Source organism: Mastigoproctus giganteus, chromosome 10 (genome assembly GCF_048544385.1).
Source record: "Mastigoproctus giganteus isolate SK-2022 chromosome 10, ASM4854438v1, whole genome shotgun sequence".
Taxonomy (NCBI): domain Eukaryota; kingdom Metazoa; phylum Arthropoda; class Arachnida; order Uropygi; family Thelyphonidae; genus Mastigoproctus; species Mastigoproctus giganteus.
Genome location: NC_143584.1, coordinates 160157346 through 160263185, shown reverse-complemented (window position 1 = coordinate 160263185; position 105840 = coordinate 160157346). Strand labels below are relative to the sequence as shown.

The 105840-nt window shown below is 36.5% G+C and overlaps 1 protein-coding gene across 1 annotated transcript; it reads right to left on the bottom strand.

The window, feature by feature from the left end:
* Positions 1–11087: 11087 nt before the first annotated feature.
* Ppat-Dpck (Bifunctional Phosphopantetheine adenylyltransferase - Dephospho-CoA kinase) lies at positions 11088–86832 on the bottom strand. The gene is made up of 9 exons (XM_090383064.1): positions 86773–86832; positions 77628–78285; positions 67563–67777; positions 48825–48959; positions 48442–48696; positions 42510–42594; positions 19617–19714; positions 16598–16744; positions 11088–11123 (listed from the first exon to the last, which is right to left on the bottom strand). The coding sequence occupies exons 2-9, from the start codon at positions 78253–78255 to the stop codon at positions 11088–11090; spliced, it is 1599 nt and encodes a 532-aa protein (XP_090239190.1). The 5' UTR covers positions 78256–78285; positions 86773–86832.
* Positions 86833–105840: the final 19008 nt, after the last annotated feature.

Here is a 105840-nt window from a genome sequence, read left to right as displayed (position 1 = left end):
GTGCTACGCACTGCTGCTGCTCCTGGCTACGGAGGTGCCAGGAGCAGCAGCAGTGCGTTGCGGTCACCAGATGATAATCTGGTGACCGCAACGCACTGCGGTCACCAAATGATAATCTGTTTTTAACATTTACTATTTCTCCTCCTCTCTACATATCTTTTTGTTGGTTACTTATCAATGTATCAGATGGAGTTTTCCCAAATTATGATTACATCTGGGCCTATAGTGGTTATCACTTGTCAGCAGTCTGCTAAAGTGAGTCAAGCTGCAGAATTTATTCCATGAAAACTGTTATTGAAGGAGTCCTTTTTTTTTTAAACTGAAAATATGAAAAAAGCTCCACTTTCTCAGACCATAAATTAATTATAAAAATAAAAAATCATGTCTATAAATTCCAGAAGTTTTATCTAATGAGCTACATAAAATTATATGAAGAAATAATCTGATAATTTCGAAGTAGTACGCGACCATGAGATTAAAAATGGTAGTCGGTAATACTGGCCTAAACTTTTATATACTGTATATATATATATTGATAAGTATTTACGAGTATCTTATACGGTAACTCTTCTGGTTAACTGGCTTAACAGAATGAGTATTTTGAAATTTTTGATTTAAAATAGCATGATTAAAGAAATCAAAAGGTGAACTGACTGTTACCTGAACAATAATGCAATGTCTTTAATTTTTTGGGAATTGTAAAAGTAATAACTAAATTACTTAGGGCAACTAGGATCATAAGAAAATATGTATTCAAGTCTGAAAATAGTAAAATTATCTATGTGGGAATTTATTGTAGACTAGCAGTGGCTACACACGCTATTCTTCCACACAGTGTGAAAAAGATTTGTATTCAGTTTCTGCTGGGTGGAATTTTTATTGATTTTTCTTTACGCTGTAGCCAAGTTAGTTGCTCACAGAAAATGTTTTGTAGTTTTTTCATTCTGATGACAGAATACATGTGATTTGTAGTTGAGCAGCACAGTAGCTGTGTTGGCAAGAGACTACCATCATACTGAGCAAAGTACTGGAGTTCAAATTCAACTCTTGGCAGTATGATATACTGCTGTCATGTGGCCTTAGCTGCCTCAGTGCTTATTTTAAACAACTAATGTTACAAACTGTGTGGGTAGGCTTGCCACTTTGTAAAAGAATATACAAATTGTTTTGGTTGATGACTCTTGAACACAGCAGACCTATGTAAAACTAACTGAGAAAAGAAAAGCAGTGCATACATAAACCAATTGATCAAAATGACCCGATATAGGAAATTGAAAACACTTAGATTCAAAAGAGGAGGCACCAAGAATTATAGGTATGTGCTATAAAAACACTGGTACTGGTAATATTACACTTAAATGACCCACTGAATTAAATTCTGACTCACCAGAAGATGCTTTGTGATATCTGCGTTTATGATGAAATTTTTGATTTAACTTTTGGGTTTTCTTTCCTGATCTTGAGAAATGACATTGTGTTAATATTTTCAAGCACACTAATAATGTTACATTTAAACTTTTAAGGAAATGTCTGAAATGTTAAAAAATGCTGTTATTAATGCACAATAAGATAATGAAGAATGTAATAAATATCCATGCAGATTCAGGTGTGGAATAAGTTTAGTTAGGTATCTTTTTGCAGAAATGGATTAAAAAAGCCATGTTAGATTTATAGCAACTATTACACTGTATTGCCAAATTGTAACCAGACACTTCATATTTCAAAGAACCTATTATTGATACAATGTCATATGACATTAATGGCAGTCAAAGCTGGACATGTATTAAATATCAGCCTATCTTTGGCCTTAATTACAGAATATATCTTCATTGGTAGACCACAAACCAATTTTGGTCCATTCCTCCTTCACAGCAGCCAATTCAGCTTCTTATTATATGCATATGTTGGTCTGGCCTTATGCTGATGTTCTAGTTCATCCCAAAAGGGAATGTATGTTTTCCAGCACAGTCCCATTCGAAGTTTCGTGTTACACAAGTTCCTACAATTGTTCCTCTCCTCCTAACAGAGTGATTTCCATACAGCTCTAAAAACATACTTTGTTTATATTGAATTCTTGGCATTCTGTTTCATGTGTTCCTTGGGTTGTGCTGTGATTTTACTCTGATTATGGTAAACGCAGGTTGCAACCCTAAATATCCACCAGTCATTCTGAGGATGGAAATATGTAGCTGTTTCCAAAACTGCCAATGATTATTAAATTTATTGCTTTTTAAGAACATAGTATAATTTGTGTTCTTTATTATTAATGCTGAGTTTCTACCTTTGTAATGTGTCTTGGAATAGTTAATATTAGATTAATGCCAGGTGTTTGATGGGAGTTAAGGTTGGAGCTCTTTGCAGGCCAATAACATTTTTACAAACCAAAGCACTACAAGCCACACAATATGACAGGGTGCATAGTCATGCTGAAACAGAAAAGGGCTCTTCTCATACTGCTGACTCCAGTGTAGGAAAAGCAACATTGTCCAGAATGTCAATATACTACATGATGTTCATTATTCCAGGAATGATGACCAATGGTGTGAGCCAAAATCATGAGAGACAGTCCCAGACAATGACTACCTCTGTTCAAATTTTGCAGTTTGGATGACGCAGTATTAAATATTCTCCAGGCATTTTTCAGACCTAAATGTTGCATTAGATTTGAAAACTGGATCATCAATCCACAACAGCTTTCCAACATTCCTGGGACTGATTAAAATGGGTTGCTCACTGTGTGCTGCTGCTGCTATAAAATCCAATCTGCACAACTTGTTTTGTATGGTGCTTGTACTAATATCAATTCCTTTTGGCTTCCCTGAACTTCTAGTTGACAATATTTGATGAGGACTGACTGGATCTATATATGTCTTCTGCATGCCCTCTGGTCTCTTTCCATCAATTTCTGTGATTTATCTGAATGTAGTAGGACCATGATATTTCCATTTGGTGATTATTTCAGCCACCGTTGATCACAAGTGTTGTGATGACGCAGATTGACTAATTGACTAATATGGCATTCTGTAATGAACCCCATGGAAGTTGCTGAGCTCAATTCCTTGACCTACTTGCTGTATTTTGTTGGTCTGTTTACCTCTAGAATGAATGCAATTGCTTTTACCCATTCCTGACACATGGTTGATGGCAAGTATAATTCATTATTCTCAAATCCCAGGTGTCCAGATATTCCCAAATCCCAGGTGCCAAGAGTTGGCAATATATTATATATGCAGGATTCAGAATTAGTGGTACTCATGGTTTCAATGGGATGAAGCTGAATTATTCCTATGGTTTGGTGGTTATCAATAAGAATTAATTTTCTAAGTTGTTAATTTTTGACACTAAGTATATATGCATTCACATATGAAGCCTGTTCAAAAAGTATTCAGACTGAAACTTAATTCCCTTGAAATAGCGATAAGTTTATAAATAAAGTATGTCCACTTGATTGGTGTCAGGTCTGTTCTAATTTTAGCAGTTTATTTAAAATAACACAAAAACCTAAACTTTGTTTTCAGTATGTAGGTAGGCTAATTTTAATTAATCTATATTTAATCAGGTTTCAGTTTTATTAAAAGCTGAGAGTGCCTTTGTAATAAATTAAAGTTTGCTTGATAAACAGAAAAATCTACATTTTTTTGTAACTTGTAAATGTTTGTTTGCATTTTTGAAATAAGAGACCTTTACATTATGATTACCATTAAAAATAGGAATAAACAAATTGAAAATTTAAGATTTTTATTTTAGCAAAAAGATCAAACAATCTACAGTTATCTAATGAGGTAATGTATACATACAATCACTAAATAATAACTCTTTTATTATGCTGCCAAGGTACATAACTCAATAGATAACTACTGACTTCAATAGATAACTACTAAAAATATTGAGCTTCAATCAAAACTGTAGCATAAAACTGTTAATAGACCAGATAACAAAAATTGAATAGAAACATAACAAAAAAAAAAAAAAAAGAAGAATATATATATATATATATATATATATATTATTAATTAAAACCAATAGTTTTTCATATATTCACCAAAACAAAAACAGTTATGCAAAAAAAAAAAAAAAAAATAAACCTGAAAATCAAAATTGATTTGTTTCAAACAATATTCCAATGAAATATGTACAGCTTATTACAGACTTTCGAAGGGTATTAAAATCTAAGTATACACAGAAGATATATGAGAAATAAAAGAAAAAAAAAAAAAAAAAAAAAAATGCTTACCATGATTGAAACAGTGGCCATGCTATGACTATGACCACTGTTTATGATAATTAAAGCATTGTTCTAAGATTGTTAATAGTCTTAATATCTGAATTACATATTACATAAAATATACATAAATTTGTGTTGCCAGTTATTTAATTCAAGAGGCAACAAATATAGCACAATCATAAGTTTGCTGTAATATTCAGAGAAGCTATAAACCAAAGAGAGCTATTCTGACTGCCATGCAATGGAAAGTACAAATGAAAGGTAGAACTGTTGAGTGCAAAGTTCTGTTTAATCCAGAATTCAGGCCTCTGGGATGGGGAACAAGAAAGAAATAAATGGCCACATGGTTCATGATTATGTAAAAAGTTATGTAAGCATGCAACTGTTAAATCACATATCAGATGTGATTTAATTAACAGCATTACATTCAAAGAAGTAATATTTTTAGAAGTAAACCAAGAATGTGATGCTCGTTAATGGCCCTCTTTCAAAGAGTACTATTAGTAAAAATAATTATTACTAAAATAAGTATTAGCCTTGTGATTAAAACCATCACTACCAGACCAAACTTATTTTAAATTAAAAATGGGTTACTATTGAGATTTACTACAAGCAAATCTTGGTAACATAAAGAGTAAAAATTGATAAGTAAGAGCCCGTTAAAAATTAAAGGTATTGGAATAACTTCATGGAACCTTAATATGTTGCATAAAGGAAAATGATTAGTCAGGAGATGCTACAATATTAAAAGACCAAATCAAACTTAATTTAAAGGATAAAAATAGAGATGGAGAGCCTTAACTACACAGATATGAGCTGAAACATTTTTTATACAGTATGTGCAAATCTTGAATATTGGTAGCCCAGAGTATAGGGAAAAAAATTTGGTAACAAGGTTACACAGCTTGCTTGAGGCAAGAGTTTAAGAGCAAATGCAATGACGATTGAGTGACTAGTACCTAGAGTAGGTTTATAAAGGACATGGCCTAAGGAAAAACATACACATTGCATTCTAAGGTACTTGGCCAATTTCAGTGGACCACAGAGTATATTTAATAACCTAAAAAGAATATTAATTTTGTAGCCAAACAGGTGGTGCAGAAATGGTATGAATGAAATAAAATTTAAGTGATCTGGAAGAGCAGTGGAATTGAAACTTAGGCTGTTATTTTTGAAAGCTGAGAGAAAGCTTCAGAAATTACAATACTGACCTGTGGTGGAAATTTACAGATAAGATGTGATCTTATTGGCACTTCAGTACCTTGTTCCTGGGATGCAGTAGATCCATTTTGGGATTATAGTCATTCCTTAACTTTCTTCATGGAACATGTAAAATGTTTGGTTGAAGGAGGGGAGGGGTCCTTGTTTCTGTTGATTGTTCATTCAGTGAAACATTAAATGAAAAATGTTCTCCTAGAATAGGAAGGGTCTGTTGAGAGGACAAATGGGTTATGAAATTCCCACAAACCTCTGTGAATAAGGGCACACCATTTATACAAAATTAATATTCCTTCTTAAGTTGGTTCAATGAGATTGATCAGGTATCCTGTAACCTATTGTGTATCTGTTTTTCCTTAGGCCATAATTCTAGGTATATAAATATATACATATACTAGATACCAATCACATAATCTTCACTACATTTTTTCTTAAGTTCTTTTACGTGAGTCATGTAACCTTGTTCCTAAATTTTTTTCCCTATACTACGGCTGCCAATCAAGGTTCCCCATTTGTTCAACCTACACACCTCTGATCATGATTTACACATATATAAAAAATGGGTTGCACTTTGTCTTTTGTGACCAGTTCCACTGTCTGCAGCCAATATCTGTTTAGGCAAATTTCTCCATTTTTTAGCCCTACAATACTGTAAGACTAAATAAAATTAGATTTGGTCTTATAGTATTGTAGCATCTCCCAAATAATCATTTTCCATTAAGCAAAGCATTAAGTTCAAAGCAATAGAAATCCACATGTCCCACGTGATGGGATACATGGAATTCTAATATGAAGTTTTAAAAAAAAAATAAAAAGTAACTTGAATATAATTAAAAATGAAATAATGAGAAAAAAATTACATGATAAATTATGTCATTAAAGATACCATAAAAATAGTATTTTTTAAAATACTATTCTTATGACAAATATATTTTTTATATTTATCATAAAAATGGAAATATTTTAGTATGTTTATATTTTTGTAAGGGTTTTTTACTGGGTCACAAAATTTGATGAAATATGAATATGAGTTACACCCTAAAAAATGTTAGGAATTACTGATCTAGAGGATAAAATTTTTTCCCCTTTCATTCAGCTTTCTTAACCCATGATTCATATTCAAATTCTTTTACTGAGCCTGATGGACTTGAAGTCATAATGTTGTAAATTGTCACATTACATAAATTTCTTTTGAACTTTTAATTTTGTGTATATTTATTTATTTTTTTTACTGTTTTTTTCTTTTCTGGCTGCATGGGGGAGAAACTTTCTGGAAGCAGAGCAAATTTCTTACTGTTGTCCCTGTGCAGCATCAAAGTTATGACCTGTTATTAGTGTTGGCGGCTCACTATTGCATCACGTGCTTTGTCCAAATGTTACATTTACATGCACTTTTCCGAATATATTGGAGAGAGAGATTGTTTGGATCTATTGTTGTGCTGAAGACTTACTGACTTATTGAAGAAAACACCATTCCTTGTGATGGCATGGAGGTAGATGTAAAAGGCAACAATGGCTTTGTAGTAGCATTCACGAAACAGACTGATAGAAATTCTGTGACCAGTCAAACTGCACTTTAAAAAAATCAAAAGGGCAACTTTTGATTTTTTTAATGCACGATTTGACTGTTCTATAAAATTTTTAAAATAGAGGTTAAAATATATTACTGCTCTACCTTTTATGATTACCAAAGGCAATCTATCATATATGGTATACACTTTTAAAACTACAGAATTATCGTACAAAGTTACATTAATGGAATATTACCTGGCATACTTGTTTTTCAGTTTTCTTCCTTTTCTTCCTTTCTCACTTCTTTGAATGTGTGATCACTGAAGAGTGGAAACAATTTTATGGCTACATTTTTCCTAAATGGTACTGGCACATTTTGAAAGAAATTTTACTGCACCCATGATTACATTAAAATTACTGTTCATCACCCTTTGGAGAAAGTGGCTTGCAAGAACTAGTTCTTGCCATTATTTATAAAACATTGAGTTGTTGTTATTTGGTTTTTAGGAGCATTAGCAACTAAGGCCATGTTGCTCCAGGGATATGCGGTGGTCATTCCCTGACATTTCTGCATCCTCCGTATTTGGTGGTCACAGGCTCGAACCCTGGTCTAATCAAGAAGTGTGTGCTATGCACTGCTGCTCCTGCTCACCTGGCTACGGAGGTGTCTAAAACATTGAGTAAAATCAAAGATAAAATCTGTTAAAATTTAAGATCCAAAGTCTTAAAGCTTTTTAGGGACCTTTCATAGTCAACAATAAATAAATAAATACATATATATGACCAGTCAGAAACAGAGATGACTTAATGAATCATCAAAACATGACCCAGACAACGGGGTTACATTTGAAAAATAAGTAATGACCTGTCTGCCACATGAACCTATCTCTCTTCAAATTATTAACAAGATTCTATAAAGACAGAGAATATATATAACAGAAAAGATAAACATATATCTGAAATGAACAGGACATTTAAGACAGAAGAACAACTATTAATCTTGTTATTAAATTAAGAGTGAATATATCTAAGTTAAAGATGGCTAAAAGGCCAAAATATTTTAAGGCACTCTTTGGAAAAGTACACTTCAAAATAAATACCCAAACTTCACTTAGGACTGTTGTGCTGTTATTGTGAATAAATATTATCATGCAGTAACAAAAATACTTGTAGTCAAATTCGATTTACAGGTTATTTATAGCCTAATCATCAAGTTAGTTTTAAAATAAGTGTAAGATTTTAAAATTAAATTAATGGCAAAGCTGCCTCTGTAAATGAGTACTGTTAACACTTATAAAATAATCCAAAAAATGTTTTTTTTTCCCTCCTTTCTTAATTTAATAAAACATACATAAATGAAAATAGTTCACATTTTTTCTTTATCTCATTACATAATTCCTATCACATTTGCATAAAATTCAGAGTAATATTTTGGTTAAAAGAGGCTTTGAAAGTCATTTCATGTTTTTTCCATTGTAACAGTTTCATTCTCTGTACTAACAAAAACATAAGCACTAGTTATTATTAGCAATGATTATTATTTAGCCTTTGATAAAAACTGCCTTCATATATAAAGTAATATACAGAGTGAATCATAAGTTTACTCTCATAAAAATTTTCATTCATAGAGTCCCAGAACCTTTTAAAATTTGTTAAAAAGATGTATCTATTAGATGAAGAAGAAACATTTTAAAAATGAAGCCTTTTACCAACTTGGTAGTGCAGCTAAAACACTGAGTCTTTCACCAAATCAACAGTTAAAAGATTTGAGAGTTCCACAAGTATTCTGGACCCTCCTAGAAGTGGTAGATCATGTTATATCATAAGTCTTCAACAGTCAACACATGGACAGCTATCATATGAATTGAAACTCAACTCATGGATTTTTTAAATGTATGAGAATTTTAAAAGATTTGGGATACAAGGTTTATATTCTAAAATTATATCAAGCCCTAAATGACGTTGATCCTGACAAAAGAATGGAATTTGTTGAGAATTTTATCCAAAAGACTGGCAACAATAAAAATTTTCTCAACAAAATTATTTGGTTTGATGAGGTAATGTTAATTACCATAACTGTGTTCACTGGGCACTTAATAATCTACATGTACAAACTGAGCATTAATTTTAATGCTCCTGACAGCCAGATGGTCTAGTCTGAGAGAGAGAGAGAGAGAGAGAGAGAGAGAGAGAGAGAGAGAGAGAGAGAGAGAGAGAGAGAGAGAGAGAGAGAGAGAGATGTCTGGTACACACAACTGACCAGATATACTGTTTTTTATACTCTGAAGCAGAAATGTACAATAGCACATTTTTGTTGCAAGCAGTTCACAGGAAGTAATAGGCTGACAGCCATAAAAAAGAACTCGACAAAGAGCTGTCCGACTCCTTTTATTTTCTTGTTAGATTTTTTAACAGAAACTTATGTTTACAGACTTTTTTTTTTTTTTTTTTTAAATGGTTATCCTTTTCTTTGGACTATGTTTTGTTCACTTTGACCTTTGGTTTCCATGTGCCCTAATTTGTTTGCCAAATGGCAATAACTTTCCATATGCTTCACTGTTGTTACTGTTTCCCCTGGTATTCACCACCAATGCTAATATATGCTGATTAAATGACTGTGAGCATTAAAAATCAATAATACAGTACTGGCATTGGCAAAAACTGATTTTGTTTTTTGTTCTTATTTGCATTTAATATTAAAATTTGTTTAATGTTAAAAATAAAAACATACATTTGAAAATGAGTTGTCTCAGCATAAAACAACCTAACCACTTAAAAATGCAATTACTCATAGTTGAAAGTGATATTGCTTTAAACTCTAAAATATCTGCAGTCAGTTCTGCTATAACATGATACATGTGTTCTTAAAAATCTCTGCGTTATGGTATTTTGTGCATTAAAAACAGCAGGGCTTATGAGAAAATTGGGATTGGGGCAGAGCACTCCAAAAAAAAAAGAAAAAAAAGAAGTTCAGTGTGGTACGTAAAATACTAAAAAAAGTTAGAAACCCAATAAAATTGCTAACACAGGTTTAAACATTAAATTTCTAATAAATAAGTATTACAGTAAATATAGCACTTTACCTTGACAAGACACCTTGTATTGTTTGGAGACTGTACGCTTACGTACGTAGCTTAATACTGTAATATGTGCATACTAATTGATATTTCTATTCACTGACATTTTTTTTCGATTGTAAAATTTAAAACAGTAAAAAAAGAAGCAATCAATAATGATGAACTCGGCATGCACAAATGCACATGTGAGATATGGAATAACAAGTTTACGAAGCATAAAAAATAGGACAAAGAGAAGATTCTAAAAATTTAAGTTTTTTTTATAATTGAAGGTTTCGTGGAAGGGGAAAACACATTTCACCATAATAACATAAAAACCCACAGAATTCCAGCTATTAGTATTATCACAAATGCAATATGATCGAGTTTACTATTTGTTTATAATATATTGCACTAAAAGAAAAGTCCAATAAACAGGGAACTGCAAATTACTTTTGTTTTATGGTAGTGATCTCCAGAAATGTGCTCCTCTTCTCACACTATCACACCTCATGAAATTTGTGTTTGAAAAGAAAAATGTTCAGCCTGGTGCCGGGTTTTGCGTTCACCTGGTGTTGTAGTCGAAATCACGCAGGAGCCAATGTGAAAATTGTGTTATACTCCTATTGTTCTCTAATATATCAGTCACGTTGGAGCAAATTCATGTTGTTAAAATGCATTATAGCAGAACTAACTGTACTTGGTAGTAATTGATGCAAATATGTAAAACTAGTGGCTGTGGTATGTGAAACTGGTAGCTGTTTGGTTATTGCGACAAAGTTACCTGGCAACATTGAGGCATAAGAACACCAATTTGAAATATAATGCTGGTAAATTGTTTTTTTTTCTATTTAATCAATAATATGTAAACCAGTAAAAAAAGTGTTAATGACTTATGACTCACTCTGTACAGCATATGTAATTATTTACTGTAGCAATTTTTTCTGCTCAATATCCAGACAAAATGTTGGATTCTTGAACATATCATCAAACATATATATAAAAAGACTGAAATTAGTTATTACATTCAATCAGCTTAGAATAATGTGTAGTACTAAATTTCACAATTAGAATTTTCATCTTTCTTTAAGCTGTTTCCATGCCTTTTCAACCTATGAATAAACAAGTAAAAGAAGTTTATGAAAATCGGAATTTCTAAAGTTAGAATATATTTATTTCTAAATTTTCCTTAATGAATCAACAATAATTGATAAATAACAAATAATAATATATGCACATTATTTAATGTGCATATATTATTATTTCTTTATTTGGCAGGATAATGGCAAGTTGATGCACAGTACTATAGAAAAATTTCAGTAAAGCTGATATGAAACTAAGTCAAGTTTTATTCTTCATTCCTTATTTTAAATATAGCAAAAGCTCCAGCAAAAAGAGCTGGTAATGGGCAAGCTCTTTTTTTCCAGTTAAAATTACATCATCATCCAGATCTGTTATACCCAGGTTTTATAGGGTGAAGATATTTTATTTCACATATCTGAAACACAAGTAAGCATAGAATGAATTTACTCATTGTAGAATCCTAAATATTTGTCATTGCTACTGTCATATTTGTCATTACTGCCCAACTTTCACTTTCTTTGAAGAGTGCACAACTTTGTGCCATCAATGGCAAGCTAATACCACATTTCTCAAATAATTTGAGGTTTGTAGCAAAACATGCACAAGTAGTACCCATTTGGATGTGATAGGCAACAACAGTATCCAGTGTGATCTAATATGTATGTGTGTGCATGTATCATCATTATGCATCTAGTATATCTTTAGACCACAACAGAGAGGAATTTTAGGTAAAATTTTCCAAGAATAGAAAGTGTCTTATGGTCAGAAAATATGGTATCATTTTCCTCTACATTATTCTATTTCCTGTTAGATCTTCAGCCCTAGTCATATAAGCCTTCTTTTCCCTGGTATTTACTTAAAACCATTGATTCTAGCATATTACCATTAATTTCTGTTACTAATATCTGTTTAGCTATTATTTCCCCATCCTACATGCACATGGCAACTCAAAGTTGGCTTCACTTACTGTTTACTGGATATTATTACTAAGATTTTTTAAAATTTTTTCTCATTTGTGTTATTATCTTGCTATTGCTTAAATCTGTTGATTTTATTCATTTTTTCTTAAAAATATAATTTCTAATGATTATAATTTTTGATTTCCATAGGTTTAGTAGGCTTAAAATAGACTTATTTTTTGTTTGACTAATTTCTCTTTAGCTCCAAATGAATCTGGTCAAAGTTACATAAGATAAAAATCAATATTGTTTTAATAATTGGCTGTTCATTATTTAGAAATTATAATAATAACAAATTACTATTTGTTATTATAATAATAACAAATTACTAGAGGGCTTCGCTCGCCAAGCCCCACATTCGCTTCTTTTGCATAGCCTTTGGCCAAGGTCTTTTACTCTGTATACATCACTTTAGTTCAAGGAAGTTGGAATCAAGGGATTTAAGGAAGAAAACTTTAGAGATAAGAGATAGTTTTTATCGTTACAAGCAGATCTCATCTCAATTCACAATGCATCTTCGAATACAATGTTCTTTATACATTTAGGTCCTTCATCGGCTGATTGTATACATATACCAGCCTTGCTTGTGGATCTTGAAAGAGCTACATATAGTTGTCCGTGACTGAATATGAAGTCTCTGGAATCGACCACGAACAATCCAATGTAGTCAAAAGTCTTTCCTGTTTTGTCCCACGTAAAATGTAGAGGTATGATGGAGTTAGTCAAATCTTCTACACTCCCTCTTGCCTGTCCAATTGAATTCGAAAAATGCTGTTAACTTGCTTTGAATATTCTTTCCCTGTAGAGCCTCTTCACCTTCTTGAAACTGAATCACGTTCTGTCTGGGTAAATGGATCGGCAACATTTCTATGTTATGACTTGTTCCTTTCACCTGTGCATTTGTAGTGACGCAACTGCCCCGCCCACTTGTACCATGTGATATACATCCTTCTCCCATTGGCTACCCCACCCCCAACCACGCGGCATTCTCAAGATCAAATAAATATCACCAAGAGGAAAATTTTTAATCTATAGAGATAAATTATAATAAATTATAATTTAGAAATTATAACACATACACATGCTAATATCTGCTTAGCTAGTCTCTTTTCTCCCATCCTTTCTACATATATAGGGTGTTTAAAAAAACTGCAGGGAACAAAGGTAGGAGCATATTCTATATGCTAAAAATAAAAAAGCTCCTATAAACACTGAGACATTAAATGTTAATCTTCAATTAGAAAACAAAACAAAAAAAAAAAAAAGAAATGAAATAACCTCTAACAGGAAAATAATTAAAGCAGCTGGTCATGTAGAGGGCCATTCTGGCCAATCCATTTTGTTCCATGCAGCATTCAGTGTGATGAATTCGCATTCCCCTGGCATTCCTTATCACTTCAAGCTATCTTTAGTTTCAGCAGTTCCAAAATGAGAATTGTCAGTTCATCTTGTGTGGTAAGATATATAAAATAAACCACAGATTGGGTAATCCCATACAAAGTAATCTAATGGTGTGAGTTTGAGTGATTGTGTGGTCATGTAGAGGGCCATTCTGGCCAATCCATTAGTTATTGTACTCGGTAGTTAAAAAGTCTGAAACATCACAGGAAAGTAGGCTGGTTCATGACCTCATCCTCAGCTGATTTTCAAGGGGTATGTCTTCCAGTAGTTTCACAAATTGCAGGTATGACAGGCTGAAAGTCTTGATGGTAAAAAATTAGTACCAATAAGATTGTTCCCAAAAATACCATACATTAATTATGGTGAGGGGTCTGCAAGAATTCTGCAGCTGCTGTTTACAGATGTGTTGAAAAATTTCCAACTGTACAAGTACCAAATCATAAAATATTTCCTACTGTGGACAGATGACTTAGAAAAACAGGCATACTGAAACCACTGAGTAAATACTGGTAGATGGAGAGTTTTACAAACTGTAAATACTGAAAAGCAGATACTTTGTGCTGTTCAAGTACCTTCTGCCAAAAGTACCATAAATGTTCCATATGCAAGTACATGGAGGACATGGCATTACCAGAAACTATCCATTTTACAAGAACTGGATGCACTTTCACAAGCCTGTACAAGAACTTTGCCTCAGGATATGAATAAATGCATAACATATTTTTTTCAGTGGCTCATTTTGCAATGTTCACACAATCCTCAATCTCTCAGCCATGTTCTAGTTATAGATGAATCGTGTTTTACAGAAAATTGAATAATCAACTCTCAAAACACTTATACCTGAGCCAAAAAACCCACATATGATTGTCAGTATTCATTACCAACATAACTTTTCCTTTAAAATCATATTAGTTAACATTGTCAGTATTCATTATCAACATAACCTTTCCTTTAAAATCATATCAGTTAACTCAGCAAAAGTAAACAGATTTGTAGTGGCTCCCATAATATCAATGTAACAAATACCATTCTGTAAATGAAACCATCATTATGGAAACCCGAAACTCAAGTAACATGTATATTGACACTGATACTTAAGTTTCAGATTAATCGCAACTGACTAATTGGTAGAATACATGTGACAGAGACATGTCGGTGTTGGTATGTATGTTTTGTACTGTTTAAAGTTTATTTTAAACAGTCATAATTTCATGACATAAATCTGAACATAACATGTTTTGCCAATTTACATCATTTTTTAATTTATAATTAATGTTTAATATATTGGAAATAAAGATTCTGAGATGTATTTATAGGAACTTTTTTCTTCTTATTTTTAGCTGCAGAATACTCTCTTATGGTGTTCCATGCAATTTTGAAACTGTGTGTGTAAAAACTAAATATCTATAGCTGTGTCAAAATTTTTTTATCTTATATAGTGCTCTATTTAGGAACCAACTTTCCTCTGATAAAGGTGAAAGTTAAGTCTGTTACATAGAAAAAATAGGTAAGGAGAGAAAAAGTGCATAAACAGACATATGAATTTTTGTTATTTCGTATTACCCAACATAATTATATAGATAATGTGAGAGAAACCCTATATATCTGCTTGAAACTGGCTATAATAGTCTCAATGAGTTCACCAGCAGTTTGAACAAGAAACCTTTCTAAATGAGTAGCAAGTGACAGAAAGAGTATCTTGCTATGGAAGCCATCTTTTTACACCCTTTAATACCAATACTGTCACCTCCCTTGTAATGGGAACTTTGTATTCTAAATCTATCTAATACTGGCAACAAGCTTCTGTACATATTTCTGTTCATGTGAAAATATGGCAGTTATTGACATTTTTGCTACTTTCCACTTATGATTACTGAAATATATATGGGGGGGGGTATTATGTCAACTCTAAAAATTAAATCATTCATAAAAATATTAAAATACAAAGTTAATGTTCAGTTTATGGCACAGTTTTATTTTCAAAAATAACTCAAATAGTATTAATGTATTTAACCAACTTGATTCAAGGAAGTTGCCTTTAGATTTGTATAGCTTAATAATAAATGAAGAAATCACTGATGATTTAAAACTCCTGGTTAATGAGGATTAAAAAAATTAAAATTAAATTAATTGAAAAACATTAACATGAGATGCTGTTTTCAGATTGCTCTTCATCAGGTGGCTATGTTAAAGTAGGAAACTGACATGATTTTATGAAGAAAAGTCGACTCTATTTTTCACAGGCATGCAAATGTGTGATAGTCTAATTTTTAAATGCCTGAGACTTTCACCAGAATGTGACTGTTTAGTGCATTCTGAAACTGAAGTTTAAAGAATTAAACTGCTATTTCTGTGTACATCTCTAATTAATGTGACACTACCATATCATTACTAACCAACATGTCATTTAAAACAAGTCATACACAACACATGCATGATATTAATATTTCATTTGTATAATGCACTTGATTCTCAAGGGGGTTACTGTTAGAATATATCTTCATGCATGCAAAATTTAATTAATGTTACATACTGTTAAGATGTTGTGGAAACTGTTAGATTGAGTGCCTCCAGATTTTGAAATCCACAACTCATTCCAGTATGAGCGTCTATTGGCATTTGTTGATATTAATGAATAGTGATTCAATTCTTTCAATTGAGTTCTCAGAATTGACAAAACAGTCACACGCTGGTGAAGGTCTTGGACATTTGTAAATTAGACCACATCATATTCCTGCCATCGCGCAAGTGAGGAGTTCTGATTATTGGGATCACATGGTTTTCCTATAATAAAGCATTTTACAATTACTTAAAATCATCTGATGAAGGGAAATCCTGAAAATGATGTCTTTAGTTGCTGATGTCTTGTTTTGATTTATTTTTATTGCTTAATATTAGTGAAATATAAAATGCATACACTTTCTCTGGGATTTATGCTTAATTTTTTAACTTTCATCAGTGGTAGTTTTAACTTCAGCATTTTTAACTTTCAGCATTTTTTCATTTATGCATTAAACCTTATGGATCTAAAAGTAAGTTCTGTTGTAATCCAACAGGTTTTAGACTGCCTTAAGAGTCAGTCAAGAAAGCCATTTGGAAAAACTGGAATAGATGAAGTCATCCTCACAGATTTGAAAACAAACCTGAGCTTTTGTATATGAAGTGTCCCACAATGTGCAAAAGACAATATTAGCTAGTTTTACTCTTTCAACATTAGACATCTGTGAGCGAATCCTTTGCAAAGCTTGTTCTTCAGATAAACCATCTCTTTCTTTTATTCGTTGAACTGCCTAAAAGACAAAATTTATGAATGATTTGAATAATTTATGAACAATTGAAAAAACAATTCTGTTACCTGAAAAAAAACTATTCAAAAAAATTAAATTCTATTTTTAGTAAAAAAAAAAAAAAAAATTGCTTGTATTATGGTTACACAGTTATCTATTTTTTGTATAACTCGCTGGTAAATGGGTCATACAATAAACCAGTATAAAAATAGAATATATGATGCCACTGGATATGGAGAGATTTTAAGAAAAGTTGCAGAAGGCAGTTTCACTGGAAAAAATGCTCATGTTTTCCCATAAAAAGAATGCATGTTAATTTTGGAATTTTACCTTGAATCCAAATCACTTTTGCAATGATAAGAGACATCCAATAATAAATATCTAAACAGACCTGTACCAAACAAGACTGAACTAAAATAAGGATAGTATTCATGCCACTGATGAACATGTTCTTTGTAGAGCTGCATCAAATATACTAAAAAGAGTGGATGAGCCAGATGGTCACTTGAAGCACATCACTAAAATTATGAAGCAGTATTTATAAGTTTTACTTGATATGGTCATGAAGTAGTAGAGGCATACATCCATTCCCTCTAAAAGTTTGTCCAGTTCCTCTTTGAATTTATTTCAGCTATCAACTTCCATGGCAGATGGAAGTTTGTTCCAGCAATCAACTACCTGCTGACTAAGGCAAATTTCCGCACATCTATTCTACAATTGTCTTTCCTCAATTTGAATTTATGCCCCCTCAGTTTCGTAATCTAAGCAAGAGAAAGAATCCCATCAGAATTAAGCCTGCTCAACCCATTCAAGGCCTTACACACCTCAATCAGATCACCTCACAGGTGCCTTGTCTCCAGACGCTGCAATTTGCAGAACTTAAGCTTTTCTTCGTAAGACCACCCTTTCGTTCCACTCAATCTTACTGCCCTTCTCTGTACTCGCTCAAGCAACTCTACATCCTTCCTAAAATGAGGCCTCAAGACCTGTATGCAGTACTCAAATGGTGTGGCCTGACCACTGCCTTATACAAAGGAATAATCGCCTCCTTTTCCCTACTAGCAAAATTATTCCTGTATACTATTGACAACACTCCATGACCTGCTCTGGCAGCCTGTCTGCCCTGTCCGGAAAACTTCATATCTGACTGCACAATTACTCCGAGATCTTTTTCATTTCCTACCACCCTAAGTGTAGTGCCACACAGTACATTTCTCTAGGGTTACTTCTACCCATATGCAGTACTTTGCTGCATTTGTCAACGTTAAACTTCAGTTGCCGCTTCTCAGCCCATTTGTCAAACTTTCCTAGATCCTGTTGCAGTAGCACACTGCCAATGAATTTTGCTTACTCACTTTATCATACACTAACTTTATCATAATCTATTTATTTCCATTATAAGCTTTCTTTCCTCTTAAAACAATATTGAGGGAATGCTAAAATTCACAATGCAATAAACTAAAAAAAAATACCAAAAATTCTTAAATACAGGAATCAACACGTTTATTCCAGATATAGACATCACTGAAAAATTTAGGCACCAGGATTAAAGTAAAAAATATCAGTCATGTTTATATATGTATATCATCAAAAAGAAATCAATTATTCTATGACCATGTATGCTATCTAAACAGGTTTTGACTCAGGTAAAATACATAACAGTTGAGGAAGTTTTCTGAGAAGCTCCTGTGTTTCAAAAAAAAAAAAACACTGTTTAAAAGCGTGTTATAGAGATGCAGTGGACAAATTAAAATTATTATTTTTAATTAAATCGGAGCTCAATGCTCATATCTGTGTTTCTGTTTATTTTGTCTATAAGAAGTGTGCATGTTCACAGTCTGATTTGCATGCTCTTTTCTGAAAAAGCCTAAGAACTCATGGGGAAGACCTACTCTATCTGTCTTAGACTGGCTAACCTACAGCCTCAAGTGAAGAGGAATTTGGAAATTCCCTCAGTTGACACTTCTCCAAATGAGGGCAGACAGTAATGTACTGTGCCAACTAAGCTGCTAAAGAGAGATGCAACGGACAAAGATAATATATGATAGTTTTTGAATTGTTTATGATACTGGTGATGAAAACACTAAAACTGAGAATACTACAACAAATAAAGACACTAATCAACAACCAGACGAATCACAAGAATAAGGTGTCAAAAAATATTTTGCTAAGATTATTACTTGGAATTGTAAAAAAAGATAAAATAAAGAAATATGAAATTAAACCAGAATCTCCAGAAAAATTATATGAATACTTTGGAGCTAAATATAGCACACTCTAGGTACGACTATTATTTAATGGTAACAATACAAATCTAGTTGAATAACTTTTTTAACTGAGCACAATTTTTCCTGCCAAATAAGTCAGCCTTACAGAATAATTAGTTATTCACATCACTCGTAGAACTCCTCACCCATTTGTGTACGAGAGATTTATTTGCACATTTCCAATAATCTTCTGGAACTTCACTTGAGTCTAAGGATGCCAACATTATTACAGATAAGAGTTTAATGATTACCCTATTGCTTCATTCAATATATAACAAGAAAGATGCCATGAGTTTCTTGCACTTTTAAATTCTAATGATTTAATGTTATAAGTTAGTCTAAGGTAATATATGAAAACCACATCCCTTTACTGCAGGCTAGAGAAGAGCTTACTTCACATTCAGGTTGATCTGTAAACTTGTACTTTTGCCAAATGTTCTAATACTTTTGGTACTAGTAAAGACAAATGACAACAGACAATAAGAGCTATGGGTATTCTCATGCAAAATTTTTTGTTGAGAAATATTGAGACTAAACTTTTGCATGCATAACCGATTAGAAAGTTATGTTTAGATTTTCAGCAAAATGTATATAATGAGTATACTTACTTCTTTTTCCGGTATAATGGAAACCCACACTTCATGTACCTTATCTTGCCATTTAGCTTCCAATAGTAAGGCCACTTCTAGAACAATAATGGATGCACCTAGAAAATTCAAGACCTTTCATTTAATGTCTAAACATATTTCCAAGTAGACAGAACATAACTCAGTGAAATTTTATATATAATTTCTAATAGTAATCAAGTTTATTTAACAATACAGTCTCTTCAAATGAGAATAATATTCATTTAATAAGAAATGAGGAGATAAATATGCAAATTATTTAAGTGAATTTATTGTGTGAAGAGGTTAAAAAGTAAACTAACTTCTCATAATGTATCTACCGTATTTTCCCATGTATAAGACGCACCTTTTTTCGAAAAATTTGGGGTATAAAAACTGGGTGCGTCTTATACAGTGGTTGTAATTTTTTTTTTTTTTTACTTGCATTTCCCGTTTTTTCGCGCTTGTCGTCTTTGTGCTCATTGTTTCGCACTTGTTACCGGTATATTAGGTTACGTTTTGCCACATTCTGCCCAGAAATGGCTCAGAAAAGATTTTCGTACAGTGCTGAATTCAAGTTAAAAGTGATCCAGTTTGCAAAAGTTAATGGAAATCGTGCTGCTGAACGTAAGGTTGGTCCTCCTCCAACCGAGAAAACAATCCCAGACTGGCTATGGGAAGAAGAAACCCTACTAAAAACGCCACGGCAGAAGAAGGCCATTAGAGGCAAGTCAGCAAAATGGCCTGATTTAGAGAGGGAATTGAAGATGTGGATTGAGGAGCAAAGGGCAATTGGAATTTCTGTGTCCACAAAGATGGTTCAGCATGAGGCAAGAAGAATTGCTGATGAAAAAGAAGTTACTGATTTCAAAGGAGGACACAATTCAGATTCATAAAACGGAATGGACTAAGCATGCGTACATGCACCAGACTTGCCCAAAAGATGCCTGAAAGCTATGAGCAGAAGGTCCTTGAATTTCATTGTTTTGTCATTCAATGTCGGAAGACACACCAGTTTGAGTTGGGCCAGATTGCAAATATGGACAAAGTCCCCCTTCAATTTGATGCCCCAAGTAACAGAACTGTTGATAAGAAGGGGGTGAAAACTGTAACTGTGAAGACAAGTGGACATGAAAAGAGCCATCTAGCTTGTTGTACTGACGGAACGAAGCTGCCTCCTATGCTGATTTTCAAACACAAAACAATGCCAAAAGAAGACATTCCTCGAGGAGTGATTGTTCCTGTTCATGACAAGGGTTGGATGGATCAGGATGTGATGAAGATCTGGTTTGAGAAAGTTTGGAGCAGGAGACCAGGTGGGCTCTTACACAAACCTGCCCTATTGGTGCTTGATCAGTTCAGGGCACACAACAAAAAATACAAAGATTGCTGCAGAGCAAAAAACAAAACTTGCCGTCATACCTGGAGGCTTGATATCCCAGCTCCAAACACTTGATGTCAGCATTAACAAACCCTTCAAAGCTGCCATGAGAGACGAATGGAACCAATGGATGAAGTCTTCTGGGGACAATTTGACACCATCAGGAAGAGTGAAGAAACCAACTATAGGAGAAGTTTGTACCTGGGTGAAAAGATCCTGGGATAATATCAAGATTGAGATCGTTGTCAAGTCATTTAAGAAGTGTGGCATTTCAAATGCCATAGATCGAACTAAGGACGAGGCAATATATGAAGACAGTGATTCGTCACCAGACACAGATGAGGACAAGCTAATGGATGGGAGTTTTGACAGTGATGAGTTGTATGAATTTTATGATGAATAAAACTTGAGTTCAATAACTTTATGTAATAAATTTTTTTTTCAAATTTCGGGCCCCAAAATTAAGGTGCGTCTTATACATGGGGAAATACGGTACTTTAACATGGTGGTGTTTCTGGGTTGCATGTTGAACTCTGTCATCAGACCTAATAAAGTTGATGAAATTTCTTTAACTATCTTTATTAGGCCCGATGACAGTAATCAACACAGAATACTTTACAAGGTTAAAACTTAAATACAAAAATGAAGTACGTGCAATTATTTGTTAAATAATTGGCAGTACAGATATATAACCAACATGGAAAAAGGAAGTGGGGACAGAAGTTGGAACCAAGCTAAAGAAGCCAGTCCAACCCATCTCTGCTCATGTTCTTTGTAATTGGGCATGTATGGATAAAGTTGATTAAAATTGAACTTAATATCACAACTTGCATATTTTTGTAAATGAATTTACAAAATAATAGAGGTTATGATATTAATTCAGATGATAGGCTATGCCTATTTAATGTTACGTAGAGATTAATAACTCAGAAAAATAACTCCAATGCATAACCAACAATGGATGTCCAAGGTTTACAAGTTTTAACAAGATTCATATTTAGAATAAGAGACACATGGAGAAGAACAATACTTACTTGAAAAAGACTATGGACGTTGATGTTAACAAAAAAGACAGCTGGAAACAGCAAGTGCCAATAAATTCTGCAGGAGCTAGGATTATCAAAACTTAATCTGATAGGGTAGGTGGAAAAAAAGGGTTTACAGATATAGAAGGAACTACTGGAAGACACGTTAACTAACAAAAAAATTACATTAACGATTGAATGAATGAAATGAAAACAAAAAATAAAAATATGAAATTTAAGGAGACAAAGGTCAGAATAAGAATGCTGGAAAGATATAGAAAAACCTAAAATTAACACACAAGCATGCACAAAAAGAGAAAATTCTGTTGTTTTTTTAGGATATTTTATTGGTACATAAACTATATGGGTCACATCGCACTGGTTCCTATGATATTATTCCAGAATCTGTTTATCATGTATTATGCCTATTTAAGCATAGGTTCCTACACAATTTGCATGCTATGTGGGCTTAAAAATGCAGAATAGCTCAGAGGAAACCCTACTCCTTCTTCCTGAAATCAGCTAACTTCCCTGATTGACGAGGCCTTTAAGAAATCCTTCAGTCTCTGACAGGATTCAAATCTAGCATTCTCAGTGGACCAACATATTAAAGTTTTAAAGCCCAAATTAAAATCTAGAACTACCCAACAGAAAATGATAATAATTCAAATTAAAATCAAAATTAACAAATGAAAATGAAAAATTAAATCATTAGCAATGAAAGAGGAATAACTGAATAAAAAGAAATCTGAGGAATTCTACATGAGTGTGGGGGGGAAGTAAGAATAGAAAGAAATGTTCATAATCATCTTTATTCAACCTTTTAATGTTTAATGCAAGATGGACAGATTTCAGTTTTAATGGTGCTAAAACAACAGGTTATAATGCACCAGAAAAAGATAAAATTTCAAAAAAGATAAGAGATTTTGGTAACGCTTTAAATAGGTTACTTTGTCAAAAGGTTATATGTATAGAAATAAATAAAAGATAGCATAAGGGTAAAAATATATCGTCTATTTTATATTTATGTATACAGATTAGCAGCTTGTAAAAACAAGCTTCTGACAGGCACTCATTGTCAGATAAAATTTGACTGAGTGTATATTGGCTCAGGTTAAAAGTTACATAATGTGCATTTTTTAAAATTTGTACATTCCATTAAAACATACTTAACAGGTAAAACAATGTCACATTGCTTGCATATAGGAGGGTCATCAGCCCTCAGCAGAAAGGAATGTGTCAGATGACCATGTTCTATATGCAGCTGAGTAAGAACAACTTTCTCTTTCCAATTCCCGTGCGCAGACTAGATTGCTACAGTTTGATTACAGGTTTAATCTGATATAGTTTGTTTGTTATCTACCTATACCATGAATCTTTCCACCAGAAATATATCTTATTATGGATTATTTGCTTGTAGTGTGCATAGGGGACTGACAGGCCAAGATTATACACGGAGGCTGTTGATTTGGCTGCAATATCAGCCAAATCATTTCTGCTAATCTCAATGTGGTTGGGGATCCAGCAGAAGCAGATATTGAATCCAATTTCATAGAGAGAGCATATCATCTGAATCCAGAACATGGTTGGCTGAGTAGCATATGTTTTCACTGAGAAATGTCTGTAGTGTACTCACAGAATCAGTGTTTATAACGAACCTTAGGTATTGGTGAGTTAAGTGATCAAAGGCCAACTCTATAGTGTGCAGCTCTGCAGTATATAAATGCCTACATACAGGGGGAATCCGCTCAAATATAGTATTCTCTGAAAAGATAACAGCAGATACCACACATGATTCAGACTTCGAGCCGTCTCTATAAACTGACAAGAAGTCAGAAATGTTCAGCTCAGCATGCTGAAGGTAGATGGAGTATCAGAGATCATCCAGTTCTTAAGGGGGATGTTGCATGCTGGGATGGATGGGGCACTCTGATCGGGCAACACTGTTTACTGTTGCCCAATCAGATACCAAATCTCGAAGTTGTGTTGTACACTTTTTCCATATCAAAGAAGTTGGATACAAGATGCCCTCCTTTTAGGAAAGGATCTCGAATGTTTCCATTTGGACCTGTTCCTCCAGAAGCTGAACTAAATGTGGGAGCGAAGGTCATTTGATTCTAATTACCATAAAAGATGAGCATTGCCCATTCTCTCTAATATTTTGCATAAACAGCTAGTCAGAGTAACAGGATAGTAATTTGTTGGAAATTTAAGATCTTTCCCAGCTCAGCAAAAGCAAAAGGAGTTGTTTTGTGCCAGGTGTCCGGAAACTGCTCTTCAAGGAAGATTCTGTTGTACAGGTATAGCAGGGTTTACAAATTTTGGTGAAAGTAGTAGTAGTGGCATTTGATGTAAGAAAGCAAGTGTGTGAGCTTATGCAGCATCAGCCAAAAAAAAAAAAAAAAAAAAAAAATCACACCATTCCCTCCAAATGCCTGTCCAGTTCTTCCTTAAATTTATTCAACCTATCAACTTCCACAATGACAGACGGAAGTTTGTTCCAGCAATTAACCACCCGCTGGCTCAAGGCAAATTTCCGCACATCTAATCTACATCTGTCTTTTCTTAATTTGAATTTATGCCCCCTTAGGTTCGTAATCTGAACAAGTGGAAGGATCCCATCAGAATTCAGCGTGCTCAACTCATTCAAGGCCTTATATACCTCAATAAGATCACCATGCAGGTGCCTAGTCTCCAGCCACTGCAATTTGCAGAACTTAAGCCTCTCTTGGTAAGAGGATCCCTTCAATCCCCTCACCAATCTTGTTGTCCTTCTCTGTGTACACGCTCAAGTAAACCTCCATCCTTCCTAAAATGAGGCCTCCAGACCTGTATGCAGTACTCAAGGCGTGGCCTGACCATTGCCTTATACAGAGGGATAAACACCTCCTTTTCCCTGCTAGCAAAATTCCTATATATCATTGACAAAACCCCATGACCTGCCCTGGCAGCATGTCTGCATTGCTCAGAAAACTTCATATCTGACTGTACAATTACTCCCAGGTCTTTTTCATTTTCTACCACCTTAAGTGTAGTACCACACAGTTGGTACGTTTCTCTGGGGTTACTTCTACCCATATGCAGTACTTTGCATTTGTCAAGGTTAAACTTCAGTTGCCACTTCTTAGCCCATCTGCCCAGATTATCTAGATCCTGTTGCAGTAGCACACTGCCATTACTGTCATTAACAACCCTGCCAACCTTTGTATCATCTGCAAACTTCGACATTAAGCCTGATATACCTTCATCAATATCATTGATAAATATACAAAACAACAGTGGACCTAACACCGAACCCTGTGGGACTCCACTAATAACATTAGTCCAAGAAGAGCAGCACCCATTGATTACCACTCTCTGTCTTCTCCCACTTAACCATCCTTTTATCCATTGTAGCAACTTACCCTTAATACCATTCTGCTCCAATCTGTACAATAGTCTTCCATGCGCAACAGTGTCAAAAGCTTTCCTGAAATCCAAATATATGATATCAAAATTATTTTTTGCATCCAGTTCCTTTGTAAGCACATCATAATATCCTATCAAATTTGTCAGACAAGACTTTCCCTTAACAAACCCATGCTGTGTCTGAATTATTGCTGCAGTCTTGTCTAGATGATCCTGCAATGCATCTTTAACCAGCGACTCCATTATTTTACCCGGAACAGAAGTTAAATTAACTGGTCTGTAATTACTTGTGTCACCCTTCGATCCCCCTTTGTGAATTGGGGATACATTTGCACATCTCCAGTCCGTGGGAACCTCCCCTGAGTCCAAGGACGCTCTCATAATTATGGCTAAGGGTTTGCTTAGTTGCTTTGCCGCCTCCTTTAATATAACTGGATAGATCCCATCCACCCCAGATGCTTTTCTTATGTTTAACTTGAACAATTTCTCCTCCACTTTGCTTTCAGTTATTGCAAAATCATTAAGTATCCTGCTACAATTTGATAACCTTTTGCCATTAAATTTCTGCCATTTAATCACCTCATAACCTTCTGTTATGAGGTGATTAAAGGTGTTTAATCACCTCATAACGGATGTCATCTAGCCCAACAGCACTTTCTTTTGTAAGGGTGGAGCTGTTTTCAGCTCGTATATAGTAAATGCCCCATTACACCGAACAACAAATTTTGGGTCATATCTTTTTACAGGCATGAAAGTAAGTTTATTTTATAGATTTTGGGGTGCGACACAGAAATAGTGCTTAAAATGGCAGATTGGCTCTTGTTTTCAAAAAAAAGTAGTTTTTTTTTTTTTTTTTTTAATTAGGTATTTTTTATTTATGTGACAGTAAGATCTAGTTACGAATGTACCTGTATCAAACACAGGACCTTTTAGCCTTTCACTTGTATTCAGCTTCGGGATTATCCCTTTTCACCATCCAGCAATAAATGGCTAATATGGTGGCACTCCATTTGCTTTTGTATCTTTGTTCCACCACAGTTTGGCGAGAAGAAATCCAGCTGTGAGTGCAAGAAATGCATCTTCAATGACATGTTGCACCCCAGTTTTTCATAAGACGTAATGACATCTTCAACAAGCTGCCTGCAGTTGCCAGCTTTAACAAAGTGAGGGTGCTGACTCTCTTTAAAAATTACAGCTGTGAATTACAGGCTCAGAAAAAGCGATAAGTGTTTGCCTTTTTATTTACCTAATTGTTATTTTATATTGTACTATATACGTAGTCTTACAGTTATTGTTAACGCTGGTTATTTTTATTTTTAATTTAAAGAGTTTTTGTAGATTACTACTTAATATACGTAAAACCATTATTTCGTTCGAATCTTGCAGCCATTGTTTTGTATAGAGTAGTAGGGAATTAAAATTTTTAATTGTGGTAACTAGGCAGCTCTAATGTATAATTATATAGTGTAATATGCATTACTGCATTTAGGATTCTATTAGATAGCGTGGTATTGACAATTAATTAATTAAATTTATTGATCTTATTAATTTAAAATATCATGCCCCAGACTAGAGCAGCAAAGCAACGGTCACAAAGCGGCAGTAATGCTGTGACTCGGGGAAGAATTGAGGGGGGCAATTCTCCAGCGCATCACAGCCTAAAAAATATGTGGAACTTGTGAAATGTTTGCCGAACTCTCTGGAACAGAACATGATCAAGCCAAGGAGGATGTCTTTGTGTGTGTCAGGTGCAGAGAGTGTCTAGAAATTAGGCATCAACTCAGCGTTCTACTGGGCGTCTGTGAGAGCTTGAGGTGTAGGGTAGATGCCCTCGAATAAATTAATATGAGGCGCCCATCAAGCTCTCAGCTGCCCAACTCAACACCAGAGCTCATTCCTGGGCATCAGGCAACACAGTGGCAATCTCCAAGGCAGAATGTGCTGGTCCCAAAGGAACTAGTTATTGTTGGTGACTATTGTCAGGGAGACGGGGAATATATTGTGTAAAAAGGATAGACCAGAGTATGTCTGCCAGGCGTAAAAGTTGATGATGTTGTAAAGCATATATCATCTTTTAAGGGCACAAAGGGTGATATTGTTGCACGTTGGCACCAATGACATTAAGAGTATGAGATATGCAGATTTACTTAACAAGTACAGATCAATGTTGCAAAAAAGTCGCGAGTTAGGGTTAAATTTGAAAGTTTCTGCAATTCTGCCCAGACACGATAGGAGAGAATACACGATGAGAGCCTTGTCAATCAATTCGGCCCTGGAGGGAATGTGCAAGGCTCAAGGGGTAGAATTTTTTTCAGCGTGGTCCGTGCTTGTTAACAGGAGAGACTGCTTCTACAGGGATGGGATACACTTAAATAGAAAGGGTGCAAGAATATATGCTGATGCTATCGAGGCAGTGTTAGGTGGGTCGGAAAACTGCTAGCTTTGAGGGGATTCACAGACTAAAAGGTTAAAAGTAGCTGCAGGCAGAGGTGAAGGCGATTCTTGCACTACTTCTATTAGAATAAGCAACGGTGTGTAGTGAGGGGGTGTTCGGAGTTTCAGGGACTGATGGCAGTCATTGTGAAACAGATGGGTATATGGGATGTGTCAGGGTAACTAGGAATAGGTGCATGTATGCTTGCACGTATACCAATGCTAGAAGTATAGTAAATAAATTCGATGAATTTGAAGTGTTGGTCAAGACATCAAAGGCGGATATTGTTGGGATAGCAGAGACGTGGTGTCACACAGATATAAGGAATGCAGAACTGGAATTTGGGGAGTAAAATGTGTACAGAAAGGATAGAAAGGGAGGTGGTGTTATGCCGTTAATTAAGAAAAACATAAAATCGAAAGTGCATCCAGTTGATATAGATGAACAGTGCACTGTTGAGTCAGTTTAGTGTGACTTAAGCACCGCGAAAGCAAAAATAAGAGTAGGAGTGTGTTATAGGCCTAATGACTCGAATGAGTACAATAAACAATTGTACAGAGAAACAGAGTGGGCTAGTAAATCAGAATGTCTTATAAAGGGGGATTTTAACTTCCCAGATATTGACTGGAACTTGTGGGCTGGTCACTCACACAGTAGTAAGACTTTTGTAGATTTATTGGATGATTGTTTTCTGCAGCAGCATGTTCGAGAGGCAACCAGAAAGGGTAATACTCTTTTAGCATTAGCATTAGCAGAGGCATTTGATGCAAGAAAGCAAGCTTATGCAGCATCAGCCAAAAAAAAAAAAAAAAAAAAACCACTTCCACTTCACCCCTCTGTTCGTTCAAAATACCTGTCCAGCTGAGCCTTAAACTTATTTAGGCTATCAACCTCCACGACAAGGGTTGGAAGTCTGTTCCACCAACCAACCACCCGCTGGCTAAAGGCAAATTTCCGCACGTCTATCCTACATCGTCTTTCCTCAATTTGAATTTATGCCCTCTCAGGTGATTTTTCTGAGCTAGAGGAAGAATCCCATCAGCATTGAGCATGCTCAAACTATTCAAGGCTTTATACACCTCTATCAGATCACCTTGCTGGTGCCTCGTCTCCAGACACTGTAATTTGCAAAACTTAAGCCTTTCTTCGTAAGAGCACCCCTTTGTTCCATTCACTAACCTTGTTGCCCTTCTCTGTACTCGTTCCAGCAGCTCTACATCCTTCTTGAAATGAGGCCTCCAGACCTGTATACAGTACTCTAGGTGTGGCCTGACCATTGCCTTATACAAGGGAATAATCACCTCCTTATCCCTGCTGGAAAAATTCCTGTATATCATTGACAATACTCCATGAGTTACTCTTGCAGCCCGTCGGCACTGCTCAGAGAACTTCATATTTCCCTCCACAACCACCCCCAAGTCCCTTTCATTCTCTACCTCTGTCAGTGTAGTACCACAGAGTTGATACGTTGCTCTGGGGTTGCTGTTTCCCATGTGTAGTACTATACATTTGTCAATGTTAAACTTCATTTGCCACCTCTCAGCCCATCTGCTCAACCTTTCCAGATCCTGTTGCAGTAGCATAGTGTCAGTAGTGTCCTTGACAACCCTGCCAACCTTTGTATCGTCTGCAAACTTGGACATTAAGCTTGATATACCATCATCAATATCATTTATAAATACAGAAAACAATAATGGACCCAACACTGAGCCCTGAGGGACTCCACTAATAACATTAGTCCACGATGAGCAGTGTCCATTGATTACCACTCTCTGTCTTCTCTTGATCTGGTTATCAGCAGTGATCGTTCGTGTATTAAGAATTTGCAGATGAAGGAACCACTAGGTGGCACTGATCACAGTGTACTGACGTGGGATTTACTTAAAGATATAATTACCATCAGGGGTAAAGGAAAGGGTTTTTGCTTCCGTAAAGGTGAGTACAGTGGTCTCAGACAGTTTTAAATTCTGTACAGTGGGATCAACTGATGTTACCAACAGTAAATTCTAAGTGGGAAGCATTCAAGGAATTAATCGAGGATGCCACTAAAAGTTTCATACCTATTAAGAAATATTGTTCAAGGTTTAGACCTAAATGGTTATCAAATGAACTAATGAGACTCGTGACAGAAGAAAAATGCATGGGATGCATATAAATTATCAAGCCACTCAGAAGCCTATGGCAGATATAAGCTAGTCTGTAATCAGGTGACAAATGAGGTAAGGCAGGCGAAGGCAGATTATGAGAAATATTTGGGAAAAGATGCTAAAAAAAACAACCCTGCCAACCAAGCAAGGATTTCTTTACTTATATAAATGCTAAAAAGAAGGGGATGAATCTGATCGGTCCACTTGATATCGATGGTTCGACTGTTGATGATCCTGCTCAGATAGCAAAGAAACTGAATGAGTATTTTGCATCTACATTCACACATGAGGAGTTATTAAGGTTTGTTTGAAAATGGCAGAAGGTTATCAAATTGTAGCAGGATGCTTAATGATTTTCTAATAACTGAGAGCAAAGTGGAGGAGAAATTGTTGAAGTTAAACATAAGAAAGGCACCTGAGGTGGATGGGATCTATCCAGTTATATTAAAGGAGGCGGCAAGGCAACTAAGCAAACCCTTAGCCATAATTATGAGAGCATCCATGGACTCAGGGGAGGTCTCCACGCACTGGAGATGTGAAAATGTATCCCCAATTCACAAAGGGGGATCAAAGGGTGACACGAGTAATTACAGATCAGTTAGTTTAACTTCTGTTCCGGGTAAAATAATGGAGTCACTGGTTAAAGATGCATTGCAGGATCATCTAGACAAGACTGCAGCAATAATTCAGACACAGCATGGGTTTGTTAAGGGAAAGTCTTGTCTGACAAATTTGATAGGATATTATGATGTGGTTACAAAGGAACTGGATGAAAAAAATAATTTTGATACCATATCAAAATTATTTTTTGATATGATTTCAGGAAAGCTTGATACTGTTGCGCATGAAAGACTATTGTAAAAATTGGAGCAGAATGGTATTAAGGGTAAGTTGCTACAATGGATAAAAGGATGGTTGAGTGGGAGAAGACAGAGGGTGGTAATTAATGGGTGCTGCTCTTCGTGGACTAATGTTATTAGTGGAGTCTCACAGGGTTCAAGTGTTGGGTCCTCTGTTGTCTTGTATATTTATCAATGATATTGATGAAGCTATATGAGGCTTAGTGTCGAAGTTTGCAGATGATACAAAGGTTGGCAGGGTTGTTAATGACAGTAATGGTAGTGTGCTACTGCAACAGGATCTAGATAATTTCAGTTGCCATTTCTAGATAATTAGAAGTGGCAACTGAAGTTTAACCTTTACAAATGCAAAGTACTGCATATGGGTAGAAGTAACCACAGAGAAACGCCAACTATGTGGTATTACACTTAGGGTGGTAGAAAATGAAAAAGACCTGGGAGTAACTGTGCAGTCAGATATGAAGTTTTCTAAGCAATGCAGACAGGCTGCCAGGGCAGGTCATGGGGTTTTGTCAGTGATATATAGGAATTTTGCTAGCAGGGAAAATGAGGTGATTGTCCCTCTGTATAAGGCAATGGTCAGGCCACGCCTTGAGTACTGCGTACAGGTCTGGAGGCCTCATTTTAGGAAGGATGTAGGTTTACTTGAGCGTGTACAGAGAAGGGCAACAAGATTGGTGAGGGGAATGAAGGGATCCTCTTACCAAGAGAGGCTTAAGTTCTGCAAATTGCAGTGGCTGGAGACTAGGCACCTGCGCGGTGATCTGATTGAGGTATATAAGGCCTTGAATGGGTTGAGCACGCTGAATTCTGATGGGATCCTTCCACTTGTTCAGATTACGAACCTAAGGGGGCATAAATTCAAATTAAGAAAAGACAGATGTAGAATAGATGTGTGGATATTTGTCTTTAGCGAGCGGGTGGTTAATTGCTGGAACAAACTTCCATCTGTCATTGTGGAAGTTGAGAAATTAAATAAATTTAAGGAGGAACTGGGCAGGCATTTGGAGGGAATGGTGGGATTTTTTTTTTTTTGGCCGATGCTGCATAAGCTCATACACTTGCTTTCTTGCACATCACATGCCACTACTACTGCTACTATTTCCTAGAAAACCAGTCGAAACATTCTGAAAGGCTTTCCATGTTGATTTTTCCCTATCTAAGGACATATTCGAACTGTTCATCTTTGAAAAGTTGCCTTATTTGTGGACCAATGAAAATGCCTGCCTTAATCTTCTCTGTATTAAGTCTTCGGAATTTCTCTTGCACGTACAGGCAGTTCCCGCTTTAAGAGTTACCGCTTTATGAGTTTTTTTTTTTTTTTTAAGTATCAACAAAATCGAAAATACGAACATTAATTGCAAAAAATGAATGGTAACTAAACATTCATAAATGCTGCATTTTAAACCAAGTGTATAGCGATAGAATACTGTATATCCCGCTTTACGATATTAATCTGTTCCAGAGACACCACTGTATTGTGAAAATATCGTAATGTGAACCCAATAACATTGCTTTTTTTTTTTTTTTCGGTAATTCATTCCAAGACCTTGGAAGTTGAAATTTTCACTACATAACTAAGCTTTTTATTTCTCTAAAAGTTCATTTTTATAATGGAAATTGCACTACACTTTCATTGTTATCACATGTTCCATTATAAGAATCAATTTTGAATGCCTTTGTGATATTTTTCTAAAACACATTTCTGGAAGTCACTACCATAAAACAATAAAAATAATTTGCACTTTCTGGTTTATTGGGCTTTTCTGTTAGTGCAATCAATTATAAATGGGTAGTAAACTCAATGTTGCATTTGCAAAAATACTGATAACTGGAATTGTGTGTTTTTATGTTATTATGGTGAAATGTTTTTCCCCTTCATTATTCCTTTTTTGTTTTTTAAAGCTTCGTAAACTTGATTACTTTGCGCATATCTTGTTAGTTAGTTCAATTTGTGCATGCCGTTAAAAAATGCTTATGCATGCTATTGTGAAATTTATAAAGAAAAGAGATTATCTTGAAAACAAAAGCCTCTTGAAGTATTTCTGAAGAAGACGACTCCTTATGCAACAAACCAACAATGAGTGATCAACGAGTGTGCATTAGTCGATGATGATGAAGAATGAAAATTTTAACATTTGTAAGTCATAAATAATTTCTTTATTATTATAATTTGCTTCATTTTGCAGGCTGTTTTCATTTCTTTGGATAAATCAATCATTGTTTAAACAAACTAATTAGCTAACTAATTTCACTGTTGAGAATGTAACTCCTGTTTTTAACATTATATCTATGGGAAATAAATTCCCGCTTTATGAGCGTGTGCTAGGAACGAATTTGGGAACTGCCTGTATGTAAGTGCAGGACTGTTCACTTCCAAAGCCTTCATGAAATTTTCATGAGCCGAAGTTTGATGTGGAGTAGTGGAAGCAAAACTTTATTTGGATCTACCAGAGTTTCAAATGCTCTGTTCTTCATTCCAGGTGTTAATGATTTTCATTGAGGCCAACTCCTCTTCTCATAGTGCATATCCTTGGCACGACTATCTCACTCACAGAGAAAGCAACAATACTTAGTGTAACCCTTTTGTAGTCCTAATAAAATGGCCATCACCTTTAAATCACCACATATCTGCCACTCATACTTCTGATAGTGTACAACTAAGAGGATCTTCTCCATGTTTGTGTATGTTTCTTTTTTGTGGATGGCATATGCAAGAGGTATTGAAGGCAGCATATTTCCATTGTGTAATAACACAGCTTTAAAGTTAACCTTAGAAACATCTAAAAATAGTTGCCATTCTTCGGAAATGTGCCTCACGTTCAGTGCTGCCATTAGACCATCAACATCCTTACAAACAGTGAGTTCATCTTCTGTTTGATAGCATATCACAGTCTTTATTTCGAGTACGAAATGTTGTCACTTTCACAGAATGATCTAGAAGATTCCAATGTTGTAGCCTTGAGGCCAAACACTCTACCTCATTCTTCGGCAGTAGATCTCCGATGAGGTCATTAAGCTCACTTTCCATGATCTTATGTGGTTGAGAAGGATAAAGGTTTGGACAAAATGGTGGATCCCTTGACGTAGATGGCTGCTGTACTTCTTCGTGTATATCAAGTTGATGTTCATCAGTGTCTTCATCTTCATCAGAGTGTACAGAAAAATGGTCGGGTGGTTCAGAAATAGGTAGTACTTCCCTTTGAGGCACGGGATGAATTGCAGATGGTATATTTGGGTACATCACTGTCCACTTTTCTTCGTTGTCATCCCTTTTCTAATAGGAGGCACCATACAGAAGTAGCAGTCTGTGACATGAATTGTTGGCTCCCTCCATATCACGGGCACTGTGAAAGGCATAAAATGTCCCTTTCGATTCACCCATGCATTGAGTTTTGATGCACAGGTAGTGCAGCATATGTGTGGAGCCCAATTTTTGTCCTGGGCACCTACTTGACACTCAAAGTACAAGTAGGCCTTTTTTATGGCTTGAGTTAAGGCAGCAGTTCCCAAGTGGTGGTTTGTGAACCCCCAGGAGTTTGCAAGAGTGTTCCAGGCGGTTTGCACTAAAAATTTTGTAATGGTGTCTGCTTAGATATACATTGGTATATTTTTGTAAACTACAAAATAGTTTAATATTAATTTATGCGATTTGGTTCGGTTCAAAATTTATATTTAGTTGTGGTTTGGGTTACGCGCCTTTACATGGCGAGCATGCACGACAGGTGTCCATGTAAGTTAATGGGAGTGTGTACATTAATGTTTTTTGTGTTAATAAATTAAGCTTGCTGATTCCCATGGGAAATACAGATATCACTCAACTGGGTATGCATTGCTCTCACCTCTGGCATTTAGGCAATTATTGGAACTGCTGTTGCTGTAGAAAGCAAGAATTCTTGGTGACGTAAAGAAAACCTGGAATACAGAAGTTTTAATTATGGATACTAATTTAATTTCAAACATTTATGGATTTATGTAAAACGTGCAATATGGGGCAAAAGTGTCAAACTGCATTCAAACAGGAATACCATGGAGAAATGCTGGCAAGAAAATAAAAATATTAGATAATACCATCTATTTTATTTTATTTATTGCCTCAAAGTAACAACGGTTCTTTTTTTTCTTATATTTATCTGTAAAGTGCTAATAAATAAGTAGAAGTAGTTGATTAGTCCGTGTTTTATTAATCGAATTTGAAACATAACGTTTCTCAATTGGGTCTGATATATTTCCCTTCACAACCTTCCAATTTGTTGCATAAATTATGATAGTCAAAATTTTGTCTACTATAATGGACTGGTATTGGGTATACCCATCAGTTCCTTATTGTTTTCAAATCTTGAAAAAAAAAAAGAAAAAAAAAAAGAGCAATACCAGTATGACAACGAAGAAATAAAAGTTTTGGAATATATAAAATTAACTTTTCATTATTCAGTTTAAAGATTTATATTTACTCTATTAATAAAAATATCACATTGCATTTTACTATCATTGATTTTTTTGTCAATAAATGCCCTTTTTTAAAAAGTTTTACTGTTTTGCTTTCTACGACAAATTGCAGCTTACGCAGTGCGTAAAATATGCATTATATTTTCAATCACAGCCTAAAAAGACAGTAATTGCTAACAATTTCCTAGCTCCGAATTAATCTAGGTTTTCCGTCTGCAGTTAACATTAAATGAAACTTAATTATTTTATAAACTACAGATTGTATTTAATTTAATAATAGAAATCATAGACTGCATGATTTCTATTACTAAGCTAAACGTAAAAAAAAAAAAAAATCAATGATTATCATCCATAATTAACCCATTAACGGGAAAAGTGATTGAGTTCCCTAATTTCATCCCCACTGTCACAAGTAGACAATCGTGTCTGTAAAAACTTATCGGAATTGGTTAGTGCTGGTTGTGTCAATCCCTGTACTGTTTAATTTAAGTTCGCTGGTTGTCGACGCTAGGCAATGATTTCAATGTGGATACAGAATCTTTAATTTCAAGGGTTTCTGACAGCCAGCGGTGGGGGGAGGGATTGGGTGTGAATGTACTGATATGTATCGCACTGTTCAGTCGCATGTCAGACAAACTCCAGTAAACATTGCTAATCACTGTGCCATACCATGTTGGACTTGAATGTTGTGCAGTATTACATAGTCATAGTATTTTTAAACTTAAAAAAACCATTATGGACCGTTGGTTGAAGACTGGAAGCATAAAGAACAATGCTAAAATACAAATTAATGAGAAGCACAAAAATCAAAATCATACCTCAAATTCATCCCTAGATGACCTTCAAAAAACCCGTATGACAAGGAACACTAAAAAAGAGGGAATATAGTGAAGATTATATTAAATTTGGTTTTTCATTTCTTGGAGATGAGGACTATCCAAGCCCACAACGTGCTCACCAATAGTAGTTTGAAACCTTCCCTCATCATTTAGAAACAAAACATGAAAATTATGCGGAAAAACCAGTTGATTTTTTTTTAAGTGGAAATTGCAAGAAATCAAAACATCTAATATTGATTTGCATATATCACTCGGAAATCAAAACAGTGAAAAAGCACTTGAGGCATCATACTAAGTAAGCTATGAAACAGCAAAAGCTGGGCAACCATACTATTGCAGAAAATTTGATTTTCCCATGTGCAAAAGGTATAGTCAGGTGTATGTTTGATGACAATTTGGCGAATAAATTGGATGTGATACTCTGTTCCAATAACACAGTGTCTCGCAAAATACATGATGTGTCTGAAGATGTTGAATCCATTATTATAGAAAGGGTATAAAAAAGTACATTTTATGCTTTGCAATTAGATGAGACCACAGATGTTTCCAATCTAGCCATTTTAATTGTATTCGCAGGCTACTTGAATGAAGGCAAAGTGAAAGAAAATATGCTGTTTTGTCGTCCTTTAACAGAGTGTACAATAGGCGAGGACATTTTTAATTTAATTAACTCATATGTTGAAGAAAAACAAACTGACTGGTCTTTGTGTTGTGGAATTTGTACAGATGGAGCAAAATCAATGACAGGAAAATTTGTGGGCCTTATTACTCACATCAAAAATATATGTGCTGATATCTCGTGGACACATTGCAGCATTCACAGACAAGCTCTAGCATTGAGACGGATGTCTCAACAACTTAAAAGTATACTTGATGATGCTGTCAAAATAGATAACTTTATAAAATCGAGACCAACAAATTCCAGACTATTCACTTCTTTATGTAAAGAAATGGGCAGTGAGCATGTAACCCCTTTTGACACATATGGATATTAGATGGCTGTCACGTGGCAAAGTAATTACACGTTTATTTGAACTAAGACTTTTCTAAGACTAAGACTTGAATTAATTCTTTTCTTCGTGGATCATCCGTTTTATCTCAGTGGGTGCACAACAGACCAAATATGGCTTCAAAATTTAGCTTATTTGTCAGATATTTTTTCGAAGGTAAATGAACTCAATTTATCATTACAAGGTGCAAATACAACAGTTTTCACTGATAAAGACCGAGTGGAAAGCATGATAAAAAAATTAAAATTTTGGGAAGACTTTATTGATAACGGTACCGAGTGCTTTAGCACTCTACACAATTTTTTAACTGAAAATGAATGGACTTTGGATAAAGTTGTTAAGAAAAATGTTAAAGAGCGTCTCAACTTCCCACAGGTCACTTTTAGAGAGTATTTTCCACAAATATCAAAAAATCTGAACTGGATTTGTAATCCATTTGATGAGTCTTTTGTGGCAATGGCTGACCTAAAAGTGACAGAAAAAGAAAACCTTTTTGATATATCAACAGCATTTGAACTTCAAAACTTATTCAAGACTGAAAATCTTATAACCTTTTGGCTTGGATTAAAAACAGAATATCCATCACTTAGCAAAAAAGCTCTTATAATTAGTTTACTGTCTTACAGTACATGGTGTTAAATATGTTTTCCACACTAATTTTTTTTGTCATTCTCAAAGACCATTTTGTACAGGTACTTTATAATAATTTTATATTAATAAGTAATATCGCTTATAAACTCGTAGTACTAGAAATATTTTATAATAAAAATTCAGTACTGTACTATCATACAATTTCATAAAATATAGGCTTAGGGTTCACAATAAAAATATTATGCTGAAAGGGGGTTCGCGAGTCAAAAAATGTTGGGAAACCATGAGTTAAGGGATGCTTTCTTGAAGCTAACGTGACTTCCCCACATACATAGTCATCTGAACTATTCACACAATTACTGGGGATATTAATCTTACCTGACACAAATGCCACACAAAAAGTAGGAATCTCACAGAGAACAACCGTTAACTGAGAACAAATCATCCAGTTACTGCAACTACTGCAACAGAGTTGAAGACTGGGTATTTTCGCTTTAGTAACATTTTACATGTTGACCCGTGTTATATGCATAAATACCCTTTGATGTAAAATTAAGGGCATTTCTCAGTCTTGTGTTTAAGGACCAGAAACTCTGGGGAGTCAGGTGATATTGCTGAGATGTTAGAAAATGATTCCCTTAGAGCCCTGGCTATTGCAGATGGGTCTACAATAGTGCATCCATTATATTCCAGGACTGCCATTAAGGGGTATGCTGTGTATTTTCCCTTCATTTTCCAGATTTTGTTCCAGACCAGCTGGTCGCCTGGAAATAGAAGAAGTAAAACAAATCCATGATTCCTTTTGGCTTTGATACTGCATATATGTTTAAATACTCTGAAATTAGCTGTGGTGGGTATTGTTCGAATATTCCCCAGGTTTTGTTTTGTGCCTTTTTTGCTGCTGTGCATTCTGAATTCCATGGATTGAGAAATGGTTGAAACTGGATAGATGTTTTTGGAATTGCAACTGCAGCTACATGGATGATACTTTCTGTGATGTGCTTGATTGCATCATCGATAGGCTACTGACTGACTGTAGTGACGTCAATTTTTTAGATGTTGGAAGGCATTCCAGTCAACCTGATTAATCTTCCACTGGGATAGCATAAAAGGAAGACATAATTTGCTCTCTCACTATGTAAGAGATGCATTATGGGGAACTGATCACCTCCATATGGGTTTTCCTCCACCTCTCAAGTAAATGAAGAGAGGAGGGAAGGGGGTGCAGATAGAAAGATCAATGGCAGAAAACGACGTACAGGTGGATTATGTGCAAGGTGTTTGTTCCCACATTTAGAAGGGAGAGGTCATTGTCAGTGAGCATGCCCTATGACTCATCCCCTTTCATTGATATTAGCACTATTCCATAGGGTGTTATTCCATTAAACTCCCCAAGAAGTAAAAAAGGGTAAGGCAACTTACAAGATCAAGGTTTCTTTGGGGATGGGGGGCATGTCAGCCCCAGATGGAATAGGAAATAGGGGCATGTCAGCCCCAGATGGAATAGGAAATAAGGCATACTATTAATAAAAACTTCACTGTAAAACCCCAAGAAAAATTTTTATTACCTCTATGCTAGGTGTAAACAGCAAAGGCTGAAATGGAATCTGGTTGCCCACAAGGATAGCAACTCCATAAGCCGGGCCATCTACAATTCTATCCTTATGTATGGCAGGTTCATCATTTGCCTTTAGATAAGTCTTCTGTAAGCAAAAGCAGGCTGCTTCATGCTTTTGCAGGAGTGCCTTAATGTCTTCAGTATTTTGCCAGAATCCACAACAATTCTACTGTAGAAAGTTCACCATTATTTTGGCTTGGTGGATTCACCAGGTGGCTTCCAAAGTACCAAGGGCTTATTTTTCTTTCTTGGGTTTTTTTTTTTTTTTTTTTGGGGGGGGGGGGAGTATCGATGCTGTCCTGTGTCCATTTCTTCCTCTGCAAAAAGTTCCAAGATTAAGACTATTTGTCATGTACTCCTTGATTTTTAGACTTTTTACATTTTTTTTTTTTTTTTTTTTTTTTTTTTTTTTACTGCTGTTGGGCACTTGGGTTTTCTGTACTGTTACTTTACCACTTAATTTTTGTAATGCTGGAGCATCAAGAGGTACCAATATTGGAGTGGCAGTTGACAGATTTTTCTATGTGGATTTTTCAGAACTCAGTAAATAGTAGGGGAAGGGCATAAATGACTCTTTTGGTGGTACAGTCGAAAAGAAAAGTTTAGATTATCAGGATTTATAATGTGTTTTATTTCAATTCGTGCTTGGGCTCCCCCACCCACTACTGAGCCCAAATGAGATCCCTATTACCCAGCAATCAGTAAATACACTTGGGAGTGTTGCATCTTATGAAATTATCTAATAATAACCCATCAGCATGCGCAGCAGGATGCTAGTTTTTTCATAATTGCAAAAAAAAAAAAAAAAAAAACTTCTTCCTGTTAAGTGCTTGATTCCACCTTGACACTATGAGTTTGGATTAATAATAAATCCATTCATATGTAATGACATACAAAACAGCCAATGTAAGAAGTTGTAATGATATTTTTATGGCTTTTAACATTCATTTAATCTGTATGAACTTTTCAGAGAAAGGTTCAGTCAGTCTCATATTCTAAAAGTTCCACTTTAGGGAGGGCAATTGTGAGGTTTTTTGAAGGTTATCTAGGGACAAATTTGAGGGATGATTTTGATTTTCATGCTTCTCATTAATTTGTATTTTAGCATTGTTCTTTATGCTTCCAGTCTTCAACCAACGGTCCATAATGGTTTTTTAAGTTTAAAAATACTATGACTATGAATAAACAATGTAATACTGCACAACATTCAAATCCAAACATGGTATGGCACAGCGACTAGCAATGTTTACAGGAGTTTGTCTGACATGTGACTGAACGGTGCGATACATATTGGTACGTTCGCACCCAATCCCCCCCCCGACCACTGGCTGTCATAAACCTTTGAAATTAAAGATTCTATATCCACATTGAAATCATTGCCCAGCATCGACAACAAGCGAACTTAAATTAAACAGTACAGGGATTAACACAACCAGAACTGATATGTTTTTACGGACATGATCGCCTACTTGTGACATTGAGGGTGGAGTTAGGGAGGTGAATCACTTTTCCTGTTAATGGGTTAATTATGGATGATTTTTCTTTTTTTTGTTTATGCCACCAAGCCACTATATTTTGAGCAAAAAGTACTACTTATTATTCAAATTTAGTATTTATTATAGAGATATAATAGTTTTTCTCTGAAAATCAGCATATGATTTAAGATTGTAATAGTAGTTTGCTTCTTCTCAAAGTGAATATCAGAGGAAGGACTGGAGCTCTCGACATACACAAACATGCAAGTGAGATTGAGCCAGAATACTGCCATAAAAAATCTATGGTTCATCATCAACTATTTCACTGAAGTACTAGTTATAATAAAAATAGTTACAATGCCATTTAAATTCCCTCTGGCTGCAATGGCTGTACCAAATATAAACAGAAATTTATACATTAAAGATGAGCCAATAGCAGATCGAAACAAAGTACTTTTACTTGCTCTGCATATAAAAATAGGTTTAATGAAACAATTCATCCATTCCTTAATAAAGAAGGAAACTGTTTCAAGTATATTTGTGATAAATTTCTATCACTCACACATGAAAAAATCAAAGCAAGAATTTTTGTTGTATTTGAAGAAGCCATGAACAAACTGAAAGTGACACTTGGACTGCCTTTAAAAATGCAGCACGCAACTATTTCCCAAAAAATGTTAGGTAGTTTACATGAAGAGCAGAGGGAAAGATTCCATCAGGATATAAAAGAATTGGGAAAAGAGGTACAGGGGGATGGAATGTTAATATGATGGCAGACTACTGCTGGATGCTAAAAAGAGGATCAGCCACTGAAACTAGCTGCCAGAGGAAGTCGAAAAGGTGCAAGTTTAACTCGGCTTAATGTATAAGAATCCAGTTTGTGACCATCTATACGCTTGACAGGAGGATGTAGCCTTTGATATTTCTGATTTACATATTTTTATATAAAATAACCTATTTGTAAAATCCGTAACAATACAATATAAATCAGAGCACCTTTACTGATATTTTTTATTTGTAAAAAATTGACACGAGAGAGTGAATTTCAAGTAACTTTTGAAATTTTTTACATTTAAAAATGCAGTTCAGATTACATATTCAGCAGCAAAACAGAGAACTTTTCTTAAAATGCAGATCAGTATAATGGATTCAGTGTTGCACATTTTTAGGTACATTTGCTTTAGCCTTCTTAACTCATCCTGCAAGAGAGTTTCTCAGTGTAGTATATACACATCCATATTAGAGTCAATTCTACAAAATTCCATAAAGCTTTTGATGATGAAATTTGTCATATCTTAATTCAGCAGTTCCCAAACTTTTGTCGCTTGAGTCACACTTGGAGCTAAAAGACTATATTTGCAGTACACATAAACAGAGAATTCTTACCAAACTTACTGGAAGGGTTCTTAATCTTGTGGCACTGTTGAAGAAGGTTGTGCTACACCAAAATGTTGCAGCACACTGGTTTGGGAACCAATCTTAATTACTAATGTGGGTCTAACATTTGTTCAGGCCAAATTTAAACCACTATTTTATAAATAGTTTTTTTTTTTTTTTTTTGGAACCCTTTCACATGCACACAACTACTAAATTTACAGTCCTCCCATTTATACAGAATAATTTTATAAAAAAATTATCTGAAATGCCTTCTAGCCATACCATTTTTAATATGCTGCTGGATCCTTTCCTGCACCAATCGGTCAACTTCAGGCCACACTATCGAGTTCAGATATTGTCGGAGAGTCTAAAAATATTTTTTTTCAGGCTATAAGAGGAATGCAATAACATTTATTTTGAAATAATGAGTAGCTAATCTTTGAATCTGTGATAAACAAATACTGCTTTTCAATATTCTATAATAGCACAGTTATAATTCAGTTAAAGCAGGCATTGGATTCTACCACCATGTCTCAAGTTCATAAAATTTAATTTATTCCTTTCTCCTAAAAACTGTTTAAGATTTATTATTACGATTATTTGCATTTCTTTCATGAAAAGATATTTTAAATACTACTTTAAGAAATAACAGAACCACAAACAAAAATTCTCAATCATTAACTAATGTTACCCTTTCTCATCACTTCAAGTCTTTACTGCACTAAGCTCATATCTTAGAGTGCAGTAATGACATAGTTTTTAAAAGCAGGAGATAATTGGCAGAAAAATGAATATCTTCATAAGAAGCATGTCTTTGCTAATAAAATGAGACCTAAGGATGAAGGTGCATTGAAGAAGAATGAGACATGCACTAACTATATCTATAACTGCTTCCCGAGTATGTGGATGACAGGTAACATGCAGCTTTGTTAAAGGGAGGTCTTGTCTGACCAATTTGATTGGATACTCTGATGTGGTCACAAAGGAACTGAATGCCAAAAATAATTTTGATACCATATACTTGGATTTCAGGAAAGCTTTTGGTACTGTTGCACATGGAAGACTGCTGTACAAATTGGAGAGGTATGGCATTAAGGTTAAGTAGCTATTATTATTATTTTTTTGGTTTTTAGGAGCATTAGCAACTAAGGCCATATTGCTCCGTGAACATGCGGTGGTCATTCCTGACCTTTCCGCATCCTCCGTATTTGGTGGTGACGGGCTCGAACCCCGGTCTAATCAAGAAGCGTGTGCTACTCACTGCTGCTCCTTCCCACCTGGCTACGGAGGCGCCGGTTAAGTAGCTACAATGGATGAAGGGATGGTTGAGTGGAAGACAACAGAGAGTGATAATCAAGGGACACTGCTCTTCGTGGACAAATGTTATTAGTGGAGTTCCCCAGGGTTCGGTGTTGGGCCCATTGTTGTTTTCTATATTAATCAATGATATTGATGAAGGTATATCAGGTTTAATGTCCAAATTTGCAGATAATACAAAGGTTTGCAGGGTTGTTAATGACAGTAAAGACAGTATGTTACTCCAACAGAATCTAGATAAGTTGGGCAAAGGGGCTGAGGAGTGGCAACTGAAGTTTAACATTGACAAATGCAAAGTACTGCATATGGGTAGCAATAACAGAAGAGAAATGTACCAACTGTGTGGTACTACAGACTCAGGGAAGTAGAAAGTGAAAAAGACCTGTGGGTAACTGTGCAGTCAAATATGAAGTTCACTGAGCAGTGTAGATAGGCTGTCAGGGCAAGTCATGGAGTCTTGTCAATGATATATAGGAAATTTGCTAGAAAGGACAGGGAGGTGATTATCCTGTTATACAAGGCAATGGTCAGGCCACACCTAGAGTACTGTGTACAGTTCTAGAGGCCTCATTTTAGGAGGATGTAGAGTTGCTGGAATGAGTACAAAGAAGGGCAACAAGATTGGTGAGGGGAACAAAGGGGTGCTCTTACCAAGAAAGGCTTAAGTTCTGCAAATTGCAGTGCCTGGAGAGTAGGCACTTGTGAGGTGATCTGATTGAGGCAATAAACTTTGAATGGGTCGAGCAAGCCAAATGCTGATGGGATTCTTCTTCTTGCTCAGATTAAGAATCTGAGGGGGCACAGTTTCAAATTGAAAAAAAAAAAAAAAAAAAAAAAACAGTTGTAGAATAGATGTGTGGAAATTTACCTTTACTCAGAGGATAGTTGATTTGTGGAACAGACTTCCATCTTTTGTTGCGGAAGTTGATAGCCTAAATAAGTTTAAGGCTGAGATGGACAGGCATTTGGAACGAATGGAGGGATGAAATGGGAAGGTTTTTTTTTTTTTTGGCTGAATCAGCTGTATAAGCTTGCTTTCTTGCATCGTATGCCTCTACTAATGCTAAGTCATCCCAAATAAACATTGCTTAGCACTAATCTTTATCCACTCCTCTCCTGATCTTTACACTATCTGCAAATTCTATAGAGGCAATTTTATATGGGTTGGAAAACTGCTAGCTTGGGCGGATTCACAGACTAATAGATTAACAGTAGCTGCAGGCAGAGGTGGAAATGATTCTTGCACTGCTTCTATTGGAATTAGCAGCAGCCTGGAAAGAAAGTCACTGTGGATTTCAATAACTGCTGGGAGTCATGAAACAAGTAAATACATGGGCTGTGTTAGAGTAACTTAGAGTAAGAACAGGTACATGTATACTTGCATGTACACCAATGCTAGGAGTATAATAAATAAATTTGATGAATTTGAAGTGCTGGTCAAGATATCAAAGGTGGATATTGTTGGGATATAAGAGACGTGGTGTCACACAGATATAAGGAATGCAGAACTGGAATTTGGGGAGTAATGTGTGCAGAAAGGATAGGAAGGGAGGAGAAGTTATTCTGTTAGTTAAGAAACACAAAATGTAAGGATGGTTATGGTTATTTGGTTTTAGGAGCATTAGCAACTAAGGCCATATTGCTCCGGTGCGGTGGTCATTCCCTGACCTTTCCGCATCCTCCGTATTTGGTGGTGAGGGGCTCGAACCCTGGTCTAATCAAGAAGCGTGTGCTACGCACTGCTGCTCCTTCCCACCTGGCTACGGAGGCGCCCAAAAAAAAATGTAAGGAAGTGCACCCAGTTCACATAGATGGACAGTGCAACGTTGAGTCAGTTTGGTGTGACTGCGAATGCAAAAATCAGGGTAGAAATAGTGGGCCACTAAATCAGAGTGTCTTATAATGGTTGATTTTAACTTTCCAGATATTGATTGGAACTTGTGGGTTGGTCACTCGTACACTAGAAAGGCTTTTGTGGATTTATTGGATGATTGTTTTCTATGGCAGCATGTTAGTGAGGCAACCACAGGGGGCAATACTCTTGATCTGATTATCAGCAGTGATTATTCATGCATTAAGAATTTACAGATAAAGGAACCACTAGGTGGCTGTGATCAGAGTGTACTGATGTGGGATTTACTTAAAGATGTAACTAGGGAAGGGTTTTGCTTTTGCAAAGGTCACAGCGATTTTTTTTTTTTTTTTTTTTAAGTTCTATACAGTGGGACCAACTGATGATGTTACCAACAGCAAATTCTAAATAGGAAGCATTCAAAGACATAATTTTGGAAGCTACTAGGCTTTTTGTTCCAACTAAGAAATACTGTTCTAGGTTTAGGCCCAAATAGATATCACATTAATTAATGAGACTCGTGGCAGAGAAGAAAAATGCATGGGATGCATATAAATTATCAGGCAACACAGAAACTTATGGTATATATAAGCTAGTCTGTAATTAAGTCACAAAGGAGGTTAGGCAAGCGAAGGCAGATTATGAGAAATCTTTGGTAGTGGATGCAAAGAAAAACAGCAAACTCTTCTTTACTTATATAAATCAAAAAGGAAGGGGGTGAATCAGATTGGTCCACTTTATATCAATGGTTCGACTTCAATCATTTATATCAAATTGATATCAATCATTTTCAGATAGCTGCCAAACTAAATGAGTATTCTGCATCTACATTCACACATGAGGAGTTATTCAAGGAGGAGAGGGCCAGATGTTCATCAAACTCTAACAGAGAGTTAAATGATTTTTTAATAACTGAGACCAAAGTGGAGGAGAAATTGCTGAAGTTAAACATAAGAAAGGCATGGGGTGGATGGGATCTATCTAGTTATATTAAAGGAGATGGCAAAGGAAGTAAGCAAACCCTTAGCCATAATTACGAGAGCATCCTTGGACTCAGGGGAAGTCACCACAGACTGGTTTGATTTGATTTGGGTTTTATTGGCGCACCCCCACGGACTGGAGATGTGCAAATGTATCTCCAATTCACAAGGGAGTATCAAAGGGTGACACTAGTAATTACAGACCTGTTAGTTTGACTTTTGTTCCAGGGAAAATAATGAAGTCACTGATTAAAGAAGCATTGCAGGATCATTTAGACAAGACAGCAGTAATACTTCAGACACAGCATGGGTTTGTTAAAGGGAAGTCTTGTCTGACCAATCTGATTGGATACTATGATGTGGTCAAAAAAGAACTGCATGCAAAAAATAATTTAGATATCATAAACTTGGATTTCAGAAAACTTTTGATACTATTACACATGGAAGACTATTGTACAAATTGGAGCAGTACAGCATTAAGGGCATGTTGCTACAATTGATAAAAGGATGGTTGAGTGGGAGAAGACAGAGTGGTAATCAATGGATACTGCTGTTTGCGGACTAATGTTATTAGTGGTGTCCCCCAGGGTTTGGTGTTGGGACTATTGTTGTTTTGTATATTTATCAATGATATTGATGAAGGTATATCAAGCTTAGTGTCAAAGTTTGTAGATGATACAAAGGTTGGCAGGTTTAATAACACTAATGACAGTATGCTGCTGCAACAGGAGCTCGAAAAGTTGGGCAGATGGGCTGTGAAGTGACAACTGAAGTTTAACACTGACAAATGCAAAGTACTGCATATGGGTAGCAGTAACCCCAGAGAAATGTACCAACTGGGTGGTGTTACACTAAGGTAGTGGAGAATGAAAGAGACCTGGGGTTAAATGTGCAGTCAGATATGAAGTTTTTTCTGAGCAGTGCAGACAGGCTGCCAGAGTAGGTCATGGAGTCTTGTCAATGATATACAGGAATTTTGCAAGCAGAGATAAATAGGTGATAATCCCCTTGTATAAGGCAATGGCCAAGCCACACCTTGAGTACTGCATACATGTCTGAAAGCTTCATTTTAGGAAGAATGTAGAGTTGCTAGAACGAGTAGAGAGAAGGGTAACAAGACTGGTGAGGGAGACAAAGGGGTGCTCTTACGAAGAAAGGCTAACTTCTGCAAATTGCAGTGTCTGGAGACTAGGCACCTGCGAGGCAATCTGATCGAGGTGGATAAGGCCTTGAATGGATTGAGCAGGCTGAATGCTGATGGGATTCTTCCTCTTGTTCAGGTTGGAAACCTGAGGGGGCATAAAGTGAAATTGAGGAATGATGTGTGGAAGTTGTCGAATAGATGTGTGGAAATTTTCTTTTAGCCAGAGGGCAGTCGATTGCCGGAACAAACTTCCATCCGTTGTTGTGGAATTTGATAGCTTAAATAAATTCAAGGCAGAACTAGACAAACATTTTGAACGAATGAATAGGTGAAATGGGTAGGTTTCTTTTTTTTGGCTGATGCTGTATAAACTTGTTTTCTTGCATCATATGCCTCTACTAATGCTAATGCTAAATTTTGACATGTCACTCTCACCCTTTATTGATGTCACACATAAAATTCAAAAATAATAGTAGTCCCTGAACCAATCTTTGGGTGGGGGTTCCACATCTAATGATAGACCAATCTGAAGAATAACCATTCACCACAATCTTCTGCACATGCAGCCACCAACCATGCAATCCACCTTAGAATCTTACCTGTGTGTTTTAGCTTAGACAGTAATAAGTCTCTTATAATGTAATATTTTAAACATACCTGGTAGTATGAGAAGCTTTGTTCATTTATTTTGGAGACAGGTCTAGAAATGAATTTCTATTTATGTGAAAAAAAAAAAAAAAAAAAGAAAGTTCATATCAATTGTAATCAGTTGCTTAAATTGAAAAAGGATGATTCTGTAGTATGGTAGTTAAAATCGACTATGCAATAAAATGATACTGGCAAAAAAAAAAAAAACCACACACGAGCATTTTTAATAAACATAAAAATTTATAACCGATGAGAATTATAAACTTTGTTTACCTCATCAGAAAATGCTTTTGCACCAAGTGCTTTTCGATTTATAGTTCCATTTGAGTAAAGTATTTCTTCTCCAAATTTCTGCACTAGTAGTTTATGTACTTTGTTTCCTGGTTCATAAGTAAGATGAGCTAATTTATCACAGTCTATGATTGTTGCACCAAACTGTTCCAAATGCTGAATAATGGATGATTTTCCACTGGCAATTCCACCTGTTACTCCCACAAGGTAAGGATGTGAAGGCAAATGCGAGTTGGACTGCAATTAATGACTAACAGTTATTATATATCACAGAAACAAAAAAATAAGACTAAATGAGTTAATAAAACAACAATTAAAATTTCCATAAGAATATTATTATATATAGTTGTGTCATTCTAACTTACCACAGAAGGTTTTAACATTGTTCCAAGAAGTTCCTTGCGACGAGATGAGGAACTTAATTTAAGTTCTTCTGTGCTACTATTTCCATAAGGATCATCCAAAATGGGAATGGTATGAATCTCTAGTTGTTTCATGCTCTGTGTGGATTTAAGAATATTAGTTGACTTATGTATTGGGAAAACTAGTTGAATACCACAAATCATGTTAAATTTAGATATCTAGAAAATTTTGGTTAAGTAAATGAGATTGTGTTTTTGAGAATACTTTATTATAACAATATACGTATAATTTATTCCTATGATCATAACCACATATATAGCTTCAAAAAAGACTGGGCTTGTTTCTGTTAAAATATAATATTATTTAGTAAATAGAATATTTTCAGTGACATTATTTCATTATCACTGCTGGTCAATGATATCAAGGGCCACATGCATAATAAAACAAAATTTATTGAAAATGTTTCAGAGGTAATGCCTCATTTATTCTTCAGGTTGGCTAACCTAAAGAATTAAAATAGGCATGATGCATATGCAGCAGCAAGTATATAGTAATGGCAAATGATGCAAGAAAGCAAGCTTATATAGTATCAGCAAAAAATATGACAATTAATCCATCTGATATTTTTAAAATTTTCTCATTCAAGAATTTCTGCATATCTGATTACACTTGATGTCCAATTTTCACTATGACAGTTTCTAATGGGTCAACTCAAAATATAAATTTTAAAAAATTCCTTCATCCTTTCAACAAGGGATTTATAGAAGAAGACAGATTTACAGACAGAAGCTTCCTTAGAAGACTTTGTCAATCATGATTTGAAAGCATAAGTTCACCCATCCATACCCTCCAAGTATTTGTCTAGTTTCTTCCTTCAATTTATTCAACCCATCTACTTCCACAACGGACAGAAGCTTGTTCCAACAACCAACCACCTGCTGGCTGAAGGCAAACTTTTGCCCATCTATCCCACAATCATCCTCCCTCAACTTGAATTTATATCCTCTCATGTGTGTAGTCTCAGCAAGTGGAACAATGCCATTAACATTTAGCTTACTCAATCTATTCAAGGCTTTAAACACCTCAATCAGATCTCGCAGGCGCCTAGTCTCAAGATGCTGCAATTTGGAGAACTGAAGCCTTTCTAGGTAAAAGTGCCCTTTTGTTCCCTTCACCAGTCTGGTTGTCCTTCTCTGCATCCATTCCTCCTGCTCTCTAATCAATTCTACTGAATTCTGTCACTGTATGCTTCTTTTTCTATTTTAGTCATGTCTTTGAAAGTGCAAATAGAATAATGACAATTAATCCATCTGATATTTTTTAAATTTTCTCATTCAAGAATTTCTGCATATCTGATTACACTTGATGCCCAATTTTCACTATGACAGTTTCTAATGGGTCAACTCAACCATATAAATTTTAAAAAATTCCTTCATTCTTTCAACAAGGGATTTATAGAAGAAGACAGAAGACAGGTTTACAGACAGAAGCTTCCTTAGAAGACTTTGTCAATCATGATTTGAAAGCATAAGTCAAGAGCAAATGCTTGATTTGTCCAAAGCTGAGTAGCACAAGCCAAGACATCACCAGGGTGGATATTTGAGAAGTTGTAGTACAGACAAAGCAAGGTTTGTCAACTGAAAAATGGAACGGAAGATTTTTTTTTTTTTTTTGTAGTTGTTGGCGCATCGGCTTCTGTGGCCATAGTGCACCTCCCCAGGTTTTTGCAGTACTTTGATCCAAGCCCGAGGCAGGATTCAAACCTGCGACCTTTGGGTTGCCAGGCAGGCACTTTACCCACCCGGCTAGCCCGGTCGGCCGGAACGAAAGAAGGTAAACTTTTCTTTCATTAGGGCATTTTGGTTTCTTAACATCAAGGCTGTTCAGGATCCTTCTAATATCTTTCTGCTGGAAAACTAAGGAAGGCACTGAGTGTTGTGTGCTTAGAGTAATAGGAAGAGATTTATCAAGATCTTTAATGTAAGAGTTAGAGGAAAAACAAGATGCTAATAAATTACCTTTATCTTTAGATGAAGGAAGATTATAACCATCAGGATTTAACAGAGGTGGAAATATAAACAGACAGAAGTTGATGCCAATAGCTTTGAAAAGAGAAAGAGTTCAGAAGGCTCAACTTCAGAAGGTTGCCATTTAGATAAGAGGCAACTTTCATACTTTTAGCCTTTTCAAATCCAAGATTAGATTTATTAATTATCTGCTTATTAATAAATCCAAACTGCTGCAAGCTTCACTGTTGGCAGAAAACAAAGCTGAAGATTTGGAAAAAAAGTGAAACTTATTAAAACAAGCAAAAGATTCTACTTATATAGATTAAACTACTACTATACTATAACAATGTGGGCAAGAGTACATGTGAACAAGCGAAGTTTTTACGGCTCCAGCTAATAGAGAAGTTTTTGCTTTTCATTGACTGAAATTGGCATATTAATTTATTTTTTTAGAGTTGCTTTATATTCCTAGTAATAATACTTTAGTTTAATTTGAATTTAAATAGAGATTTTGTAGGTTATTACTTAGTATTGGTAAGGGTATCAAATCAATGTGTTGGACAAGTTTTGTAGCTCCCACGAACGCTAAGTTTTTAATTATATTTAGCTACATTATTGACTTAGTTGTTAGATTAAATTATTTTCTATAAGTGGCTTATAGACATAGTCAAGCCCCATGGTTTATTTTGAATTTAGATAGCGCAATTTGGAAAGTAAATAACACCTCTTGTCTGTAGATTAACTGTTCATAACTTGCCGCCATTGTTATACGATTCAACGTGTGCACCGAACTAGATAGTGCAAGGTTTAACGGAAAACTAGATGGCGAGTATAGTAGAATCAATTAATCAGTAAAATTTATAAATCTTATTAAATTTCATTGTCAATTGCATTGTACTTTTTTAACTAAATAAATACAGCGATCTAGTTTTTACAAAGTTTTTATGTAACATCATAAATTAATACATATAAGTTGACAGGGGATAAGAAAGTCATATAACGTAACATTCGATACCGAAATATATATATATAGTGTTATAACTGCATTGGGGTGGCGCCTCCGTAGCCAGGGGCAGGAGCAGCAGTGCGTAGCACACGCTTCTTGATTAGACCAGGGTTCGAGCCCGTGACCACCAAATACAGAAGATGCGGAAAGGTCAGGGAATGATCACCGCATATCCCCGGAGCAATATGGCCTTAGTTGCTAATGCTTCTAAAAAAACCAAATAACAATAACAGCATTGGGATATAAGTTTAGGGTTATATTTTGTATTGGAATTTTATTGAACTTGAATAGAAATCATGACTCAGACCAGAGCAGCAAAGCGAAAGGCTCAAACTAATGGAAGTGCTATGGCTCAGGGGAGAACTGAGGGGGGCGGTTGTCCTCTGAATCACAGTCTATTGAAATGCACTGCTTGTTTGATGTTTGTGGAGCAACCAGGAATGGGGCATTATACTGCCAAGGGGAATGTCTTTGTGTGCGCGCGATGTAAGAAGTGTGAGGAAATCAGGCACCAACTCAGCATTGTTATGGGCTTATATGAGAGCTTGAAGGACAGGGTGGATGCCCTCAAAGGATTTAAACTGAGGGGCCCATCAAGCTCTCAGCTGCCCACATCAATGCCAGAGCTTGCACTTGAACATCACGCAACACAACAGCAACCCTGAAGGCAGACTGCACTGGTTCCAAAGGAACTAGTTGTTGTAAGTGACTCTATTGTAAGGGAAACATTGTGCAAAAAAGGATAGATGGATGGAACAGGACCAGTGTAGGTCTGCCAGGGGCAAAGGTTGATGACGTTGTAGAGCAGATATCATCTTTTAAGGGCACAAAGGGTGATATTGTTGTACATGCTGGCACTAATGATATTAAGAGTAGGAGACTGGTGGAATTACTTAACAAGTACAAGTCAATGCTAAAAAAAAAGCCACGAGTTAGGGTTGAATTTGAAAGTGTCTGCAATTCTGCCCAGACATGATAGGAGGGAGTATATGATGAGAGCCTTGTCAATCAATTCGGCCCTGGAGATTGTGCAAGGCTCAAGGGGTAGAATTTTTCTCGGCCTGGTCCGTGCTTGTTAACAGAAGAGACTGCTTCTACAGGGATGGGATCCACTTAAATAGAAAGGGTGCAAGAATATTTGCTGATGATATTGATGCAGGGTTAGGTGGGTCGGAAAACTGCTAGATTGGGGGATACATGGACAAATCGATTAACAGTAACCACTGGCAGAGGTGAAAATTATTCTTGCACTGCTTCTATTGAAATGCAATTGAGCAGCAGCCTGGAAAAGCAGGGCAATGGGGATTTCCAGGACTGCTGGGAGTCATAGTGGAACAAGTAAATACATGGGCTGTGTTAGGGTAACTAAGAGTAGAAATAGGTGCAGTATACTTGCATGTACACCAATGCTAGGTGTATAGTTAATAAATTCAATGAGTTTGAAGTACTAGTCGAGACATCAAAGGCAGATATTGTTGGGATACAAGAGACTTGGTGTCACACAGACATAAGCAGTGCAGAATTGGAATTTGTGGAGTACAATGTGTACAGAAAGGATAGACAGGACAGGACAGGACAGGAAGGGAAGAGGGGTTATGCCATTACTTAAAAAACACATAAAATCTAAGGAAGTGCATCCAATTGATGTTGGTGGACAATGCAATGTTGAGTTTGTTTGGTGTGACATAAGCACTGGGAAAGGAAAAATGAGAATAGGTGTGTGTTATAGGCCTAATGAATCTGATGAGTATAATGAGCAATTGTGCAGAGAAATAGTGGGCCAGTAAATCAGAGTGTCTTATAATGGGGGATTTTAATTTCCAAGAGATTGACTGGAATTTGTGGGTTGGTCACTCAAACACTAGCAAGGCTTTTGTCGATTTATCGGATGATTGTTTTCTACATCAGCATGTTCGGGAGGCAACTAGAGGGAGTAATACTCTTGATCTGATTATCAGTAGTGATTCTTCATGCATTAAGAACCTGCAGATAAAGGAACCAACTAGGTGGCAGGGAGCCTGTGGTACTACACTGACAGTGGTAGAGAATGAAAAGGGACCTGGGGGTAATTGTGCAGGCAGATATGAAGTTTTCTGAGCAATGCAGACAGTCTGCAAAAGTAGCTCACGATGTCTTGTCAATGATATAAAGGAATTTTTGCTGAAGTGGGATTTACTCAAAGAGGTAACTACCATCAAGGGTAAAGGGAAGGGTTTTTTCTTTTGTAAAGGTGACTATGATGGTCTGAGACAGTATTTAAATTCTATACGATAGGACCAACTGAAGATGTTACCAACAGCAAATTCAAAATGGGAAGCATTCAAAGAATTAATCTTGGAAGCTACTAGGCTTTCCATACCAATTAAGAAATATTGTTCAAGATTTAGGCCTAAATGAATGTCAGATGAACCAATTAGACATGTGACAGAGAAGGAAAATGCATGGGATACATATAAAATAACAGGTGACACAGAAGCCTATGATAGATATAAGCGGGTCTGTAACCAAGTCATTAAGGAGGTCAGGCAGGTGAAGGCAGATTATGAGAAATATTTGGCAAAGGATGCAAAAAAAACAGCAAAGAGTTCTTTACTTTTGTAAACTCTAAAAGGAAGGGACTGAATCAGATTGGTCCACTTGATATCGATGGTTCAACTGTTGATGATCCTGCGCAGGTAGTTAACAAACTAAATGAATATTTTGCATCTACATTCACACATGAGGAGTTATTCAGGGAGGGGAATGCCAGAGGTGTATTCAACTCTGGCAGTAAGCTAGATAATCTTGTAATAACTGAGAGTAAAGTGGAGGAGAAACTGTTGAAGATAAACATAAGAAAGGCACCCGGGGTAGATGGAATCTATCCAGTTATATTAAAGGGGGCGGCAAAAGAAGTAAGCAAACCATTAGCCATAATTATGAGAGCTTCCCTAGACTCAGGGAAGGTACCCATGGACTGGAGATGTGCAAATGTAACCCCAATCCACAAAGGAGGATCAAAGGGAGACACAGGTAATTACAGCCCTGTTAGTTTAACTTCTGTTCCAGGGAAATTAATGGAGGCACTGCTTAAAGAAGCATTGCAGGATCATCTAGACAAGACTTCAGTTATAGCTCGGACACAGCATGGATTTGTTAAGGGGAAGTCTTGTCTGACCAATTTAATTGGATACTATGATGTAGTCACAAAGGAACGAACTGGATGCAAAGAATAACTTTGATATCATATACTTGGATCTTAGAAAGGCCTTTGATACTGTTGCACATGGAAGACTGCTGCACAAATTGCAGCAGTGTGGCACTGGAGGCAAATCGCTGCTATGGATAAAGGGATGGTTGAGTGGGAGAAGACAGAGAGTGGTAATCAATGGACACTGCTCTTCGTGGACTAATATTATTAGTGGAATCCCTCAGGGTTCAGTGTTGGGTCCATTGTTGTTTTCTGTATTTATAAATGATATTGATAATGGTGTATCAAGCTTAATGTCCAAGTTTGTAGATGATACGAAAGGTTGGTAGGGTTGTTAATGACAGTATGCTGCTGCAACAGGATCTAGAAAAGTTGAGCAGATGGGCTGAGAGGTGGCACATGAAATACTTTACAATGACAAATGTAAAGTACTACATATGGGAAGCAGTAACCCCAGAGTAACGTATCAACTCTGTGGTACTACACTGACAGTGGTAGAGAATGAAAAGGGACCTGGGGGTAATTGTGCAGGCAGATATGAAGTTTTCTGAGCAATGCAGACAGTCTGCAAAAGTAGCTCACGATGTCTTGTCAATGATATAAAGGAATTTTTGTAGCAGGGATAAGGAGGTGATTATCCCCTTGTATAAGGCAATGGTCAGGCCACACGTTGAGTACTGTATATAGGTCTGGAGGCTTCATTTTAAGGATGTAGAGCTGTTGGAATGAGTACAGAGAAGGGCAACAAAATTAGTGAATGGAACGAAGGGTTGCTCTTACGAAGAAAGGCTTAAGTTTTGCAAATTACAGTGTCTGGAGACTAGGCACCTGCGAGGTGATCTGATTGAGGTGTATAAAGCCTTGAATGGTTTGAGCATGCTCAATGCTAATGGGATTCTTCCTCTTGCTCAGTTGTTGTTGTTGTATTTGGGTTTTCTGGCACAAGGGCTTCTTGGGCCATATTGTGCCTGTTTGATATTTGCTTATCACAAATTTCTCATGTTATTGTGATCATAGGCTATTATAGAGATTTATCTGTTTCAAATAAGTAAACAGTTCCTCCAAATTCGCATCATTGCCAAGAATCTACAATAAGGTTATCGGTTCCTTCAAATGGGATAGGGAGGTAAAGGTTGATTTTCTGGTAGTTGAAAGTTGGGGACATTCAATGAGAATATGATATATTGTCAACTGTGACTGGCACAACAAACACTGAGGAGGGGTCTCTCCCATAAGCAAATACAGATGAGTTGGATGTGAGTGTCCGATGCGGAGCCTTGCTAGAATTACTTCTTGTTGCCTGCTTTTCCTGATACTAGATGTCCACAATTTTGGCTCTTTTTTTATCTGCAACAGTTTATTATTTATTTGAACTTTCCAGAGGTCAGACCATTGCTTCCTACATGATGTTTCAATGATGGATTTGTAGTCGGTGTAGGGCACTGTTTGTTGAATGGAAGTGTTTGAGTTAGGGTGTTTAGCGGCGGCGTCCGCTTGTTCATTACCTGGAATGCCTGCATGACCAGGTATCCAGCAGAAGGTAACCTTCTGGTTGGCTTTTTTACAGTAAAATAACTTGGACCGTATCTCTTTAAGAATCGGATGAGAGGGCGACATGGTAGTTTGGATGGCAGTGATTGCGCTTAAGGAGTCTGCGTATATCAGAGATTGCTTTATACAGCTGTTGTGTATTCTATCTAGAGCTAGTTTAATTGCAAATAATTCTGCAGTATAGATAGTGCATTCCGTAGGAAGAGACACAGCAACTGAGAAGGCAGAAGAAACTGCTGCAGCACCAACGGCTGCGTCTGTTTTGGAGCCATCAGTATAGATAGGCACTTTATCTGAGTTTTCCAACAAATGAGTTTTATGGAGCTGTTGATAGTTTATATTTGCCAGAGAGGATTTTCCCCATCTTGAAAAGAAATTGTCGCAGAGAGGTGAGAGTTCAGTCCAGGGAGTTTCAGGAGTAGCAATGTCTTGGAATATGTTGTGAAATTTAAGATCACAACTGATCGTGAGTTCTTGCAGTCGAATCCCTGAGGGGCGGTTTTCATTAGGCTTATTGTGATATAATTCAACATATTGAGGATCAAACAGGTACTGCCAGCTAGGGTGGAATGGCATGCTTTTAATTTTTGCTGCATAATTACACAATAAGGATTTTCTCCTGAGATGCAAAGGGGGTTCATTGGCCTCAATATACAGGCTGTGGACCGGAGATGTTCTGAAGGCTCCCACAGCTATCCTAAGAGCACTATGCTGTATGGTGTTTAGACGTAATAGTGAACTTTTCCTAGCGGAGTCATAGACAGGTGATCCATAATCTAATCGTGATCTTATTAAAGCTCTATACAGATGAAGGAGAGAGCTTCTGTCAGCACCCCAGGACTTAGCAGAGACTGCTCTCAGGATGTTCAGTTTTTTTAGACATGTAGTTCGAAGGAAAGCAATATGGGAAGCAAAATTAAGTTTGTTATCTAAATATAACCCCAACAGACGGAAATTGTTAGTGACAGGAATCAGGTTGTTTTTTAAAAATATTTCTGGATCCGGGTGAAGTTTGCGTTTTTTACAAAAATGAATTGCACTAGATTTATTTTCTGATAGGGAATAGCCATTCCGCAATGTCCATGATTCAATTTTAGCGATGGAAATTTGAAGCTGTCTTTCAATGGTGTTCATGGTTTGGGATTGACAAGAAACAACGAGGTCATCAGCGAACATATACGATTCTACTGTATTAGGTACATCCTGTGTCATGTTTGTAATTCTTATTGAAAATAACGTCGGACTAAGAATGGACCCCTGAGGAACACCCTCCTCTTGTTCAAATGATTTAGATAAATTGTTCATGTATCTAACCTGAAATGTTCTGTGGCATAGGAAGTTTTGTATAAAGTGGGGTAAATGACCTCTCAAGCCAAAAGAATGAAGATGTTGAAGTACACCGTATCGCCAGGTGTTATCAAAGGCTTTCTCAATATCAAGATTGATCATGACCAGATGTTGTCCCCTTATGAAGGCATTTCGGATGTTTGCTTCTGCTTTTATCATTACATCTAACGTGGGCCGGTTCTTTCGAAACCCGTACTGATTGTTATTTTGCAAGTTGTTAGTTTCCAGGAACCACGTTAACCGCCTGTGAACCATTTTTTCCAAGACTTTGCCTAAGCAGCTGGTCAGTGAAATCGGCCTGTAATTATGTGGAAAGCTGCGATCCTTTCCTGGCTTTGGAAAGGCTAGTATAATTGAGTGACGCCAGGAGTTTGGGTAAGTATTTTCTAGAAATATTCGATTGTAATATTTTAACAATGCCCTTTTTGTTCTGTTGTTTAGTTGGCTTATCATGACGTAGTAGATCCCGTCTGGACCAGCAGCACTACTAGAAGTTTTATTGAGCGCCCCTAAAAGTTCTGTTAATGTAAATGGCTGGTTGTACAGGTGTGAAACTCTAGTGGAGAAATTGATCTTATGCTGCTCTGATGATTTTTTAATTTTCTGAAAGATTGGGTTGTAAGTGGATATGCCTGATATACTGGCAAATGATTCGGCTAAGGCATTTGCAATTTCTGCCGGAGAGGACAACTCCTTTCCTTTCCAGTTTAATATTGAGGCCGGGGACTGGACATATTTGCCATCAATTGTTTGTATTTTCTTCCAGATGAGTTTGATATCTGTGTCCTTGTTTATACTAGAGGAAAAGCTAATCCATGCTTCTCTTTTTGCTTTCCTTCTTATTTGGCGGAACTTAGCTTTCATTCTTTTAAAACTAATTAGGTTACTGGTTGTGGGGAATTTGCGGAACAAATTCCAAGCCCTATTTTTTTTCTGTTTAGCGTATGTACAATCCGGATTCCACCAGTAATTATTGTGTTTGCGTTTCCCAGGCAAGGACTTTGGTATTGTAGAGTTGGCAGCTTGTAATATTTGATTAGTTATATGTTGTGTGACATAATCTATGGGTTGAAGTTAAATTATTTCATCATCTAACTGAACATTTGAAGCATATTCATTCCAGTGTGCCCTACGAAATTTCCATTTGGAGCAACCCGGCAAAGGGGAGTTTACCCGTGTTTGCAGCTTGCAGAGAATTGGTAGATGATCGCTATTTAGTGGATTTTCAAGAACAGACCACTCCGTATTAGTACATATGGAGGGAGAGCAGATTGAAAGGTCTATAGCACTCATGGATCCTGTAGAAAAATGTATATAGGTAGGCTCTCCAGTATTCAAAAGGGTAAGTTGGCACACATCGAGAAGATTTTCTATTTGTTTACCTCTTTTGTCGATTGTTGGAGATCCCCACAGCGAGTGACGAGCATTGAAGTCTCCAAGTAAATAGAAAGGAGGTGGTAGCTGGTCTATTAGATTTTCTAGATTTTCTGAGGAGATTGAGGAATTTGGGGGAATATATATTGATGCTATTGTAATAGTCATGCCAATTTCTGCGCGCATTGCCACTACCTCAAAAGGAGTCTGAAGAGCAACAGGTTTAGATGGAATATTATTTCTAACAAGAACCGCCACGCCTCCACGGGCCGGCGAGTCGATACTCCTATCTCTTCTGAACATGGTATAATTTTTAATGGTAGGACACACTTGTGGATTTAAATAGGTTTCTTGTAGGGATATACATGCTGGTTCATAGCGGTTTACGAGATCATGCAAGTCATCTTTTGCATTACGAAAGCCTCTACAATTCCACTGAAGAATTCTTTCCATTATGCGTTCTTGTTAGTTGTTTTTGCTTCTGACAGTTTTTTGGTTGTAGTTTGTTTATACCTCTCTATTTTTACTTTGTCTTTCTTAGGAAAGAAAGGACGTGTTGTGTCCATCTCATCAGTTGCGTGGAGTTCTAAAATTCCATCATCTGAATTTTTCTCCTGATCAATATCCATTTCCGTTGAAATCCGTGGATGCACCATTGGGGTTTCTGTAGCTTTTGGTTTCATTGTTGACGCATCGGCTGGAATGGAGATTGGAGTATTGCTGGCTTGTTCAGTTGTTTGTTGTGAAGAACACTGTTTGGGAGAAGTGAGTATGGATCGTGCCCAATTCGCGATAGATGTATTAGGAGGAACTGTAACGTCCGTTTGGATACTTACTGATTGCACCTGTTTGGCAGCTGTGGCATACGTACGCTTTGGCTCCATTTTGATTATTTCTCTTCTCGCCTCTGAATAAGTGACTTTGTTTTCCACTTTATATTTCTGTATTTTTTTCCCTTGCTTCCATAGTTCGCATATTTTGGAGAAAGCTGGGTTCCATAGTTCCATAGTTCCTTGCTTCCATAGTTCGCATATTTTGGAGAAAGATTACCTTTACAATTTGGGCAATTAGGAGTGGTAGCATTGCAATTAGATTGGTTGTGGTCTTTCGATCTGCAGTTAGGACATATTGCCTCGCCTCTACATGCAGTCTGAGAGTGTCCATATTTTTGGCACTTATAGCACCTGATTGGGTTTGGGATGTAGGGCCGGACACGGCAATGGAGATAGCCTGCTTTGACAGATGTTGGTAAGATGGGAGAGCTAAAAGTGAGGATTATGCTCCTTGTTGGAATGAGAGTACCATCTTTACGAGTCATGATTCTCCTGGCTTGGATGACTCTTTGTTCTCGTAGTTCTTTGACTATTTCCTCCTCTGATACGGTTAATAGGTCCCATTCTGCAATTACTCCCTTGGAGGAATTTAAGGTGGCATGGGGAGTGACTTTTATTGGATGTCCGCCGAAAGTTGTCAGATTTAATAACTTTGCAGAATGCTGGGATTTCATGGTCTCTACCAGAAGATCCCCAGACTGGAGTCGCCTTACTGATTTTGGTGAACCTGCCACAGCCTCTAAGCATTTTTGCACAAGGAATGGGGACAATTTACTTAAAGGCTGGTCTGATGTAGAGTGCAGTATGAGAAATGCTGGTATCTCCTCTTGAGGATTTGTTTTCAACCTCTTGGGTTGGGAGAAGTCATCATCAGTGTGTTTTGTCGCTAGTTTTGAGCTTGGAGGCTCTAAAGGTGGGAACGTATTGTTATCCATCTTTGCTCCTTTCAGCCCCGGGAGAGTGGATTTCTTCTCCCAGGTTACCGGCCCCGCCACGGGGAGGCAGGAGCAGTGCCGCTAGAGTGACCAAGCGGTATGAAAGTTAGTATATTAGTTTAAAAGGAAAAAAGAAAGGTGATTTGCCTTTCTGAAACTTAGTTACAGATCGTAAGTTTAAGTTTACTAGTATTTAATGAAAATGTAAGAAAACTTTTTTAACTGAACAAAAACTGCAGCTTTGAGAAAAACGCTCTAGAAATCACTGAGAATCGCTTGATCACTATAACGCTTGGGACCCGGGGCCCCTCTTGCTCAGAATAATCGCCCGAGAGGGCATAAATTCAAATTGAGGAAACACGGTTGTAGGACAGATGTGCGGAAGTTTGCCTTTAGCCAGGGGGTGGTTGATTGCTGGATTAAACTTCCATCTGTCGTTGCAGAAGTTGATAGCTTAAACAGATTCAAGGCAGAACTTGACAAATGTTTGGAGCCTGTGGATGGTTGAAATAAGGGTGTTTTTTTTTTTTTTTTTTTTGGCTTATGCTAAATAAGCTTGCTTTCTTGCATCATGTGCCTTTGCTAATGCTAATGGCAGAAAAATTTGAATGATTTGAATTATACATGTAATTTGGAGTCTGCAATCTCCCAATCACTAACTGATTCAAATATTCTTGACCGGCCCAGCTGTTTGCAGAAAAACGTTTATGATTCGCCTCTTGATGGACATATACAACTGCTTCAGTAATACACATGGGTACTGAACGCCTACATTACATGAGCTTCAACTGGTAAGGCTGCTATTGCAATAGATGGAACTACTGTTCACAGTGCCCTCAAGATAACCATTTTTTTGGTTACCAAAAGGTTTCTGCCACGATTGGTAATGGTTAGGCCAAAGCAACCTAAGTGGTATGCTCCGAGCAAATCCACGATCATCTCCCATGATCCTCTGCTTTAAATGGCTTTACTTTAAATTTTGTAAGATATCCATTTCTCTGGTTACCAGAAAGTTTCTGCCACGAGTGGTAATGGTCAGCCCAAAGTCACCTAAGTGGTATGTTCCGAATCATAATGTTTTTCGGCAACCGGCAGATCTCAGTAAATCCAAGTTCGCCTCCCATGGTTCTATGCTTTAAATGCTTTACTTTAAATTTTGCAGGATATCCATTTCTCTGATTAGCCCAAAGCAACCCAAGTGGTATGCTCCAAATCATACAAGTTTTTCTGCAACCAGCTGGTTTATGCCAGCTCTGAGCACATCCAAGATCACCTCCCATGATCCTTTGTGTGATTTCTTCTCTCAACTCCGTTTTACTTTGTTATGAAATGGAAATGACAGCAAATGACGTCATTTCTGCATCGCAAAATCGTGACAAAATGATTTTGCTACCGTCTGAGCGCCTCCGTAGCCAGGTGGGAAGGAGCAGCAGTGCGTAGCACACGCTTCTTGATTAGACCTGGGTTCGAGCCTGTCACCACCAAATACGGAGCATGCGGAAAGGTCAGGGAATGACCACCGCACCGGAGCAATATGGCCTTAGTTGCTAATGCTCCTAAAAACCAAATAACAACAACAACAGCTACCGTCTGAAATTGAGTAGGTACCACCAAAGATGTTTAGATATCAAAAAAAATTGCGCGTGTACCTTGTATGCATGAAAGGTGTTTTATGAGTAAACATCTTTGATGACACCTACTAAATTTCGAACAGCTAGAACCGAAATCATGAACAATGTAATTTTTCTCATGCCCACTACTTACTCTACCGAATCAAGGTTAGTGATAAATAGGATACGCATGCCCACTGCTTAATCCACTGAATCAATGTTTGGAAGAGGTTAGGCCAATAGTCTAATTACCATTTGATTGTACCATTTGTTGAATAGTATGAATGCAACAATACATGTGTATGTATTGTATAAATCATACCATCATGTTGGATCATGTTACTCTATCATGCTTTGTCGCAAATTACACATGCAGTGCTAATGAGATCTGTAAGAAATGACAGTATCCATGAATAATATGATATCAAAACTATGACTTGGCTCAGGATTTCAACGAGTACAAGTGCGAGATGGTAACACTGCACATTCCATTTTGCAACAAGGAAACAGAAATGACATCAAATGATGTTATTTCCACATCGCAAAATCTTGACAAATTGATTTTACTACCATCCAAAATTTAGTAGGTGCCGTCAAAGAAGTTTACACATCAAAAAGTGCAATATTCTATATTCTCATTCTGAACAGCCTGAGTATTATTTTTTAGTTTAGATCAGTACTTTCAAAACTTTTTTGATGGTAGCCCTATGCGTGTACCAAAAATTATTTGACACCCCCACCCATTTTGTTTCTTATTTCTTAGTTGGGAGTAAATGCTGTGGTATGTTACTTCCCTTGATTCAGGCCAAAAGCATATATAAACAAGAATAAGAGAGGGTGAAGATGTGCAATACAAAGCAGAAGTTACTGGCTTTTAAAGGGAAAAAGCACATACAGAGTTCACTGGCAGCAGAATATGAATTATGTAAAGAAATAAATATTATAAATTTTTACTGTATTGATGAAAATTGTAATTTACAAATCAATTATATAAAATATGCACTGAAAGGAAATAAGAGTTAAAAAAATGATGTGATGCCAAAATTTGGTGACATCCTTTGAGGAGTGATCCTGCATCTGCTTTGGAACACCCTGGTTTAGGAAAAGGGCAAGAATTTAGGGTGGAATGAGAAATACAGAATTTCACTTTTACAGGAATACTTTCAGTGACTTGACCTAAGGGAAATAACAGGATCCTGTTATTTCCCTTAAGTCATGTCACTGAAAGTATTCCTGTAGAAGAAGTGAAATTCTGTGTTTCTCATTCCACCCTAAATTGGTCTCTTTTTCTTTTACAGTAGACACTCTTTCTCTAGGTTGCTTATATTGCATTGTAAAAAATCCTTCATAAACTTTACTTTCAAAGTAAATATTTAATATTATTATTATATATATATATTTTTTTTTATCAGAGTAGTCAAGAGAGAGTGAGGATTTAAAATATAAATAAATGGTATTTTATGAAAAAAAATAAAATTCAGATGCAAATTCATGTGGAATTATGATTTGTTATGTGTGTGTGTGCATAATGCTACTTGACAATCTTTTCATAATGTCCCAACTGCTTCTAAAGTAAAACTACCGGTCTATTGCCATTTCTTCACACCACTATCATCAAAACCATAGAAAAAGAAAAATTCAAATGCATCTTCAGTCTACCTGCTATTTTGAAATGCAGAATCTGCACCACAACTTGTGTATGAATTTTAAGAAAAAAATGCACTTGATTTTGAGAATATAAGTCCTTCTTTAGTATAATGCATTGCAGGATCATCTAGACAAGACTGCAGTAATAAGTCAGATAAATTATGGGTTTGTTAAGGGAAAGTCTTGTCTGACAAATTTGATTGGATACTATAAAGTGGTTATAAAGGAACTGGATGCAAAAATTAATTTTGATATCATATATTTGGATTTCAGAAAACCTTTCGACACTGCTGCGCATGGAAGACTACTGTACAAATTGGAGCAGTATGGTATTATGGGTAAGTTGCTACAATGGATAAAAGCATGGTTGAGTGGGAGAAGACAGAGAGTGGTAATCAGCGGACACTACTCTTCGTGGACTAATGTTATTAGTGGAGTTCCCCAGGGTATGGTGTTGGGCTCTGTGTTGTTTTGTATATTTATCAATGATATTGATGAAGGTATATCAGGCTTAATGTTGAAGTTTGCAGATAATACAAAGGTTGGCAGGGTTGTTGATGACAGTGCAACAGGATCTAGAACATTTGGGCAGATGGGCTGACAAGTAGCAACTGAAGTTTAACATTGACAAATGCAAAGTAATGAATGTGGGTAGAAGTAACCCCAGAGAAACGTACCAACTGTGTGGTACTATACTTAGGTTGGAAAAAAATAAAAAAGACCTGGGAGTAATTGTACAGTCAGATATGAAATTTCCTGACCAGTCAGACAGGCTGCCAGAGCAGGTCATAGGGTATTGTCAATGATATACAGTCGGTCCTCGTATAACACGTGTTTACATTACACGAATTTGATCATACACGATTTATAAATAGGGGAACGTTATCTTATATAACACGAACCGAATTCGCTTATACACGATTCGCTTTTGTGTTTACAAGAAATGGCAGTCGAACGCGGAATCACCCCAACTGAACGCAACACGATAGGAATGAAGAAGATTCTGAAAATGTATTTATGTGTTTTATATCAGTGAAGGGGAAATACATTTCACCATAATAACGTAAAAAACCAACACAATTCCAGTTATCGATATAATAGCAAATGCAATTAGATGGAGTTTACTACCAGTTTATAACAGATTCCACTAGCAGAAACGCAACTGGAAATTGTTTTTATTGTTTTATGGTAGTAACCCCCAGAAATGTGCTTTAGTAAAATGTGAGGTGTTAATAGTGTATCTCGGCCGTGTTGTTTATTCAGTTGCTACACGCGGGCAGCTTTGTTTATGTGTATCAAGCGTGCCTCCTCGTTTTGTAATTGTGCTTTATTCTCTAAAAATGAGTAAAATACTTAAAAGGTGTGAAAAGGAAGCGTTCTGGCTAAGACACTGCAGATTCAGAGAAAAAAAAAAAAGCAATATCGACAAACAGAGGCGGACTGGATCAAAAATTCTTAACCGGGAAAATTTATAGTGGCCTCATACTACGGTTTATGGCCAAAATCACACCGGCCCCCGGCCCACCGTGGTTTCCCCCGTAAGGCTCCTGTCCGCCTCTGTCGATAGAGAAAAAATATGAAATTGTGAAACGCTTTGAGCGAAATGAAAGACCATGTGATACTGCACGTGCTATAGACCTAAATCAGGCAACGCCGAGAATTACAAAGAATGCAGAGAAAATAAAAACAACTTTCATAGCAGGAACAACTCAGTGTAATTAAAATCCATTAGATTAAGACACAAGAATTGGAAGAGATGGAACGGCTGTCATCTGTTTGGATAGAAAATCAAACAAAAAGCAAGTTTGCTTACGATAGAAGCAAAAGCATTAGCAATATTTTATTACGACTTACGTATTATAATTACGTATTATAAAATACGTAAGTATTTTATTACGACTATTTTATTTAATATCATAAATTTTTTTACGAATAAAATACGTATTTTATTCGTAAAAAATACTTTTTTAGTATTAAAAAAATACTAAAAATACTTTATTATAATATTTTTATTACGTATTTTAATCGTTATAAAATACTTAACGTATTTTATTACGATTAAAATTACCCGATTATTTATTGTTTGGTAATGTTTTGGTTCCAAATGTGTGTTCAATCTTGGGTGGTCGGCACCTAACCCCACTTTTCCCATAGGGCCTGTTGTTTATATTGCACGATTTCGCATTGCACGAGGGTTTCTAGGAACGCAACTATCGTGCTATACGAGGACAGACTGTACAGGAATTTTGCTAGTAGGGAAAAGGTGGTGATTATTCTTTTGTATAAGGCAATGGTCAGGCCACGCCTTGAGTACTGCATACAGGTCTGGAGGCCTCATTTTAGGAAGGATGTAGATTTGCTTGAGCATGTACAGAGAAGGGAAACAAGATTGGTGAGGTGAATGAAGGGATCCTCTTACCAAGAGGCTTATGTTCTGCAAATTGCAGCAGCATCTTGCAGAACATAAGTGGTAAGAGGCACCCACAAAGTTATCTGATTGAGGTGTATAAGGCCTTGAATGGGTTGAGCAGGCTCAATTCTGATGGGATTCTTTCTCTTGCTTAGATTACAAACCTGAGGGGGGCATAAATTCAAATTGAGGAAAGACTGTTATAGAATTGATGTGTGGAAATTTGCCTTTAGCCAGCGGGTAGTTTATTGCTGGAACAAACTTTGATCTGTCGATGTGGAAGTTGATAGTTTAAATAAATTCAAGGAGGAACTGGACAAATGTTTAGAGGGAATGGATGTGTGAAATGTTTTTTTTTTTTTTGGGCTGGTGCTATATAAGCTTGCTTTCTTGCATCACATGCCTCAATTACTACTACTACTACTACTATAATCATTTCTCTGTTATTCCTTGTTTAAAGGATGTACTACTGTCAAAGGTACAATCAGAAAGAGGACTGTGTGGGCACATTTGCCATTAGTACATTGATGTATGTTGGGGGGCATTGAATGGTTTAACGCAGTTGTACAAACAAATGTTTATCATGTATTCTTAATTTGGTTTATTCTAAAATTAATCAGTTTTAGCCAGTTTCTCACACTAAATTATAACATTATGAGCACCATACATGGCTACTATAGATTAACTAATGAATTAAAAAAAAAAAAAAAAAAAAAGGAAATGAGAAAACCTTCATCAACTAGTACTCTAGAATATCTGTTTTTTCAATGAAGAAACAACATTAGAAATCTTAAGTAGAATAAGGTATTTAAAAAATGCTATACCTACCTTTTTTGCTCTCTGTTCATTAACTCTCAAACCACCTTTTATTGTTTCTTCACTTACAACAATGCAGTCCATGTCAGCTACTTCAGTTGATGGGCCAAAAGGATCATATATGGGAACAGCATGATATTCAACAGTTGGATCTATATCTTGGAGAAATTCTATTACATTAGAAATTCTCTCATCTATAGGTTCTATCAACTCCCACAGAAGTTTTTCTGGAAGAAAAAGGTCAGTGACAGTTGGTCAATATTGTCCACAAAAAATTTATTAAAAAAAAAATAATAATAAAACCATTATGAAATTGCTACATGTATAGCTTTTTATGTTTCTTAGCAATCTATTTCCTTCTTTTATATATATATATATATATATGAGTAATATGGAAAGAAAGTTAATAAGTTGTAACAAACTTTAACTAATACTTATGGGCCAATGCACTTGCAACAGCAATGATGCATTACACCATAATGAGTATAAAATATGTTGTACAGGGTTGTTAAAATTGAAGTATCTCTATTTAGAGGGCTCTGGAGTGAGTTCTAAGGCTTGTACTGAAGAGAAATTTGGAAAACATGTACAATAACGAATGCACTCACCATTTATTGAAAAAAAAAAAAAAAAAAAATTAGTTACAAAATTTGTCACTATATGGCGCTGTGGCAATACAAATCACTTGAACAGCGCTACAATTGTTCAATGTGTCCTCCATTTTGGTCAACAACAGTTTCCATTCAAAGAACAGCATTTTCTACAGCAGAACATAACATGTCAACTGGAATAGACACCACATGACATCTAATGCTGTCTTTCACATCTGCTAAAGTTTGCCATCCTTTCCGATACACCTGGTTTTTCAAAAAACCCCACAACCAGAAGTCGCATGGGGTGAGGTCTAGATGTCTGGAAACAACGGCTAATGACCTGTTCGTCTGTAAAGTGTTGCCTTAGCAATCTTTGGACACAATGGTGGATGTGTGGTGGCACCTCATCTTGCACGAATATGGTATCCTGAAGGCACCCACATTGTTGCAGCTCTGGTATTGCGAAATTTGCCAACATATCATAATATCGCTGTCCAGTGATCGAACAGGTGCAGGGTCCAGTCGGTGTTACCTGTTCAAAACAATATGGCCCAATCATGAATGTGGCCATAAATCCACACCACACTGTCACCTTTGGAGAATGCAACGGGACCCCTTGAATAATTCAAGGGTTTTTCTGTTGCCCAAATTTGACAGTTGTGCATATTCACTTGTCCATTTAAGCAGAAGTGGGCTTCATCACTACAAAGGATTTTCCATGGCCAAGTGATATCGACTGTCATTCGTGCCAGAAACTGAAGTGTGTATGTGAAACGAATATCTGCATCATCATGCTTTAGCTGCTGTAGCATGTGCATCTTGTAAGGATAGCACTGCAACACCTGACGTATTACTAGCTTTACAGTGGAATACAGCATGTCCATTTCAGGAGAAACAGCTGGCACACTTGTGCTACCACTTGAATATTGACTTGATAAATCCATGACAGCCATAGCCACATCTTCAGCATGAGAGGAGTTCACACATTTTTGACCTCAACCTGGCTGAACACCAAGGTGTCCTGTCTCTTCAAATTTCACAATCATTTTGAGGACAGCACAAACAGTCCATGCCTTATGCGCTTCTGATGCTGGAATTCTCTGATAGCCGCAGCTGTATTGTTGCTGTTTTGATAGTACAACTTCACTGATAGCGCCTTTTCTTGCAACGTTGTTGGCATTGCTGTTATAGTTCAGGCAAACATCTGTTGTATGATTTTGAAGAGACTGCTTTGTTTTTATATAGTACAGTAGAGCCGAGTAGTGGTGCTGTGGCAATAACTTAGGATTATGCAAATAACAAGTTTGCATAACGCAACTAAGACAGTTACGTGCCATACAGTGACAAATTTTGTAACTAATTTTTTCCCTCAATAAATGGCAAGTGCATTCTTTATCGTACCTGTTGTCCAAATTTCTCTTCAGTATGAGCCTTAGAACTTACTCCAGAGCCCTCTACCCAGGGATATTTTAATTTTAGCAACCCTGTATACAGCAATTAATATTGAAGACAATTCAAGATGGATTTATAGAAAATGTAAGAGATAAAGGTCAATAAAAAAAAAAAAAAATATATATATATATATATATATATAGACAAAAAAGGCAATTATCAGTGTATTTGTGGTAGGGAAGTTGAGCTATCAGGTGTAATAACCATGGAAGAATTGAGAGAACTCTGTATGCTAATAAACAAATTACCTGAAATAAAATGCAATTAATATAAGCATAATTATTTTAAGTACCTAAAGCTGTGGGGCCTAGGATTTTAATTACTTCATCTGGGGGTCAGCAGTGAAAATTGTAGGAGCCATCGCAATAAGACAGGTCTCTGTTTCTGTTATGATGTACTCGTAAAAAGTATACATATACATCATAGCCGACCTGACAGAGACCAGAAGGAAGAATAAAAGAATAAATATACGAATGAATAAATAAAAAAAAATTCCGGGCTTACCCGAGCTACAACTTATATCTTGCATAGTCTAAGCTATCCTACACTCTTTGTTCTTATTTCTCTGAAATTATTAGGGTAATCCGAGGATGTAGGAGAAACTACTTCTTATTTGTACTACTATATTTTCACCTTCACGGAGTACAGGTACTATTATGCCTACTGTATTAGTTTTTATTCATCTTACTATCTGCATGTTTCTATTTGCATAAACTTAATTTTAACTAATTGGCTATTTACCATACTGTATATTTCGTTATTTGAATATAAAATAAACTCAATAGGGCTTACAGAAATGTGATGCCACCCAGAGATGGGATAATGATTTTGAGTACAGTATGTATAATGTATTTAGGAAGGATAGGGCAGATAGAATGGGTAGTAGGGTCATACTTCTTATCAAAAGCAGACTGAGCACGACAAAAGCTTTCCCGGATTCAGATGTTTCACATGCTAGTATAGAATCTGTATCGCGTGAAATAGTTGGAAGCAAAGGTGTAATGAGAATGGGAGTAATCTACAGGCCAAGTGATTGTGAAGATTATGATGAGCGCCTCTACATACAAATGGAATGGGCAAATAAGCGTGCACGTCTTATTATGGATGAGTTTAACTTGCCTCTAATTGATTGGAGCAAATGGGAAGGAAACTCTATATGGGGACAAAATTTTTAAATCAACTAGATGACTGCAACATGTCAGGGAAAGTACTAGGGAAAAAAATACTCTAAACCTCATCATCACCCACGAACCAGATGACATAATAGGGCTGGCAGTACAGGAACCAGTAGCAGGAAGTGATCACGGAGTTCTATGGTGGACGATGAAGAGAGAGGTAGCAGTAGTTAAAGGCAAAGGAATAGATTATAATTTCAGGAGAGGAAATTATGACAGCTTAAAATGCTACATGGCCTCTATTAACTGGGTAGATATCTCAAAGAGAGCGAATACAATTAAATTATGGTATACCTTTAAAACATTAATCACAGAAGACTTGAATGCTTATATACCATTAAAAAAAATACTTCACAAGGAGGATTCCAAGTTGGATGAATAATGAAGTTGCCAGATTACTTGAGCAGAGAAAGACAGCATGGAAAAGTTACAAAGCAATAAAAAGCACTGAAGCCTACAACAGTGACAAATTGATCTGTTATAGTGCCATAGAAATGGTTAGGCTGGCAAAGGCAGATTATGAGAAATCACTGGCAAAGAGAGCAAAGGGGAGGATAAAGAATTCTTCACATATATAAATTCAAAGAGAAGGACAAACCATCAGACCCTTATGTAATGGACGTGGGATAGTTTCAGATAACCCAGCTGAAGTTGCAGATGAACTCAACAGTTACTTTGCATCGATATTGACAGAAGAACGACCCTTTACGTCAATGAGAAATTATGCGAGTAAAATTGAAAATAATGTAATTAGTGATGTTGAAATTTCACATGTTTATTTAATAAAAAAAATTTCGAGTCTACAGGCTAGTAAGGTTCCTGGGGTTGATGGCATATACCCTATAATCTTAAGGGAGGCAGCAAGTGAGTGCATTGAACCACTGAGGCTAATTATGAGAGCATCACTGGACTTAAGAGTCATTCCGTTGGAGTGGAAAAGTGTCAATGTATCTCCAATACATAAGGGCGATTCTAAGAGTGAAGTAGGAAATTACTGGTTGGTTAGTCTAACTTCAGTAGTAAGGAAAATCATGGAGACAATGATCAAGGGTGGCATTCAGGATCAGTCAGATAGAAATGAACTTCTGAAGGATACTCAGCATGGTTTTGTAAAGGAAAAATTGTGTTTAACTAATCTGGTTAGCTATTTTCACAGGGTCACTCAAGAGCTGGACTTAGGAATAATTTCAACATTGTTTATTTGATTTCAGCAGAGCATTTGATTCGGTCCCACATGAGCAGTTACTTTATAAGCTGGAACAGGTTGGAATTACAGGGAAAATCCTTAGATGGACAGCTGAATGGCTTCAGGGCAAGAGGCAGAGAGTTATGATAAATGGTCATTCTTCAGATTTGGTTGATGTAAGAAGTGGGGTTCCTCAAGGATCAGTATTAGGACCACTGTTGTTTTTGATTTTCATAAATGACATTGATGAAGTGATAGAGGACATGATGTCTAAATTTGCAGATGAGGTCAAGATTAGTAGAGTAGTTAATGTTCACTACCAAGTACAGCTTCTTCAGAATTACCTAGATAGACTTCAGGAATGGTCAGAAAAATGGCAGCTATGCTTTAATCCAGCAAAGTGTAAGGTCTTGCACCTTGGGAACAGTAACCCCAAAATAACTTATACACTTGGGGGAATTGGGGAAAGGGACTTGGTATTATGATCCAGTCAGACAAAGTTCTCCGAGCATTGTAGGCTGGTTGCAAGGAAGGCCCATGGTGTCTTTTCGATGATTTATCGAACAATTGCGAGTAGAGATAATGATGTCGTAATCCCATTATATAAGGCTACTGTTAGATCACACTTGGAATACTATGTTCATGTATGGAGACTACACCTAAAGAAACACATTGTGCTTCTTGAAAGGGTCGAAAGATGGGTACCTCGCCTGGTGAGATCGGCAAAAGGGCATCCATATGAGGAGACTTTGAATATGTGGGTTGCACAGCTTGTAACTAGGCACCTTAGAGGAGACTTGATTGAGGTATTTAAGGCTCTGCTTTATGCAGAGCCTTAAATACCTCAAGGTATAAGCAAAATGAATGAGGATGAAAATTTTACGGGTATAAATGATTCTAGAACAAGGGGCCATAATTTCAAGTTACGGGGGGGTAGATGTTTAGACTGGACTGCAGGAAATTTTATTTTAGTCAGCGAGTTATAAATAAATTACTGGAATAAGTTACCTACATGGGTGGTAGAGGCTGAGAGTTTGGGGAAATTCAAAGGTCAGCTGGATATTTACCTACGGGAGGAGGGAAACACAGGTTGTCTATCTCCTTTTCTCTTATTAATTTTTTTTCCTTCTAATTATTATTTTATTTATTTTTTTTTTTTTGTTATTTTATTTATTTATTTTTTTTGGCTGGTGCAGCATAGTGGCCATTGCTAATACTAATACACTACTTTATATTTTAAAGAATGGTTATAATTACTCAAAATATATACGCAAAAAAAATCATGGTTATATACACAAAAAAATCATGGATATACTTATAAATTTATATGGTATTCAGCACTAACAAAAAAATTCCAAATTTGCTAAGCAATATACTATTGTATTGTATAAAGGGTTTATTGCATATTTCATTATTTGAATATAAAATAAACTCGATAACATTAAATTACAAACAATTATGTGCGTGTAATGAATTTTTTTGAGCAATAGCTTAAATAATATATTTTTTAGGTTTAAAATACATTTTCCACTAAACCAATAATTTTACAATGGAAGAGAGTTATTGTTGCTGTTACTGTTGTTTTGGTTTTTAGGAGCATTAGCAACTAAGGCCATAATTGCTCCGGGATATGCAGTGGTCATTCCCTGACCTTTCCATATCCTCCGTATTTGGTGGTGATGGGCTCGAACCCCGGTCTAATCAAGAAGCGTGTGCTACGCACTGCTGCTGCTCCTTCCCACCTGGCTACGGAGGCACCGAAGAGAGTTATGCAGTAGGCCTAACAGGCAATATGGTCAAGCAAGGGTGAAAGTGCAGTATCATATTTTTAAGTGACTGCTAAATACAGAGTGGTTAGTTTTAAACTCCTCAAAACCTAGTGCTCATTCCCGAGTTTAATTATTTTTTTTTTGAAAGAGTTCTATCTAGGAAGCAAAGCTATTAGGACATGAGATGTACACATTACATGACAACTGCATATCACTAAATATCAAGAACTGGGCTGCTGATTTCAAAAGGGAGAGGGAGTCGCAGTCACTAAAGATGAACTCAGGGCTGAAAAAACAATGAATTTTGTTACTATATACAGTAAAGACATTAAATGTATCCTGTAAACAATCCCATCATATAAACAAAGAATTGAGAATAAAAAAACTTTCAGTAAAATGGATAACAAAATATTTGAATGCCTGCCATATGAGAAAACTGTGCAAAGACAATCCTTGCAAGATTTGCTCAAGCTTCAAATAAATTTGTCAGCTAAATGGTGACTATAGATGAACTTTGAGTCATTATGATGACCTGGTACCATGTGGCAGTATATGAAGTGGCACGGGATAGGATCTCCTTTCTACAAGAAATTTCAAAGAGACAATAACTACAAAAGTGATGGCATCAGTTTTTTGGAACAAAAAACTGATGCCATCACTTTTCATTAATTCTTCCTTACTACTGAAATTTTATGAGAAATTAAAGGGGGACTCTCCAGAAGGATCCTCTTCCTGCATGACATCATTCCCAGCCATAAATCTTGGGTACCATGGAGACAATTAAATTGTCATCTCAAGTCATACTCACTTGATATGGCCCTCTCCAGCTTACTGTTTCCTGTGCGGAAAAAGATATCCGAAGGGGTTACACTCTGGGACAAATACGAGGGGCTTTTATTTGTCAACTTCTTAATCCACAGCTTCTTGTTTCTGCTGTTCACTATTTAACACCATATTCAAGCAATAGTTTTAATTAGTGATTTTCACTAATTAAAGCCACTGTTTGTGCTCTTATCGCTCATTCAGGATACTAGGAAAGAGTCCTCAAACCAGTTCTCTACTAATTTTGTGTCTTATTTACTTTAATTTTACAATAAATTATGTGCCTTTATGAAGTCACATGAGAAAGCTAAGCCAAGAGCAGTCCTCACATTGAAAATAAAATTGAAAATCACTGTTTCTTTTGAAGTTGGCAAACAAACAGTTGATATCAGACATGAACATGGAATACTGCCTATAAGAGTAAGAGAAAGTGGCTAATAAATAAAAATATAAAGCAAGTTGCAAAATTAGCAGTGCCTGACATGATCAAAAAATATTTTCACTGGTTTGAAAACCAGTGAAAATATTTTTCTGAAAATTGGGAAGTTACATAATAATTTGAATTTATGACAACCAAGCTAAAAGAACCAATGTGAATTAAATTTTGATAAAGCAAAAGGCTAAGAGTATTTTCAAAAAATCTCAAGGTGAATGAAGAAAATAGTAGATAGAATTTTTCACAAGTAAGGGTGTGTTCAATAAATTAAGTACTGGTGATATTGTATTTCAAATATTGTGTTCTGGTCTGGAGGCTGTATCTAAAGAAAGACATTAAGTTCTTGACAAGCCTAAATATGGAGACTTACCTGGTGAGAAGAGCAAAAGGATGTCCATATGAGAAGAGACTACAAAGATGTGGATTACACAGTAGAAAAAATAGGCATAATTTGGTGGAGGAGGGTGTTATATGACTAAGGTATATAAGGGAAGCGAGTAGCAAAATTAATGTGAAATTCTAATATTTGAAAGGGGACAAAATGGGAACATAAATAAACTATCGGGGGGGGGGGACTGAACAGACCAACCTCAAAATGTTTTCATTTGGCTACTGGAATAGCAGCTCAGGGTGGAAAGAGATTATAAGAACAGATAGGATGCTTGCAGAACTCTCTCCCCTACCCTTACTGATTGATTTTTTTTTTTTTTTTTGAGTTTGCATAGTTTATTGAGGAGCATAGATATAGTCCCAAACAAGTCTTCAAAATCAGTGAAACAGGGCTACTCTGGAACAAGATAGGCAACCAAACTTTAATTATCAGAGAAGATAAGGGCTTGCTAAGTCATAAATAACTCTTCTAAGAATCAATTGGCTTCTTTTGGACAGCAATAAATTGAAACTTGTTCATCACTATGAGAAACCAAGAGCTTTGAGAGATTTTGGCTTCCTGTGGTTCTGAAGTAAAACAAGAACACTTTGGTTACCAAGACTAAGTTCCAAGAGTAGTTCTGCCCAGAAGTAAAGATTTACCTTAGTAAGAATGACAGGGCAGATAAAGCACTGTGGATCATTGACAATGCACTGTCACCTAGCAATCTTGATGAGATGAATTTGCAATCAGATGGTGAAGAAGCTGATCTACAAGCTATGGAACACAATGTGATTACTAATGAAAGTGATACTACTACTATACGATAATATTCACTAAATGTTTGGAGGCTGATAGAGAAAATAGCACATTTTAAAATAATGTTGAAAATGCATCAATCTCAGGAATACAACAGACAACACAACCCACTATGATGAACTCAGTTCCTATTGTACAAAACACTGGAATTTAGAGAGAGATCTTTTTAGTCAGGACTCAAATTAGAAATTTTATAAAATGGAATGTTCTTAGGATAACATGTATAGAAAGCAATTAATGTGTATACATGATTACCAATGTGTTGGTGAAAAGGAATGGATTTTCAGTGTCCATTCCAAGCCCTGCATGTAACAGTGAAGATCAGTTTTTACTGATCTTTGTTACTATAAGGGCATCCTGACTGAGAGGAAAACTAGGAAGCAATGACCTCTAGATTCCTTTTGCAAGAAGGATGATGCCTCCTGGAATCTGGGGGGCCCGCAACTTCTGGATTTTAAGTTCCTTGCATGTTGATCAAGGGTGATTCAACCTTCAAGGAGTAAATTGATATGCATATGTTTAAATATATAAAGTTAATATGAAAAAGTAGTTTTTATTGGGGTTTATTTTTCTTTAAAATGAGTTTAGTGCCCAAGTTTGACTTCCCTGGAACCAATTATCATTATAACAAGCAAATCTGTTGCTCCTTATCTGTCATTTCCTCGTTAATCACACTTTTAAGGAACCAAATAATAATGGACACTGAGGGCCAGTTGTAATTACACTGTTCATGTGGTCCATGGGGGGGGGGTTGCTGCAACATTCATCTTTTCTAGACCTTTAAATCTACTGTTTGAGGAAAAACAGTGGATTTAAAGATCTAGAAAAGATGAGAGAATGTTGCAGCAAATGTGCAGCACTTGGAGGAAACTATGATGGATAAAAATTGATTCATTTTCAGATTATTTTGTTCATTATATCATAGGAAAACACATTTTGTATACTATTTGTATTTATCCAATTGATCATACCTGATCAGTATAGGTTTCTCTTATCATTCAGAATCTCAGGTTGGAATAATTAATTTTTTAATGGTATATTCCTATAATTTCATTACTCAATTCTGGTTATTTTGGTTATGAAAAGGCGCTAAAAATCTGCAGATTTATTTACTTAATTTGACCAAGTTTAGATATGAAAATAATCAAATAAAGAGTTTCAATTTGCTATAAAGCTTCTTATTTTCTGAATAGTTTTCTTATTAATTTATGCTATGTTTTCAAAAATCAATCTTATAACTGTCTTACTGGATGCCCAAAAAATAAAGCAGAAATAAAAAATGGGAAATAGCCTTGAGTGTATCCTACAATCTCATGATATTACTTAGGCATGTTGCTACATGAAGACTATCATTTGCTTATTAGGTAAATAAGGCCACTTCAATTAACAAACTGCAACTGGTAAGTCATTAGTAATCTATACAAACAAAAAATAGCTAATACAGTTAATACTTACTTGGAAGCATATTTCCATCTGTAATACCAATTGTTAATTGTTGCAAAGTTCTTAAAGCAGCATCACTGAGCAAAATTTTGTGACCATTATGAAGCCTGTCAAATGTACCTCCAAGCACTACTTTATTATACATTTTAAGTGGTTTATTATTTTGGAATGATCTGGAACATTTTTGTCCTGTAAATGCCTTTACGTTTCTATCTGCAGTCAGAATATGCACATTTGAACATTCTTTATTAAACATATGTTTTACATACTTATCAATATTTGTCATTGCTGTTTGTGAGTTCGTAAGTATTACCTGAAAGTTACCCTTTATATGGTGCTCAAGATGGTTTGCAGATTTGACAAAACCTTGAAGAATGCGAATATCAAGATGAGAGCAGAATGAAGATGCCTGACAATAAAGAGCTGGAATAATTTTAGCAAGCAGATGAGGATCCACCTGCGAGTTATTGTAAGCTGATAGCAGTTCTTCATGGTCGGGCTCTAATTTAATGTAGAGACATTTATTCACTAGGCCTTTAGCAGCATTAAGATAATGTCCCATATGAGATACCAAGTTTCTTAATGGCGTAGTAAGAATAAGAAGACCAGTCTGAAACATGGTGTTTTCACTTCTGGTCATTGATTCAAAGCTTCTAGAAGTTTTAGTATCCTAAAATAAAATAAAGAAAATATTAACATTTCATAATATATTCAGATTATAAGAATGAGGCAGTTTAAGGTAACAAATAATGTTCTCATAATCAATTACTTTCTAATTCTAGGTATGAAAAAGCAGATGCCACGAGAAAAGGATTTTATCTTTCATACTTACTATATAATATCAGTATAGATATACACTGTAGTTTACCCATAAATCAAACTACATACATAGTGTGAAGGCATCATTTTTAATTGTATCTCATATTGTGGCTACCTTCACAACAAGATACCAGATATTGCACTACTTCAAACAAGTAATACTTCTCTAGTAGAGAAGACTACTGTTATTTATTCTCAGTGGATACCACCACCCAGAGATCACCGGTTCAAAGCTGTTGGCTTATCGTCGGTGGGTGGGCAGGTACCCTGATAATGCAAATAACCATCATTGTGGAACCACTTCGCCATCACAGTTGCGAAGTGCTTCCACAGTGAGAGATGGCAAATGGTGTACAGAATGATACAGTATTTGAAGATTAAATGCACAAGGCATAATATGATATGGGTTTAAATTAACTATATAATATCAGTGTAGATACACCATAATTTACTCATAAATTAAACTATGTACATAGTGTGAAGGCATCATTTTTAATTGTATCTCATTTAATTGTGATTGGCAACAGCTTGCTAGTCTTTACTACTAGAGAAGACTAGCAAGACTTGTGCAGGCTAACAGAAAGGCTACAGCCAGCCAAATAAAAACCCAATACAACAGAGGTAACCAAAGGGCATTTCATAATGCACACCTTGTCCTTTGCTACAGACAGGATATCACAACTGACAACCAAACAGGGCTACACTCCTGCAAGCAAAATACAAGATACAGTTACAGAGGACTAACAAATACCAACAACAGGCAATAGAGAATTGGCAAAATGTTGTCTGGTCTGATGAATTCCAGTTGTTTCATACTGATGGGAGGATAAGATTATGGTAAAAACAGCAAGTCTGTGGATTCATTCCACCAGGTGTCAACAATGAAGGCTGCTGGCAGCAGGGTAATGGTGTGGGGAGTGTATTTTTTGTGGTAAACATTAGGGCCCCTTGATACCAGTGGAGCAACATTTTGATACCACAGATCACCTGGATATTTTTTAAGGTGGTAGATGACTTTCATCAACCAGTGAAATATCACCACTTTGCTTATTGGAGGCTTGAAGTGGTGAAACTCATGTTTAGTCTCTAGAGCAAAGTTTCCGGCATCCCCCCCCCCCATACTTCTCCTTCAACTCATGCATGGCACTAAGTACTATAGGTTTTGATATCTTTCGTGTTTGGGGTTTTCATAAAAAAAAAAAAAATGTTTCTGATCAGGTGCATCTCTTCATGGCTGCAGTATATCCATCCATGAATGGTTTCTTCCAATGAAAAAATGCACTATGTCAAAAAGCTAGAATTGTATAGAACTAGTTCCAGGAACACAAGAGCGAATTCAGCTTACTGCAGTGGCCTCTCCAGTCACTAGATCTCAATCCAATTGAGCACATGTGGGATGAGGTGAAAAGAGCTCTATGAAGTACAGATCTGAAACCAGATATGCCACTTTCTCATCAAAAGTTCAAAAGTCAGATAAGTGACGCATCTGGAAAACCTTGTTTCCCAGATTTATTTTGTAAACAAATGTGAATGAGCACACTTCCAGCTGTTCAAAAACAATATTCAGGATCTTTCTAATGTTCAAAATTTGTAAATAAGGGGAAGATTTCATAATTATTTTATTGTTAATTTTTTTTTTATATTTTTCAGCTTCCACCAATTTGCAAAAATTGTGGAAAGAAACTGAGTCAATGTGGATCAGCATCTCTGTAGCATGGTTTTAATACTTTGTCAAGTACACAGCATGACAAATCCAGGCTGTTATGATGGCTAATGGGGATCTACTTGCTATTAGGTAGGTGGGTAGGTATACCTAATAAGTAGCCACTCAGTGCATTTTATTATAACCTAAATACACAAAAGTAATTCAAATTTTGGCTAATGAAATATTTTATCAAGGTTTATACTGTACAGCAGCATGCAGAAATCAGATAAGTGGCATATCTAGAGGACCTTGCTTCTCAGATTTCTTTTGTAAACAAACATGAAAGAGCACTTCCAGGTATTAACAAACAATATTCAAAATTTTTCAGCTTCCACCAGATTAATTTTTTAAAAAGTTAATCTGGTGGAAGCTGAAAAATTAGTCCTCTTAGTCCTCTGGAGCAACAAGTCATATTACATGCTCATCTAGTCTAATGGATATGTTTGGGTATGGAAGGTGCCTGTAAAATTTTTATGACAATGAAAATATTGCTAAATATTGCATATTTAGCAATATTTTCATTGTCATAAAAATGTTCATCCAACTTGAATTTTTTCTACTTCAAGGTTACTTTATCTTTGTGCCTAAATTTGAATAACCATACTTCATCATGAATTAGATGTACACTAATTTACTTCCCATTTATTCATGAAAAATTGCACACAGTTACACATTTAGTATATTGCTGTTAATAAAATCATTTGTACCAACTGCATAAGAACTTTATTCAAGCTTGGAAACTTTTTTTTCTCATAAATGCTAATGGTGAATAAAGTAATGCATAATAATTAATCCATCTTTGGCCACTTATTTTATTTTTTCTGCTATGACTAAATACCTGCCAGTCATATTTTCCACCTCATACGTACATATACAACTTATCGAGCCTTTGATAACAGAAACAAATGAACACTACTGATTCAAAAAATGAGTTTAGGTGCAAGGCATACTGGAACTTAGTCCTCTGGAGCAACAAGTCATATTACATGCTCTTCTAGTCTAATGGATATGTTTGGGTATGGAAGGTGCCTGTAAAATACTTACTACTAGAGTGTGTTGTCCCAACTGTAAACATGGAGGAAGAGGGATCATTGTATGGGAATGTTTCTCACATTATACACTAGATCCAATGGTGGCAGTGCATGGAACCATGGTGATTTTATGGAAGTGGCCTTCACACCTTCCAAAACAACATACCCAGTCAGAAAGCAAGGTGTGTGTGTGTGTGTGTGTGTGTGTGTGTGTGTGTGTGTGTGTGTGTGTGTGTGTGTGTGTGTGTGTGTGGATTAAATGGAATAACATGAACCACTACAATGGTCAGCATTGTAGTGGTTCATGTTAACCTAAATGAACATTTTTCGAATGAAATGGAATATAAAATTGAGGCAGGGCCAAGATGGCTTTCTTAATTAACAGAGCTCACAAATGCTTTAAAGGAAAAGAACAAAATGCTGCCAACTTCCTAACAGAAATCAGTAAAAAGTCTTTAATGATACATTGAAACAATTGCTATGATCTGAGGTGGGCCAACATGCTATTAATTTTTTCAAATAAATAACGAACACACATTTTGTTTATAACTTCAAGTACCCCATGACTTTTGGGATAGTTAATAATAATGGAAGCATCCTTACACTTGGACCTTCTGTGGTAAGAAAAATTCTGGATAAATTATTAAGCACAGCATTGTAATTAGAATAAATGTATAATGAACTATAAACTATCCACTTTTTACCTCACTCACAGACTATAATATGAATGGTTCGGCACAGCAGTACTGCTGTTTTTATCTCTTGACAGACGGTTTCAGAACATTTTAAAAGCAACTACTTCAGAGGTCCCCAAATTGTGTTGACATAAGCTACATTTAAAATTCAAAATATCTGGTATAACCTAAAATATAGGTTATAAAAATAACCACAGAAAATTTACTGTATTTGCAATAATATAGGTAAAGAACCTTTTATTTAAACTATAATTCATACGAATACAGTCAAACTTGGTTAAAGTGATCCTGGAAATAATGAGAATGCTGTTATAATGTTACAATTAAGTCAGTTAAAAAAATTCTATATAAACTATGGTATTTTTTTTTGGTTACAATGTAATTTTAAAATTGCATATCACTCCTGTATTGCCAAACTTTCCAGTAAACCGACCAATATATATTTTAGAATGTGTAAAATAGCCATTCATCGTCCATTGGTTCTGTATTCCAAATAGTAATCTGACGCACAATATGTTTCAGATATTGTATATTTTAGAAAGCTGAGATTATTCAGTAAATGATGTACTGCTGTTTGTAATAACATAGATAACTCATTGCTATCATCGAGCCATTTATGCTAGGCCATTCATTATGGAAAAAAAGTAGGCTTGGACCTTTAAATGTTTTGTTTATACTAATTAGTCATAAATAATCAATAGTTTCTTCAACTGACTGTGTAGCTGCTTCCACAGTATGTTTTATTTCAATAAGATAATAATTGTAAACTGGTTACACAAAATACAGTACAAGTACAGTAAACTATACCTAACACAAGATGAAAGCTTTAAGTAGGAAATTAATATGCTAATTGTTTCTTGACTGTAGTTAAATACAGCATAAGCATGCACCACTTCAGTTTCAATTCAACTCCAGATATACTGATGTCACTCGCACCATATTCATGGTCACCGTACAAGTATGGTTAGTTACCTTCTGTACCTATAATTTTGCTCAGTTATAACACCAAGCATACTGTAGTCCCCTAAAGATGCTATAATTGAATTTGAATGTATAACATTCTTGAAGAACTGAAACCACGTGGTAAGGTACTCTTACCACGAGACTCCAGTTCTGTAAATTGCAGGGTCTGAATAGCATCCTTACTCTTTCTTGGACAACACACATATAGTGACATAAACCTAAGCTGAAAAAGGATAAGAGCAGAACAGACATGCAAAAATTTTCTTTCAGTCAGAGGGTAACTAATTGCTAAAATAAACTACCATCTGGTGTTGTTGAAGTGGATAGGCTGAATAAAGTTAATGAAGAATTGTTGAAATTATTACATGGAATGGAGAAATGAGGTGGACAGTTTTTTTTTTTTTTTTTTTGGCTAAAGCACCAGCTTGCTTCCTAGCATCATTTTCCACTATTATTATTAATACTGTACTAAAAAACACCATGAACGCAAAATTATTAAAAAACAAGATGGTTAAATTCTTCAACATTAACACAGCTTCTTATTTTATTATTTTTTTGCACAAAAAAGTAGCACAACAGAGTAATAACTGCATTCCATATTATTAGCCATATGGTGCAATGTAGTCTGAGGTTTATGCTGCACCAGCCGCCAAAAAAAAAAAAAAAAAAAATTCCCACATTACCCTGAGAGAGAGAGTCAGAAGTAGAAGGGAATCACCAAGAAAGCAAGAAAGAGAAGAATGATGATATCCAGCTCAGGACTCTGGGTTTGCCAAGCCCAAACACACCAGATGTGGGCCCCCCCTGGGGTAATAGATGCAGTTAATAACAGAAGACAATATCAAAAATTCATACTGGGAAGTGTAGCCTGTACAGGTAACTTGTATAACACAGTTATTAGGTTCCTGTAAAATGTTGTGTTGTGCGAAATTGTGTTATACTGAACTAAATAAAAGTACAAAAAGGGGGGGGGGGGTTACATTCCAAAAGCTAACAAAAATACACTATTTCGTTAACAAAATTAAAAAAAAATTACCATTCTAGATTTTGTGTATGTTCTGCTCTCTTTAAAAAATCAGTAATCTGGGTTTGTTTGCTTTTGCTTGACAAATCTTTGTGAATTTCATCATATGGAACTAAGCATTTTTGAAGCTCCCGTTTAAACTTTGAGCTCCTTTCATTCCAGAATCTGCATTCAAAATATAAGATTCTAATTGCTCGAATAACTTTGTCTTCTTCTATGCTTTTTAGTGTAAAATTTTGAAGCTTAGAATTTTCATCTGCGATATCATAATCTGAATTGATTTGACCTCCGATGTCATTTGCACCAAATCCACTACGCCAGCTTCTTTTTCTACCAGTAATTCTTGAGCATCTTCAGTAATTATATCTTTTTTTATTTTTTTAGGAGCATCAGCGACTAAGGCCATGTCTATATTGTCTATAAGTTCCGTGTGTCCTGAGGTCGATTTTCTGTTTTGCCGGATGAAAAACCTGAGTTTCTGGGAAAAAAAAAAACTATGCTACCCTTGCCCAAGCTGTTTGTTATTTGGTTTTTAGGAGCATTAGCAACTAAGGCCATATTGCTCCGGGATATGCGGTGGTCATTCCCTGACCTTTCCGCATCCTCCATATTTGGCAGCAATGGGCTCGAATCCCGGTCTAATCAAGAAGCGTGTGCTACGCACTGCTGCTGCTCCTTCCCATCTGGCTGTGGAGGTGCCTCTTGCCCAAGCCCGACTAACTCAGCCACGTGAAAAAGACCCACAAGAATATCCCCCTTCATCGATGAGATTCGAACTCGGGTCTTTTCCAGCTGGAGTGGGGAGGAGGGTGATTCTATGGACTGTACCACCCACGATTTTTTTTTTTTTTTTTTTGATTTGGTAGTTGTTGGCGCATCGGCTTCTGTGGCCATATTGCACCTCCCAAGGTTTTTGCAGTACTTTGATCCAAGCCCGAGGCGGAAATCGAACCAGCGACCTTTGGGTTGCCGGGCAGGTACTTTACCCACTCGGCTAGCCCGGTCGGCACCACCCACGAGGCTTCAGTAGTTATATCATCAAAACCTTCCCCTCCTACCGACGTAGCAAGTTCTACTATCGCACTGATTCTGTTTTCTGCCTGTTTGATCCTATTTCCTGAATGAACTGACTCTGGCCACACATTTAACATTGACGGTTTTACTTCTTTCAGCAATAAAGCTATGATTCTGATACAGTCCACAATTGAGAAATGTTTCAATGCCTCCATTACTTCAACAGATTTGGAATCAATTTTTTCCACAATCCATTGTAATGATTTTCTGATGGAATGAGTTTTAAAGGTGGATATGATGCCTTGATCTAATGGCTGAATGAAAGAAGTTGCATTAACCCAGTACAACTGTGGTGGTAGGCACATATCTTCAACATTTGGATGACTTAAACCTTTTGGATGGCCTGGTATGCTATCCAATAGTAATAAAACTTTGAAATCTAGATTTTTCCACAAGTTCAACAAGCGAAAGTTCAATAGCACAGAACATAACACGGGAATTTCCCAACAAAATAAAATATATGGATTTCTCAATAATATTTTCTTTGACCGGCAAGTCAACAGCGGGGATTCAAAAAGAGTGAAAACGTTGAAAAATTACATTCAATGTAATATAGCAGGGTTTCTCCTGCATAAAAGCTCAAAAATACCTGTTATGCGAGGTTTACGAAAATTCTTTAATAGTGTTAGAGTGAAACCATGTTATATAAGCACCGTGTTGTGCGAGGATTGCCGCAATTTATCAATTGTGTTAGAGCGAAACCGTGTTATAAGGGGGTTGTCTGTATATCTACTATATTAATTTGTTTCATTGCACATACAAAAAAATCGATTTCTGTTTTAACTTAGAAAACTAAGGTCTAATTTCCTTTTATTTTTTGAAAGTATTTTATTATTACTATTAACCATATGGTGCAAGAAAGCCTGAGGCTTATGCTGCACTAGGCAAAAAAAAAAAGAAAAAAAAAATTCTGAATTACCTAGAGAGAGAGAAGAGTAGAAGGAAATCACCAAGAAAGAGAAGAATGATGATATCCAACTCAGAACCAGACGCCTCCGCAGCCAGGTGGGAAGGAGCAGCAGTGGTAGCACACGCTTCTTGATTATACTGGGGTTCGAGCCCGTCACCACCAAATACGGAGGATGCGGAAAGGTCAGGAATGATCATCGCATATTCACGGGGCAATATGGCCTTAGTTGCTAATGCTCCTAAAAACTAAATAACAACATAACAGCTCAGGACCTTCAGTGTGCCAAGCCCATATTCACCAGATGTGATCCCCTAGGAGTATTAAAGTGGATAGTTATAAAACTAATAGTCGGGCTGTTTGTAAAATCTGAAACGATAATACTAAAATATAAATATTGAATAAATATTTATAAATATAAATATCTCGTAAAATACTGAGTTTTTATGGGAGTGAAAATGCGCCCCATTCCCTCGCTGAGCTACTAATCAGGAAAATCTGTAAGGAAATTGGTGACATTTTCTGCTAAACCTAATTCACTTCGTTTCTGAGAGAATCAGGAACCAATCTTCAGTAATTTCTATGCGATATATTACTTGAAACGAAAAACTTGAGTCAGCTGGAAAGGTTGACTACATTTTTTAATTCAATTTTCTGTTTGAAAAATCTAAAGCACACCTATATCACTCCAACCCCCCCCCCCCCAAAAAAAGAGAGAAGTGTATATAAATATATATATATATGTAAAATAAATAAATAATACTGGAGTTTACGTCGGCCGGAATGATTAACTTTGTTTCTGCAACCCATTTCTAGAGCAATACCACCTTTAAAAAAAAAAAAAAAAAAAAAAGTAAGTGCTACTCTATAAGAAGGAAAGAACTACCTCAGAACTGTTAAGAAATTCAGCCATCTTATTCCTCTCTAAATAAATCTTACCTATTGGTAGTATACAATCACAGCATTCAGAAATAAAATTTCCTCATAGTTCAAAATGCGGAAACACTCACATGTTTTCAGAGCATCAAATGCCACCTATCGGTATATTCCAGCATAATATAAACGTTAAACACGAAAGAAATACAGCACGTATTTGAATGATCAAAATCTTGTAACACCAAAATTTACAACAGCTAAAAAACAGAGAATTGTTGTTATGGCTAATCTACATAGTGGAAAGAGGAATTCAAAGGCCTCATTATTTTTGTTGCGGCGACACTGACAGACACAGACAAAAAAATTAAAAAAAAAAAAATTCTGAAAAAAAAACTTTCAGAGCCATAATTTGATGTTCCAGAGTAGGAAAAATAAAAATTTTGAGTTTCATAACGCGTTGATAAATATTATCAACTAGCAATGAGCAGTGCTTTTTTTGGGACGGTACGCAATGGTACGGTGTACCGGCACCTTTATTAACAGTGACCTGTGACATTTGGATGCAGTGCACTTCGAAATTTGTAATATTCCGTAAATTTTTTTCTCATGTTTACCTACTATTGAACTAAGCTTAAAATTATTTAACTAAATTTGCATTTTTTACTGTCCATTGTTAAGATATTTCTATATAAAACTGTATAACCATTTTTATAATTCTAAATTACTCAATCGGACCTCTGTTTAACGAAGTCCTTTTATAGCGAATTATTTTGACTTCCCCTTGGAAGTTACATTTAAAATACTTTCCGTTGAGCGAAGAAAATTTTCATATAGCGAACGGATTAGGAGAGAATTAACTCGGTACGCACTGATCGCATTTCTGGCCTCCAGGCAATTTAGGCAATTAGTGCTGCTGCGCGAATTAAGAGAGCTAACGCATTCTACAAATTAGTGGTGCCTGGTAAAACCTATCCGACCACCTGTCCCACATACGGAGGAGTCGCGCTAGTCAAGAGTGAGCAGATCAAGGTGTATTCCCAATGGGCTCTGGTCCACCTTCTACTGCAGTGGTCCAATCTTTTCCCGTACCGGGGCCATATTCAAAAAAATTCAAAGTTAGATTTCTTTCGCGGACTGCACTGAGTGATTAGAGAAAAAATTGTGTTACATTTTCCATATCTTGTTGCACGTAAAAGTAAAATTGAAAATATTCGAACTTTTATTAAGTATAATACACAATTACATTTAATGAACATTTACATTTACATTTAATGAGAATTTTTTTGATAATTAACAAAATTTAAAATGCTGTTTTAGTTCACTTTCCTCGCGGGCCGTAGGTTGGACACTTCTTTGAATCAACTGTAAGCGCCCCGTTCTAGAATTAGAAAAGTGATTTTCTTTTACCCCGACAAATAATCATCTGTTGTTTCGCGGAAGTGCGTTATCCACATTTTTCAATAAATTTTCTCTATCTATCTCTGTTTGCATGGTCACAGTACTTGAATATCCGAATGACAGCGACATTTTGGACAGTTTCAAAAAAAAAAAAAAAAAAAAAGAAAAGAAAAAAATTCAAATTTAAGAACTAGTGACAATACTGATGATGAGAGACAGAAAACGAGGACAACGAAGGTATTAATCATTCTAAACATGAATTGTTGGCATTTGGTGAAAGCGAAGTTAGAAAATTGTCAATTAGGTGTTAAATGAAAGAGATGCAATTCGTGGATTTCGGGGATACCTATTTGATAAGAAGGTTTCAGAAGAATTGAAGAACGCTCTGAGTACGATACCAATTTCATCGAGTGAATGTGAACGAGGATTTTCACAAACGAATTTGATCGCCAGCCCAACCAGCACTTCGTTGATAATAAAAACAGTTTCTTCACTACTGTTTCTTAAAATTATAGGCCCGCCGCTGACCCGCTTCGATCCAGCAAAATATGTCGATTCATGGCTGCTTCGGAAACGTCATTCAGCAACCGACACACAAAGAGGAAGAAAAGAAGTCGGCATAGGACAGGGGTCGGCAATCTGCTGTTCGCGAGCCGCATGCAGCTCTTTTAACACGTAACTGCGTTTCTTTAACTTTACAGCTCACATGAAGCACAATTTGAACTGGAGTTAGAATACTTAAAAAATCAAAGACATGTGAAGTGCAAGACTAAAATGCCTTAAAACTGAAATTGAGGATTTGTAGAGGCAAAAGGCTGCCCTTGCAATTCTACACAAATGGACGGCGATAGAGGAGTTTAAAATGTAGACCAAATTGTGTTTGATTCGTGGAGTAGCTTACCGGACCCTTATATAAATTTTAAAATATTTGCGTTTGGACTTCTCTCAGTTTTTGGTTCGACGTATTTCGGTGAGCAAATATTTTTGAACATGAACTATATTAAAAATAAATCAAGAAACCGTCTGAACAATGCGAGCATGTTTAAAGCTCAGCATGTTTAATTACGACATATTCACATGATGTTGAGAGACTCGCTCAAGAAGTTCATCAACAAAAGTCACATTAATTTGTACCTAATTGGATGTTTGTTACGTTTTTTCAGTATAAATAAATAATATTTCAAAAAATTTCCACCTTTCCACTCTATTCCATTTCTTAAAAAAACTCTCGCCTCCCCCCCCCCCTCCTCCTCGGAGCTTGAGTTGAGGTGCTGCTTTTCGGATTCTCTCTCTTTTTTTTTTAATTAGATCAAAAATGGCTCTTCACTCAAAAAAGGTTGCTGACTTCTGGCATAGGGTATCGGATGAGAACTTAATAAAAATTTGGAATATTCTACAAAAACTTTATTATGAAATTATTTTTACTTATGTTATTATTTTTTACTTATTTTACTCACATTTTACTTATTTTTTTATATACTTGAATAATAAATTTATGCTTAATAAACTGTGTTATTATACTTAATTTGTTGTTCTTATTCTAAAAATATTACTACTAAAGTAACAATATCAGAAAAAAAATTTTAGAGTACTTTTCATATCCTTTTAATTTTCAATTTTTCCTGATAGAAAAGAATGAGTACCGGTACCTATTTTTTTACAAAATAAGCACTGGCAATGAGTATATACAGGGTGATTCACTACCAGTGCGACAAACTTGCAGGAGGTGTAGGGGACACAAAGACGAATCGGAATCATATAGCATTGCAGGGTCCGAAATGCCTTCGTCATGCGGTAGAGGACGTTGAACGGGGGGAGGTCGCGTGAACAGCGATCCCGCTGGAATTCAGCATTTGCGAACCGTTTCTGTTGAAGAAACCAAGTAGCAAAAGTCCTCCGGAGTGGATAATCCGCAGTATCAAATGATTGGAAGCATTGCAGATGGTATGAACTCATTTGGTTTGTTGACAGTATCTTCCATACAGTGGATTGGAAAATACCCAATCGTTGGCCTATCGCTCGAGTACTCGTACTCGGATTGCCTTCTGCAAGACGTAGGACATTCTCCTCATTGTCTGGCGTCCTCGTCGTTCGCTCTCGATTCATGGTACTTCTCGTGAAACAACCAGTCTCACGTAATCTTCTGTGCACAAGTGCGAAAATCGTATGATGAGGAGCACGCCTGTGCGGGAAACGTTCCTGGTACAAGCGTAAAGCGGCGCGCCCGTTACAGTCCGCAGCTCCATACTCGAGGTGCATGTCGGCCAGTTCAACGTTTGAATACTCGTCCATCCTACTGCCTCGGGAACCGGTTCGCAAATGCTGACCCAGCGGGATCGCTGTTCACGCGACCTCCCGTTCAACGTCCTCTACCGCATGACGAAGGCATTTCGGACCCTGCAATGCTACGTGATTCCGATTCGTCTTTGTGCCACCTACACCTCCTGCAAGTTTGTCGCACTGGTAGTGAATCACCCTGTATATAACGAAATACTAAAAATTGCTGTCACGCTTACTCCTTTTTGATATCTCAAAATTAAAGTAATAAATAAATAAAAATGATATTATTTTTCAATATTTTTTCGCTCTTGGTTTTGATGCGGCTGAGGTAAGTTCGCCACTTGCCTCGCTCTAGCTATGGCTGTGGTATCTGTTAATACAACCCCAAGATCTTAGGGTATCGGCTAAGGATTTCAGTGCCTGAAGTTAGTTCACTCTTCACCATCTTAGTATTTAGTGCTAATGTAAAATGACCAGATCCTTAGTTTTCCAATGCGGGACATCGATTTTACATTTTTTTTTTTCTCGACATATATTTGTTTTATTTCACTGAAACACTTATATATTGGTACTGTATTTCACAGAAATACAGTACCAATATAAATTAAATTAAAACAAAATAGAAATTAAATATATTTTTTCGCGGAATGAAATTTTAATTCCTGGATTTAAGTTTAAATCCGGGACTGTCCCGCATAATCTGGGACGTCTAATCATTTTATGCTAATGTATTCCATAAATAAATAAATATATATATATATATATATATATATATATACAAGTTATGCCTAGTATTTCGATGATTTTAAGTCGAAACTGCTATTTGAATATATACAGTATTCATTCATTACCTACATGGTTATTGCTGAAAAGAGGATAAATGAAAAGGACATCAATAAATTTCATTTATACTCGGTATTTTAGATAAACACGCCCAAAATATAAATTTTAGCTGTATTAGCTTGAGTTCTGCAAATAGCAAAGTCTGAATGACATCCTTACTCTTTCCTCGACAACACACATATGGTGACATAAACCTAAGCAGAAAAAGGATGAGTGCAGAACAGATGTTATTATTATTATTATTATTATTATTATTATTAATAGCCATATGGTGCAAGGAAGCCTGAGGCTTATGCTACACCAGGAAAAAAAAACAAAAAAATTCCCAAGTTACCCTGAGAGAGAGAGAGAGAGAGAGAGAGAGAGAGAGAGAGTCAGAAGTAGAAGGGAATCACCAATAAAGAGAAGAATGATGATATCCAGCTCAGGACCCTGATTATGACCACTGTGCTACCCACGGAGACTCTCCAGAAAATAGACATGGCTCTTTGTACAGTGCGAATAAACACTATCCACCGCACATCAGAAAGAAAGGAAGACCTTAGTTTTCGAATCCTGTCAATGATGTGAGGGATTTTTTTGGCTTTCTCACAATGTGGCTGAGTCGGTCTCGGGTGAGCGTTAATGGTTTTCGTCAGGCGAAGAAGCAAATCGACCACAGAACACAACACAATTTATTTACGGATATAATATAATATATATACGGTCTAAGTCACTGATACGTCTGAAACCGTACAAAAACAGCAACAGCTTTAGAGAATACCAGTTACACAGGAAGTACCCTCACGGATGGCACAGTTGATATAATCATTGTTCTCCCCACACGGGGTGTAAAAGACCCGAGTTTGAATTCCGTCAACGACGAGAGGAATTTTTATGTACTTCTTTCACAAGTGCATAAAAATTCTTCCTCAGTTAGTCAGTCTCAGGTGAGGGCTTCCTGGTTTTCCTCCGGGAAAGTGGGGGTTTTTCATCTAGCAACTAGGCAAATCGACCATAGAACACATGCAGTTTACAGACATAATATATACGGCACAATACGACCTAAGCCGCTAATGCAGCTAAAATCCTTCGACAAGAACAACACACAAGATGCGCGCTACATAACTCGATGAATTTGACTGGGCTTTTGTTGCACCAGTAGCAAAAGTACAATTTCTCCCCCCCCACTAGATTCCCAAAAAGACATTCCGTGCCCTTTAACAATTATTCTCAACTGAAGTTTAACCTTGACAAATGCAAAGTACTGCATATGGGTAGAAGTAACCCCAGAAAAACGTACCAACTGTGTGGTACTACACTTAAGGTGGTAGAAAATGAAAAAGACCTGGGAGTAATTGTGCAGTCATTATTGTATATTGTGCTCTCAACTAACCTTATGGGCCCCATGGTGTCAGACCTGAAGGTTTGGAAGTTTGCCTCTGCATTGGACCCAATAAATTCTTAAAATCACTTCTTGTGATGATGACGGAAAACCACATCTAAGCTAAGAAGTTAGGTAGCGTTCTTCGAAATGCCTTACAATATTTAATGGAGTTCTTCCCAGACAAGAAAACCTTCAGATATTTTTCTGTTTTTGATATTCAGCAATAGCACTATCGTCTGCGCGTGTAGCACAGTGGTATCGTCACCGTCCTCCCCACACCGGGTGGAAAAGGCCCGGGTTCGAATCCCGTCGATGACGCGAGGAACTTTAATGGGCTTTTTTCACTCCATGGCTGAGTTAGTCGGTCTCAGGCGTAGATAGCAAGGTTTTTCCACCCAGAAACTGGGATTTTTTCATACAGCAAAACAGGCAAATCGACCAGAGAACACACGCAATTTACAGACATAATACATAAATCCGTATATATAAGAAATTATGGGTGGTCCTAATATAATAGTTTGAGTTTGAATAGCGCTATCGACCTGTCCCTGGCAAATAAACCAGGGCACTTTCCTACATTTAGCTCAACAAATGGCAAGCCCAACATAGACCACACCATGATGACACCCTCCAAGATATATCTGGCTTGTTCGTTCATGAATATCTAACGACCAGTGGTCACAGTTTAATCACCTATTAGGTATTCAGTATGCACCAATCATGCCATCCCTGTCGGAACGCCATGGCTCGATATGCCACCAGATCTGCAAGATGGGAGCTATTCGACGACACTGTCTGGCAAATCCTCCAAGAGCAATCACTAGAAGGCTTGCTGACCATGGCAGCAACCCAGAAAGCAGATTTTATAATCCAACTTCTTATTAAAGCCTCACACGCAGCTATGAACCTGAGTAAACGCCATCCAAAAAGTGTGCCTTGGGGGAGACACAAGAATTGTCTAACTTGAGAACTGATCTAAGAGCTGCAAGAAAGGAATATCAGAGGATGCATAGAGCAAGCCGGCAGCAGCAGACAGGGTCTCTATTTGAAAACTACAAAACACTCAGGCGAAGATACTGCAATACCATTTACCACCAGAAGCACAACACCTGGAGGCACCTTTTCCAAAGTGAAGGAAGGAGAGATCCATGGGGCATAGTCCACAAGATCACCAGACAGAAGCTAGGCTCTCCGAATATAACAAATTTCATAACAGAACAGGGCACCCTGGAAACTACCTTCTGGTTGGACACCAGGGGAAAGATACTCGATCAAATCATCATACATAACCCAGACAACAATTCTTACCAACAATGCCTTATTATTGCAGAAAACCTTCTACATGTTCGTATGGGCAGGAAGGAAGAATTTTCACAACAGGAGGTCTCCAATACCATTCAAAAAATCAAGTGGCAAGGCTCCTGGACTAGACCGGATCGAAGTTGAAACAATTCAACGGCTTTGGTCGCTTGCTCCCAACTTAATTCAAGATCTGTTTAATAACTGCCTTCGCGAAGGTACGTTTTCTGACCGCTGGAAGCATGCAAACCTATGCTTAATACCTAAACATTCCTCTTCTTCCACTGGAACCTCAAATTCCTACCGACCACTTGCCCTCCAACTCGTTCTGGTCAAGGTACTAGAGCGCTTGTTGCTAGCCAGACTATTACCTATCTATGAAAACAAGGGATTCAGTTCCTAAACCAAGGTGTTCCACTATTGACACAATCCAGAGCATTTGCAATGCAAAAAAAGAACGATCGGGTTCTAAGTACATGACACCCTAGGCCTTTTGACCCTAACCCGTCTCATGCCTAATGGCATGAGACGGGTTAGGGTCACCGAATATTCTTCTGAGCTCTACAAATGCTTCAACAGCTATTTCACAAATAGCAAAATCACAATCAAGACCCCATTCCATCTGATTACAAGGAATATCGCTAGAGGCGCCTCGGGGCTCCACATTCGGCCCAACTATGTGGAACATGATGTTGGATGAGTGGCTAAACTACACCTTCGAGCATACCTCCATGTTTTCCTATGCTGATGACCTCGTTATCCGTTATACTGGTAGATGGACCCACTCGTACCTCGATTGAGAACCGAATAAATCATTTCATTGAAGCCTCATAGGTCTCAACCCATAAGTTCACGATTATCACAACTAAAAGCAAAACACTCTTTGATAAAGGGCACTCTTAACGTGCGAAGACATCCGACGATTAGACTGCATGACCATCCTCTCCAATATTAAAGCTCAATCAAGTTCCTGGGCCTAACTCTGGACAATAAGTGAACTTACTTAGCACATCTCGACTGCCTCAAAGAAAAAACTAAGCGCTACACAGCCATGTTAGTCTGTGTAACCAGGACTGACTAGGGACTAAAAGGAAGACGAAACAAGATTTGGGCTCCATAAGTTATGATTGGAGCCCAAATCTTGTTTCGTTGTGTGGACAAAAAGACGATCATCGACAGGCCTGGACAGATCCAACGTCTCTTCCTTCTACGCATGTCTCGAGCATTCCGCAACGTATCAACACTTGCTCTCCATGTAATCACAGGGAAACTTCATCTAGATCTGCACGTCTCTTGTGGTCTAACGGAATGCACTAAGAAGAACATAACAACAGAATTCCTAGGTATAAGCAACAGAATTCCTAGGTATAACCTGACCAAGACCTGAAAGTAGAAAATAAACGTATTTGGCAAGAAGTGAACATCCTGTGGCAATCTTGATTGTCCTTTACAGATAAAGGTGTTATAACAAAGATGTTTATCCACACCATCGGCCACTTCGTCAGCTGCACCTTGACCTGGTTCACCCCCAACCTGGGGGCAACATATCTCCTCTCCGGACATGGGTCAATCAAGGCCAAACTACAGGAACTGCGCCTCTCTAACAACAACCTTTGCATCCGCAGTGAACTAGAAGATTGGAGTCACATCATGTTCAACCGTGTTGCTTACTTGGACCTCAGACAACAACTTCTGGAAAGTGAACTACAGAACCTGCAACCTGTCCGTTCCCTAATTGCAACAAAGAGAGCCTTCTTTGCTACCAAGGTGTTCAAGCGGAGAAGGAACCTCTTGGCAGCTCTCCCACAACCACTAGTAGAACATCCATCCAGCTATTTGGACCAGATATATCGCAATCAACTCCGTGGATTGAAGTCTCCAATCTCGTGACCTTCAACTGGACATCGACTCATCTCACCACCAACACCTTCCACTGAGTGCTTGATCTCCAGCATGCTACTGTCTCAAAAATACTCCTTAGAAGTCTGTTCACGTTTAGGCACTTTACTCCCTTAATCCTCTCCACCCTTCTTTAGGGCACTGCACTTACTACAGGTTTTTCTAGCTCCTACTCGCCTCGGGAACATCTTTCTTGATGTCCCTATTTCACTTTCACTTTTGATTTCCCCTTCTTCCACTGTCTCCGTTTTTCTCTTCATTTGGGGCTTCCCCCTGGCTCTGCCAGGGGCCAGCCTCGTCAGACGTTCTTATCCGCTCCTGGTACGGCTCCTCGTGCCTTGGATGAATGCCGGGAAGTGTCTTCCTTGGTGATCGCACCAAGTAAGCATAACTTACGGTATCCAACATAACTCACACTCTTCTGGTCTTGCAAAGTCCTGAATCTTCACATTGCCACTGAGTGGTTTTGTGGAAACCACTGGCACCGCTTAACAAAGACACTATGTAAAAAATAGCACTATTGATATTCTTGTAATAAAGTTTAATTAAAAGTGCCTTATCTTTAAGCAATGTATTAAGACGAACTTGATTCGTCTTGGTTACTTCTTAAGTTATCGCTACACCTTCTAGCATTTTATCTTTACGCTGTATAATAACATTAGACGAGTACACACTGGAATCATCTGATTTCAGAGTAATTCCTGTTTGCAATGAAAAGCTAGTTTGTTTATTTATTATTTATTTGTTAATTGGAGTGAAAAGTCGCTTAATCTGTGGTGGTCAAATTTCGAACTTATTTGTTTTTGTTTAAAAAATCGCACGTGTATTGATTCAAAATCCGTTTCTCGATACTATGCATAATTTGCGAGTTATTAATTTTTGAAAGTGGGAAAGGATTTTATAACAACCCTGCAGAATTACAGTCTGCTAAACCTGAGCTAATGCCCAGAGTGCTCAGTCTTCAGTGTGTTGAAGGTCAAACGGTACCAGGGGGTTTCTCCCATCACCGCGAGTTTACATTGTCGTATGATACAGTACACTGTAAATGCCAGAGATTTAAAAGTGTATGGATATTGTACAGGGTAGTGTTGTGTGCCATTGTTCATCTGATCATTTAGCCGCTGAGCCCCTAATGGGACCCAACGTTGCCCACACTTTGCCCCGTGGAGGTAGACCAGGTACACCAACATATAATTTGAACTCTGGCAGTCCCTGTCACTTAATTTCCTGGGATTTCAATGGCAAGGGCCTAAAAATAAAACAAAATAATAAAAAATGACGACTCTGTAGGGGTTATCGCAAAAAGGTGTATAAGGTCGAAAAATTGGGCGAACAGAATTTTAGTGCTTTTAAGTTTCGATTGTGTGGAGCATATGCTGTGAGAAGAGGCAGGATGGGTTGGGACACTGACAACTGGGCGGTAGAAGTTGGAAGTAAAGGGTCGATAGACAGATTGACCCTTGCATTTGACAGTGGGACAGACCTGTGTCCCACCAGAAGGAAGAGTGGGGAGGCGAGGGGACGGGGACCGTCCCCTCACCTCCTCGTGCTTTCTCTACCACCTCCCGAGGAGGGAAGTGGTAGAGATAGCACCATGCAAAAGAGCACTAATATAGGCCTTTGGTGTTGTCAGTCCAGTTGGTAATGTCCAAATCAGTTGTTGTCGATTTCAAGAGGTTTGTCTGGAGGAGGTCAAGAATTGTCCTTCTTACAGTTCTGTTGTTGCAAATTTTCTGTTTTACTAACGGGCATCTTGGTTCGGTGGATATATCTTTCACTATTGTGGATCATCATGTTCAAGTCTGCCTTTGTTGTGCAAGAAGGGTTCTTCGTCTTGTGAAGAGATCCTTTGCAAAGCAGGAGAAGGCACTTTATTCATCCTGGGTGTCTAAGAGGTGACATTCTTGATCCTTTGGAATATATCTGATCTTCGTAATGAAGATACAACGAAAGCGTGCTCAATGCTTTTTGTGTCTGTTCTAACTTATGAGAGGAGCAAAACTGGACACAAGCATCTTCAACTGGTTATGTCGAACAGGGCTCCGCACTCAAATGGTTTAAATAATAATATCATCCGCATTTCTATCAACGAGCCCACAGCCTTAAAGTAATTCTTGAACAGGACCCACAAATTTTGGGGTCGGCTCTGAAGAGCAGGGATCTTGTTTGGAACAACACAATAGTTTAATACAGGGATTTTATTTCAGAAAAATAGTCGTAACTCGTCCTGTATTTGTATACAGGACGAGTAATAATTATTAATATTAATAATTATTTCATTTACTCTTAAATGTATCAATAATTATTGCATTTGTTCTTAATTCTGTAATACTTGACCACACGAACAGTACATGTAGTTTCGTGTGGATTGATGTTTCACAATGACAACAAAATCCTACTGCTTTGTACGAGATCAGAGGACATTTATTTCTCCACGAAGACCAAATTGATAGAATTCTGATTTCTTAACAAGCTATTAAAAGGAGTTTTAAAGTCACAAAACCTATACAATTGCATATATTGCATTTATATTTGAGGAAACAACATATAGTTCCGTAGCCAGGTGGGCAGGAGCGGCAGTGCGTAGCACCCGCTTCTTGATTAGACCGGGGTTTGAGCCCGTCACCACCAAATACGGAGGATGCGGAAAGGTCAGGGAATGATCACCGCATATCCCCGGAGCAATGGCCTTAGTTGCTAATGCTCCTAAATAACAACAACACACAAACACATAGTTTGATAACATATTATGATATGCGATCACAATATGATATAAGAGATGTTGGGTGCGCCCGCCATTCTGTACTAAAATCTCTTAGAGATCAATATTCGAAGCCGGATTTCATTGTCTGTAATGTTGCGGAGATTGTGTGCAATTGTCGTTTCGTTTAAAATCCCGACATCCGACGTCATCCAGTAGGTCAATGACGTGCTCGAACATTTTCAAATAACTCTGGGCGTTATCCGTTTTTGTAAAGAAAACAGGGCCGATAATCAGGAAACACGATATGGCGCACCAACCACCGACTGTTGAATGCCGTCACGCCTAGTGTATTGAGAGTGGATTATCTATTGGCTAAATTGTCGTGTTTTGTAAAGTTCCTCATAAAGTCGTCTTTATGAGGAACTTTACTACTGATGTAGAGAGGTCTCTTCCCTCTCCCATGTGAGAATTTTCAGATTCCTGCTTTGTAAGGAAAGGATTACAAATTATAACTGTTTCTCATCAATCTTTTAACGTAATAAACTCTTGCTGACTTCAGAATCCTCAGGAGTGGATTATCCACTACTGCAGCCACCTCGCTGGCTCCTTCTTGGGTAGCACAGTTGGTATAATCACCATTCTCTCCACACTTGTGGAAAAGACCTGAATTTAAATCCCGTCAATGACGCGAGGAATTTCGTATCGATGTATTTGGAAAAGCACCATATAAACTGTTTCCGAACACCCTCGATCTGCTTAGTTGTAAGATTGTCTGCTGGATTTCGAGGATTTCAAGTGGGAGATACATATTCGAGAATGGGCAATACCGTCATCTTGAAAAGCATGGAGGTAAATTTTAAATCATGGTATATACTGTACTCGTATATATACATGTCTCTTTTTATAAACCTAATTTTCCTACTGGATTTTCCAACTATTGCATTGATAGTTGATGGAATGTGCAGTTTATGCTGAATGCCACTCCCAAGTCTTTTACAATTTGAGCTCTATTAATTACATAGTCTAATTAAGCCGTGCTATGGTATGGTCATATTTGATACATTTTGATAGATTCGGTCTTCTAGTGTTGTGGCAAGTGATGGTTGTACATTTAGCTGAATGGATATAAAGAGCGTCGGCAGTTGTCTAGCTTTAAAATTCAATTACGGATAGCTGAAGGTTGTCAGCATCTTGATTTGTTATTATACCATATAGTTTCACAACATACTCATAAATTAGACGTTTGGTGTCAACATGCATAATGCCCAAAGGCAGATCATTCGTAAATATTTTGAAGAACAAAGGCCTTAAAGCAGATCCTTGTGGACCTCCCTTCTCTCGAATTTAGCTCTCTGTTTTACGATTCTCTGGGTCACCTATCTAAATATGAACTTTGCATGGACGAATCTTCTTTTCCTTAGCAGCTTTTTGGCAAGAACTGTGGGAAATGTCCATTTTTACACGATAATCTTTTGAGTTAGCTGTTCGGATCAGACCATAGTCATTCTCTGACCTCTACACTCATGACATCCGATATTTCACTACTAATGCTGCGCAGTTTATAGGTTACATGGCCAGTCTCACAATTTTTTTTTTTATTTAACTACCACACGATATATTTACTTGATAACTTATGTGACTTGAAATGCTGTCTATGTTATTTTATAACTTCTTCAAAAGAAGTGAGTTTGAAATATCGTTCCACTTTGCATGTTCAAGATGTGTGTCGCTAAGCAGCATCCACACGTCATACAATAATCTGAAATATATTCAATTGTATGAGTTTGGTGACATTAAAAACACTCTGAACACGATAACATCATGTGTTTATTTTATTTTAATTATTTTAATATAAACTAATTGTGCTAACTTCTGTAAGGTCAGTACTTTATTTTGTAAAATAAAACTATACTTAATATGAATAATTTAAATGATGAATGTCGTGTACTCAAGTTTTAATGATATTATATATTCTATTTTACAGACCATAGGAGCTTAATTAATATAGACTCTTTTGAGGAAAGGTGAACTCAGATTTTCATCAGTACTCATTGAATTTCCTGCAAACACAACTTCGATTATTGCCTTCCCCTCTTCCAAAACAAATATCGAAAACGATTTCTCCTTTAAGAGTTTTGATTTGCATATTTTATTCCTACTGGAGCACTTTATTTCCCTTCTTTTGGACAGCGACCTGATTCCCCCAATTTTCTGGCACGACCATTGCGTAATTCTCTTTATAGAAAAACAGCGATTAAATTTATCAATGTATTGACAGATAAGTTGCTGTATTTTGTTCATCACTCATTCACTCTAAACCCAAAACTTATAGTGTGAATACGCTGATGAAATTTAGTACAGATATCGGTGTCACGGACGTAGAATTATTTACCGAACTATGAAATTTGGTTTAAAGTCTAGCTAAGGGATTCATTGAAGTTTCATACAGGATAGTGCTCAGAAAACTTGCAGTTTTTTATTTCAGTAACGTAAATTTAATGTAGCGTAGTTAAAAATTTTCAGTGCTAAGAAATGAGCAAAATGCGATGGGGCTGAATGTTTTCCAATTTAAAATTCCTACTTATTTATCAGTTTTCGACTTTTTCTAATACTCTGAAACTCTCTTTATTCAGACATTTTTTACGTGCACGAGGAGACTTGCAGAAACACGATATATTATTTCTTTTCGTTCACTCGGTGAAATGAATAAAGGTAAATGAAACATTTATATTTTATAAAAATTTTATTTTTAAAATAAAAAAATATTTTTATAATAACGCAACGATATTTTTATAATTAATAATAATATTTACTTTCAGATTGACTTTTTTTCTCCACCGTTTCTTTTATCTTTTGCATAATTATTTTTTACATACAGTAAAATCTTACTAGTGCTCATAACATTCCAAGCGACCAGACAGTTCCAAGATTTTTGCCATGCTCCACATGTTTTTTTTGTACGTTTTTTTGATCGGAAATCGTGGACTGGCAAAGGACCATGCAGAAACAGTTTTATGAACCATTGGGATGATTGTTATTTGTTTAAACATCTCACAGAAAGCACAAAAGGCTATAATACTCCCAATATGGTACTCATCGAGGATGTGAAACTGTAACAAACTCAATAATGCAAGAATCAATAGGGGAATAGTCACCACACATCGTAATATGAGTAATGTTCAAGCTATTTTTGTGGTCAAAGGAAAGGGCGAGACCTTTAATTTCAAAAACTGAATTATTTCTTGAGTTTAATTATCTGGAGAGACAACAATATCTTATGCTGTTAAATACGACTTCATTATGTTCAAGGAATTTTATTCTGGGAACCACGAAGGCAATCGTTTCAGTGGAGAAGTTCTGTAAAATAAAGATACCCAAATGGATCGCAGGAGTTATATTAAGCAAAAGGAAAAATTACAGGCCAGTTACAGACTATCGCGAGACACCCATCCATACTATCATTAAAGCATATATTTGACAAAACTACTGATGATGTACGACAGGCGAAAGTTGAGCAAGAAAATCACTAACAAAGAGTACTAAAAATGTGAACAGGAAATTTGACTTTCTAAGTTGGTTCTCTTACTTGATCGAAGTGGAATAATCATAGAAACTAAGCTAAAGAAATAAGAAAAAGATTTGTGGAATAGAGAGTTATACATCCTCTTATATTAAGTTAGAGTTCTATGGTGGGTAAGAACATAAAATCTGTGGTCATGGTTATGGATGCGATATAGAATCATCTTGATATGTATACTGCTGTGTATGTGCGTGTTAAGCTCCAAGGAAACTAAGGCTATGAGGGCTACTATATTGTGCCCTGTAATTTGCATGTATTCTGCTACTGAATTGCCTGTGGTCGATTTGTACTGAATATTTAGTTTTGAATATAAATTTTCATAAAATTTTCTTTATCTTTTCGTCACATTTGTGTTATAATACCATCAAAATTAACGTATGTTACTGAATTGTGAATAAATTTGCTTATTTTTCTGAACTTGAAAATTTTTACATATAATTATGTTCCATAATCCGAAATTTTCACTAACTCGGGCTATTCTTCCCTCTAATAATATGAATTAGTGAGGTTTTACTGTGTATTCTACATAATTTTTTTCCCTCACATGGAACTTCTCTTTATTCACTCAAGATGGCGCCAGCTGTGCTCACAGTGACGTTACTACTTCACTGCAATGTAATTGCCAAAAGTAACACCGCGGCAAACACAACATCAATAAAAATAAACGAAAATTAAAAGCAGGGAAGTTCAATTCTTCCAGTGCATGAGAAAAATGCAATTAATATTTTATTTTATTATTATTATTTTTTTACCAAGTACACAGGGTGGTTGTTATGTCTCGTGTTATGGTTGGTCGAAGAGCTCTCTAACTATCTTACAGGTGTTCAGGACTGCGACTTTCTGGAGTTCCTTGTAGTGTTCTCTGGGAGACCTATTGCTACTAGGCAATGTAGGGTCCTTGGCACGATATCGGTGGTTGACACAATGATCGGGATAGTCGTTACTTGTTGCATATGCCACATTTCTTTGATCTTCAGTCTTAGGTTCGTGTACTTCCTGATTTTCTCCTAATGGGTTTCCTGGAGATTGCCAGTGTTGGGCACCGTTATGTCAATCAGGGAACACATTCCTTCTTGTCCACAAGGGTTATGTCTGGTCTGTTGTGTGGGACAATCTTGTCAGTTATTATGGCGCGGTTCCAGTACAGCTTGGGGGTTGGGGTCTCTAGTACTGCTTGGAGTTCGTACTTGTAATACGGTACACTTTCTTTGATCAACTGGTATTTCCTTGCTAGCTTCTGCTGTATTATTCTGGCTATCTGGTTGTGTCTACGAGTGTACTCAGTCTGGATGATCGCCCTGCATCCCGCGGTGATATACTGGATTGTTTTTGAGGCCAGATGGCATCGTCGACATGTGTCATCTGACATTCCGTGAGCCATGCATTGGAAGCCATTTTATCTATGTTATCATGATGGAGGTCACTGTAGTGTCTGCTATGGAGTGTCTTCTTTGTCCATCTTTCTAGCTTCGTTTGTGCCATTTTTGCGGGGGGGACTCCTCGCTTAGGTTGAGGAGGGTATGCTGCTTGTCTATCTTTATTATTATTATTATTTATTTTTGTCCGTACGTAATAACTCGTTCTCAATAGATGGAGTTTCATGAAATTTTATATTTGGCTCGTTTACCCTACCAAAATTTTAATTAAAATTAAACTATTAGAAATCTGGAAATTGTTATTTATTTTTTTCATACATATCACATAGCTATACATAAACCGTATATTGTAGCTGGAGCATTGGATATTCTGGTTGTTGCCATGTGCTGGTTTGGAGGATGAATGGGTATTGTGGTAGATGCGCAGAAACGAAATTTTCTCGGTTTGTACCATAAACTGTTTGCTTTTGCTGTTTTTTTTTTGTTTTTTTTTTATAAATCGTGAATTATTACTATTTGATGAAATGTAACGCACTGTGTACGTTAATTAGCTGGTTCATTTTCTTTTTACTGGCACACCAAAGTAACTATTATACTAATTTACAATTAATGAACAAACTACTATTTGTTGATTATATGCTTACAAGCCTGTCGACCAATACATTTTGCAATATCTGATCTGTTTCTAAATACACATATTTATTTTTCAACATTTGCACCACCAAAATTACCTGGAAGGCTAGTGGCTTAATTATCTCTGACGAAATTCTGATACTGAAGTATTGAGTAACCATTACTCGAAGATGTCCTAGAGGCAGAATTTTATTAACAATTCGAAATAGAAAAAGACAGAAGAAATGAAAGCTACCTAAACACAGATCGAGATATATAGTTTACTTCAAATATTTAAGTTACAAACATTCTGCCCAATGCGTAAAAGATATTGTACTGCTTAGGGGAGAGTTCAAGGTACAAATATAAAAAATATATATTAATGAATACAAAATAAACAGTGGAAGAAGTTCTAGTTGATCCTCCATAAAGATCAAATACGAACTACATTAACGAAAATATTTGCTCTCACAAATACCTTGAATTAAATGTTGATAGAAGATCAAATACAATTTTCTTAATACGAAAGATCTTTAGTGGAACCGAAGCCAATCTAGAAGAAATAACATCGTAATTTCTGGAAGGGCAGATATTAAAAATTTAGTTTGTAGAAAGATAAATTTCACGAATTTAGATTTCTACAAACTTTGTAATATTGAAGTCCAAGACATTTTCAGTGATTTCATATGGGAGCTGACTTTTTTTTTTATCCCACTGCCTTGGGCTATGATAGTATTTACTTTAGTAAACTGTTTTGAATTACTTTCAGCTTTCCGAGGAGTTTGAAGTAATTCCTGTATGAAATACCCTTTACCTTTTAATAATCCTCACAAATAATAATCTGCGACTTTAAATCTGGGGATCTTAGGGGACACATATTTTTAAAAATAATACGATAACCGAAAAAGTCTCTTAGTATTTCAATCGTTTCAATGAATGCGGACAAATTGTTCTCGTCTTACTGAAACCAAACTTAATCATTGTCTAGTAAATAAACTGGAGTTTTAAATCCATGAATACGACCTTTTTTTCCCTGGATTTAAAAAGAAAAGTCGTATTCCTTTTAAATCCAGGAATACGAATTTTCCTTCAACTGTGTTCTCGAAGAAGAGATTAACATCGTCAAGTTTTTCTTCGCTTAGCAATAAAGGGCGTCCAGTTCTTTTGTCACGAACGATACCTGTTTCTCAAAAACGCGTTACTGATCGTGAAACTGTTGATTTACTTGGTACTGGTGAATCGGGATATTTTTCTGGAACAGTGCAACCTTACACTGTTTTGCATGCGGAGGTGTACAGTATTTTAAGTATTTAAGTGTAGTTATTGCAGACCCCATTAGCCGCTTTTATACTTCTTATGGTGAGGCTTGCGCCATAACCGGTCACGTGCGTGTAGTGTTTTGTGAGTAAATTTGTGCTCTGTTCTGTTGTTATGTTGTGTGACGGGCGCCTGGCATTTCACAAAAAGTCCCATCCTGGTATCAGATCAGCAAACAGAGGAAGCTCCTCAAGGACATTCCTGTCTTCTTTGAGGAAAGAGTCCAAATATCATGGACCAATTTCCACCCCATCAAACTCCATTAATAGGGAAATATTCACATTAACAAATACAATGTACTACCGTATGTACAATTAATAGCAAGTCCAAGTTGGCTTCAACAGTTCACCAAACAATACAGGTCCAAAAGGAGAATCCACTGGACTAGCATTTCCAAGAATCAAAAAGAAGAATCTTCAGAGGCGTACAGTTTGCCAGTAATGAAGGTTTCTGAGAA

Bases quoted from the DNA above. Each gene is read 5' to 3' on its own strand.
- Ppat-Dpck (XM_090383064.1), bottom strand. From the start codon at position 78,255: ATGACCAGAAGTGAAAACACCATGTTTCAGACTGGTCTTCTTATTCTT. The intron at 67,778-77,627 runs GTAAGTATTAAC...TTTTTCTTCCAG, and splicing joins AGATGGAAATATGCTTCCAA to AAAAACTTCTGTGGGAGTTG. The intron at 42,595-48,441 runs GTAAACAAAGTT...AAATATTTTTAG, and splicing joins CAAAAGCATTTTCTGATGAG to ACTCTCCGACAATATCTGAA.